The 106380-nt window shown below is 39.7% G+C and overlaps 5 protein-coding genes and 2 non-coding genes across 13 annotated transcripts; 5 read left to right on the top strand and 2 right to left on the bottom strand.

Moving 5' to 3' along the window:
• The first annotated feature begins 13880 nt into the window (after positions 1–13880).
• On the top strand, positions 13881–24899 carry snapc2 (small nuclear RNA activating complex, polypeptide 2). 2 transcript variants are annotated; one of them, XM_061066181.1, is made up of 6 exons: positions 13881–14426; positions 17791–17955; positions 18250–18388; positions 19193–19408; positions 21475–21563; positions 23843–24899. In XM_061066181.1, the coding sequence occupies exons 1-6, from the start codon at positions 14211–14213 to the stop codon at positions 24134–24136; spliced, it is 1119 nt and encodes a 372-aa protein (XP_060922164.1). In that variant the 5' UTR covers positions 13881–14210; the 3' UTR covers positions 24137–24899. The 2 variants fall into 2 exon arrangements, with proteins under 2 accessions (XP_060922164.1, XP_060922163.1); XM_061066180.1 differs by having other exon boundaries at positions 19193–19879.
• Positions 24900–30796: 5897 nt separating this feature from the next.
• Positions 30797–50662, bottom strand: ache (acetylcholinesterase (Yt blood group)). Its single transcript, XM_061066303.1, has 9 exons — positions 50524–50662; positions 39770–40295; positions 38719–38942; positions 38195–38455; positions 36903–37125; positions 36199–36444; positions 32658–32850; positions 31674–31852; positions 30797–31064 (listed from the first exon to the last, which is right to left on the bottom strand). Exons 2-9 carry the CDS (start codon positions 40200–40202, stop codon positions 30943–30945), a joined length of 1881 nt encoding a protein of 626 aa, XP_060922286.1. The 5' UTR covers positions 40203–40295; positions 50524–50662; the 3' UTR covers positions 30797–30942.
• A 16898-nt stretch (positions 50663–67560) lies between these two features.
• On the top strand, positions 67561–67642 carry trnas-uga (transfer RNA serine (anticodon UGA)). The gene has a single exon. It is a non-coding gene; the product is annotated as a tRNA-Ser (tRNA).
• A 1117-nt stretch (positions 67643–68759) lies between these two features.
• LOC133028863 (uncharacterized) lies at positions 68760–71368 on the top strand. The gene is made up of 5 exons (XM_061095891.1): positions 68760–68833; positions 69515–69738; positions 70742–70849; positions 70957–71170; positions 71271–71368. The coding sequence occupies exons 2-5, from the start codon at positions 69517–69519 to the stop codon at positions 71366–71368; spliced, it is 642 nt and encodes a 213-aa protein (XP_060951874.1). The 5' UTR covers positions 68760–68833; positions 69515–69516.
• On the top strand, positions 71298–92750 carry serpine1 (serpin peptidase inhibitor, clade E (nexin, plasminogen activator inhibitor type 1), member 1). Of its 6 annotated transcripts, XM_061066288.1 has the most exons (17): positions 71298–71431; positions 71532–72182; positions 72364–72465; positions 74677–74722; positions 76110–76135; positions 76418–76567; positions 79268–79427; positions 85684–85773; positions 87211–87335; positions 89187–89425; positions 89653–89877; positions 89993–90187; positions 90293–90491; positions 90800–90900; positions 91284–91370; positions 92038–92121; positions 92214–92750. In XM_061066288.1, exons 10-17 carry the CDS (start codon positions 89188–89190, stop codon positions 92252–92254), a joined length of 1170 nt encoding a protein of 389 aa, XP_060922271.1. In that variant the 5' UTR covers positions 71298–71431; positions 71532–72182; positions 72364–72465; positions 74677–74722; positions 76110–76135; positions 76418–76567; positions 79268–79427; positions 85684–85773; positions 87211–87335; position 89187; the 3' UTR covers positions 92255–92750. The 6 variants fall into 6 exon arrangements, with proteins under 6 accessions (XP_060922271.1, XP_060922273.1, XP_060922272.1 ...); XM_061066290.1 differs by lacking the exon at positions 85684–85773 and having other exon boundaries at positions 87222–87335; XM_061066289.1 differs by lacking the exon at positions 85684–85773 and having other exon boundaries at positions 87219–87335.
• On the bottom strand, positions 73706–73779 carry trnat-agu (transfer RNA threonine (anticodon AGU)). The gene has a single exon. It is a non-coding gene; the product is annotated as a tRNA-Thr (tRNA).
• A 2451-nt stretch (positions 92751–95201) lies between the features above and the next one.
• On the top strand, positions 95202–106130 carry ap1s1 (adaptor related protein complex 1 subunit sigma 1). Its single transcript, XM_061095808.1, has 5 exons — positions 95202–95372; positions 98912–99090; positions 103610–103718; positions 104160–104297; positions 105791–106130. Exons 1-5 carry the CDS (start codon positions 95370–95372, stop codon positions 105836–105838), a joined length of 477 nt encoding a protein of 158 aa, XP_060951791.1. The 5' UTR covers positions 95202–95369; the 3' UTR covers positions 105839–106130.
• The last annotated feature ends 250 nt before the right edge of the window (positions 106131–106380 follow it).

The raw sequence follows: 106380 nt of genomic DNA, 5'->3' as shown, positions 1-106380 counted from the left end.
GAGGTGACTTTGTTAGAATTTCTCAAGCCTGAAACCTGCTAATTGCTTCTTGCAGATTGAATTCATGCTGTTTGAGCTGCTTTCAAATTCCCAGTTGTTTCTATTGCTATTAACATCTACACCATAGACCCACAAAATATTAATATACTATGCCCATCACGTCTTTCAATCTAATTTTACAGTGGAATTATCATTTTTTTAGCATGTAGCACATATTGAATGTTTGAGACTGTATGCTGCACGGGTGTAGGGAGTGCTCCCAAAACCAAAGAGTTGTAGCCACAATCATGCACCTTGTTCATCCCCATTACTTTACAAGCTCCAAATCGTCTTCTTGCCCTTTATTTTAGCCCATGCATTTCATTCCATGATGAAATATTTTTCCAGAAGATTCCCCTAATCTTGGACTTAACAATGTGGAAATAGATCATCCCAAAAAAAATAACAAAGAGTTTGCATCTGAATCAACTTTGCTCTGCTAAATGCAAATGACTCTCAGACTGGGACATGGATGTAGGGAAAGCTGTTGAGGTTGCCAGTGTGGAGGAAGAGGGCCCCTGGGTTTGCTATAAAAACAAAGCCAGGCCGGTGAAATGGAGACCTGTGTTCCTACATGGAGTACGTAGAAGGGTTAGAGGGTCTGGATATGTGTGTCTGGGCTGAGGAATGGGGGATGTTGAATAAGCTGGGGCTGTGCAGGAGTCCTGTGAGTCTGCAATAAATCCAGCTGTCTGTGGAGAGAGCTCATAGTGTGCAATATGCACCTAACTGTGGAAGTTAAAGTGATGTAAAAAAAAAAGTGGAATAGCTTCAGCTTCAGCAATTGCCTGTAGGAAGAGGGTTAAGTGTGATGGTTACACGAATCTTCAAAGTGACATTTCACATTTGTCAAAAGTATTCAAGCAACATGTTTTTCTGTAAAATCTCACGGATGTACTGTTACAGGACATACAGGTGTAGATTGAAGCAGCAGAGGCTGAAATATTCTGGACCAAAACCATAAAGAATTTTATTTAAAAATGCACTACTATTTCCTTGAGAAAATAATAATTGTTATTTTTCAGTGAGCTATAATAATGGGTCACTTTTAGGAGCAACTCTCAAGTGATCCCGACTGTCCCTGTCAGGTCAGAGAATAAGGAATATTTAATCAGAGATATAAACCAAACCTAAACCTCTGCTGTATATATGTATATGCATCTGAAATCCTTAGTTTATCCAGTTGTTCTGCAAGCAAAAAACATATAGCAACTTTATAAAAGAAATGCAGCTCTTAGTTCTTTACATACAATATTGGTGAAAATAAAACATGGTTAAGTGTAATTCAAAATAAGTGTTAAATAATATCCTGGATGAATTAACATGGGAAACTAACAGAAATCTAATATAGGTGCAGATCTCCATCATGGCAGCAACATTCATAGAATCGCTACCTCTTTAGCAATGTAACTACTAAGTAAAAGCACAACATTCATGTTATTGCTATATCAAGTGGAATTGCAGTGCTTTCATTTTGAACCGTTTTGCACTTGGGTATGAAGACTGTGTTGATTGTGCAGACCTCTGAAAATTATCATGCAGTGTATGAAACACAACAATTTATTTTAAAAAGCCATATGTGTGAGGAGTAATAGAACCATTTCCATTTCATTTTATGAAAAATATTGACTATAGAATTGATGCAAATAAACTAGGTAGGATGAAAGTTTTTTAACTTCACTCTGCACCTACAAATCTATGCATACAATGTCTACAACGTAAACAATTAAAAAAAGTAACAGTGTATTGTAGAAGTGTCGATCAATGGATTAATCAAATTTTATTCTCATAGCACTTGTTCACAAATCACAATCAGCCTCTTTGCTGTGCTCTCAGCCCTTGACTAGAGTGCGGAAAAACAACCCAAAACCCCCAAGATACACTGCCCCGGCCGAGATCCTGGATCTGCAACAAAAAAGCACAAGAGCTCTGGTAAAGACGTTAGGTCAGTACTGTATTGATGCTTGATTGAAGCACCATGTGTAATGTGTCAGCCGAGAATCTAGGCCTGTAGCAGCTAAGAGATGGTCAAATGGGAGCCAGCCCTTACTACAAGTTTTAGCAAAAAAGATTTTAAGCCTACTCTTAAGAGACTGAAACACCCTCCATATTTCTTATATATATTATATATATATATATATATATATATATATATATATATATATATATACATTCTTAACTTTCTTATTTAAGGGATGGATACAAACAACCCAGATGAATTATCAGTCTAGACTTCTTGGACGCAAGTCAGACCTTTGTAACGTTAAAAAATATCTTCTTAGTCATTATTCGCACAGCTGGTGAAAAACTGGCGTCCCAAATCATTTTGTACATTAAGGGAAAGTATCAATACTGATCCTGATTTGAAAGTGTTAATGGAGTTAACATGTTAATGGAGCAATTATAAAGGTGAATTCATTCAACACTCAAATTCCCCACCTCTGAATATAGCAGCGTAAAGAGAATAAATCTGTCTCAGGCTCTATTATTATTATTATTATTGATGACATTGTATACCAGAATCAACTGCAGTGAATCGATAATACTTATTTAGTAGTGCAGTCTGTTGTGCTTTCTTCACTGCACATCCAAAGAGTTCTGCTGCTGAACGGGACACTACTTATTACTTTTTACCGAAGTGTCCTTGGGCAAGATGCTGAACCCCGAAAGGCCCCCCGTAGAATAACAAAGTGCTGCGAATAGATGCACTGTATGAATGTGTGTGAATGGGTGAATGTAAAACTGTACTGTAAAATGCTTTGAGTGGTCATCAAGACTAGAAAAGCGCTATATAAATACAAAACCATTTACCATTTACCATTTATCCAACCTAGTAAACCAAAGCTGGCCTTGTGTGCTAATATGTTTCCCATCCACCACTAGAGAGAGTTAAAGGGAATGAAGAAAGTTTTAGATTCCAATCAGACCCCTCTGGGATTTTTATAGATTTCTAGACAAAGTCTAGGACTCCTATATGTATTAAGCCTGGATGTCAGGAGCACATACCTTGAGGCAGATAGAGGAGTTTGGAAAGTGACTGTCCCAAAATGTATGTTCATGTGCAACTATTGCACAGAAAAAAAAATTTGGGAGATTTTTGTATTGTTTATTCTCTGCATAATACGTAGCGTATGAAGTGGATTTGGAGCGCTGCATTGGATTCAGGGGTCTGGTTGTTATTCTACTTGATTCCTCCCCCATCTTTCCAACTAGCCAGGAAATGGTATTTTTTTTCAAATTGGCCTCATAATACTGGAACTCCAGGGCATAATCATCGTTGTAGTTTTCCACCACAAAGCTGCTTGGTGACATGAACAAGAGCGCAGAAGACAATCTATCACCTGATAAGAAGTGTCAAGGGAGGGAGAAAGTGAAACATTATGCTCTTCTCAGGGGAAAGGACAGCACAGGAAAATAAGAAAGTGGTGTACTATGTTAAGGTGCAGCATTATGTCTGTTAATTGGGAATAATTTAAAAAAAGAAAATCAAAACACAATAAATGAAATGCAATTGTCTTAATCCAAAAGCTGATATCTAAAATAACATAACAGTTTTGGGCTTTTCAAAGATTAACTACAGTTCACAAATTTAATTGAGCATTAACATTTCAATCAGTTATATCCTAATATACATTGGAATTTAAAATGCGCTCTCATTTACAATAATAGTTGCTTTAATAAGCAAATATTTTGTCACAAAGACATGTTCTAAACCTTGACTTTTTGATAACAGCGTTAAGCTGTAAACATTTAAAGATTTAAACAATGTCTGAGTTAACATTTTGTAGTAACAACAACATTAAATCTCTATGTGACAGCATAACACTAGCTGCTGTCAGACATTCTTTGAACTCCAAAGACCTCCATACTTTCTGTGGAGGAGTTGTATGTGTTATCGAAATTAACAGTTTCTGCTGAATTTCTCCTTCGGCCCCATAAAATCTGTATAATGTCTGGAGAACCCGCAGCAAGATAACTCCGCTGGGTTCATCATTACACGTGGCATCTGTTGCACTGCCTGTCCTGGGAGAGGGATCCCTCACATGTGGCTCTCTCTCTGAGGTGTCTAGGTTTTTTTGACCCTGTTAAAAGGTGTTTTGAGGGTTAAGTGCTGGGATGTGACACCTTGTTAAAGCCCCATGAGACAAATTGTGATTTGGGAATATGGGCTATACAAATAAAATGTTGTTTCTATATGCTGTAAACTAGATCTCTCTGCCGTGGAATTAATATGTTCCATCCTGCCACTGCATGCTGTACCACACCTCACAGGAATCCTTTGTTGCTGCATCTGAGCAGAGAACCCCCCACTGCGTTGTACATGTGGTAAAGGCAAACTGCAGAGAATCTCTGGACCCAAGAGTACAGAGATCCGCCTCTAAAAACAGCTACTTTGCTACTTAGGTCTACAAAAATTTGTCAGCACATAAACTACAAAGAAATAAGCTAAGAATAGATCCTTTGAGAATTTGACATGTAATTATTATTAGCTACAAATTTATCAGAACAAACTATTTGAGTTTAACATCCTGAATTCAATGCTTATGATACTTACAAGATTATGATACAGTATATCCAAAGACTTTGAGAGGTCTAAAATGCACCAGATAAAAATTGCTTTGATTTTGCACACCAAGTGTACAGAGAGTATGGGATCTCTAAAGTTATATTTTGCTTTCCCTGCACTCCCTCCCCCAACTACAGCACGTCCTGTTCCCAAAGTAAGAGCAAAGTTTGATCTAGTGGTTGTCTGTGGAGTATAACAAAGACATTATAGCTGTGGACTGTCAAACAACACCTAGCCTTTATCACTGCTCGCCAAGCTGTTTCTGTTATGGTGGGACACAATAAGCCATGGCTGAAGCTCTTTTCAAGACTTTATCATGTTTCAGATATGGGATCACATGGGGGAAAAGACTGCTCTGTTACAATCCATTCAGTCCCAAAGAGCTGCAACATTTTCCTTTATATAATATATGTTACAATGCATGTACTATCCTGAATGTATTTCTTCAACATATCACAGTTTTACTTCTTCAACTTGTTAAAAGACGTTTTTGTTCTCGCTCAATTCGCTTCTCAGAAATTGACTTCTGTCCTGGACACATGTGATTCAAACAGCCATTTTATGTTTGCATTATGAATAGTTGCGTGGGAACCTAAAGACACAGATTACTAGGCTCTCCTGAAAAAAGCAAACCATGATAAGACTTCATGTGCGTGCACTAATCTGCTCTGGGAAGATAGGACTTTTGTAATATTTTCTTAGGTGATAGTACTGCTACTTGAGTAAATTATCTCAATACCTCACTGATTTCAAACTGTCTAAGCACATACATAACATAACAACAGATTTCAGTAAAATTTGTTAGACATGTGAGATAAACAGCCAATTGAAAAATATTGGGTATGCTAGAATACTGTGACAACCCAAGTGCTGAAGATTTCCCAATATTGTGGGCAGAGAATAAAGATTGTATCGGATTGTACTTTTACTAGTACAAGTGCAGTGCCCATTGTAAACATGCCTGTTTGAAATGGGAACATACTTGACCAGCCTCAGGGTTCTGTGGACTGAGTCCCTAAGTCCGTCTTTACTTGCCACGGCTCAATTACTGAGGATCGGTTTTACAGTTTCCGAAATAAATCTGCAATCAGCATTACTAAAGGCCAAGCAAACAGCCCATTCTGAAAAGGCACGTATAGACTATAAATTAATACATTTAGATCCTTAATGCTTCCAGCCTAACATGAGTGAAACGTAAACTAGGAAAGTAATACCTGCTCAGTTGCCCGTTTTAGGGGAACGAGAGTAACCTGATGAGAAGTGGGCTACTGTAACAAGACATTCATGGACTAGGGTAAGAAGCATGGAAGTGATGTAATTCTACTATACAAGCAACCCCAGTAGAGAGGTTATATGCAGGTGATGTGGGACATATGGATTATATAAGACCCAACATCTAAGCTAAGAAAGAAACAACTACTAGCTCACTGTTCCAATGTTGGCAAGCGCAAGCTACTATCACACATAGAGATTGAAGGTGTTCAACAAGATGCAAGGCGTAGCCAGGATGACAGGTCAGGTGGGAGATATCATCAACCCCACCCTCCAAGCCCCAATTACAAATATACCTAATACAAGGGCAACTGACCTGAGATCATTACTAAATTAGGATACTCTGAACTTTTGAAGCTGATTATGAAGGCCAAGAAAAGTACCCACTGAAAGCATGTTAGACCAAGTGTGCTACATCACTGTCCCACTCAAGTCCACATTTTCAAATTTTTGGGAAAAGACATTTAACTCTGATGGTAATGGAAAAATGGACTGTATTTATATAGCACTTTACTAGTTTTATTGACAACTTAATGCAAGTTGCATTCAACCGTTCATACAGTGCTTCTATAAGCAACGCATTTTCTATCACTCACCATTTTTGCCACGATGCACCTCCTTTGGACCATTCTGTACTTTTGTTAATGGACTTCCTGTTTTATTTCTTTTTGGATGCACCCTTGAGATATGACCTCCAATAGCCAAACTTGTCTATTTTTGTCAGGATGGAAATGTTGTGCCAAGCTGTTTCACACAAACTCTAAGAGAACTGAAACTGGCTATTCTCTGCATAATAATCAAACAAAACCAACGTGTTGTGAATGACATTGTTATGTGTTCCTTTTATTCTGAAACTCTTGTCATCCTCCATCTTTGGTACTACCTCAACTCCTGCATACATTTTTTCTAAACATTCCACTTCTATTGCCAGTTGTTCCATTAACTCCTCCAGGACATCTGGATCACAAAGTTTATCCTCAGTCTCACTTCCATATGGTCATTTTTAGGAACAGATTTTCATCGTCTCTTTTTTCCTTTCTTTTCGTTATTTTATTTGAAGGCATTTAGAAATAGGATTTCAACTTTGTGTTTGTTTATCCATTTAGCACTGACAGATCCCATCTTATATTAGGAAACTTCATTGTACAAATTCTAATAAGCAAACCACCAGATAATGAGTTCTCATGCACCTTAACAGTTGCAACAAATAGCACTATCAAATGTGAAGATTTCTTTGACCAAGGCGTTTTGGCTAAAAAAACGCTCACCATAGGGAAGCTATTGCTTACATCACTTTAGAGAAGTGAATATGTTATAAGTGTTTAGTAATTTAGTGTGGCCCTTGAATGATGTTATTAAAACTGTAATGGCCCTTGATAATAACAAAGATTACTCATCTCTGCCATTCAGTAAGCATAGATTTGAGTTGTACTATACACTGGTATGGTATAACTGGACTCAAAGATAACTGGTAACCTTTGTAAACCTTGGTGAAAAGAAAACTGGTCTCTGTTAAATATGACAAGATCTTCCAAAATCAAACAACCACAAGATGTTCAACTTTTCCTCAGTTTTCTCTGGCTATTGATGTACCAAAATACATGTACAAGTACTGCAAAGATGACAGAGAAAGTGCCCTTCTTGAACCAGTGAAATTCCATATTAGTTTCTACGATGTATGTCAATACCAATAGAAGCATTTTCCCCTACTCAACATGAAGGTACAAAAAAGACTAATAATCATAGTTGTAGGTGTATCACTGTGCAAATCACTTTAAGTTGATCTGAAGAAAGAAGCTGCAAGCTGCAGATGGGATCTCCTAAAAATGTCATGGTTTCCATTCTCCTCCCAGCCCCACAGGGTTACGGATACGAATTGTTCCCACTCAGCTGGAGCATAAGCAGTTGTTTACTGAGCCTTCAACAACCAAGGCATGGCCACTGGGCCGGCCAAGATGAGCTATTTTACCCAAAAGTGGCTTGGGGAGCAAGTGAGGTCCGCCCCTTGGGGGATGTAGAGGACCCTTTTCCCTCCCTCCCTTTGTCATCCTCTCCTCCCAGCCTCACAATCCCATAAACACATTTTTCCCCCTAGTCCTTGCCCCCCTCTGTTCCACTCCAGCAGGATGGGAAATACATCTGAGAAACTTTGGGAGCACAGCCAGTCAACCTCTCCTTTTTTGTTTGTACTCCCTCCCTCCCTCTGCATTTCATGAACATTAATTATCTGCACTGACTTTGACTTATGTGTCCCAGTCTCACAGTGTATCAGAGACACAGAGAAGGGGTGAATTACAGGGACTTAAATCAAATTATGTTTTTTTACCCATTTAAGGCTGTTGCGTGTTAAGAGACTCCAGCTCCACAGCACAGCTTTGCGTTTAATATTTGATCCCTTTGGCTGTCAGTTCTGACTATGTTGGGAAAGCCAAATGTATGAATGAGTTGTTATTTTCTTTATGTTTGAGTAAGCAATTCAGAGAGGATAAATAATATCCCTCTGATAGGTCTTAGAAGGTTGTTTTAGATAGTCTTGTAGGGATGTATGTAAATTAGAATCATTTATATGGTTATGGACAACTCTAATGGCAATTGACAGTTGTTTCTGTTCACAAAGTTGTCCTACCGTCCTGTGTGCCCCTTATCTGTTACTGTTGAAACACAGCTGGACAGTTTTTTTGGCAAATCATCTCCGCTACGCATAAAATGTATATATCTAATCCGATCTTGTCTCATAAATACCACACTTAGACTTTTATAGTTAGTAAATGTTTTAAGGCATCTGTAAATTTGTCATTTTACTTGTTTTGCAGTGCAGAATCCGATTTGACTGATGTTGCATTTAAGTTATCAAAACACATTTGTCCTTAAACCAATCAGTAAAAACATCCACACTTAATTTAATTTATCAATATTTTTTTCTCATTGTGTTTTCATCAACCCTACTGTTGACTGTAAACACTATACATACATACACAGCCACTAACCATGAATAATTAATAAACAAATTAGATACCTATAGCAAATGAAAAGAACAAAAGCACATAGAACACGAAGGGCACAAAAGTATAGTGAAGTATAAAAATACAGGCATATCAAGCAAAAACAAATTAGATGTAAGAATATATCTCCTCTTGTTCGAGCAGGGTTAAGCATTCAGTAGTAAAGACATATATGGTACTGAATGCTGTGTACTTCCAAATCAATCTTTTCCTGACTCACTCATTAACCCAGTACCACCGCCCCCCCCCCCCCCCCCCCCCACCACCCCAGACCCTGCTCTGCCTGACCCGACTCCTTGTGGTCTAACCCCCGACTTCCTGTTGTATTTTGGGGGAAAGCTCAGTCGGAGCGTGAGAATGTTTTCAGTGCAGGCTGTCGTGACCCAGTGGTATTTGAAGCAACATACACACATCAAGTATTTCAGTTTCAAAGCTCACCCTGAGGCAATGATACAAGGCCTGGGATTCATCAGGGATCATTAGGATTCTTTTCCTTTTATCACATCTGATAAATATCTGATTGAGTCTGTCTGTTCTGACGAAAGAGTTGATGCAAGACTGACTGATCCCCCCCCCCCCCCCCCCCCAGAAACAAAAAATCCAAAATCAAGTTGTTATGAGTTAAGGAGGTGGGGTGAAAAAACTGACCCCATTTTAAAGTGGGACTTAATAACTCAACCTCCATTGGGTTTTTGCATGATAAACATCTCCCAGAGTTCTCCCACGGTCAAGCTGGCTCATGTCCAGGACTCCCATTCTAGAGTACAGTCCCCACACTGCAACACGTAGTTGCTCCATCTACTTTCCAAATAACAAGACGAGTCTTAACATAGAGATTCTCTTTAGTGAATTCAAAATGGGTGGATACACATGTGATACCAGAGGCTTTATACTAACAGCAACAGCTAACTAAACTACTCACAACATTGCCTTTTCAGTCCCATGCATGCTCTGAGAGCATTATGAGTATTTTAGTGCTCTCAATAAAACTTAAGACATCTGGATTCTAAATTGTTTCCGGTACTTAGTTCACAGATCAAATATTCAACAACATTAGTTCTAGCTTATCTAGTCACGACAGGATTGGCCATTCTGCTGCTGTAGGAATGTGGCAGACAGCATGCATATGGGCAGTTTGCTGTGAAGATTGTAGATAGTCAAAAGACACTCATATTGAACCCAAAGTAATGAAGCAAATACAAGGGCAGGATCATCACAAAACTATCAGACAGGACCAACAACCGACAGATCTGTTCTGTTTCAGCTTATGTTCACTGTTCAGAGCAAGCAAAGACTAACACAGAAATAAATCTAAATTATCGTAAAGACAGGGGCAAAGTTCTCTAATGAATGTATCTTGGGAAGAACGTGCAGATCTGAGTTAAGGAGAGGGTACCTCAGAGGTCACCTCTCAAATTGCTATGCTTATTCTTTAGTGGAATGCAAGAACTCTGATTGAAAATGGACAAGAGTTTAAAGGCTATATCAACACTTTAAAAACTAAACCAGATTCCATATGTATACAGGAAACATGGCTTAAACCAGCTTTGGAGTTTATTATAAAGGGATATACCAGGACACACAAGGAGAGAACCAGTGGAAGTGGTAGAGGATGTGCAATATTTTTCAAACAAGGAGTAAAGTACAGACACTTAGCCACAGTGCTAGAATTAGAGGTAATAGCTACTGAATTAACGACCAAAGAAGGAAGTATGAAAATATAAAATTTCTATTACCCATGCAAACAATTAGAAGAAGACAAACTAAAGTCAATGGAGAGGGACACTAATCTGGTGTGAGGACTTTAATGCACACAGTTCAGTGTGACGGGATCAAGACTGGAGAACTTACGGAAGATATAATGAATGAAAGGGAATTGGTGTGTTTAAATGATGGTTCAGGCACAAGGGTGAATTTGTAGAAGGGCACAGAATCAGCAATTGATTTCCCTTTGGTATCACCATCTTTGGCTGGACTAAGTAGTTGGAGGGTATTGAAAAGAGGGACAGTTGGCATATATATATATATCTCAACTTCACGTTCCATTTTACCTTGTGTAAAAACTTGAAACGGTTTGAGGCGATGGGTTACATGTGATTGTCTTAAAAGTCTACTTGATTTGAGAGTGTGGGAAAGTGGGAAAGCTAAGGCAGAGTGTTATGCTTGGGCAAAAAGTAAAATGGCAGAGGAAATTGGAGTACCTAAGAAAAGATATAATGCCTCGTCCAGTAACTCCCACATGTCTATTTCACCCTGTGTCCATAGATTTTAATAATCAAGAAATAATACCAACATGAAGGAAGAGGAAATTAGCCAGGTTTGGTTAAAGAAAGACAAAGACCTACACATAAAAAGTTTATTCCAATTCATTAAAAAAACTGGACGATGGAAATGCCGGTTTTGTTTTGGTTATCCCAGATTTAAATATAACAGTAAAGGAAAAAATACACCAGACCACTCACGTATAGTTGAGATTTTAGCCAATTTCCTGGAATATGCACAGAACTATTATCAGCAATGGTTTTACTTGAATTCATGCCATCCTTAAAACACATGAGACATAGATATCTGAGATAAATGAAACACTATTGAAACTATATCGTACGAAAACAGAGCTCAAGTTTATGGGGATCCCAGCTCCCAGGGGCATTGAGGGGAATGAGAGCAGATTTGCTGGCTAAACAGGCTTCATAACAAAACATAACTATAGATGGAGCATTTGGTGGAGCTGAAGATGAAGCACTAATAAAATGTCACACCACAAAAGGCTTGGCAAAAGCATTGGAATGAGGGAAACAAAGGCTGTCATCCATATAAAATGAAAACCAAAGGGGGAGGAATGAAAGCAATAGGAAAGAAAACACCCAAACACTCAAATTACGATTGAGGTTAGGACACACAGGCTTAAACAAAACAATGCACTTAATAGGAAAACAAACAACAGGGCTGTGTGAATGTGGGGAAGAAGAATCTGTCAACTAAGAGAGAAAATAAGAAACTATAGACAATGCAGGGTGGGATTTCGGAATCCTGGGAAATTGTTCATGATTGGGGATGTAAGATATTTGTTTGGTTTTCCTTTTTACTTCTCTAACCCACACTTAGCTCAGATAACATATTATGTAGACAGTTAAGGATATATCTAACTACCAGAGTGGCTTCAGAAAAGGTCGAAATACAATTGATCCAACTGTATGTTTGGAACATGAAACTATAGGAAGACTCAAATAATCAAAGCAAGTGTAGTGGCCGCCTTCTTTGATTATTAATAAGACTAAGCAAGATAGGTATGAAGGGTCAAATGTATAATGAATTAATAATTTTAGCAAAAGGAAATAGCTATTCAGGAAAGTTTATGACTGAAAATGGCACACCTCAATGCAGTATAATAAGTCCTTTATTATTCTCCATGACGACAAAACAATGTGTTTATTGAAATAAAAATGGGATGGGATTCTCATTGTTTGCAGATGATGCAGCGATTTGGAAGAGGGGAAGGAATTTGGAATTCATAAAAGTCTGCCTATTATGAAGGTAGAGGGGTTTAAAATAATCAGTGGATAAGACAAGGAAACAAATTGTTAAGGAAGTCCAACTAAAAGTATACAATCAAGAACTGGAGAGAGTAAATTGTGAGGAGAAATACCACAAGCTTTGAATGGACAGTAGCACAAAGAGCAACACAACTAAACATAGTAGAATCAAACTTCGGATGAACAGTACCATTACCAGCAATTGCACCGTGGATACTACCTGATGTTAATTTAAATGTCACACTAAAAAAACAAGGATAGAGGAGCTATTTTCAATTTGCGTACAATACAGGCAAATATTGACTGTTACTACAGTTATATCCAGGTTCATACAGATGCATGGGATGGAAATTCATCTTCAGATTTGAAATAATTAAATTCTTAGACTGGAGTTGCTTTTGAGTCTTTATAATAATAAGCTCTGCAGAGTTTATACAACAAGCACGGGTTTCCCAAGACAATATGAAAAAAAGACATGAAATCATCAACTGTGTCTATCTGTTGTGTACGTCCGCTGTAGCAAACTCACTGTTTGCCAAGGTCACAGCAGTGAGACACCTGGTCAGTTGAATATTTGAATGCATCTAAGACTTTATTCAATAAGGTGGGAGTAGCAATTATAATTCCAATGTCATATTTAAATAGAGAAAAAGATCAACGAGTGCTATACAGGAGAAATTATGCAATAATGTTAGCACTATAGTAGATGAAGGACACACGGCCATTAAGATCAATTATTTGTTCAGATTCAATTGAATCATTAGCCGTCATACAGAGCAGTCTTTCAGACAGCAGTCCGAACACTTGGATGAAACGGAGGAAGACAGGAGAGGACACTGGTTTTACAAAATTCAAAGGAAAGTGGGAGAAATGAGATGGGCAAGAAGAAACATGAAAGAAGAAACAGTAAAATCAAGACTCAGATTTGGACACACAAAGTACTTTGACTAAACAGTAGCTACTTTGCAAAAAAAAAAGGAAAATGTGATTATTGTCGGCAAGAGGAAACAGTTCATCGTGTCATAGTAAACTGTCCAAAATATGAGCAATAATGAATGCAGCTAATTGTAAACCTTGGCAAGATTGAAGTAAATTTTGATTTAAGAGATATCCTACAAACAACTCAAAAACAAGTGGAATCGAATACTTTTTGATTGACTTAAAAAAAACTAATGTAATTGAAAGAGTTAAGTTTGTTTTCGTTTTTTTACTCAATAGAATAGATAATATAATTATAAAACGTCCTAATCCACGCTCCATACCAGCAGGTGGCGTTAATGCGCTAAATCATTGTTTGCCAACCGCCAATAAAACCCAAAAGAAGAAGAAGTAGTAGAAGAAGTAGAAGAAGAAGAAGAAGAAGAAGAAGAAGAAGAAGAAGAAGAAGAAGAAGAAGAAGAAGAAGAAGAAGAAGAAGAAGAAGAAGAAGAAGAAGAAGAAGAATTAGTCATAGATATTGTCATAGCCATAGATATAGTCATAGCCATAGATATAGTCATAGCTATGGATATGGTAGTAGTAGTAACCCGCCCTCCACTGCGGTAGGTGGCGGTACGTCGCATTACGGCTAGATGCCACCCGGCATCAAACAAAATCAAGAAGATCGCACCAGAAGTAGTATTGTTTATCCGGAAAACATGTGTTCTAACGTCAGATATACGGTTTAAATGTCTGCACAAAAATCAACGACTAAGAGACTTGAGAGGCACAGCGATCAAACCAACCGGAGCTTGGTGATCATCTTTCTATTCGGCTGTTGTCGACTCAGCTTCGTTTGAATCGGCGACGTGAGCCGAGATGAAGCCGCCTCCTCGTACTCGAATGAAACCAGGTCGCATCCGGACACCTGACGGGTCACCGCTGGAGTCAGGTAAAGTGTCCCAAAACTGGAAGCGATTTGAGCGGAGCAATCTTCTGAAGGCCCTGGAAACGCTTAGCAAGACGACTGGAGGCCAAGGGGACATCGATTATGCCGCCCTGAGGAAACAGGTGCCCACTCGGTCCGTCGCAGAGGTGCGTGCGACATTCATCTCTTTCGACCAATATTACTGTCAAAGTGCCACTTCCCTCTCTTGATGTTCAATATTTATTGACTGTGTTATTATATATATATATATTTTGCCAAACAAACCAGGAATTCGTCCAAGTGTTTTGCTCTGTCAAACCAACCATGGTTGAAGTGCACAACTAGTGTGTACTGTTATTGCCTAGAGGGTGAAAGTGGCTGGCACTGCAACACTGTACACTGATTCTTCAGGTTAGAAAGTACACACTTGATATAGGCTACTTGTCCTCAGATTTGTGTCTTTTCTCTATCTTGATGTTGCATTTTAAACAAAACAGAAAGATGTCTAGGGGGCTAACGCATCAGTTTACTGTCCATAAATGCACTTTCAATAAATCATAGAGCAAAATGAGAGACATGGAAAAATCGTAAGGCAACACTGTTTTTCAACTGTCCTACACCATGGATGTGTGACAACACTTCAGTTTTTTGTGAAATGTTCACCCTCCGCATGGGTCAAAACATTTTTTTGTTACTTCGGGATATGTGCAGCTCATTGAATATGTGCAGTAGAGTTACTGCCATCATGCCTCTGGGCTAGGAGATCGAGCGTTCTGCCTTCCTGGTATTAATATTACTATTGATACTAATACTGATAATACATTTCAGGATAATCTATCTACCAATTTCATTGTCTGTCTGTCTGTCTGTCTGTCTGTCTGTCTGTCTGTCTGTCTGTCTGTCTGTCTGTCTGTCTGTCTGTCTGTCTGTCTGTCTGTCTGTCTGTCTGTCTGTCTGTCTGTCTGTCTGTCTGTCTGTCTGTCTGTCTGTCTGTCTGTCTGTCTGTCTGTCTGTCTGTCTGTCTGTCTGTCTGTCTGTCTGTCTGTCTGTCTGTCTGTCTGTCTGTCTGTCTGTCTGTCTGTCTGTCTGTCTGTCTGTCTGTCTGTCTGTCTGTCTGTCTGTCTGTCTGTCTGTCTGTCTGTCTGTCTGTCTGTCTGTCTGTCTGTCTGTCTGTCTGTCTGTCTGTCTGTCTGTCTGTCTGTCTGTCTGTCTGTCTGTCTGTCTGTCTGTCTGTCTGTCTGTCTGTCTGTCTGTCTGTCTGTCTGTCTGTCTGTCTGTCTGTCTGTCTGTCTGTCTGTCTGTCTGTCTGTCTGTCTGTCTGTCTGTCTGTCTGTCTGTCTGTCTGTCTGTCTGTCTGTCTGTCTGTCTGTCTGTCTGTCTGTCTGTCTGTCTGTCTGTCTGTCTGTCTGTCTGTCTGTCTGTCTGTCTGTCTGTCTGTCTGTCTGTCTGTCTGTCTGTCTGTCTGTCTGTCTGTCTGTCTGTCTGTCTGTCTGTCTGTCTGTCTGTCTGTCTGTCTGTCTGTCTGTCTGTCTGTCTGTCTGTCTGTCTGTCTGTCTGTCTGTCTGTCTGTCTGTCTGTCTGTCTGTCTGTCTGTCTGTCTGTCTGTCTGTCTGTGTCTCTCTCTCTCTCTCTCTCTCTCTCTCTCTCTCTCTCTCTCTCTCACACACACACACACACACATACACATTACCACAGGAAATAAGAATGAATGTATGTATGTTGATATGCAAATTCAGAGTAAGTTCATTGCGATGGCCATCCAGATGGGTGTTATCAAACCACTGAGGATGATGTAATTACAGGAGCATTAGTCAACAACGGGGAACAACAAGATGGACAAATACAATTTGTGTGTGCTGCATTTATTAAACAATTGACATGTATGTAATAAGTGAAGTGTATTCCAGGAGTTTGAATGACAGTTCACAATGTTAAAAGGCAGTGGCGTACAATAAAACTGCTATTTTACTTTGTCTGTCTTTGGAACTCGAACCAATCATCTTATCAGCTTCATGCTCTGTTCACCCTCTGTACTCACCTGTGTATTCTTACTAGCCCTGGGAAGTGCAGTGTCGAATTTGGTGTGATTAAGATACAGGAAGCATTTTTAATGGCGACACACAATTACTTGAACTAAATGAAGTCATGACAAATATTAAATAAAATGTATGCTAAAAAGATACCACTGCCCATGAAACTATTTCAGAGAAAATATGAGATTTACTAAATGAATGACTTCTCATTACCACTGTGTGGATAATAAGTCACACTTATAATGAATGTGAATAAATGACACAAACACATTCACTTTAAACATACTTAAAAGGTAATTTAAAAGAAAAAGTAGTACTAAGCAATAGTAAGTAAATAATAACTACTGCAGCCCAAATACTTTCAATAAAAAATATTTAAAACAACACGTAGCTAACCAAATGCGTCCATGTTTCTGCACTATTCATGGTACCACCTTTCACATTTGCCCCACTCTAGCTACGAAATATCAACGTGGTTATTTCAAGCAGTATACTTATAATACTCTGACAAATAAAGACCACAAATTTATTTTTTATAAAATTTATCAGATTATTAATAATTAACCCTAACCCTAATTTATTTATCGTCAATATTTTTTGAGTCTTTATACTCATCTCAGTTTTTCTCGTTGACATCAGAACGTTGATATGTTACCCACTTGTAAATTGAGCCGCAACTCCAAATTGTTTATCGCTTCTGCAATCTGTCTTGTAAATGGCGCATAAATTCTTAAAGGCTTGTCTCATTTGTAGCAGATTTTTTTATTCTCCTTTTCAAGTTTTTTAGTGTCATTAACTTAGTTATTTACTCAATATTTATTATTGTATATTCCTATACCTCACGTAGTCTCCTTGTATCTTGTACCTGTCTGTAAGAGCTGTTCCAAATGAATTGCCCAGAGGGATTAATGAAATTGTTTGAATTGAATTACCTTAGTCTGTGTATCTGGCACTCACAGAATCTGTTGCATATGGGAGCAAACTTTGTGCGCATGCATGTGCTATCCATCGCCATTGATTGAATAAATTCTGTGGGAAATGCTGCTGAGAAAAGGACACACAGTTCTTGGATCTGCCTCTTGATCCAGATTCACACCGAGATTGAATGGAAAATATTAGAAGATAGATGATGTCCTGAGTGCGCTTCTCTTTCAGCAATAGTTATAACGCTGCAACTTATTGATATTTATCAATATATTTATATGTACAGAGGTTTTTACAAAATGTAATGATTCATAACTGTAATTGTGAATTTTAGTTATTGTTTCCTTGTCAGTACATAAATCTTCATGACTTTTTGTTTACATGAGCCTCGGTCAAAATTCCAGGGGTATCTAGTTTACAACTATGTAAATAAAGGTATTTAATCCTAAAATATAACATTGTAGAGACAGTGAATGTCCTTTTACAGTAAATAACTGCTTTGTAAGGAGCTTTGTAAACAAAGCTATGTAAAGTACAGTATATAGAGGTGTTGACGGATCCTTTTCTTCTTCAGATCCACGCTGTTGTAGAGGGTCTTAAGGACAAAGCAATCTGCTCTGCGAGCTTCTATCTGAAAAACAAAGATAAGATGGTCAGAAAGCCCATCGAGATGTGGACACATATGGCTTTGGCTGTGACTGGAACCCTCAACGATCCCATTTGTAGTGCTTTCGCTCAGGTATGGCAAGATATATACATATGACAGGTTAGATTATTACTGTTTTAGTTTCTGATCAACAGTGATTCAATTTGGATTGCTTAAGTTAAAATCTTAACAATGCATATTTGCCTTAATGCTGTTGTGTCAAGAATGGCAGCTGTTTGTAAATTATATTTAACTTAGTTTTTGACAATTTTCCATGCTTTGAGAAATGAGCTACAGTTGGATAAGAGAAGGTGATGAGAAACAATTTTGTAGACTCGCTGGCCCCCATTTCATTCTACCACTTTCTTGCTCTCTGTGTGGTTTTAGATGCTGATAGTGTCATCCACTGAACCACGTACTCTCAGGAACTGTGACCCTCCTCAGGACATCAGACTTTCCACAGCCGCAGGCAGGCGTCTGGGTTGCAGCATCCCTCAGAGACGAATGCTTCGTTTGTCAGGCAAAGGTATTACCCCTCTGTCATTTCCAACTGATTTAATAGAGACTCCAGCCTGATCACGGGCACGCATAAATTGTCCATGAAATGAGTTTGTCTTTTTGGTTGTTTTACATATTCTATCCCCTGTTTCAGTAAATCTTAAAAATGTAATCGACCCTAAATCTAAAATTGACAGTTTGACTGATTAAACTGAAATGGCTGAAGTCTCATAATATTAAAAAGAAATTCTGGAATTGCACTCAAGTGTGGATTTTGCCCTCATTGATTGGAATGGAAGCATTTCCTATAAATGCGATGTAAAAGCTTGGTCTTGCATTTTTTTGTTGGACGCTGTTCAGGCACACGATTACATATGATCTGACCACTGGCCCCACCGTCTTTTCAATTTTTTATGAACAAATATTTTGGTCAGTGGTGTTTTTGGAAGACCTTTCACCTATTATCCAAGAGGCTTCCTCAATTAGAACTGAGGAGGTGTAACCTCATCGAGAAACAAAGGCTAGTCCAGTTTTCTATGTCCACATGTACAACTTCTGTAGATACCATGACCTGGATGACTGAGAATCTTCACACACATAAATGCATCACAGATATGCAGTGACCATACACATATATAGTGATTCGTAACAGATCATGTGCAGCAGCCGATCTTGAGATGACATGATTACATATAGAAATATTGACAGTATATTATTTTTCTCCATTGTTAAAAGTCGGAGGCCTGTCCAAGAATTTTGTCTGGCTGAGGCTTTACCTTCCTCCATGTTACTGTGATATAATTACATCCTGTGTAAAACTGTGCCCCCTTAGGTAAGCGCGATGGCACCAATACACCCCATCCTTTTGTGGTATTCAAGACGCCAGCACCAACCATAGGTCGGGCCAGGAGACTCCCATTATCATCCAATGTGGTTAGATTGCCAAATAACAGAATCCCTCCACCCCAGCAACAGCCTTCAAACCCAGCTGGAACCCGACCTGCTGACACCTGCTCCTCTCCGACTGCTGTCACCTTCCACGCCGCAGGTAGAGCAGAGGTACTCTTGCCTCCTATAACTCCACAGCTTGTGTCACAGATTGTGATCCCAGCCACAACGTGTTCCAATACTACTTCAGAGGTGAAGACTGTGAATGTTGAAAGCATTGTAAAGCAGCCTACACAGCAGCTATCAAAGCTGAAACCCTCCACCATCTCTACTTTAAAGTCCACTTCTTCCCGTCCCGACATGCCCCTCGCTTCATCTGCCACCCGTCTAACCCCATTCCCTAGTACTGCTCCATCCTCTGTGAAGTCTTCCATTTCAGCCACCTCCAACCACCCAGTGGCCCCACTCTCCACACCCGCTGCTGCGTTGCCTTCCAGCGTTGGTTGCGTCAGCAAATCTGCCACTAAAAAAACTATCTTCGATGTCAACTGTAATGTGGACTTTGAGAGGATCTATCACTACATGAGCGCCATGCACGAGGCGGACGACATGCGCCCTCTCACCCCCATGGGTGAGTTTGAGATTCATTGTTTATTTCAATGTTCACAGCATGGCACAGGTTTAAACAATGGCCACATTAAACAAGCAACATCCAATCTGTGAGTTCACCACATAGACTGTAAATAAAGATGGAAAACGTGCCTTCACTTCCTCCCACTTCTTTTGAAATTAATGCAAAGTATCCCGGACACAAATGCAGTCATCTTGCGGCGATGAAGTTTTTTGGAGCCAGAGTAAAATCGATCCCCGTTATCGAGGTCCCGCCGATACACACACTCGACCAATAGAGAGTCAGTCTCAGCTGTCAATCATGATGTTCCATCTAGTTTTCATGCCTCCACGCTGGCGATAACCAGTGGCTTGAGGCATTATGTTTTTGGATTTTCTGTGTGTATGCATATATGTTCATCTGTCCCATTCTTGTGAATGTAACATCTCTGGAACACCTTGTGGGAATTTCTTTAAACTTGGTAGAAACTAGAATTATCGTACTGTGGTTGTATGCCTCCGTTAACCAATGCAGATTCTATTTACACACATTTTCTTTCCAGATTCATATAAGGTCACTGTGACCTTTTACTTTTTACCACTGATCAGTTTATCTTTGAATATAGAAATTTAAAAAGGATTTTCTTGAGGTGTTCTTGACATTCACCAGGCAAAACGTGTGTTTTGGTAAGGTCACAGTGACCACGGCCATTGATTTTTAATCAGGTCATTCATGATCGCGCAGACACCCACAGACTGACTCCGCTTTCAATTTCTCGCTCACTCTCTCCCACAATATCAACACTGACCATCATAAAGTGATCTTTACTTTTCTTAAATGAGGCAAGTCTGTCTTCAGAGCTTTGTGGGCATTCATCAGCCCGTCCAGCTCACTCTCTTCCTCCCTCTCTCGTTTGCTGACACACGCACAAACAGTGTGATCAGACCCTTGTGTAAAGTCAGATTGGTTAAAAACAACCGAATTTGTAACCCATGTATTCACTTCTTCCTTCTAAGTGAATGGTTTTACCAAATTTGAAGACTAACAAATTAGATTTCATTGGTCAATGGTAAAAGTCACAGTAACCTCATCTTATTGTGAATGCAATATGTCACAACACCTGAAGGGAGGGAAACTGCACTGATTTGTGGAGGCATACAACCACAGGGTGGTAATATAAGTTATATAAAAATAAGCAGTTAAACTGAAATTACTGGAAAACTGAGCACTTGGACATACATACAAAAAACGACCTAAATTTGTATATACCATCCTTGAGAAAAAATGTATTATGATGTTTATTTTGGTGGAAATGGAGCTGTCATTTTGTTTGTTCATTTATTTTCATTTTTGTATTTATATTAATAGATTGTTAGAATGAAAATATGACAAGCACAAGGCTAAATTATCACACTGGCAAATGGATCTTAAGAAAGCCTATACCATCCCAAGACATCACATGAATGTATTCTAAACTTGTAGTTTATTTTTTTTAAATATGTAAACTAATAAACATCAGATTTCCTTATTGGTAAGAATGTATAGACAATTTTTTTCCCCGTATTCAACTATTTAATAGTTTCTAATCAATTTATAACCTTGTCCTTCTCCTCCAGAGAGTGCTATCGTGTTGGACCTGTTGATGTCTCTTCCAGAGGAACTTTCCCTGCTGCCCTGCACCAAACTGCACAAACATCTGATCCAGGTACAACTTGTTACACAATAGTCAGTTGGATGCTGACTTCCGTAAGAGTGAACAGATTTAGTTTAGTCTGCGTTTTGTCTTTGCAACAAGGTTTGGCCATTAGCTCTGCTGCATCTGTGAGGAAAGAACTACTGACCTCTGGTTAGCCAATTTATGTTAAGACTAGTTAAGTTGCTCAGTAAATTTGTTTTCACATCACCTGGTTTAAGTCAGAAGTTGTTTACCAAAAATAATTTGAAAGGCAAATGGAAACCAAAATAAACTCTGTTCGGATTGGATTGATCATATGATTAGTTTCATTGGCCCTTATTCGCTAAATATGCGCAGAAATGTTCTTACTCGCCGCAGAAACTAAGTGCGTACCAAAATTGTCACCGGATTCATGACACGTGCGCACAAGCCAATTTTATTCTTACCACCATGCGTATGTTTGTGAATCAGAATTATTCTTAGTCAACAGGCACCTGGCCGCTCTCTGTAACAAGCATACTGCCACGTCTTTATTTCTCCATATAAGGACATCTGTTTGTCATGAAGCCAACAGTGTGCTTGACAGAGAAGTTGAAGTGAGAAGAGAAAAAAAGAATTTCTCAGCAGAAATATTGAAACGGTTGTTTCAGAGGTGGAAGCCACAAAAGTGACACTTCTCTGTAGCGTGTCCTCCAGAGTAAAATAATTAAACCTGGGCTGCAATAACTGAAGCACTGAATGTTGTGTCCTGCAAAGTGCTGAGCACAAGAGCTGTGGACATTTCTCTTAGATGCATCGCAACTCGGACTGGAACGCCGCTGAATAATTTTAACACCGCTGATTCAGGATCAGGACAGCTGAACATTAAAGGTCCAGTCGTCCTGTGTCTCTGTTTCCTCCTCACTCCCCCTCTGGCCTGCTCTCACTTTACACTTAAACAATAAACACCATCACTGATCGCACGTTATTAGGACACGTACAGAGATGAGCAGACACACACACTCCTGCACCTCCCACCTTCTCTCCCAGTTGTGCTGCTTTTTCTTGTGTGGAGCTGAGTGGTGATGAACAAAGGACTAAGCTACCAGTGCCTCGAGTTTATATTATCTAGGACAGCTGGGCCTTCATTTGTGCGTACGCATGGTCTATCTATTGATGAATCCCAGATTTATGTGTCAAACGTTTGTACTCTCAGTTTAAGCACAGATCTGTGCGCACACACTGTTTGTGATTGAGGCCCATAGGGAGTAGTTTTTTTACATTTCACATTCATACTGACTGGCCTCTAGAGGTCAGGGCACCCCAACAGACTGTATTGTTACTGAGTGAAAATACAGCATATCATGTTATGATACCATTATAATTCCATAATACAAATTTAGCTGAAAACCTAGGAACTTAAAGATTGTTTTACTTTTTACTTTTTGTTTAACTTTTATCAACATGCAAAACCTATAAAGTAACTGCTCGTGTGGTGTCATCCAAGTGCTAGCAAGCCCCAACATTGATATTCAACTTGAAACTGCGTCATTTACAGTTTAAAAGTTAAAAAAAATGTTATTTTTCATTATAGAACTGTGGTGGGCAAAATTTTAACATGGCGAGCTACAACACAAGATAATAATTGCTAAACACTGGGTCTAAAATATGTCCTTAATTTGTCTGGGGTGTATTCACACTTGTCCAGTTGTTAATGAATCACCTGAGACAGATTGTAATGCCAGGTGTGAACAGGTAAATGAAGCTTAATCATCTTTAAATCACACATAACCAAAATGTTAAGGTTTGTAAAAAAGCAGTGGAAGCAGAACCAAGACCTCACAGATTCTTACAAATTGAGTTAAAGAACACTAACCAGAACCCTGTGACAATACAAAAGGACCCAGAACCAGACATGATTAGATTGAATATAATTTGAACTAAGCCTGGGGGAACCTTTGAAGACATGTAAATTAATTGATTAGCACAACGCCCACCTAAATTATCAACTCAACTACAGTCTGTTTTAACACCACATGCCGATTACCACCCAAACGTGAACAAGTAGTGAGTAATATGACAAACCATTAAGTCCAGGTTACAGTATAGTATAGTTATTCCTGAGATCAGTGTACAATTCTGTGCTAGTATCACTAGCAGGCAAGTTTCAGTATAGTCAAGCATTCCCAGAAGCAGTACCAGTCCAAACCTAGTTTGTACCGAGCATGCAAAGATATTCCTACAAACAATTTGCTTATTTACTTATATATATATATATATATATTTTTTTTTTTTTTGCATTAACCTTGAACGTCATCCTCCTGTTTCAGATGTACCAACGTCTATCATCCCCTGCTAACTCCATGGAAGGCCGAGAACTGTTTAAAGACCTACAGGATGGACTCTCTGCTCAGACAGGTGGTCAAGACATGCCAGCCTGTCAGCAGAACACTGCTCAGACGTTTGACAGCAGTGGCGTCCAGGACAGTGAAGAGCCAAAGGTAGCTGAGAGCCAATCATCAGGAACCAATAACTCCTCTATCCAACCAGGGAAGGACAATGAGATGGGATTCACCCCCCTCAATCCTTTTTCGGTGCCACTGCAACTTTTGATGCGTAGATAGGTTGCATTCAAAATGTATGAAACGGATGTGCAGTGTTAATGGGAGGCATTAGACATGTTCTCATCTCACACAGTCTTGACCCACAAATGTATAGGTTGTCAAATGCTGAAGGGCTGGGTTTTCAGCTTGTGTATTTTCTGAATACACAAAAATAGAATTTGTGAAATGTGAAGGTTTGCTTTGAATTTCTGTTCAGATTCATCACCTTTTTTACTTATTCTTAAAACAGCCTGTTGCTTCTTTAATTTAGATTTTTGGCTATTCAGACAGTTTTATTTAGGTTCTGTTCCATGGCTAATAATAAGCACAGACTGTCATTGAATTTCATATGTACTGATGCCAAAACCACAGCGTGTTGCTACCCCCATGAGTCCGTCTCATCATAACATGATTTTCTCGTTTTGATCAATATTTTTCTATTTTACCATGATTGTGTAATACTAACATATTTTCTTAGAATGTGTTTTTCATGGTATTATTAGATATTTATGTTTCAACAACAAATAAATGAAATTAAGTATTTAATGTGAATAACAAAGAATGAAACGTTTAGAATTTATTTTTTATCAAATATTTTTAAACAGCTATCTTAAAGGACTTATGAAGAGTACTGAAATTGACTTAACATGTGAGAAAATAATATTGTCTCTGGTTGTGCACTCTCTAAATCTCAAAGGCCACAATATCGTTGTGAACATTTGAGGTATAGGATAATTGCCATGACACCCAGTTTGTGTCAACAATAAAGATCAATCAAATTGTATTTGTATAGCCCATTTTTACAAATCACAATTTGTCTCATAGGGCTTTGATGAAGAGATGACGATGTCAGCTTCAGAGAATTATCAAGTATCAAATCAAAACTTGTTGTATAAAATATAAGCTAAACACCAGTTAACCCCAAAGGTGTTGGGTGGGGTTGAGGGAAGGGCTATGAAAGACATACATTTCCACAGAACTGAGAAAAACTTCTTGACTTAGCTGACTTGGGGCCCAGAGGCGTTGTTATATTTAAGCAAGAACTTGGGTAGCAATTTATTTTATGAGTCCCTCAATTTCTTATATTTACCAGGAAGTTTTCAAGAAATGCAAATATTTTAATTGGTTATTGGAAACAGGTCAGTTTAAACCAATATTCACAACATTCCTGAGAAAAGAGCACGCAGGCAGGCATATTGTTAAGGGATAGTTGTAATCATAATCCATGATCAGTTTCTACCACGTTCCACGGTGGACGGTGGAAGAAGTTAGGTCAGTCACATGTAAGGATGAGATGTTAATCTGATTAAGAGGAGGAAAGAGAAGTTCCGTGTATAATATATCCCCTGATAATCTAGGCCTATCGCAGTAGACCTGAGCCAGCCCTAACCACACACTTTATCTAAAAGGAAGGTGTTAAGCCGACTACAGAGGGTGTCTGCTTCCAAACTGAAACTTGGAGATGAGTCCACAGAGGAGGTTGATAGCTGAAGGCTCTGACTCCCACTCTACTATGGAGATGACAAGTTATCCCTATAACATTTGACATTGACTCCCAACTGAAGCGGCTGGCTAATGCTAAATGTAAATATCAAGTAGCAGCAACAACTCACGGCTTCTTCATTAATGTGGAGTCAACGTGGGAATTTGTCAAACCTTATTTGACCAGTGATGACATGTTTATTCATCTGCATGCTGTCGAGGTGGCTTTGATGACAATTAGAAAACTTTCTTGAGGACACCTGGTTTTATGCGGTAAAACGACATTCATACCACTTTGAATGGAGCGACTCTCTGATCTAAGAATATAACTGAGTTCATTGAGTAGACACCACCGCATGAAAAATTAATTTAATCATAAATAAGTAGAGAAGGTATTTCACATAAAACCTGAGAAGAATTAACACAACCTCTGCTAAAAATATCTCTAATAATCTTTTAAACATAAGATCACTACCATCCAAGGCTGTCTGGAGTTGCAGCTATTTTTAACTTCAGTTTATCGATAAATACCAAACCAAAACTAACTAATATTTATTGAAAGATGTGTTCTGTGTTTATCACAGAATCCTGGAAAACCCTGCAGCCGATACCAGTTGTTGAAGTCTACAATGCTCCTTGGGCTTACTCAGAATATTTAACCAAATTCTCTGGGTTTTTATCAAGCCTAGTCCTTAAAACAGACAGTAATTATTGTTGGTGATTATAATATTCACGTGGACATTGATAATTAGAGCCTGATGTGTTTATTTCAACATTAGACTCAGTTGGTCTCAATCAATGTGGACATCATCCAACTCATTGTTTTAACCACACCTTTGATAAATAATTAATCTTCCTTCCACACAATCCTAAACTATCTGACCATCATTTAATAACCTTCGATATCCTATAACCTACTACATGCCATCAATTCAAATCTCCTTTTCTAGATCTGTAGCTTCTGTAGCTTCTAAAGAAATAATTCCATGCCTCAATATAACAGATCAGTCCTTTGAAAACTTGTCTTACTCTATGAAGTCGTTATTCTTTCTTCTATATAACGATATAATGTCTGACTCAACACATCATAAAAAAATATCCAAAGACAAATGTCAGAAATTCAAATTCACATCATGAACCTGTTTTGAGTGTTTGTATTTTGTTCAAGATAAACAAGTTGACAGTGTGTGTTCATCAATAACAGCTCAAGGCGGACAGAAGCAGCATGTTGTCTTTATTTCTGTTGCTTTAGCTTAACCAAGTCAGCATTCATGATACAGAGACATACTGGGAAGCTTCAACACTTAGTACTGGAACAAACAACAATGAGGCAGAGGACTGAAACAAAGTCAGATAAACTGAAAAATATCAGAAAACAATAGTTTATGGCACTCATTTTGAATTTACACTCTTAATAATATTGCTTTTAAAACAGTTTAAAACTCCATCTGTCATTGTTGTTATAACATATTCTATGTTCACTGCATTTAAATATCAAATATATTCCTTTACTGATGTATTTACGTTATTGCTAACATTGCACATACCTAACATTAAAGATATATTACTTTGATAATAGCTTTGTTCAAAAGTACAAATTTCACAGAAAATAACAGTCCACGTTTGGCAGGATATACTAGGGACAGAGTCAGCTTCAGGACATGCACAAGGATTCCATAAGAGGGTCGGGAAGGTAGGTGGGGCCTAAGCAGGGTCTTCCAAAAGATGAGAGATGCAGGAGGAGCTGTCACTCACGCCTCATACGGCCTGTCACACATGCATTCTTCACGGATATTTTAGACATCAGGTGCAATCCATTACTCATATTTAGTTCTTATTAAAGCTAGACTACAATACTCCAATCCATAAATAGGAGCTTTACATGCCAACAGGTACAATTTGCTGAGCCGCCACCAGCCAATCGGCACTGATTCAGTACCCTCCAGTGTTCAAACAAAAATAGCTTGACAGACAGGTACAGTAGTCATATTACACACACGCGCACACATACACACACAGAGTTATATTAAGAGTGGTAGACATAGATTAGGTGAATTAAACACGACTACATATGTATATGTATTTCACATTCAGCAAATGATAATGCTAATTTGCTTACGCAGTCCTCCGAGATGCTATTTTCATTCATCTCAGAAGGTAGAGCTGATCCTATAACCAGAATGTTGGCGATTCGTTCCTAGTCTTCCCAACTCTGCACGTCGAAGTCTCCTTGGGCAAGATACTGATCCCTCAGTGCGCGAGAGATGTGTGATAGAGATAGAGCTGCACATTGATGCCCTGTATGAATGCATGTGTGATTGGCAAAAAACAATGTACCGTAAAGCACTTGGAGTGGTCACCAAGACTAGAAAAGCACTATATAAACATTAGACCATTTAACATTTACCACCACAGAAATGTATGAAGTGGATTATTGTGTTCTTACAAGGCTATAACTTATGTGAACAACATATGGATTTAATGTGAACAATTAAAGTAAATTTGATTATATATAAATTATATAACCGTACATGGATCAATTGCACTGTTATTATCTTGTGCAAAATATCTTTTTGGAACCAGTTTCAGGACTTTAATGCTCTTTAATAATCAAGAAGTAAAGTAAAAAACATTTAGACCATTCTGTGAGATAAAACATATTAAACCTCCAATAAAACCCAACATGAAGTAGGGTATAGTCAAATTACATTTTTGTTCAGGTATAATTCTTTCTACATATACCGGTGCCATAGTGTAAGCTGCGACTTACATACAGTTTTGTATGGAAAAGTTATGCAATGTATTTCTCTGACTGTCCCTTCATCTTTCAATCCCATCATAACCCCTCCCTCTGCCCCATCCATCTTCCCTCTCTCCCATCCTTTTCTGTTTCTTTCTCCTTGCTTTGTCTCTATACCCTTTCCCTTCTATTTTCCATCCATCCATTGTGTCCTGTTAGCTGGCAGGCCAGAGGCTGAGCCAGCACTCTGTCACATTATCGTGCTGCTGAGTGAATTACTGCGTCTCCATTAGATGAACGAGAAAGCAGGAGTATGGAGTGAGATGGGAGAAGGGACAGGGACATTGCATAGGGGGGAGGGGGGAGTGATGCAACTGAGAGATAGAGGCGTAAAGAAATGAGAGGGATGAAGAACAGTTTGATACTGGAATAACAAATATATGGGAGGGGGGTTTAAAGAAGGGAAGGACATGTGACACAAGAGTGGGAGATGGGATGAAAGAATGGAAAGCCAGGAGGAGGGTGGGTGGAGGTTTATTAGTGATGAAGATGAAAAGGACAGCCAAAGTGAAGAGGGACATTAAAGAGGTGGAGGAAGGAGAGGCAGAAACCAGGGCAAGGGGCCTAACAACAGGGTGGTGATAGAGCGAGAGCAACTGCAGGAAGAGAAGAGGAGTGTGGTGGTAGTGGGTGGAAAAATAAAAGAGAAGAGAGGAAAGTAATAGAAAGGTTAATTCCCCTTTGTGAGATTTAAGGGGGAATTAACAGAATATGGAAGGTGACATTTCTAAAACTGAGGTCATGCAATTAGATTTGAAAACCCCCAAAGTTTTGATTGTTCATAGATCATTTTTTCAGCTCTGATTTTATTTGTATTGCCAAACAAATATGTCTAAATGCTGTCTGCTATTTACTCCAAACTAAAAACTAATACAGTTTGGGTGGGGAAATAATGAATTCATTACTATATTGAGGCTAAAACGGTTGATTTGTTAAAATATCACAAATATAACACTAATATAAAGTAAACCTGGAATAGTTTACATTTTTGATATTGTAATACAAGGAAATATTATCACAGATGGACATACAGTATATAAGTATATTGGAATTATTTGAGCGATGCAATTTATTCTTTTGACAGGACATTCTTAATGTTAACAACAAATGGCACGGAAGGAAAAGTTTGTTTAAATCCTCCATATAATAGCTTTAAAGCAAAACCATGTGACTCACATATGATGGAAATGTTCCAATGTTTTCTGATGCTGTAGACAAAATGATGACCTGATTAATTGGTAATCATTATTTAAAAATATCTAGCCCTGTATAAGAAGCTTTGTTTTTGTATAAATTACATAAGTGGGTGAGTTTACTGCCTTACTTTTGAGCAATGCGAATTTAGAGAAAAAACAGATTTTACTTGACTCTCAGCTCTTAATGCATTCTCCAAATTTTAAAACCTTTTGAACTCATGCACTCACTCCCCCCTTTGGACTGGTGTAGCATATAGATATATTTAGATTTATATTAGACATTTTCAATTCCTCTGCTTACCCCCTTTTGTCCTATTTCTGTCAATCTTTGCTGATATGCTGATAAGACAGTGACTTAGGCGGTAGATATGGCACTACTGATAGAAACAAGGCGAAGGAGTGCAATACACTTTCTATTCAATTTACAGTTCATTTTTCTAATGTAATGTGGATTAGGTAGCTATCATTTGGACTGAATCTACATCAGAAGTGGACAGATCTAAGTTATAAACTTACATGTCACATCACAGTATTTGGTGAGTGGTTTTCCAATACTATGCAGAGTTTAGTGAGTTTGAGGTTCTCACTGTAGTTGCCATGCTGTTTTTACTTGCACTTTTAATTTTAATTGTTTTGTTATTTGTTTGCTTCTGTTTTAAATTGTAAAGCGTCCTTGAGTGACATGAAAGGCGCTGTGAAATAAAATGTATTATTATTATTATTAGAGTTTAGTGAGGTTGAGGTTACTATAAAGGATATTCTTACTACCTCAAAAGACCCAGATGCCACCCAGGTCTAGATTGCCATACAAGAACAAGAACAGGACTAAATTAAACAGGTCATGAGATTAACATGAAGATGAGTGAAATTTAACCAGGAGTTAGATAATGTCATGGGCCTTTTGAGATGTTGATAACTGAATAGAAACTGGGAGGCTTCCAAGCAGCACACATACACACAGCTATTTGCAGCTATTTGCAAAGCTACCATTGTTAGGACAGTGCATTGACTTTCATTCATTGTGGACAGCCTCAACAACCACACATACACACACACACACAAGGTAATGACATATCTTTGACATTTACATTTGTACCTCCATGCAGATGACAAGTGCCCTCATAATCATAATTTCCATTAAAACACACAAAATCAGAAAAAAACACATATATAAATAGTATAAATAATATATAAGGTCTTCAACAGAATACAATTAAATAAAAAATTAAAATGAATGAAATTAGATTTCACTGAGGGGCTATTGGAGAAATTGGCCATGACCTGGTTTACAGCTTCCCCCCTCCCTGTCATTCTCTCCTCTCTCTCTCTCTCTCTCTCTGCTGAAGCTCTCAGAGGTCAGTGCAGCGCTCCTGCTTGCTGTAGTGGTCAAACTGGCTCTTCCAGTGCATCATATAGGAGGACCAGCGGTGAAATTCCACTTTCCACTGACGCTCTGCCTCATCGATGTTGTCTAGAAAAAGAAACACAGAGTCACCAAAGGGGGGTTATTAGTTGAGCTTATACTGACCTAATACAATTTTATGATTAGCTTCCTAAGGCACAGGTTATTTTTGTTTGGATCGGCTCCAACCTCAACATGGTGGGTTTCACTTAGATGTTCTGAAGGGAGATGCCAGTGAGGAGAGTAGTGTAAGGGTATGTTTGCATGAGAACGGGAAATGGCAACTTTTGATCCAGACCGTGATGGACTCAAGCTTCCTCCCACAGTCCAAAGACCTAAAGGTTGGGGTTAGCTTAATTGGATACTCTGAATCTACCCTGATGCGACAGAGTGACGTGTTGTTTTGTAAGATATGCTGGCAACCAGAACATGGTGTACCCCGCTTCTTTCCCAATGTCAGCTGGGATTGGCTCCAGCCCCCCGCAACCCTTAAAGGACAAGCGGTGTAGATTATATGGACTGATAGATGTTTGTGTCAACCATTTATTTATGATTTAGCCCTTATCATTAAAATAAGAACCTTTCAGCGACACCAAACAGGATGTGTGACTGTGGAGCCTTATATTCAGTGCAAATTTCCCATGTTGAGTGCTAACAGTGTTTTGAAGTAGTTCTTACCAGTGATGTTCAGGAGGCGGGGCAGAAAGCGGTTCCAGAAAGCACACATCTGGTTCCTCATACCTTTGTGGATCTTCAATGGCTCAGTGTTGAGTCCCACATGTTTCTGCTCGCTGACAGTGAACAGAGGCCAGCGCTTCCTGGTGTCTAACAGCCCATCGTGGTTCACATTTGGATTTCTGACACAGAGGAGAACGAAGGGGGAGATAGAAGAGATGCAGTTACAACAAGGAGAAATATTCTATATACCTTTCAAATTTAATAATAAAATATTTTAAATATATCATTGGCAAGCTTTTTCAACAGCCCTACAACCATATCAATGCAAGTAAATTCTTGGTTCATGGTTCAGTGTTCCCCCCCCCACTTTTTCCCCGTTTGAGAGCAGGCAATTGTATTCATCATCTCTCCTTCTGACATTATATTGGTAGGGGAATTTTGGCAGACTTGTTGCACCCAAAAAAACAGAAAGCAGAGGAGTAATCCCCAAGCAGACTTTCACACGCACACAGAGGTGGCGTAAGCGTGAGGAGAATAACTAAAGCTGGAGCACAGGGAATCTAAGCACACAAGGTGTAGTTGAGTGCGAGCACAGGGTTTTGAGTGAGAACATTACAAAATCTGAACATGAAATCAATAAGTCCTGCTCTTAAACTAAAAGACCACACTCTTAGATAAAGACAGGGAAAACCCCACCCAAAGAGACACGACTATTGACCAGACATGATAAGATTAAAAGCATAAATTATTCTCTCACTCTCTAAATATGAAGAAGCAAACATATTGATATCATTTTTTTTAAGCATGATTGGCATTCAACTGCCCACACTGCCTCAACAATTGCTTCCGTGAACCCAATTGTTAATTTTGTATGTATGGTGTAATAGAAAATGTTTGGCCCAGATTTAACTCTATGTGTTTTTGTGTATCTCATGTGGGCAGCATAATAGTATTCTCTGAGATTAGTAAACAATTCGGTCTCACCCAGTTCGTGCAAAGTTGGCCCAGTATCTCATCATGCGTCGGCTCAGTTTCTCCTCATCTAGAGTATAGTTGAGCCTCTTCTCTAGTGGTAGGCCAAAGACAAATTCAATCTCATAGCCATGGATTACACCCATCCACTCGGGCCAGGCAAGATTGGATGCTCTGTGGTCGAAAAGATAGAGGTACACCCCTCCTTGAGGAGCAGGTAGAGAAAAAGATTAGTGTTTAAGTTTACAGTGATGTGAAATCGCTGTAGATATTAGTAAAATTGCCTCCCCTCAGTAAATCACATATATGTTAATGCCATACATGTATAAATAAGAAAATACAATTATTAAAATGCATATTCAAAATGGTAATGTGCTTTTATTTAATGACCCCTAAAAACAGAAAAATTGTAATTGTGGCAAATATGTTCCCAGTGGGAGTTGGACTTCGCCAGCGTTGCCTTTTGTCAAGACGTGGCTTTGGTGAGGAGAGTGTCCAGCTTGGAAACCTTAGAATTGCCTCCCTGCTTTTTGTGGACGACGTGGTTTTGTTGGCTTTATCAGACCATGAACTCCGGTGCACACTGAGGTGCTTTGCAGCCTAGTGTGAAGCAGTTTGGATGGGAATCACCACCTTCAAGTCCGAGGCCATGGTTCTCTGTCGAAAAAACCCGTAGATTGTTCTACCTGGGCTGGGCATGATTTGGTGCAGCAAGGGTAAGAGCTGAGTATCTCTGGTTCTTGTTCAGAAGTGAGGGGAAGATGGGGCACAATATGGACAGGTGGGACAATGCGATGTCAGCAGTAACGTGCTGAAGAGGGAGCTGAGCCGCAAGGCAAAGCTTTTGATACACCAGTCAATCTTTTCTCTGTCTAGTGGCTGGGCTCACACCACCTCCACAGGCAGCAATCATGGTGTGATCATAATTTTTTTATCTAGTGTCGCCTGTTTTGTGCATTTCCTGTGAGCTGAAAAACGTCCATGTTTGCACATTGTCTGATGGTTGAAAACCCAGGGCCCCGTCTGCCCCCTTTTACTTTGGATTGATATCATGACTCTCTCTCACAAAGTTTATTTTTGAATAAATGTTTATTGCACTTAGTGACCTGAAACAAAAAATATAATGTCTGTGTTTTCAGGCAGCAAGAATTTCCCATGACGTTTTCTCTGCCTTGACAACTTGGCTTTCACAGTCTACATGTTATAATTATAACAGCAACCGGGATGCGAGAGCCTCGCTTGCAGCTTTCCTTCTTATTTTATTTTATATTATTCCCCTTGATGTCAGATTACTGACATAGTAGGAAATAGATGACAATAACAGGTCTGCGGAACCCGTTTTAAATGTTTTCTACAGGAAAGCTATGCAGCAATAATTTTTTCAATCTCCAACTCAGTGGCCTTGCCTTATTTTGTGTGGAGAACCCCAACAAACACACACATATAAAAATGGTCCTCATGATCTTTGCTGCCTCTGGCCCTATCCACTGTGCGGATGCTGGCAATGGGGCCCTCATTGTTGTGCTGTGGTGCCCCCAACACCTGGCTCTCTCTCTGGAAGTGACCCTTCCACCACTCTCAAGGACCCTGGACAGTCTGTCTCCTGGAATAGAAATAACGTGTCACAACACTTAGTCTTGTTGTTCAACACAACAAGACTTGTGTCTAAATGTGAGAAGGCTTTTACAACGTAACTCCTCTCTCTGAGCTGTTTTTGCCTGATGACACATTTCCATAAGCACTTCATTACTTTCTTGTATAAACTTGCATTTGATATCACTGGGGTCCATATACTTACTTACTTACTTACTTATACTTGTCGTTTTAGTGCAGTGAAAAAAAGATTGGTTATCTTTTCTTCACTGGTTATTTACAGTAGCAGTAGAGAAGCAACACCCATTAACCGAGCTAAAGCCAACAATATGCCAAGTTAGATTTTATTTTCCTGAATAAAAGATACAAAAGATCACGTATTTTGGTATGAAAACCTTGATTTTTTTTAATGTAACCAAGCATTCTGTATCATAAATAAACTTCTGACATTTATATATATATATATCATCAGGGGTGACTCTCTGGATAGGGGCTACGGACTCTTCTGTCCCCCCAAAGGAAACCTGCCCCTGATTCCAAATATGTTGTTTTGGTCCACTGGACCAAACGGTAACTACAGTTTGGAAATTGTAGCTGCTGTGTACCTAGCAGGTTTGTCCATGTTTTTGAGACACCAGTTAGGTGGTGTGAGTCAAAATTAGGTAAATAGGAGAAAAGCGAAACAAATAACTCCTGGATTACTAGAATCAGGGGAGTTGTTGTACTACGCCCCTGTCACGATTTAGCATCTGTTGCGTTCTGCTGTAACAGTAGAGGAAACAAACGGAATGTAAAGAGGGATTAAAATAGCAACACATGGTGCTTTGCAGTTCCATAGTGAGTGGTAGGATTGAGAGACCCAGTGTCTACGGATTCTAGTATAGCCGAAAACATTCAGATCGCTGTAGGAACATGAATCTGTGCACCCATACTATTCAGATGGTATCGTGCTGTTGAGCTTTGTGGGCTTTCCTACACTCCTGACATTCAAGCTAAAAAATGTCACACATGTGCCTGCTATTTCAGAAGTTAGACCACTATTAGCCAAAGGCATATATATGTTTATGAGTGAAATTGACCATGACAACATCAGCGCAAGATACAGTAGTACTGCAAAGAAAGCCAACAAGCTATAACCAAAATAAACTCACAGAAAACAGAAACAACAAACAGCTCCTTCCCTTCCATACACTCCCCTGACCATGGTGTAACCATGTCCCCCATTCGACAGGTCTCTGGACTATCTATATGCCAGCTGTGGATTGGAGGGTAATGCGGGGCAATGGAAATGAAAGCTGACTCCTCAGATGTCACAAAGCTGCATCCTCATGACTCCAAAAGCTCTTCCTTCCCACACCAACATTGAAGTCGGTCAAGATATGGTAAGACCATCCATTGTAAGACAAAGTCCCAATCTGACAAGTCTGGTGAAGGATGTGTTCACGTTTGTGGAAGTAATAATTCCTGATGACAAAAGACTGTGATGGTTCTTCAAGTTTGGGCTTAGCTTGTGAGGTCCAGATTGCTCTGTCAAGAAGGAGCTTCTCCTCTAAGTTGAGTACCTTCTGGAGGAGAGTTGATGCAAATTCAGTAGGTGAGGTACATTTCTGGTCCCCCAGTAAGCCCACCAGCAGTATAGTTTTCCTCACATTTGGCTTGGAGATTGCGACATCTGTTTGATGGGACTTACATAAGTGTAAGCAAATAAATGAATGGATGAACGGACATAACCAATGCATGTTTATTGTTGATAAATATGGTAATACCCTTTAAATAAATGTTTAATAAAATATAATACTGGCCGATTAGCTGTTTGAGAGCAGAGCGCCAATTGAACTATACTAGAAGTCACTTGCAGGATTCACCATTTCTCTACTCATAAAGCTGCAGAGTGAAACCACATGTCTCTACTGGTGACAGCTGTGGTACATGGAACACACAATCATATACTCTATCTTACCTTGTAGGTTTGCTCCACTGTTCACCACCCCGGATCCAACTGCTCCAATGTTAGCCTTAAGGGCAGTGTGCTGGGCATAGGAGCGAGCAAAGTGGGCCAGTGGGCAGATCACGTTGTGGTCGCCCACGATGTCGTCCATGGCATCGCGATTCTTGAACCCATTATTCTCATCCATCCAGTCAGTATATTGTAGCACTACTGCCTCCAGGCCAATATCATTAGCATGTGGTACGCTGAGCTTGACACCTGGCAGAAAGAAGTTTAAAGGTGATATGTAAATTGTTATAGTTTTATTTTATTACACATATCCGTGGTTTTGATTTAGTTGATTATCTCTCACATCAGCAGAAAAATCACCAACTGTTTAAGCAATCATATGAACAATTAAAACATTTTGTGACTGTTTTGGGGTAATTTTATGTAAGGATAGCTTATTATTATTATTTATTATTATTATTTTTCATATTTGTAATTTTGCTAAAGAAATGAAAGGTCTTCGCTGCACCCAATACTATCATATGGATCATTGACGCGAAACTATGTCTCACATGTAAACAATGTGACAAAGATTTCAGAAGCTACTGTGCTCTATGTTGTGACAGAAGGGCCACATCTCAACACCTTTTTAAAAGAGTTACTTACATAAGAATTACTTAATTTATTGATTCATATCAATTATATCTAGCTGATTGACTTAGCTTCACCTTCCATGAAGTCCTCTCTGGAGATGAGGCTCTCATTGTCCTTGCTGAAGCCCGGGGCTCCGTACAGCAGGAAGTAGGATCCCTCATCCTGGTTGACCCCAAGGAGGATTTGAGTGTCTTTAAAGTTGCCTGAGCTGAGCATGGCCTCAGGAGTGTCAGGCAGAACCTCACCATCCACAACAGGCACAAATGGAAACCGGAAGAGGGCTGACCATGGCAGAACCTGTTAAGAAGAGGATGACAAACCCAAATGTACCACTGAGTTGATCTGGGTGACTGTGACATGATGTGCAAACACACCAAAGGAATGGTAAGACTGAAAATGGGTAGTTTCTAGGGGCTTCACAGACTACTTGATTAGTCAACTAGTTGACTATCAAAACTCTGCATTCTGAATCTGCTCAGGGTTTATGAGGATTCGGGCCTCACTATGCCAGTAGAGTACCGAATGTTGACACCTGCCCAGAGAGGTCAGGAATCACCCAATCCTGCATGATGAGCAACCTGCTGGTGTGGTGGGCATGCAACTAGATGCAATTCTCCTGTTTGGTGAAGCTAGCCAAAAGCTCTCTGGCTATCCCGGCCAGTGGCACATCAAGAAGGAGAATGGATTTCTCCCTGGTCAGGAACATGATTACCTGGCCAATAAGCTTACATCTAGCTCACGAAGATGCTCTTATGCCAAACTGGAAAGCGGCACATTGGTTAATGTTGTACTTTCTATTCCCCTCTGTCTACTGTGTTTGCAGTGGACTAGTGGCAGAAACTTGGACTATGGGCAGAAAAGGTCTCTGGTTCGACTCCACGGAGAAACAACAAAAAGACGAACCTGGATTGATCTGTCCAAAAATCCAAGAGGATTCTCCCTACCCTGTCTAGTGCCCCTGAGCAAGGCACCTTACTCCCCCAACATCTGCTCCCCGGGGCGCTGTACATGGCTGCTCACTGCTCTGTGTGTCCTGCACCAGATGGGTTAAAAGCAGAGGTTAAATTTCCCTACAATTGCACGAGTTTGCTTGTGCATGTCTGTGAATGTGTTTGGGACAAATAAATGTATTTTAATCTTAATGTCAGTCTTGACTTGCACTACCACTCCGCATAGTTCTGGACAGATATCCCTGCTGTTACTGTGTTCGAGGAAAAAGATATTTGCTAACCGCCAAAAAACATGAAGATGAGAAGAAGAAGATGCTCTGAGTCAGAGCCAAAAGTTTGAGGATGAACATGTCGGTGGAGGTAGGTGTTTGTAGAGCTGCATATGTAGCTGACTGGCTACTGTAAATCAGCATTACCTGCCACTCCTGGTCGATGAGGTCCTGTGCAGTTTTACCCCGAAGGCAGTCCACCAGCTCAGTGTCATTGCCTCCATTACAGCCAACTAATTTTGCCAGCAGAGTGGCCCGTCTGCGGGCCTCAGCAGGGGTGACTGAGGCCCAGGGGGCGTTGGGGACCCCGCTCTGAAGGATGGCGCGAGTAAAGGTAGACCGGCTGTCTGGAGACAGGAGGTGGAATCCTACTGACGCACCACCAGCACTTTCTCCAAATATAGTAACCTGTTCAACAAGAAAAAAAGAGTGCAACAGGATCGTTTACTTTCTTGATTAGAAACAGAAAAGGCTAGGATAGATACAGTTGACAGACGTGAAGGAAAAACTAGAATTACTGCCTTCCATTTGTACAAATCTGACAAGATAGCTATCACATCTAAAAGAATGGGAAAGACAGATGGCCACATGTACGCACAACTCAAAAACATAAAGCCTCAGGCTACAGCTGTCGCTGGCTCCAAGGCATAATATTAGAGTGAGAAATTCACCTGTTTCGGATTTCCACCAAAGGAATGGATGTTGTCTTGTACCCACTGCAGTGCCAGTCTTTGGTCCAGCAGACCCACATTGCCGGGAGCCTCAGATGAACCATGCAGGGCTAGGAAGCCAAAGGCTCCAATTCGGTAGTTCATGGACACCACAATGACTGTCTCACTGTGAGCTAGATAACGACCATCATACACGTCCAGTGAAGAAGACCCACTGTAGAACCCTGGGAATGTAAAATATCAGAGTAAAGTGATTTTATCATATGCTCAACAACGCACAGAACCTAAAAAAAATTTTCCCAGGGTTTAAATGTTCCAATGAAACTGCTTTCAGGAGCTTCAGAGTATCAGGAAAAAGGTATAAGATTAACTCTGCTATTGTGATCAGTCAAATTTGACCTGCTTTTGAAATCTAGATGTGCGAAACATACCATTGATTTGTATCTGATGAAATTACATACTCATCAAGGGCAAACTGAATATAATATAGCAAATATTTAGAAAGTGACTACTGTGGTGCTATCGGTTAAATTTGACCCAGAAGTAATTGTTGGTTGTCAGAAATACACTTGGGAAATACATAGTAAATGTTGCCCAGCCATCAAAGAAGACCAAATTACTTTCCTGTTCTGTTCATCATCAATACACTGTATCCATTGGGACTATTTTAAAATAAAAAGGATTTCTACATTGTAGATTAAATGTTGTTTTAGGAATATAAAGGATATTATAGAATAGTATAAATAATGAGTAGTAAAAACTTTTTTAGTGTTTCTTGATGACCCGCAAACTTCAACTTATTGTCACAGGTGCTCAGTATTTTTGTACAAATAATACCTTCGTATGACCACTGCAGTGGTGGTACAGTTGTGAGAGACGACTGCAGTGTTCTTCATTGTAGATAATACAAACTCTCTGATTCAGGAAATGATACTGAATCAAAGAGTTTGAACAATTTAAACAGGGAATGGGAAACTTGAATTATGAATAGCCACACTGGAAGAATGAGTTGAGTAGAAAGACCCTGCAACTGAAAGTTGTGATCACATACCCCCTCCGTAGATCCACACCATTACAGTAAGATTGTGTGGTCTGGGTGAGGTAGGCACCCAGACATTGAGATACAGACAGTCCTCATTCATCTCCCTGTTGGGGTTCCACATTTCAGTGCCCTGGAAGCCAGGGAATGATGTATCCACCATCTGGTAGCACGCATTGGGGTAAGCATTGGCTTCGTGTATCCCTTGCCATGAACGTTTTGGTTCAGCACGACGGAAACGGCGCTTTCCTATTGGTGGCTCTGCAAAGGGGATGCCCAGGAAAGCAGTCACAAAGCTTCGGTCCGGCACTTGCATGCGGGTTCCACGGACTAGACCGCTACGTGTCTGGACGATGAAATCTGCCTCGCTTTGGGCGGAGCAGGCAGGGATGACGAGAGAAAGGAGGAAGATTGGGGCTATGGGGAGAAGAGCGAAGGCCTGCATGATGGAGGAAAACACAGTTTCTGTGGCTGGAGCAGCAGTAATGTTTCCCTCTCCAGTCAAGGAGGGTAGGGTCTGCTCTGCTTCCCCTTAGATCTACATACAGAAAGATAGTAGGGGGTGGGGGGGAGAGAGGGATAATTTCATTATAGATAGGAGAGTGATGGAGAACAGACTGAAAGAGGTAGGGATAAATCAGATGAGTAACGGTATGAGGGCACAGAGGAAGTCTGGATGTGTCATCACTGTAGATTCAAAAATGTGTTCAGACAGACCAATCCAACCAAAATGATTAATTTTGTATGTGTAATATTTGTTACATATCCTTAAACCCACATTGAAAGAAAAAACATTCATATTCCAAAGCAAATCTTTAAACTCTGCTTATTCAAAAAAGGTTCCATCCAAGATATGTGAATCAATCTTAAAATGTTCAAAATAAGCATCCTCTGGAGTATATAAAAATCTGCAACAAAGGATGGGAGTGGCCAATGCTAAGGCCAGGGAACCTATAAAACACTGAAGGACACCCTGGGAGGGGTTCACATGTCCCAAAACAAAGTGTCCTCGCAGTGCCGAGGCCTGTGATGTAAATTGTTCTAACTACATTTGCTGATGAAGACCATGAAGTATGGTTGGAAAAATTTCAAAAAAAAAGCTAGCAAGTAGTACTTAAGATTTTGTGACAAAGCTAATTATTTTATAATTCTATTTAATTTTTGAATACAAGAGTTCAAGTAAGAACTCAAAATTAGAATCTTAATGTAAAATAAATCTTTTTTTGTGACCTATAATGCCTAGATTGTCTAAAAGACTAATAGTCAAACTAATATAATACGAAAAATGTTTTTCAGATGAGGTTGAATGTCACTTGAAAAGAACAAATCCATGATAAATAATAAATGGATGCAACTGAAGCCAGTATCAAATTCATCAAGATGTATCAGATGTTAAAAATTGAAAAAAGTTCATCAAGACAGAATAATCAGTCATATGCAGTGAAAAAAGTATGCCAACTAATTTTAGAAATAATCAATACATTTGATTTACATATTACATCATGCAATTCTCAAAACATGGAAAATGTGTTTTTAACTATAATTTGCCTGTATGATTTGTTTGAACAAAATAATTAATTATTCTGAAATATGATATGGTAATATTTGTCAAGATATCTACATAGCTGATCAGTTGAAAGAATACAGAAAATGAAGACGTAAAGAGTGTAGGCGAGCTGTGAGATCCTATGATAAACGTATTAAATATTCAACATTACACAAAGACAAAAGCAGTCTGACATAATCATTTGTTGAACAGTTCTTGACAAAAAAAAGTATACAAACACGTACATTTTACTGCTCCTGCTTATGGTAAAAGGTCTGTATGCATACAGAACTTTCGAATGTTGAATGAAAGCACTTATAGTCCACTTGCTATACACACACTCATTCATACATCGCATCCATGTGCAGCCCTTTCACTTTCCCACATCACTCACACGCTGTCAGGGGCAAATTGGGGTTCAGTGTCTTGCCAAAGGACACTTCGGCAAAAGGAATGAAGGAGCCAGAGATGAGACCACAGATTTCTTTGGTTAGCGAACAACAAATATCACTGGGATATGCACGCATTTGGACGATTCCACATTCCCCCCTTTAGAGTGGTATGTCACGTTTCGGCTCGTCCACCCGACCCTACTAATCGGCTCTAATCATCCACACCGGATCACGCCAGTTAAGCCAGTATGCCTTGATATAGAATGTCAGATAGTGGAAAATATCCGGACGTTGGTTATAGCAAACGCATTTACCCTAGCTTAAGCCATGGCTTGAGCTCGTGGATGTAATATAAGGTCATATTTCATGGTTGAGCTCTGAGAGCATTCAACTAATACAAACATAGCCTTTAATGCAACATAGTCTTCTCCTGCTATGCTAGGCCATGCCATGCCACTCAAATTGTTGCCTGTCAGGACTTATTTCATTTGCTATGTTCATGTGAATCATGTGTTGATTTTGGCTGTTTTCACACTGTGATATGTTGTATTTGCTCAATTTTACTCATGATTACAAATAGTTATTTTTTAAACCAGGGAACCAGAGTTTTAAACCAGAGAAAAGCAGCCGCTCTCACATTGGAGAAGCTGTAATCATCTCCATTGACATTGGTATGGTATGGTATGGTATTTCGACACAGTGGGACTCCTTGCACAAAAATAAGCAGAGGTGGGGATAATAGTGTTTAAAAAACAAAATTCCTGGATACACATTCTTATAATGCAACTGAATTTTCATCAGACATCCACCAGTCAGGCAACTAGTCCTATTTTAGTCAATGTCACTATTTTAAGTATGTTGCCTATTAAAAAAGGCAGGAAATGGCTGTGGATATGTGGAAATGCTAATAATGTGAGACATTTAAATAGAGAAGGCTGTATAATGAACTGGCCAACATTGTAATAGTAAGTCATTGTTCGCCTGAGTGAAGGAACTCTGTATGTGAGGGAGAGAAAGGGTGACATAATAAAAATAGATCTTCTACGTACAACTGAGCTCTTCAGAAATAGCACACACACACACACACACACACACACACACACACACACACACACACACACACACACACACACACACACACACACACACACACACACACACACACACACACACACACACACACACACACACACACACACACACACACACACACACACACACACACACACAGCTGCACCCTATCCCTTACAGTACCTCAAAGCTAATTATGTCACTATGACAACAATATATTGCAAAACATAAACACTAACCTTTAACCTGACAGGTGGGAGAGATCTGAACATGTGCAGTTAGTTTTAATTTGGTTTCACACGAGCATCTGAGTTTTAAGGCAGGAATCAGTGCTACCTTGGCACCACTATAGCTACTGAACATCATAAACAATAAGTGTTTATCTAACCACCGCATGGGTAATCCATTTTGTTAATCTTTTCATGCCCAAGGTCATGAATAGTTGACCTTGGAAATGTATAGTTGTTGTTGAGCAAACCTAGTTTATCTGGGCATGTTTGTCTCTGCACCACCCCACAACTTTCAGGTGTAGAAAAATGTAGAATGTAGATCGGTCATGAAGCAATTATTTTTATACTTTTACAGCTATGAGAATCAATTCCATTGATAGCAATACCTTTTTCAAATCCAGCTTTATCGAGCAGTGGAATTTCCAGTGGAAGAGACCAGCAAGTCATTGTGTTGAAACATTTTTAATATGTTTTCTTATTCTTACCAGCAAAAAGTTTGTTTATTTATTTTAATTTTTTTACAAGTATTGTGATTTATAAAACAGTCTCTGGTTATACTTTTCAAAGATGAAGAGTCTTCCCCCAAGTATATATGATCTTTTTGTTTATAAAAGTTTGCAATTTCATATGAAATTAACCATTGTATAACCATATCTGTGTAACACAAGGTTGGAAAAAGCTATAGTATTGAAATATTATGTTTGTTTCCGCAGCTTACACTCCATGAGAATTGTAGAGGAGGACAGGGAGGCGCTTGTTTTTAATGACCTTGAACAGCCTGTAATTAGTATTTCCTAATGTACCATTTTAATATTTAGCATTCTCTCCATTATTTAAAAGGTAGGAGTATTTGTTACCACAAATGTCCGAATGAGAGCCTAAGCAGTTTCTACAGACTTTCTCTACTTTGCCCACCTAGTCTGGAAGGAAAAGAAAGTCCAGAAGACTCAATGTGAGAACAGAGCAGGTGATCCTCTGGAGGAATGCCACAAAGCATTCCACAATCATATTCTGGTGTACACATGCAAGCACCACACTTTCAGTCCCCTGTTTTATGAAGCAGGAGTGCTGTCTTGATAACAACTTCCACCAAAACAGACCATCAATAAAAACTGCGGAAGCAAATAAATCTTTGGTTTACATTTGAAATACTCCCACATTTTTATTAAATCTTTTGTATGCAAATAATATTGTACATGCACAAACACTGTTTAAAGGATATTGAATGGTTAAAATGTGATTTCAGCTTCAGAGGGCTAAACAAGAAGAATACCAGAAGATTCAGCCTGCATGTTCTGAAAACTGAAATAAAAACTAATCCGAGAACATCTAAGAGCTGCGAGCAAGATTTCTGAATCGCAGGATCACAAGTTGGGATGCCTCAAAGGAGAGACCTTCATCCAGGTGACCCCAGAAGGCTAACAAGTTAGGAGACGTCTATGTAAATGTGTTTTTAACCTTACTTGTTACAAATAAACCCTGTCATTCAAATTCATAATAGGATTGTGTTTACAAACTAATTTAAAGTATTAGTAATATTAGTAATCCAACTGTTTTCAACAGGAATACTATTCCATGCAGTTGTTTATGTGGAACGATCCAGATGGGATGTGCCTCTCAGGCACACTAACTGGTGTAATTTAATGTGTATTTGTATAAAATGAATACAGTAAATCTGTTGAATTTCTTTTTATTGTTGCATTTCATTCCAGCGTCAACTCAGCTGAACAATTCGTTCTAATGAACAATATGAATATATTTATAAAGAACAGTAGTAGTAATAGTAAAACAATTACATTAAAGGAATACACATGCATCATAAATGCCTTCATTTTATCCACAAATGTTTGATGCCTTGATGATGTATATGAAGGTGGCTACTTTATGACCAGGTATGAAACCTGTGCACTGTCCTTTTGGATCCTCCAAACACAGCAGCTGGGGATGACAAGATGGTTGCTTTCGCCTAAATGCCATGTTGCATATAACAAATAGTATAATATATAATAATATATATATAATAGTATATATAAATAATAGTCTGCATAATAGTAGTTATAACCCTGTAGTCATCCCCTAGCTCTCCAAAATGGTCTGATATAGTGACGTCCTCTAAATACTACCTGCGAATACATAAAAAAAACCTTCCTCAAGGTAATACTTGGAGAAGTGTGGTAGTCAACTCACACCCTTTCAGATCCTGGCCACAGCGTTTATTTTCCTGGTCTGTAAGTATGTCCCTACAGTTGCCATGGTACATCATGGTCCCCCTGGCACTCCAGCAAAAGGTGGGTCACCATGACTGCACTGATGCATCATCAAAGCATCTAAAGTAACCCTGGCTGCTTAGTTGGGCAGTCCCTGTGCTCTTCCAGACTCATCTCTTGACTAAGTCTCTGAAGACATAAAACAAAGGAAAAACACAGATAAGGCTGTAATGTTTTTTACTCAGCATATCAAAAACTATAATCTAATCCCTATAGAGTATTCATATAATTATTCAGTGGTGTCACTGATGTTTTTATGCAATGACTCACGTGCACCACACACCTACATTACACATTACTCAGTAAGCTGCAAACACTAAGCTGCGGTATAAACACAACTTTGTGTCAAATCGGTCTTGTTGATATCATGCACACCACATAGGATTATAATAAATATTTGTTATATAAATACAAACCTGTGTTGCTTCAGTTCAATTTGCAGTGCTTCAATCTCTCCTCTTCCTCCCTGCAGCTGCTGCTTCAGGAGCTCTCCCTCACCTCACCCTCTGTCCCTGCCCGCCTCTCTGTCCTCCTCCTCTCCCTCATCCTCTTCCTCTACACTCTTTGCAGCTCAGTCTGTAAATGCAGAGAACATATGTATCCTGCTGGCACAGTCTCACTGTTGTCTGAATAAACAAGTCCAATTAAATATCTTGTTACTTTAGCTTGCAAAATGTGAGAGAAGACTGCTTGATCCTGACAGAGGAAGGCCACCGTGGTTCAGGGGCTGGGAGTTCAGTTAGTTACAATATAAACTTCATCACTAGATGCCACTTAATCCTACACCTTTAACCACTGCAAGAGTGCAAATTAGCTTATTTCCCTACTCTTTTTTCTTCAAATGTATCAGTACTTGCCCTGCATGTAATAACTTCTGAAGCTGTGGCCCAAAAAAGGAGGATCAGGTAAATACAAAACAGACGGGGAGAAGGTGGGAAGAGGATGAGAGCAGAGTAGGACACTGACTAGAGGGGATGTGACGGGGAGGGGAAAAGTGTGTCACTTCTTAAATTAGACTGAGGAATTTGTGTATGAAGTTCACAGGAGGATTGGTTTCACTGGGGGTGGGAGCAAGTTGTGTTTCTCAGGATAAATCAATCTACAGAAAATAGATAAATAAGTAATTTTCTGGGAAATTTGTCTCCAGTGCTGAAGACATTTAAATTCAAAATCAATCTTTAATCAGCCAGGGATAGGGATCCATTGAACGTAAGAGACAGTGCTAGGTTGCTTTTTTGTTTTAAGCCCCTTCTATTTGTTCAGATTCGGTCTCCTGGGGCAAGTCTTTATATGCATGCCCAAAAATGCATATATACTTACACACACATGGTGCGATCAGAGCAATGTGGTATGATTGACACAGTGAACCAGGTGAAATGAAGTTAAATCGAGTTGATAACAAGTATGCTCATGTTTTTTTCAACAATAGTGCAGTGGTTAGGCTAGTAGTTAATAGTTAAGAAGCAACGAAAGCTGTCTCTATGTAGTCTGTGATTATCTTATATGCCATGAATATGATAAACTCTTAAAATCGTATCTATTGTCAGAGACAAACCAGCCTCTCTCGTCTCTCTGGAAAGTGATACCTGCAGACAGTATAACAGCAGCACTCCAAGTGGCACTCCAACAATTTTGATGAAAACAGGAGGGATATTGGTCAGCTGTGGCATTAGTTGCAAGCACTAGTTAGCACAAGTACTAAATAAGTTGTAACTAAGTGTAATAGCTGTAGGTGCTGCCACTTGTTGTGGTCTATCTAATTTAGTTACTCTACCTAATACCTCAGCGTTCATATGCTGCTGTTAATGAAGTTTAACCTAAATTTGAGCTTCCTCCTGACAAAGATCCCACTCTGGATCAAAACATTGTTTAATTTAACTCTCTCTGGCGCGGAGTGGTATAAGTATGCAGGCTTTATTTTGTCTCTGCAAACACCCCGCCATCTTCCTGTGCTTTGGTCTGTGCCAACGTGCGACTGAATGTTGTGGTGCTAGCTGACATGCTAGTCCTTCTGTCACCTTGTCAGGCTTCAAAGAGTCCTCACCAACGCCATAATTTTCCAGTTCATCCCCTAGAAGGTTCCCACATATTGTCTCCAGTCCTGCCTCCTGAGTTAATGTGCCAGTGCCATCACCCTCTGGCTGAGACACCTTGTCTTCATCTTGACTGGTCTCCTGGCTACCTCCAGATGGGCTCTGTCTTTGCTTTCAGCCTCTTGCTCAGTCTGCACCACCAGACTCCAATCCTGCTTCAGGGGAGATGGAGCATTTGTCATCAGCCTCCTATTTTACCCACAGGGTGATCCAGCTTTCCTGTAAGCCTCCGGCTTGCCTTCAGAGAAGTTGAATATTTGCCTTCACCAACGCTGTCAACAGCAGTCCTGTCTTCGACAACACCCTCCGGACCATTGGACTATTGTAGATGGTGGAGAAGAAGCTCTTTTGAACTAATTTCTATCCAAATCCGAGGATTTTCTTTTCATTACTACTGCAGTGCCGTACACAGAACCCCAAAAAGGAGGATAAGTTAGCATTGTCGGGAATGTGCTGCTGACGTGTTCAAAGTCACTTACATTAATGAGTCCGGGCCACCACTGTGAAAGAGCACTGGTCGGGTGTTTATTCAAAGTCTATTAATATCGAACGTATCACATGTCCACATGCACCAAATTTGACACTACACTTCCTTGTGCCCTTAAGGGACTCTTACCTTTGTTGCATTTGAGAATTACAGCACATTCAAATCATCCCGCCTTCCTCCAATGCCCCACCCCCTCGTTCCCATCCGCGGTGTTTTTTTGAAGAAACTTTATTTACAAGCGTACTTACTACCTACTGCCTCTGCGCACGCACGTCAGTTTTTGTTTACCAAAGCAATCGATTCGGATTCAGAAGCACCGGTAAGTTATATACATTTACATTCACATATGATGACGGGCCCGAATGCGCCACAAGAAGCAGACGGAAAACCTGCATGTCCATGCAGCAAACAGACAGGTCTGTCGGCCAATAAGGTCCTTCGGTCCGAAGAATTTTATTGGTTGAAGTTTTCACTAAATATTATGAGAGTGAAATAATTGTTTGTTTTTACTCCTGGTGGGTCTGTCTTGCATTTTAGAGTGTCATTACCTTATTAATACCAATTTAACCTTATCCAAAAAAAGTGTAAAAATGCAACAAAGGTAAGAGTCCCTTTAATACACATGCCAAACTACAAATATACAAACTGACATAGATTTCTGAGAGATAATGCACAGCCCCCACGTTGCAAGGATCTGGACACAATTCTTGGAGGCTGAAAACATCCCAGTTCCTGCACTGCCTGCATACTCACCACACATGTCATCTATTGAGCACGTTCGGGAGCTTTGGATCGACGTGTAAGAAAGGGGGCTCCAATTCCTGCCAATATCTAGCAACTTCGCACAGCCATTGAAGAGGAGTGAACCAGTATTCCACAGGCCACAATCAATAAACCGATCAAGTCTACACGAAGGAGATGTGTCTCACTGCATGTAGAAAAATGGTGGTCAGTCCAGATGCTGACTGGTTTTCTGCCACCGCTGCCCTCCGACAAAATACGCTATGTGAAACTTTAGTTTGTTGCGTAATAAAAGGTCTTTCTTCAAGATAAAGTGTATATTTTAGAGTGGCCTTTTATTACAACCAGTCAAAGGCACGTCTGTGCAATAATAATGCCTAATAATCAGCATCTTTTCATCAGCATCGGATTTGAACAAATTTGAGAACAAGATTTGAGAGAAATTCATTTTTTACTTTTACATCTTTTTCTTCAATTTATGAAAAATGAGAAAGAAAACAAAAGGGTAGCATCTCCATTTGCGTTGAGGGCAGTGACCACAATTTACTGAAGGTGTAAATTTGAGTGCAGCCAGACTGATCCTCTGTGCCTTCTAACCCACACACACTAAGCACCCAAGCCAGGACAGTTTATATACATGTATCTTCAGTCCCACATTGGTGCCTGAAATACTCACTAATCAAATTGGATGAACCCACAACTGAAAAAAGCCCTTAACAGATTTGTGCCATTTGATTTATATTCACTAAAATGCTGAAACCTTCTTTAAATTAAAGTATACATTCATGAACCATTCTTAAACATGTACATCCTCAGCAAACCTGCAACACTGCTAATACTTTGGCAGTCTTTCCACTGAGAATGCAGATAAGGAATTTACACTGCCAACTGCCCAAATGCATTTTCTTGTAACTTACGGAAGTATCCAATACTTGCTCCGAAGGCGTGAAATGGCAAAAATGACTTTGTTTTAAATCATAAAAGACACAAATACATAAATCACTAGCTGCGCTTAAGCTTTTCTATCCTTTGACTTCAACCAACATGCAGCCTCCTTGAAAGCGTGACTGTTATGCAATATTTGAACTCATTCAAATATTTGTGCATTTAATAATGCTGAGTCAGTCAGTGCAATTAACCATTTAGCTCATGATGCAAAACACACAATATTCCTAGACATGGATTATGACGGAGTATTTCCAACATCTGTGATTTCAGTATTTAACCATCAACAACTTCACAGGGTTTTCACAGGGTTATGGATATCGGATGCTGCGTGTGTATGTTTGTGTGAAAGAGACGTAGAGACAGAGAAAGCACCTCTTACCACTTCACTCCGTTTACACGTTTATTTGCAGCATGTTTATTGCCTCGAGAGACCAGAGTCAATTAAATCAATACAATTTCAATAAAACCAAATGTTACGCGGTTATATTCGTGCCGATAATACAAACTGCTTGTGTCAAATCGAAAAATTAAATCCAATCGTATCCATGAGCAGGGGAAATTTGCTAACAAGCAGGGGAACCTGGAATTGCCGAATGTAAAAGGGAGTTTGGCCTGACGCTCTGCCATGTTGGAGAAAAGCACGCAGCCCACGATAAGCTGACCGGAGAAACAGCTTGTAACCATGGCTATTGGTTTGCTACCATGCAGAAAAGATCCATGGGCATCACACCATCACCCTCACTGAAATCTGTGGTGTTGTATTACTGTGCGATACATAGATTTGATGCGATGTGGATGGTGGCAAATGCAGACCGGCTATTGAGATTCATGCTTTTATTCCGCAATGACAAATTAATTCCACAGCAGCTATGAAACGCGTTTGCGAATGACACTGGCTGCCAATACAAGATCGGCACCAGTATGTCTTACCTGACTGCCCCCTGCAAAGCAAAGCTAAATCGACGAGGTGCAGACTTCACGTCTTCCTTACCTCGCTCTGTTGGGTCCGCAGACAACGACACGGGACCGGAGTCCGGGGCTGAGCTGAACTGTTTCCCGAAGGAGAGGTGTCCGGCCGGCTGTCAAAGACGAAACGTCGGTAATGCCTCCTCCGAACAGCGGCAGCTTTCTTCAACATTCATTCAGCCAGACCGTAAGGCAGTGACGGTAGGGGGAGACTGCCGCTAATAAGTACTGCATGTAAACATAGTACAGACAGGACTCTCGCGAGAACACACCCCTGTTCGAGTCTCTTGTCAAACGGAGTAGGTCTGTTCCAGTTGGACCGGTCTGACTGCGGCTGCAGGGGCGGAGGAGAAAAAAAGGCAGCTGTCAAATCACTATTTACCTCAACAACGACCGATTCTCAAGTCTTTTGACTTCTCAGTTAAATCCAAGCACTTTTCTTTATTTGATGAAAACATACACGATAATTTGTTGAGGTGCATAGGGGTTGAATACACACATGTAAGGTCAGAGACCTTACAGAGACAAGAGAGCTTGTTTATTTATGTTTCTCTGACCTGAAAATACTGTAACCCAATAAACATGTGTAAAATTTATATTTTTGTTTCTTGCTGTTTTTATTAATATTATTATTATTATTATTAATTATTTTTATTATTTTATTGCTAGTTTTAAAAGACTGTCTCTAACCTATGCCAAATGATTCAGGCATATATGTGTATATACATGTTCCTCCATAAAGAAAATACAACCCTGTTACGTATGTATTTATGTGAACTTCACTGTTTTTACTGTTTTTAAAGCTGAAAACTGAAAACTGTAACGTTAAGTAGCCATCTGCAATAAATAGCTAACAGAAGGAGACCAATTAGGCTGTGTTTCATTCTCTTAGGCACAAAATAAACAGCACAAAATGGATTCGGAACTTCTCAGAATGAAAACAGAAGACAGGTCATGCATGTCAGTGAAAAATCAATTGTAGCGTTGTTTCGTCACAGAGGTAGTTCCCAGGTGCTGCAGCTGGAGGAGAACAGGTGCGTTGGACTTAATGCAGCGCTGATTTAACGGGATGCATGCTGGTCCTAACACAATGCATGCTAGTAGAAATTCTGTCAGACTTCACCCAGCACTGCAAAACATCACCAGGTCACTTGACCTTAAAACATCGCAGGGGCAAAGCCAGCTGTAGTCAGACCGTGCAGTTGCTCTCCTGCAGCTCCATCCATCCATCCATCCATCTAATAATCATCTTATATTTTGAGGGTGTCACGGGGGCTTAAAATAAATGATTTTAATAGTAAAGAAAAATCTACCCATTGACTTCTCAGAGGCCTGGGAGGAGGTAACCAAAGGTGGGAGAGTGATTGATTTAAGTGCACCTTGAGGACAATTATATATTACCAAAGGTCCTTGTGATGGTTCATTTTCTTTCAATAAATGTTTGATTGGAAGTATCACGCTATATATTTTAGCTTGCATTAGTCAACATTTTATACAAATAAATACAATTGAAATGACTCAATCTGGATGTGTGGGTCAGATGTGGCTGACTTTGTGTACACACCTAAGTCACCCAATTTAGCTCCTCTGTGATCCTCCCAAGGATCACGGGACACACCCTGGACAGGTCGCCAGCAGATCACAGGACAGACATACAGACTTACATTCACACTCACATCTATGGTCGATAGTCTCCTATTTTCCTAACCTCAATCTGCATGTCTTTGGACTTTGCGAGGAAGCCATAGTACCAAGAGAAACCAATGCAGAAACACACCAGCCGAACTAGGACTCAAACAGGGAACCTTCTTGCTGTGAGACAACAGTCCTACCACCATGCTGCTGCCCTTAGCTCAGTCCTCCTGAAAAACACTTAAAGTAAGAATTATATGCACTGAATTTCATGAAAATGTGTCCACCAGGATTTGAGGTACACATATTTGGTATTTTGGGCAACCCTTTTGGGTAAAAAATGAAGATGAGGCCTACCCCAACTACAACCTGAAGTCATGTTTTATGATTTCTGATGACCGGAAGAATGCTCAAGGAGTAAGTACTCGCAAAGCCCCTCTCTTTGTGAATTGTTTGGGTGATGGTAGCCAATTTTTTTAACTGATTTCACTAATTGTTGATCTGTGGCTGTGGCTCAGGACTAAGAGCAGGTCTTCCACTAATCAGAAGGTCTCTGTCCCGCATTTCAAAGTGTCCTTGAGCAAGAAATTGAACCCCAAATTGAGTGATTCATGATAGAGGCCATTGCCCTCTAACCAGAAGGTCGGCGGTTCGATCCCAATCTTCCCCGATTCTGAAGGCCGAAGACATGGTTATTGATTTTAGAAGGTATCCATACCACCCACCGTTGCAGACCTTCATCAATGGCATTGGCATTACATTTGTGGAACAGTATAAGTATCTTGAAAGGTAATTGACAACAAACTGAAATGTGATGTTAATGCTGGGGCCGTTTGTAAGAAGGGACAGCAATGTGTGTACTTCCTGAGGTAGTTACGGTAGGGGGAGACTGTATGTTTTAATGTAGACAACATCTGTTATCATTTTCTCTATTATTTCCTTGTATGGGAATTTGAATACCAGGGGAAATAATGCTTTAAATTGTATTGTGAAGGTGGCTGGTTAGGTGAGAGGTATGTCTCAGACCCCCCTGGTGGCACTCTGTGACCAGCAGGTCATCTATACGGCCAGGTCTGTAGTTGAGAACCACCCCCTACACTGTGAATTATAAATTTTACCCTCAGGTTTGACATTACCCCAGTTCAGGTGCAATAGGAGTCAAAACTGCAAATCCTCCAACCTGAAGGTCGGCGGTTCGATCCCCAGTCTGAACCATCTGCATGCCGAAGTGTCCTTGGGCAAGATGTTGAACCCTGAATGGCCCCCCATAGAATAACAAAGTGCTGAAAGTAGATGTACTGTATGAATGTGTGTGTGAATGGGTGAATGTGAAACTGTACTGTAAAGCGCTTTGAGTGGTCATCATCAGACTAGAAAAGCGCTATATAAATACAAATCCATTTACCAAAACTCCTTTGTTCCCTAAATGCAATACATTTGCTTAACTTGCACATGACATTTTAACTTTTAGTATTTGTAAATATTTGTATTTACATTTTTCTTTTAGACGTATCACATGACATTTCAGCGATCATTTATTTACTCCTTCTATGTATCTATGATGTTCTTTTCACTTTGTGTTGTGTATCTTGTACCCCTGACTGTAAGACAAGTTTCTCATCTGGGATAGTAAAGGCGAACTTGAACTTGAAATTGAACCCAAGACTGCGCTACAACAAGGTAAAGGAAGTTGCCAGGTGGTCCAAGAGGAGGCAGCAGAGCAGGAAATAAGCCTCAGTAGGATAGTAGGGATGTGGCAGCAGGGCTCTTGAACCCAATGGCAGCAGACAGTGGACCGGAACATCTCGGAGTCAGAGTTCTGGAAGGCTGGGCCACAGTGGATGAGGTTCCTGATCCAGTCGGTCTATGATGTCCCCCCCAGCTCATCCAACCTCTTCTGCTTGCAGATACTCCAGCATGCCTGCTGTGCCAGGGCAGAAGCTCATTAGAACACATCCTAGGCTGTAGCCCAAAAGCAAGATGGTGAGAGGGGCGCTACTGCTGGCGCCATGATCAGTTGCTGAAAGCCATTGCAGGGGTCATGGGTACAGGCATCTCCACCAGTAAGCATCCAAAACCAGCAATGCGCTCCATCACTATGTTAAAGTTGGGGAGAAGCCATTACAGTGCCCATGAAAAACCAAAGCAGATGGTCCTGCTGGGGGATTTGCAGGCCAGTCACCCTACAGGGAACTCAAGACCTTCGGAATCAGGGGGCTGCACAAATGGAGAGCTATCAGAAAAATCAGGGGCCACAAAGGAGGCATTAAGATGGCTGTGGATCCAACGGACCCATCCGTGGACCCAACATGCTACTTGGACACAAGATGGGGGCTGATCACCCCAGCTTGGCTTGCCTGGGCGAGGGTGTCTAATGTTGAAAGACCCGAAACAACCTATGACCCCAGGTTACATCACTGATGATGTATCGAAGTTGCATCAAGAGATGTGTGTTAAAACCAAATATATCATATACTGAGGCTTGGAAGACATGTATTTTAGTCACAACTAAGCAATAAAAGGCATCATAATTACAAACAAAAAACATATATTTATTTTATTACATACCATTAACATAAGGTTAGACACTTGTTTATTTTTGTATTTAATATATTGATTTGAACAGCCATCATTCATCCCCTCGCTCCTTTTCTACAGCTGAAAATACTGAATTTGGCTGGATTTATTTTCTTTAAAACCTTTTTTTTTGGTCATGGTTGTCCAACAGCCCTGTCTATCGTTTACCTTTATTTGTTTGCTTTTGTTATTCTGTTGTTACTTTATTATCAATATTGTGCAACATCCTTGTACTTTCAAGATCAACATCTGACAGTCCCAAAGTCCTGAAGTTCCTGCGCAAAGCCAATCTAATAACAATAGCAAATCTCTCTTGCTCCAAATCACTTGCTAAAGTGGTTAAAGACATTGTATGCTCTACAAAGCAAATATGCAGATATATACACCAGCACACACAAGGATTACTTTTAAATGAGGCTTAACATAATATGTGGTAAAGGGAAGCTTTACTATGGTTCAAAGTAATCTGTGAACTTAAATTAACGACAAAAGCTATATATTTCAAGAGGCAAGAGCTAATTAGACGAGTTGACTGGAATCAGATTGACTACAATCTTATTAACTTTTAAGTTTATGTCATCCTTGAGTCTAAGTGTAATGGTATTCCCTTTGGGCATTCCTGATACATGCAAAGTAATGTGACCTTGACCTTTTGACCTTCCACCCACAAAATGTAATCAGTTCATCTTTGAGTCTAAGTGAACAATTTTAGCCAATTTGAAGACGTTCCCCCATGCTGATCTTTAGATATCATGTTCAAAAAAGACATAAACCCATTTTGTGAAGCTGTGTGACCTTGACCTTTGGCTACCAAAATCAAGTGATTTAATCCGTGAGTCCTAGAAAATGTTTGTGCCAAATGTGAAAGGATTCCTAGACGGCTTTCCAGAGATATCACCGTCACAAGGCAAATGTGCTTTGTGAGGTCACGGTGATCCTCGATCTTATCAGTTCATTCTTATGTCCAAGTGAATATGTGTACCAAATTTGAAGAAATTCCCATAAGGCATTCTCAAGATTTTGCATTCACAAGAATGGGATGGACGGATGAACAATAGATCTGTGTGGGAGGAGATAGGGACTCAACCAAGGTAACTTGTCTAATACAATGCTAAAAGACAAGGAAGCAAAAACTTGAATCTGCATTTGAACAATTATGAAAAACCAATGAAAACAAACTGACCTAACTTGCAGAAATTCAGTGCTTATTATTCTCCAGTAGATATTTCTGGTGTCAAACTCCCAGAGACCCAGTGTGGTGGGCTGTGTGATGTCACTTGATTCAGCCATACTGCATCATTGCCATGGCATATTTTACCACACCAAGCCTAAAATCTGCTCTAAAATATTCCAGTCTAATAACAATTACCCAGAATGCAATAAAATCTAAGGTATTTTACTGTAAAGTGGTATTATACAGTGGGTTTTTACAGTACTGTACTGCTAAATCGACAGAATTGACAAAGGAAAGAAGATTTTTTTTTTAATCTACATGAAGGAAACTATATTGCAGGACTGTAGTGGAATGCATTTATTTCAGGTGGGTGTATCTAATAACCTGACAACTAATTGTATTCTTCAGGTAGATTTTTGACAAAAAAGCGAGATGGAGATCTACAGATGGAGATCCACAGTGAGGAAATAAGAATTCGTATTGTCTTAAGCATTCAATTACGAGACAAGAAAGCTTTATATGTTTCTGTGAGCACTACAGGAGAATTCTTATTCTCCTCGTGCCTTTGGTTAACAAGGTTGGTGTACTGCAGCAGTCTTTGAAAGTAGAGGGGGAGGGGAGAGTAGAGGGAATGTAAAGAGGAAAGTAAAAGGGACGTAAGGAGAAGGAGGAGGTATTGCAGTAGAGAGAGATTTTAATCATCCTAAGTGCCTTTACTCTGACCTGTCCCACCTCCCTCCTCTCCTCAGGGTACATTAAAACACACACACACACACACACACACACACACACACACACACACACACACACACACACACACACACACACACACACACACACACACACACACACACACACACACACAGCTGTCAGGCATTTGTAGGGGATCTGTTACAAGAGTAGGGAAGGACAAATATTTTGTCTCCCCTTCATGAGGCATAAAATCAGACAGCACCTGTCATTTGTGTCGCCGCCAATAAAGTCTCTCCAAATTAGAGTCAGTCACTGGTACTCTCAGTGGTCTCCAACAGATGACAATGTGCAGGCACTTCTTTTTCACTCATTTATTTGACACAACACACAACATTGTGACAATTCTGTTATTATAACCACACGGTCACTAAATACAAAATGGTTGATCCCACCGGAAGTAAATTCCATGTCAGCGTGCCTGTAAGGTTCTCAACAAGCTATTCTGTTAAATAGAACAAAAATGTATTGAAGCTTCTTGATGATTGAGATGAAAGAGATTCTACCTCAGTAGAATCTCTTTTAACTTGTCATGGTGGTAGATCGCTCTAAAAAGTATACAAAATGTAATATTTACAATAATGGTTTGAGAAATTGTTTACCAGAATGCCTTGAAGCTACTCTTCCCCTAAATATTACTCTGCATATTAATAATTTGTTGATCTTTCTTTGTGCACTCACATACGGTGGTTGACCCTTGAGACCCCCTGAAAGCTTCCACATTTACAAAAAAAAAAAATTCTGTAAAAAATATTTGAAAAATGATTGGGCTCTTATAAATGTCTTTTTAAAGCGTATATGTCCAGTATTAGGTAGGCGGGGTTTCCACTATGTTTATTTTGACCCCCGATTGCCACTGGGTATTTTCCACACTGTTTACACACCATTGTGGGTGTGGCTGTGGCTGAGGGGCAGAGTGGTCGTCCTCCAACCTGAAGAATAGATGCACTGTATGAATGTTTGTGTGAATGGGTGAATCTAAAACTGTACTGTAAAGCGCTTTGAGTGGTCATCAAGACTAGAAAAGCGCTATATAAATACAAAACCATTTACCATTGCTCAATGTTAGACCCTCACACACTAACTACCTTCAGACATATGATATACATTTTATCGGTTTCAATATATTTTCAAATTTAGTTTAACTTTCACTACTTTTTAAAACAATGTCTTTGTTCCTTGTGCACAAAATTACACACCGAGAAACCCTGATCAAACACTTTTTATTGTCCCTTTTGTATCTAAGAAAGTTGTTTTTTGTATTTCGCTCTCCGTCTGGTTGGAATAAGTTACCTATAATTATAATATAAATAATCTGTAAAAATTTGGCTTATTCAAAACATTTTGTTTTTTTCTCATTTTAAATCAAATTGCTTATGTTTTCAGTAATGATGTCACTATTCTATAATTATTGTATTTTATTCATTCATTATTCATTTATAGATTTATAATATTTTGTGTCTTTAATTGTGTCTTTTCCGTTTGGCCTTGTTTTTTCTGTCCTTAATTTGTTCTCTTGTTCATTTATTGTTTGTTTTAGAACTGCTTAGTACAACTCGACAAAAGTACCCAGCAATTTCAGTATTTTCTGATTAACAAGCTGTTCTTGTGCCTCCATGACTTAAAAACACACCTTACCCTAACCTTAGAAAATGTCTTCTTCCTAAAATCGAATTTATATGTTATGGGTATGTGCTTTTTGTCCCCATAAGGAAGAGTAATATGGATGTAATGTGAATGCATCAACAAATTTAGGTCCCCACAACACAAGTAATATCTTGACCACACAAACACACGCACACAGCCAGTTGCTCCTCCCCTGTTGAATTAATCTTATTCTGTCCATCTCCCCCTTTCTCCCCCACCCTTTCTCTCTCTCCATTACAGTGTCTGTCTCAGCATAATGGCAAACAGCTTTAAGAGAATTAAGGACTCACTGCAGCAGCACTGGTTGTACATTACATAATCAATACAGTCTATCCTAAAAGTGCAGACACTGTTCACCGTCATCCACACTGCTGTACACAACCCCATCTCTTAATGGTCTATCTATAGTCATTTTTCAACATATTTCCTCAACTGTTGTGACGTTAGCTAAGTACGAACTAGAAGGGTGACATCTGCAACTGAGAGGAGTTTGTGCTTTCGGCAAAAAGGCAACCTAACCAAGTGGGTAGTTCCGAATGGAATGGCAGAATAGCCTACTGCTTACAACAAGGGAGAGCCCTTCAATCTTAATTTCAAGACTAATCTCAAACAATGATCACTTTTAACTTGGTTTGGGTATAATGTGATTTGTCCCTTTGAATTTTTGTGTATTTGTATACTGCTGTCTTTTATTTATTTATTGTTTACCTGCATAGAGACAATGGTCCTCATTCACCATTGTCTTCTTAAGAATTTTCTTAAATTTATTCTTCAGAAGTTTTCTAAAAAACTTCAAAATTGTTTGCAGCTGTGTTTTCATATTGATGAATGCCTTGTGTTTGTAAGTTGAAAGCGCCGAATAGTTTTTCCTAATTAGCATTGGTTAACGCCCCGCTGATTACCATAAAAGGCTGTGAGACTGCAGTGTCGTGTACAGAAATCACAGAAACTGAAAAGAATTTTTAAGAAGCCTTTATTGAAGCAAAAATGGCTTGATCTCAGTATTGAAGTCAAAAGAAATATTGTCAAACCCAGAAGAAATAGGGGGAAAGGAAAAAGAAAAGGAAGGTGCACAGAGTTATCTGAGCTGGAGCTGCGCAAGTGAACCTTCAACCGAGAATCTGTGGACACTCGTTTTGAGTCTGATCGGACTTGCCGGCCGGGTGCTTACAAAATGTTTTAAAAAATATCTCAGGTCTTAGCACTGGCCTACAGTAAGCAATAGGATTGATATCAAATCCGTCCTTATTGTTTACAAGACACTAAATGATCAGGAACCCAACTATATTTTGAAATTTCCGATGTCTATAGGCACTGACAGGTCTTTTGAGCCTTTTACAGAAATTCCCCTCAGAGGACCTTCAGAGAGGTCCTGAGTTTTGCGTTCACACAAGCACAACGCAATGAGAGATTTTCCTCCCGTTCAACACTTTCACAACAGCAAGAAATCCTCTGTAGGATTCAGGGTGTGCAGCAGGTGGAAGCAGGACGTAACATATAAATGTTTGTTTCGCTTTTTCATTCTGAGATTTTTCTTTTCATTTTAGCATCTGCTGAATGCTAGAAGCGCATCAAACCACCCAGTTGCTCGCAGTGAATCGATCCCCCTGCTGTGTTCACACGTTGACTGCTCCTTGGTTTCTACGGACTTCATACTAGGGGGCCAGGTGGATAGAGTGTGTAGAAACTGCAGAGCGTAGTCACCTGGGTAACAGGGATTAGGGGTATCTCAGAACTAGCAGTTAATTTCGATTTTCCTATGTAAATGAAAAATAGAGATGGATCAATGCACCACTGGTAATTGTTTTGCATTCATATAGTGCTTATTTAGTCTTAGCAACCAGACTGCACCTCACATTCACCCTTTCACACTGCACAAATACGTAATATATAAATGTGTCTGCCTACTTTAAGAGGTATATCTTTAGGTTCTATAGGGGCAGACTGGTGTATAGATGAAATACATACACAAGTCATCCAGCAGGCAGTAAAACAGCTTTCTCAAGCTAATCTCTAATGGTGCAGAGCTGGCTGTACACTGCTGATCCAGACCTATTATCTAATTGCTTTAGCAGCCAGGAATGCCCCCCCTCCATCCCAATTTCTGTTGCGTAATTACTTTTTCCCCTTTCCATCACTCCATGGTTGATAAGGTAATGTTTCTATGTGTATACTCATTGCACATTTTTCTATGATAAAGATCACTATAATAATAATAATATTTATTATTATTTGCATATCTGTTTTGTCATAGAGAAAGTGCATGGATGCAATATATAAGAACCTGTTTGAGGGTGAATTAAAGTTGGAATTGGACTAGGGACCTTTAAAATTTATGTGAGGCTGCATTAGCAATGAAAAAATGAATTGCCTTCATTATGCGCCATTGTTATACAATGTGGTGTGTTGAGATTCATCTATGGTGCATACAGTAGAACTGTGCCAAAAGTTTGAATTAGCTTGAACTTTTGGCTGAAGGCTACTGCTTGAAAAATGACTACAACAAATCATCACCCTATTGAAATAAATGTTTACTCTGTAAAATGACCTGTGCAATAGAATTATGAAGAATGAGACTCGATCAGCAGTTCTGGAGCATTATCTGGCATAGATTTCTCCAGCTGATCAAAAAAACACAACTTGACCTGATCTTACCACACACACACGTCATACATAGTGAAGTGTCACTTTCTATCGCTGGCAGAAGCTAGACTGCACTTGTATATTTCCTTCTGTATCAGGAGTGTTCTTTCTTTGCATTCGTTTCAATGTCTCACGATCGCATATTCACAGAAGAACTTTTAACCAATACGCAAGCAAAGACACACAACAGGTCTGCTCCGCATTATCTCGGGCTAGCCCGCATTGTAGGGAACTGCTCCTTTCCATTGCCATCCCCGAGGAACACAAACCCAGCGTGGACGAGGAGGAAACTACCATACCAGAGATTTGTGGATATACACGACATGTGTGGGCGCTCTGCGGAGAGACTCAATGGCCTGCGGCTGTTGCAGATCTCCCCAAAGGCAAATTTGGCTCCGCTCATGAAAGGAAGGAAAAGGAGAATAACGCCCTACAGCTCTTTCTCCAATGGAAAGAACCTGCAATGGTACAGACGCCCTGCATATGAATAGTGCAACAGAAGCAGAGGCTGGAGGGTTTCTATTCGATGTATACAGCGATTTTCGAGTCCACTCAAAGCACTTTACAGTACCATACAGTGAACCTATGTACAGCAATTTTTCTATGAGAAATGTCGAAGACTGGGATCGAACCGCCGACATTCTGGTTAGAGGATGAACTTGAGGGCACTCAATAGCTGGACGTGGCATCTGCAACTACTACAATTAGCCACAATATCTTTATTGAGAGCAGGATTTTCCCCAGGGTGGTTGCTAGGCCCAGTGGCATGTGACCTTTAAAATAGGTATAACACAGATATATAGCCTTACATGAAAGTTTATGCTCACGTGTCACTACCTCATCATTTGCCTCCTCTTTCAACTAGGCTCTTGCTCTCCCTCCTTGTATGTGTGTTGTGTGTGTGTGTGTGTGTGTGTCTGATTGCATAGAGACAGGTGTGCAAGAGTCAGGTTACCAGCTGCCACTGACTCTGGCCTCTGTCTCTTGCTTTTTTTTTTTACAGTATCAGAGGTACTGAACAATACCGACCCGCTGTTGCAAGATTGTTGCTGCTGCTGCTTTGGGATTGGGGCAGACGTACATTGCATGTCCGGTGTCCTTGTATTATGCCGTATTACCCTGCCGCACGTCCTCCCTCCTACTCCCCCACTGACCTGCACTCACTTTTCACGTTGACAGTTGACACCGTCACTGGTCAGAGGTTCTTAGCACCCATGAAGTGCCCTAGTCTGCTGTGAGTTAAAACAATCCACGAATCACAGGCTGTGTTAATAAAAAGATGTGCAGCTGTTCTGCTTCCAGGGAGCTTGGCTGTTGTTGAGTCACTGTCACCTCCAGCAGTTTGCTGCCTGAAAAAAACATCAGACCTTTTTTTATTTTAGCGGTGAATTCCTCCTTTAACATTGTCCCAACATTTGGCCAGCTAGCATATATTGTTTGGTATAGCTTATGATATATAGAAACGTCATTGTTGAACATCACTCACATGCACAGCCATCCATTGAACACGCACAACGGATGTAGAGCACACTGATCTCAGATCTGATTTTATGTTTAACCAACGGAGGTCATTGATTAATTGAACTATTCCAATTACTATGTCTATGCTTCCAACTGAGCTGCCCTACTTTAACTGTAGTTTAAAAAATATGAAAAAATTGCAAATACTTTGGCCTGGCGAAGGGGCAACTTATCCCTAACAGGCCGCCGAAAAAAAAAGGAAAAGCTTCAACTCGATTCACTTCTGGTGAGAGCTACGCCTTACCTACTTCGAAGAACTAATGGAAACATGACACGTTACTACTCAAACAGTAGCTCAAAGATTGTAGGGGAGTTAGAACTGTTCCCACCGAGGTTAGTCTCTTCTTTAACTATAGCCAATCTGTTATCTGTCGGCCATCTGTAGAGTTACTACCTTTGCTAGAGTATTAATAAGCCAGTGATCTCCTTAAATCTCTGCTTGAGTCTTCGTGATTTGATAGCTTGGTCTGATTGATGTCCTGCATTGGGAGAGAAAATGGATGTCTCTCTAAAGAGTACACATAAGTGTAAGTTACGGGCCAGGTTTAGTTTTGGGCTGCTGTCATTGTAGGCTACTACGGTCGAGGTGTGTACTTTGAAATGTTTTTCCCATATGCCAAGTCCCTACATTCACCACATCTTTAATTTGGTCAATATTGTCAGGGGGCGGCTGTGGCTGAAGTGTAGAGCGTTAGTCCTCCAACCTGAAGGTCGGCAGTTCGATGCCCAGTCTTCCCCGTCTGAATGCCGAAGTGTCCTTGGGCATGATACTGAACTCCGAGTTGCCCCTCATAGAACAAGAAATTGCTGCTAATAAATGCACTGTATGAATATGTGTGTGTGAATGGGTGAATGTAAAACTGTACTATAAAGAGCTTTGAGTGGTCATCAAGACTAGAAAAGCGCTATATAAAGACAAAACCATTTACCATTACTGGTAGGCGAGTTGCACAGATTGTCCAACTCCTCCAGGATGCCACATCCATGCGTGCCGTTGCAAGGAGATTTGATGTGTCTCCCAGCATTATCTCCAGAACATGGAGGAGATACCAGGATATCTGCTGCTTTGTGCAAGGAGGAACAGGTTGAGCACTGCCCGAGCCCTACAGAATGACCTCCAGCAGGCCACTGATGTGAATGTCTCTGCCCAAACAGTCAGAAACAGACTTCATGAGGGTGGCTCAGGGCGCGACGTCCTGTAGTGTGCCCTGTGCTCACTGCCCAGCACCGTGGAGCTCGATTGGCATTTGCTATATAACACCAGAATTGGTATGTCCGCCACTGGCGCACTGTGCTTTTCACAGATGAGAGCAGGTTCACCCTGAGCACCTGTGATAGACGTGAAAGGGTCTGGAGAAGGCAAGGAGAACGCTATGCTGCCTGCAACATCGTTCAGCATGACCAGTTTGATGTCCTGGCTCACAAACAGTGTTAATTTTGGCAGCTATTTTTGATTTAGTCTTAGTCTTAGTCTCTTGACGAAAATGCATATTAGTTTTAGTCTAGTTTTAGTCATTTTTATCCTTCTTAGTTTTAGTCTAGTTTTAGTCGACGAAAACAAATTACATTTTAGTCTAGTTTTAGTCGACGAAAACGAATTTCATTTTAGTATAGTTTTAGTCACATTTAATAACCACATTAAACTCCTTATCTTCCCTTCTCAGGTCCAGGTCCCCCTGTGTTGTGTCTACAATTGCATACTAGTCTAGCTTTCAGTACTTAGGTTGTCCATTAGATGTCCCTCCTAAAGGTCTATAGCAGGGGTCGGCAACCTTTACTATCAAAAGAGCCATTTTGCCCCCTCTTCCCCCAAATAAAATTTGTCTGGAGCCGCAAAACATATTTGATAACAAAGCTGATAAAATTGTATATAAAGTTATACTATACTAATCTGTAGATTATTGCATTTATGAAATTATAGAACAACAATAAAGAAAACTGTTGACATTTTATTTATTTTTACCTGTTAAAACAAAGGGAAACACCAAATGCTTATGAAGAGGAGAAGAAAATACACAGGCAAGTGTAGGCCTACTTTGAAATAAATTAAACGCAGAACTATGTAGGGTTATTTGAGTCATTCCCATATTTGTGGGAAATGTATAAAATAAGAAGTACCCTATTTTGAAATAAATAAAAACATATAGCTGCAGCCTATATATTTTAGTTGGCGAAATGTGAAAACAAAAAGTGAAAGCAGATCAGACTGGAGGAGGAGCCTCTGCTCTGATCCAGAAGCTGCGGGCTGATCTCAGAGCAGATGAGACCAGAGAAACTCTGTGTTTTCACTGTTTCCATAGTTAAGAAGCAGCCGGTGAGTCAGTGAGCGGCGGCCTGCTTCACATGAACGAGCTCTGATCTCACTGTGTCTCTCTGAGCGAGTGCGCGGGGGCGGAGCATCGGGACCGGTGCGCCGTCTGGGAGCACACGCACACACGCACACAGACACACACACTCGCCGCTCCGGGTACTTCATGACGGCCTGATACGATTATGTTTTTAAAAATTGTTGTGACTTAGTCAACCGCCAACATTTTCGTTTTTCGTCTCGTCTCGTTAACGAAAATTAAAATAGATTTCGTCATAGTTTTTATTTTCAAAGATCCATTTCGTTACGTCGTCGTCTCGTCTTAGTCATGGGAAAAGGGGCGTTAACGAATATTTTTCGTTATCGTTATCGTCAACGAAATTAACACTGCTCACAAATGGTGGAATGAGCTCCCCATTGACATCAGTTCAGCAGAAAGTCTAAACATCTTCTGTCTCAGACTAAAGACTACACCTTGGCTAATAATCAAAAAGTAAAAGTTGCACTTATATGTAGCACCTACATCTAGCACTTCGTTGTTTGGCCTTTTTAAAGCTAATGTTTTTACATGATATTTGCTGTTCCGGGTTTGTGCCCTCATGATTGAATGCCCTTAATGGAAGTTGGAAGTATAAGAGCGTCAGCTAAATGTTATGTAATGTAATGAAAAGCCCAGGAAGTTATTATTTATCTGTTTGCGCATGTCCCCCCCCCGCCCCATTTTTTGTTTAAAACGAAAAAACATTAGTTTCTTGTTTCAGTTGAGTTTAAAGGTTCAGTGTGTAGAATTTAGTGACATCTAGTGGTAAAGTTGCATCTTACAGCTGAATACCACTCACTTTACCATCCCCTTACAAAGATTAAAGAGAACCTGTGGTAGCTTTCAGTTGTCATAAAAACTTAAAAGGAGTTCGTCCAGTTTGGACTACCTTAAAAAACATAAGAGCCTCCATAGAGAGGACCTGCTCTTGATATGAATATAACGTATTTAAATATAAAGGGCTCATTCTAGGGTAAAGAAAACAACAGTTCTTACAATTTAGAATAACTAAACTAGTGGAGACATCACTAGGATTATTTTATATCCAATTTCTGCCAATAGATCCCTTTCATATTAATCGTACACACTGGTCGTTTAAAGCAACATGACGGCTTAAGATAAAATAAAATAATCCTTCATCGTTCCCACAATGGGGAAATGTGAAACTTTACAGCAGCAACGGCAGTAAAACATTTACATTAGTAAAGTGATAAGTAACATGCAATACCAATAAAAGTAAGGAAATATTTTTTTAAATATAGACACATTTAAGTGGAATAAAACACTAATATATACAGTGAACGAATATTGTACAGTGAAATGGAGTTAAGAGAGAAAGAGTTTTTCAGGAGTTTTTCCTTACTCTTGTGGAGGGTTTAGGGCAGAGGATGTCACACCTTGTTAAGAAAAATTGTTATTTGTGAATATGGGCTATACGAATACATTTTCATTGATTGATTGATTGATTAAGAGGGGCAGGCGCAGCACCTCAGCTGACACAGTGTGAAAACACACACCTACTAACTGAGAGGTGCACAGCTGAGGTAAGAGTCACAAATCTATCATCACCTCAATCAGAACAATAAAAATAATCCTAATAATGATAATAATTAACTTTATTTTCTTATAAAACGCGTAACTGATTCTGCAAATATATCTCTGATAAAATGCAAGAGATATTTTTCAACATTTTTGTGTTGTCTTTCTAGAAAACTTTCTGGAAGTGCAGGCTGAAGGATATACTGCAGCTGAGGGGCATCACACTACCTGTCCAACCATCCACAGTTTGTGAGGACCCGGGACTGTGTGCAAGACAAAGCTCTCTGCTGCAGGGGGCCCTGCAGCGAACGGCTGTGGCAGACTTCTGTCACAACACACCCTTCTACCTCTGATGACTGTGCAATCGTCAGCCTCATCATAGATGTGGACGACAGGGAGCACAGAGAACCTGTACTTTGTGGACTCCTGCCAGCGGCCTCCAGATGCTAAGTGTATTAAAGCTGCCTGAGTTATCACTTTGACAGACAGATTTCACAACACTGCTCGACCCAAATCTCAGGCTGGACCTTTAATCAGGACAAAAGCAATATGGTTCTAGCAGCTTGTGTAGCGAAGAAAACCGTTCCAACCATAAAGAAAAAATAATGCTGTGCTGATCGTGTTGATCAGCCCTTTGGCAAAATACAAAATTCCAAACCATTTTAAGTTGCCACATAGTTCTAAGATACAACTGACCAAGCTTTTAGGAGGCCTATTTAAAATTAAAAAAAAATCTGTATTATTACATTTCATTTCATTTAGCTGACGCTTTTATCCAAAGCGACTTACAATAAGTGCATTCAACCATGAGGGTACAAACCCAGAACAACAAGACTTTTTTTTATTTCCCTATTTCTCATTGTATTTCCATGCGTTATTACCCCGGGCGTTTGATCTCTCCACACATTGTTGGCACAAGTGAAGATGTGCATTAAAGAAAGGGTATCGGGAACGTGCCCGTGGCTGTAATTCATGTACATCCACCACTGGTCTAGTAGGGGACTGCTGCTCTCTTGTGGACTTTAGGGGTTATTACCGTTTGTTTAGCTAAACGTTGACCTGCATCTCCAAGCAGTCGAAGGGAGGCAACGTGCACCATTCGTGCTGCTTCGGAACAGAAAACTAATGATGTAAATGAATGGCGATGATCTACAAAACATTTATAAACCCCCAACATTAAAGTCTTAATATGCATTGTTATAGTGCCCAATATATCGGTACTAGGCACCGGGCTGCGATGGCCGAGTGGTTAAGGCGTTGGACTTGAAATCCAATGGGATCTTCCCGCGCAGGTTCGAACCCTGCTCGCAGCGATTTTATTTTTTTTCAAAAATGATCTGGACGTATTTATGTATTCATGACGTTATATCTGGTATATTATTGAGCAAGTTACAAATGGCGATCAATGTCACATTTATGCTTTGTACTTGTCAATAACGGTGGTTGCTGAGTGAAGAAGAAGGAAATGGAGGACGGCACTTGACTTAAGTTTAAATAAATACAAAAATAAATAAATAAGGAAATAAATTAAACAAACACAGAAATAAATGCCCGTAAGCTAATGAGAAAGGCGGTTCTAACCTCAGTCTCATGCAGGGTTGGTCAGAGGAGTGCGTTGATCCAGTTCTACTACTTCTGCCTTTCAATGCTGACTGTTGTGCCCTATGGTTGTGCCAGTTCAAACTTAAAAGGAACTAGTTCAAAGTTCTGTTCATGCAGATGAATATGAACTAGTTCACGTTCATGAAAAGATGGTGCAGTTTGAACCTGAGATATTACAGAATATCACAGTATGCCAACACAAAAAAACAAGTTTAATGATAAACCAAAACGACCAGCAGGTGGCGAAGCTAGAGAGGGAAATATTCCTTATTCCGTTGAATTTTAATTAAAAACCAAAAAGTGCATCTTAAGGACACAAGGTTAAACAATATACATACCAATTCAGTTACTTCAGCCTTTTTTAACAGATTCAATGGTGCTTTCATTCTCAAACATGAAATAAAAAAGTCCAACTACTAAGTTTCAAAAAGACTCAAATGATGAGGCTTTAGCTGAGAATACTCACACACTGCACTATTAAGGAGTGTGAATGCACTCCGATGCATAAAAAACTGAGCATAAAATGTTGACGAGTCATTTTTCAGGATGGTTATATTCAGTCTCATAAACTGTAGAGCGCATCAAACAAGCACTAAGTTGGTTCATGTGCTGACCAGGTCTCCTCCTTCAGCTCCTAACGATTCCTAACAAGTCCTAACAGGTCCTAACAAGTCCTAACAAGTCCTAACAATTTATCGACCAGGTCCGAACTGAAGTCCTAACACATCCCTCAAGTCCTACCCGCAGTCCTACTTGAGGATTGGGTGGCGGGTGTCACGTTACAGTCATGTGACCAGCGCGTCAACAATAGTCCCGCCCCGCCCCTTCTCTACCTGTCTTCGCAGAGAATCAATGGCAGTGACTTTTTGGGCGAAAAAGTAAAAAGAGAGAAAAAAAAAACAGTAAGTAAAATTATACTATGGGCGGCCATTACACAACTTTATCTCGCTGTTGCTGTCGTGTAATAATTGTGTCAGACGCTGAACTTTTTCCACCGTGAATATCAGCGCCGTGTAATCAGTTTACTAACGGCTCGATAAGATGTACGGCACTTTATTAGTCCGTCAATGGGGAGATTTACTGTATTACCGCGGCAACAGTAAAAAAATACATCAGCAAGTAATAAGTAACGTGCAATTCTTAAGTGTAAGGATACAGTATGAATGTATTAAACTAGACGTACACGTGTAAAGACAGGATAAACGTACAGTGTGAATGTATTAAACTAGACGTACACGTGTAAAGACAGGAGAAACGTAAAGTGTGAAAGTAATTAAACTAGACTTAAACGTGTAAAGACAGGACAAACGTACTGTATGAATGTATTAAACTAGACGTACACGTGTAAAGACAGGAGAAATGTACAGTGTGAAAGTAATTAAACTAGACTAGACGTGTAAAGACAGGACAAACGTACAGTGTGAAAGTAATTAAAGTAGACGTAAACGTGTAAAGAAGAACATATATGCAGTATGAGGATATTTAGAGTAAATGCCATTAGCCAAACAAATCTAAGTTACCCTTATGCATTTACTCAACCTGCTGTTTCATCTGATATTAATGCAGATGTTTCATATTTGCAGATATGACTAAGACGGGTAAACCAGACTCATACTGGGAAGCTATCATGTACCAGTATGCCCAGGGAAAGTTCCGGTTTTCCACAGGTAAGAAGCCGGGGGGTAAGAAATGGAAGGCTGTCATGCAGCTCATCAAGTCCTGTCCATTGATTCCTATCTTCAACCTACCAATCCGAGAGATAGACATCTTTGGGGGCCAAATTGCCTGCAAATGTGGATATCATAAGGTAAGCATTAATTATATATTCTCTTAAGATGTATTCACCATAAACCAATGTGTAGCTATATTTATAGCATGTAAACTGGATACTGTATTATCATCATAGCTCTGCTTGTATTGATTCACAATTGTGATTAATGAAATAAACTTATCTTCAGACAAAGGGAAAAACTAAACTCTTTCTTCACAGTCAGGTGCATCAGGGAGTCAGCAAAGAGAGACAGGGAGTGGCTCAAGGTCAGGAAGGCTGCCGATGGAGTCAGCTCACAGCATCCCAAGTGCAGCTGGTCAGCTGACAGACCTCACTACTCAAAGCATCCCAAGTGCAGGGAGTCAGCTAGCTCAGAGCACCTCAAGCTGTCAGATCCAAGAGCCGATACACTGCGCTCTTTGTAGCAAGGACATAATTGCTGAGTTTTTTTCTGAACATTTATCTGACTTTCACGCAGCGCAAACTTCACAATCGCTGGCAATGAAACACTTGGGTCACAGGCTCTCTTTAAGCAATGCTCAGTAATTTCAACCAAAAAAATAAAATAAAAATAGAAATAGTATAAAATAGAATAAAATTGAATATCAATAAAATAGAATATCAAAAATTTAAAATAGAAAATAAAATATATATATCTAAATATATATCTTTACAGATGAAGAGAAAATAAAACAACAATAGTTCAATTTGTGCAGCAGTGCAAATATTCAAATATGCTTATTACGGTGATGTGTTAGATCAGTTGGATCCTGCCCACAGGAGCAAGTTCTCTGCTGTTCTCACCATACAGCTTGCCCTGGACAGGAAGTTTGTTACCTTCCTCAAACCAAGAACTGTAGGGAACAGCTCCAGTTACCTGCAGCAAGCCCTGGAGGAAGTTCACAGTGAGGAGTGGGGAAGGCGCACATTTGAGTACCTGTCAGACTGTGAGCTTCACAAAAGGAGGAGTGTAATAATCAAACATGAGGCAGCAGTCTATGCGAAGCCACCAACCTATCGCTCCCTACCCTTTCCACAGTGGTTTGAGAGGGTCCATGCTAATGAAATCCTGGGTCATCTGGATGAGATGAAGGGTGTCATAACATCGATATACGGCAGGATCCTAAAGCTAAACTCCACAAAAAAGGTGCAGGCAAACCTCTGACAAATGATGGTCATGATTACACTTGATTATGTTGTCATGCAATTTAGTTTTTTTTCTCTTAATCCTAATTTTATTTCTGTATTTAATAGATCACAAAGAAGCTTGCTGGTGACATTGTGGACTCAGCTACGTGGATGACAAATGTCACCAACGAATGTGGGCAGGTGCTCAACTGTGTGCTCACCACTGGTGAGGGAGCTGGACTGGATGAGTTGTGCCAGGGTATCGTGAAGCGCGTAAAGGATGCTGGAGAGCCAGAGCCAGAGGTCATTTATGTTGACAGAGATTGCTGCAGTGGGACAGGTGTGTATTGTTCAAGTGTGAACAATGTGAACAAGAGGAGATTTACTCAGGCTGATCGATGGTCTTCTTAAGTCCATGTGGGAACTGACCGACACCACAGGCTTACGACTTATCAACCCTGAGAGCCTCCTGGAGTGGAACTCTACACCAAAGTCCGCTCTGGGTCACAAAAGGGAGACAAGGTCCTGGATGTCTTAAGATGTGGCAGGGGGTCCTCTTCTGTGGAAAGTTTTCATCGCCACCAGTGCACGTTTATCCCGGGTAAATAGAAGTTGTATATCTTTGGCATGACTCATACTCCTTACATGTCTTATATTATAATTTTGTTTTCTATAATCTCAAACATTTTGTATCTTTTAAGGCTGGAGGTCTAACGCAATGCACACTCAAATGCACATGCTTGAGGGTAGTTCCAGATGGAACATGAACCGAGCCCATGAAGCTGTGGGTATGAGTGGTGCATCACAAACAAGACTTTATAATATCCGCCTGATGTCCAACATAAATGACCTCAGCAACAAAGTCCTCTGCAATCCACTCTTGCCAGAATTCATTCCCCCTGGGAGACCCACTGGTAAGATACTCCAAGAGACCTCATTCTCCTTGCAATCACAACTTCACTACTACACATTCAACAAATTATCCTTTTGCTTTTTCCCCCATTCTAATGGAAATATGTCTAGTACTCTGAACTCAAAATGCTTATTTTTCTTTTTATGATGAATCTTTACGTGAGCGCATTGCTGTGGAATACTTGCTGGAGCAGTCTGACAGAGGAGACTTGCTGGATTCAGAACAGCATTGTGAACTTGGTAACATTCTACCTGACATTTTGGACGAAGTTCAGGAGGATGAGTACCTGGATGTCACAGTGAGTGACGCAGCGGACATCCTAACTCAGACCCCACCTGAAGCCCCCCAGTTTGCAGCAGAGCTGGACATTTCACCACCTCACAGTCCACCATTTCTCCACAGTGACCTTTCAAACACATCATCCTACACATCCCCTCAGGTAATTTGACAATGACATGATCATTTTAAATTCTGCAGGAAAAGTTATTGATTTACATATGCTATGAATTTGGTATTTTATTTATTGTCGCTATTTGTCTTTCTGTTGCATGCTTGTACACCAAGGAATTGTGTAAGCAGGCAATTTTCAAATGCAATTTTTCCCCATTACACATTTCTAGGAAATAAGTTCTGTTCGCATTGTCTCTCAAAGTCCTGACAGTCCAGCCAGAAGTGTACATAGTGAGGACAACTCCTCGAGTGGACCGAGCACTTCATCTCAAGTAATTTGACTAAACGCTTAGTGTGTCCAACACAATAAGATTTTATATGTATATAACCCTGACCCCTAGTGTTAGCTATACTGTATAACAGGTGCTCCAGTGCAAATATTTTCCATTAACTTTGACAAATAAATAGCTGAAATTTTTTTACAGTTGCCTTTTGTCAATTTGTGTGAAATATATAGATATAATTACTTGTCAGAGTGAGAGATTGAAGTCTGAATAGATTCTGTTCAGGAATTCAACCAGACGTCTTTACCTGGAAATGGCTAAACAATCCTACTTCTTGTGCTCAAGCATCTTCTGATTAAAACAACTTATACAGAGAGGGAGGGGTGTATCCAAAACCTGGTCCTATAAGTCAATGTAGGGGACACATATGCCCTCCGACGCATAAAAAAATCCCCTTCAAAATAAAAGCACAGGATTTTTTGTCTTTGTCATTTTTTTTTGCCGAGGCAAAGGCCTGTGTCTGACTGTGAGCGTGACGTCTCGTACTGTACTGAGCATAAAAGGTTGACGAGTCATTTTTCAGGATGGTTATATTCAGTCTCATAAACTCTGGAGCGCATCAAACAAGCACTAAGTTGGTTCATGTGCTGAGGTCCTGATAACTAGTGATGGGTGTTTATGAGATTTGGTAAGAGCAGTTCAGAGTGGAGGAGGAATAACGAAATGAATGATCTCACTGCGTGTGCCTCTGTGAGCGAATGACACACACACACACACACACACACACACACACACACACACACACACACACACACACACACACACACACACACACACACACACACACACACACACACACACACACACACACACACACAAGCACACACGCACCCGCACACACACACACACACACACACACACACACACACACGCACACACACACACACACACACACACACACACACACACAGGCCCCGGGGTGTCTGGGAGCACACTCACACATTTTGAAGATTCGCTAGGTATAGATTGCATCTGTCTGGGTTGTTCAGTTGACCAATCCTGCTCGAGGATGAGGTTGGGACCTCCTACCTCATTTACATACGGACACAGAAATACAGAAATAAATAAATGTGGAAATAAACAAGGAAGTAAATAAATAAATATGGCAATATATTTAAGACATTTCTGAGGAAGAATAAGAAAAGAAGAACTGTGAAGTGTCAGTGTAGAAACGTAAAAAGCTACATCGTGTGATAAAGTCAGAGAAAGTACATGTTGACATTTCAAAAGGCACCGCTGGGATTTGAACCCAGGATCTCCTGTTTACTAGACAGGCGCTTTAACCAACTAAGCCACGGCACCGTGTGGCTCACCACAGAAAATTTTGGGATTATATTTATTTGTAGATATGCTTCTATATACTGGTGATTATGGTAATAATTGTGAATTTCTGAACAGGTAGTGAGTTGACGAGCCCAATCTCGTCAGGCAGGGAGTCCCGGAGCCTTGGGTCTCTGTCTGGAACTGTTCCAATGTTACATAACTGAACCGGAAGTACATTGAAGAACAAAGAAGTATATTGAAGAACATAGAAGTACATTGAAGTATTAAAAGAATGAAACGTTTTTGGTAACAGGAACAGTCAACAGAAACAAATTACGATATGATACAGTCATCTTCAGTATGGCCAAAGAACGAATTGGCACAGAGGAGAGGAAAGACCCCAGTTGGCCATGTGGAAAACAGCCAAACAGGAGGAAGAGAGAGATCTTTCAGCTGAGAGGGAAATCAAGACTCTCAAAAAACAGTGATGATGACAAGAAAGATCATTGAATGGTATTTGCCGATACTACTAGCGATTGGCCCCAATTCATCCTGGGCAGTCGCACATGCAGTCTGCTTTGTCTGCAACATAACACTCTTTAACTATTGTCAAATATCAAAACAGTTAATGCAAAGACTCTTACATCGTAGAGAAATGCTTCATACTCTCTGTCTGTGGTTTTTCTCTAAGTGAAACAACTAAATAAAGCATTATTATATGATGTCGGTAAGCTTTGAAAACAGTAAAAAAAAAAAAGTACAAAGCAACATGTGGAATCAACTGCTGTACTTGCATACTCTGTGTGAAATTATTTAAAACCACATTCAAATACACAGTTGAATTCCTTCAGACCTTGAACACATACATTTATGAATTATAAGCCGGTTACTCTGCAAAAATGTCATGTTTTTATGTTTCTTGTGATTTATATGCAGAAAAGACATCACTGAAGGACACGTGGGGATTTGCAGAATGCAAATAGTGAGTCCATCTCTCACATCGAAACCAGTTCAGTCTGTAGATGAGGAGCTCATTTGGTCACACATGATGCCTTGTGTCACAGAGGCGTTGATTTCTGTGTTCAAAGTATTCGTGGTATTTTAACGCATAGGCCCCATCCTATCAAGAAGACTATTAATACAGTAGGAAGTTTCAGATACCAATGCCATTTCATGAAATGTATTATACCTTGAGTTCCATAATCGCGACACGCCCATTCTTACACAATCCAAACTAATGCCTGCAAGAACAAATAAATATTGTAAGAATTAAAAGATTTTCTCTGTTCTGTAAAACAAATGCACAGATGTGTCTGAGAGTGGCTGTCTGTACATCACACATGCAGACTGAAGTTATTGTTTTTACGAGGACCTTTAGTGACTACGATAGAAGTTGTTAAAATATAATAATTTTAGAACACGTGTCACAATAGAACACACACACACACATATACACCATGACCTGTTTTCTCCAGTGTGTAACTTTCAATCTCAATGAGTTACTTCCTGTTACGAATCATCCTAAACACCAGGCCACAGCTTCCTGCATTCCAACCACATACGGTCTCTATTAATGGAACACTCTCTGTTTGGAATGAACACTACGTGACCAGAGTCATGACCAGTACCATACATATGTAGCGGAAATATTTTGATCAAGGCTACTGAATCCTGGGCATTCCGAACATAGCGCTGTCATATAAGCATAATTCGACAGAATTGGTCCAAATCCTGTCCACGGCCTCTCACCAAAGCAGATTGACGCCAATGCTCCTCTTTACATGTGATGAAAAAAAAGGACAACCTTACGTAAAAACAATGTGACTCAGATTCACACCAAGCTATAAACTTTAAACATACATTAAAATCGCTTCACTACTTTCAGTCCAGTCTTGTTGTGACTTAATTGTGCAATGTACAGCCGCATAACATGTAATTATAAAGAAAGTAAAGTATAAACACAGATATAGAGCACTTTAATGTGCTTCTATACATAGCATCATCTACTTTATATGCGCAGTTACAATGTAGCCTAAGTTATCTGTGTAAAGAAAACTTTCTCCCCACATATTTACATACATACATACATATTACATATGTGCAGGGATTGATCCCCCTGCTGTAAAGGTGTGTGGATGAATCAGTTGATAGTTTGATCAACACCAGTCCAAGTAGCCCTAAGAGTTTGAGAGTCTCTTCACTCAGAGAATCAAGGTTACGGTATTCTCTAGCATTCCCTATCTTAGCTAGACTATCTCTTATATATTGCATATGTACGGGGTAATTTTTTGCAAATGCAGGATGATAGCAGGGACAGATTTCTGCTTCTTAACATACTTTTTCTTACATGTTTTCCATCTTCTTTTTAGTGTGCTGCTCATAGGAGGAGGGAATGGTAAGAAAGTCTGAAGCATGTGTGTCACGGAGGGGTGCTCCTCAACAAAAATGCTGCATGGGGAAAATGACTAATACTTTTAAAATAAAAGGACCTTTCTAACATTCAGTACACTCACTTTTTCCACAACACCCCGTGCAGTTGAATAAGGGTGGTATGGGCTGGGCTGTGTTAACATATACTCTATAACCAGAAGGATAATTAAACAGGAACTCTGCACCATTTATTACAAATAATCCCCTGTTTCACTTTCTGTTAATGTTGTAACTCTCACTTTACAAGAATTGGCAGTTTTCTTGAAGTCCAACTGTGAAGTGCATGGAAGAATGTGCTCAGGGTCAAGCCTTGACTTGTACTGAGAGCCCTGGAGAACAGAAGCTCCTCCAGTTCACAGGGGATGATGGGAAATGCAGCAGTGGAAACCTTATTGAGGTAGAAGGGGCATGTTTGTCATAATACTGTGAGTCATTAATCATTGTGTGTTGTGGCCTCACATATAAAGACAGAAACTGTGAGGAACTTGACTCAATTTTTAGTTCAGGTTCAATTGTAGCATAACCTGGATCCTGTTAGAACTTAAAATTATGGTGTATTATACAGCTCTCTTCTTCTTTCAGCCTATGGCTCTTCTTGTATGCTGATACCTCATGACAGAGCCAGAGAAATGCTCAACGAAAGCTTGACTTTTTACTTTAATACATCTCAAATAATTCCACGTTATTTTATTTTTTAATCCGCTCATAAATTTAAAACCAACACAATCAAATGAGCAAGCTCCAACTCCGCTATCCTAAATGACTGTATGTTACAATGACCCATACATAAAACAATCAATCTCGTGAAAAATAGACCCGTAGTGTTAGTTTTACAATTTGACTAAGTGAAAGGAGACAAATGTGGTCCCTGAGCGGCTAATCTGTAAATGCAAAGCCTTGTACTTCTATCTTTGTGAGTACCAGTTTTACTATTGGACCTTACAGAGTTAGGACATTTTAGGGAACTGAGGCCCTCACTTTCTGATACACCTTCAAAGGTCAGTTTAAGGGTTAAGACTTTGTTGTAGGATTCCGATTAGAGGTAGGTAGGTTAAGGTTGGGATAAGGCATTTAGTTTAGATGGTCGAGGTTAGGTGGTTAGGGTATGCATAATATCAATGAATGTTAAAGTTCAGGCCTATTCTGTGAGTATAATCAAGTAAGTTAAATTTAGTGTGGGTTATTTGGTTTCAGAAAAACGGACACCGGTGATCCGTTTGAATAGGTGCTATCACCATCTGGCTCTATTAAATCAAGTTTTCCATAGTTTGTGATTACAAGTTGACTGCATGCAGCACAGGACTGGCAGAAAGTAGCATTCAACAAATAACAAGCGTGTAGTGCCTGTTCCAATCTTGCTTGTTTGTCTGACCTGTGGTAATGCTGGTGAGCCTTTACAATTATTCCTTCTCATTAGTGAGTCGGATGTTATTCACAAAATGAACAGAATTTGCTTTATTAATGTACTGTACTACTGTGTGACTTTTATATAAGTTTTAATGATTTACTGAACTGATGAATTTTTTTCAGCTCTGTAAAGTCTGTAAAGCAACCAGCACAATCTTCAGACCGAAGTTCGCAACTTAGTTTTTAAATTTTATTATTATAAGCCTTGAGCATTACAGCTACTTTGATGAGAATTTGCTAAAGGGGAAGTGATTCTATATTGTTGTTGACTCAGTGTCTAAATCACACCAAAAGAGGTAGATATGATAACATTACACAATAGGAGAATTTCATATTATTATGTTGCTGTTATTTTTCGAGTAAAGCTGCACAGACCTGACTGGAAGAGTCTTACTTTCTCTAAACATGTTTATTTCATATACTACTCTCTGGTTACCATAGTGACACACTCTGGTTAAAACTGTCTTTTAAAGCCCAAAATGATCTGGCTAACCATTAAATCTCCCTATGTGATCTAGGCCTCAAGATGTTGTTATTAAGTGTGTAGGGTTGGTATGGTTTCAACCCACTGGGTCAAAGGGCACCAGACTCCACTCTGCCATCTTGAATCTATTTGTTTTGTCGTGTTATAAACGCAGATTTGTGTCTCTAACAAGAAACAGATGGACATCAGCTGATTGTTATCAAGGTTCGTAGAGATGAGGGTTGAAGACTATACACACTTACAAACACTGACTCAGGCCCTCATGGGTGGTGCTGAAGTGGTCAAAAGAGACAGTGAGTCACTCTCAGCTGCAGGTACAGGAAGAAAGGGTGGCGTAAGGATAAGAGGGAAGAAAGGCGAAGTGCAAATTATGTGAAAATACATTACTAAGCATTAATGTAGGGAAAAAGCAGTTGCATTAAGTACATTTCTTTGTAATTTGTTACAAAGAAATTTACACACACACACTGATGATTCCACTGACATACACACTTTGACTTGTTTCATGACTAGTGAGTTAGTGCAGATCTCATAACAAATATGAACTATATTACTAGTACTTCATACTAGCCCCATTGTGTTTTCTGATGCACATGGGTGAACTGTATCTGATAAATGCAGACCCCAATTGGGATATATCTATATAAATAAACTTGTCTGCTGCAGCTGTCGATGTCAGCACTGAAGTATGATGAAAGATCAAAGAGTCTACAGCAATGCTACTGGACACATTTTGAGATATGTGCAAAAACGAAAAATGCTTACTTGCTAACAATATATCATGCTTGATAGTCGTAATATGTTATGTTAGTTTTTTTTTACAAATGATCAGCTTACAACAGTACAGCTCAGGCTGAGAGGAATGTTGTGGGCTCTGCAGGTTGAGCTTCAGGGTTGGTTCTTAACCTTGAAAACTGCTGTTTGAAAAGAAAATTCTCAGCTTAATTTCAATTTAAATGACAAACAATGAGGTGTGACCTGGACCTTGATATTGTTATGTTCCTTGAATACTTGATAGAATTTAACTTACAAGCTCAGAAATAAAACTTTCTTCAACGTGGCTGTATTGCAGATCATCTAAAGAATATCAGAACAGAGCAGCTGAAATACTCCCAGGAAATCATTGTGCTTTTTCAAAGATAGAGAGAAAAGGAACAATAATATCAATCAATATGCAACTTATTTTAAGGTCATTCCATTTCTCAGGACCTTCACACTTCACAACATGTGTTGCTGTTTGATGAACACACCAGGACTACCAAGGAAACACTGGGTGGATCCAGGCTAGAGTTTGGCAAAGTCCAGACTGGTGCCCTGATGCTATCACTGCAGGGCTTATCTGGATTTTCATTTGTTAGAAGAGCAGGTATGTATTTACTGCACTCCAGACTCTATGTTTGTGTATTTTGATTTATTGTGGCTCAGCCGAACTGGTCAGGTTATGTAACCATGTAAGTCAATGCGTTTGATTAATTCAAGTGTATTCATGAATGCTGTCTGTATATTCAGTCTGGCTCACCAGGCCTCACCTGCTTACTCACTCTAACCACATACAGGTCACTACAGGCCATCCGCTTTAACTCCTACTTCAAAAACACTGAACTTTTCCAGCAAGGATTTGCCCAATGGCATGAAAAGATTATGTAACAGTTAATTTAGAGTTTTCTATTGTATGCTTTAAATGTGGCTCTTTCATTATTAGGTATAGCTATGTAATCTAAAGCAGTGGCTCCAAAACTGTGTGGCAGCTCAACTTCACAGTTGGTCTGACCACAAGAATATATACATTTAATAATGATACAAACAAATATATTAATAATTATTAGTTTCTCTATCCTTCTTGTAATAATGTTTTTATTACAGTTTGGGCAGAACTTCTTGAGCTATTATGGGATAAGAAAACACTAATATGGGTATTTTATAAACATAGGCAGACAGGCAGAGGGAGGGTGGAGATTCCTGGAAGCTGACTGTAGTGGGGATAGGCAGGCGGTGGTAATGCAAGCAACACCATCAAAGAAGTCCTCGGCACAGCAGAAACCACTCACTAATCACTGTATATTGTATTATATAGTGTGATCACCATTTTGTAGTTGTGTCTGAATGTTTAGTGAAGTTTTGTATACCCTTTAAAGTGCACTCATTGCTTTCCATAATACATAATGAAAATAAATGTAACTATGGGTAGATCAGCCCATCAACACGTTTATTTCTACATTTAAAGATTATCATTCAACATGTTTTTTTATATTAAAGTATTAAAACAAAGTAAAAAATAATAGCATATAATTAACTGTGGAATTTTCCCACAGGCCGATGTTGTTGTTGTTGTATGCTATAATCCGTCGACAATATAGTTCTCAATATAGAAGTCACTATATAGTGACTAGACGTTTGCATGAAACAATAATCTCTAGAGAAACTTGCAGTTTCCACAAAGCAGCTGAGAGAGTTTATTCCAACTTAACTGGTGAAAAAATCTGGCATAGAATGGCAGGAGGGTTTTTGTATGGCTGGGTTAATGTTCGCACACACAGACACACACATACACACTCATACACACACACACACACACACACACACACACACACACACACACACACACACACACACACACACACACACACACACACACACACACATATACAGTTTAACACACTGGGGAGGAGGGAATACAGGGAGAACACAGGAAAACACAGGAGGTACATCTTACTATGACACGTTACATTTCTTATAAATGAAAACTGCAAACATGGACATGCAATGTCATGTCCTATCAGTAAAACAGCACATGCCTTTTAGGATCGAAAACAGGAAGTGAATCAAGGGCCAAAAACAGTCACACTTTCCGACTCCCCAGCAGAGACGCGGAACGGTTATCTTATTTATCTGAACAGTGTTGGAAAAATTTGTCAGATTCAATGGAATTCACCAGTGGCCATTTCCCTCTGATGTCTTGATAAGGGTGGGTATCACATTATCCAGTTTTATATAATCCTTCTCTAATTTAGTATCCAGTACAAAAAGTGATCTGCAGTCTGTCATTAGAGGAGATAAGGATTAAAATACATCCCTTCTACTGAGAAACAGTTCAGGATCAAGTTTGTGTTGAGGCATTTTTTACCATCCTCACACATTACTGTATATGCCACTATATATTATGTACAGTTTATATTATCTCTATAGAAATGGTGCCTGTCTGAATTCCATGGATACTCCCTTCTCTCTCTAAGCAGTACCCATGGTCAGTTTATAGATAAAGGGCCAACCAACAGTGCAGTGTAGTGTCTGAGGGACTTTCATATCTAAATCAGATGCTTCAGACAGAGAGACACCAACTTCAACTCTCACCGACTTGAACTCTTTTGTTTATTTCACCAAAGGCAAGACGTAAGGACACAATGTGATTTAGGAATGCATGTTTAAGGCTCAACTATCCAATATGATGCGAAAACCTACATGTAACATAGAGAGTGACAGCAATTCTAGCCATTCATGGATGTGCTTTTAGAATAGGTGACACAAATAGAGGGAGATATATGGGGATGCTGTGGGAGACATCTTCAGAATTGGGGGTGACAATTGCTCATGTTACTCTGTCGAAGTTTGTATATTGTTTCACCTTCTTGTCTCCTTGATGCATTAAGTCTACATTTAAACATTCTGCATAAGACATCAGCTGCTGCCTGACTTATCCTTTCACCAGCTTCCAGAAAACGTCCATAACAGTTAGCAGCCAAGTGAGCTAGACTATCATACTCACCATGAAGAATGTTGCTCTATAAAGAAAAAAAGGAAGTGGGGGGTCTGATGGTGGTCATCTGACTGGTTAATGTATTATCTCACACGATAAGAATTTGACAAAGGAACACACCGTTTCTTGATAAGCAACTGAATAATTTCATGATCCAGACAGACCTGCGAAGCATTATTCATTCTTTTGTGTAAATTTCCACAACCCGGTGTGTGGAAAGATTTTCCCAACAGTTTTATTCATTACAATTTCGAAATATAATTTACGTTATTCGTTTCGTTCATAATGAACATGCAAGATACAGAAAGCAAATCTATAAAGTGTTTTCTGCAAAAAAATGCTATTATTAATTCACAACATACAACATATTATCACAAGGCCCCTTATATAGGAAGGTGGAGATATTACAATATACTAGAAGGAAACCGGAAGAATCAATGATTAAATACAAAGTGAAGAGATACTTTTAAATAAGAAGAAACCTCCAATAATACTTTTGTTAGATGATGGGGGAAACACTTCACATGATTAGGTAACTATTTACAAGTCAAATATACATTTTTTTACAATATCACAAAATATGTTTGAAAGTGAACTGAGTAAACGCCAAAGTAAGAAAGTTACAACCTACTTTAGAATATGATGAAGACAAAAAATGCAACAGACCAAGACAGAACCAAAGTAGGCCGAGGCCAGTGAATAGAGCAGCAGCCGAACATGCTGCGTCACTGCAACAAACCAAAAAGGGAAGTCCTACAAAGTCACAGTATAGAATTAGAACCATCTTAAGAATAATCCTACTTACCACTGTTTTAGTGCTCCGTACCACACATGCACACCTCTTCTATAGACCTTAATGTCAAACACTGATGTCTGAAGGACTGAAGCAGTGAGGCTCCTTGCTGGTTTCCCCACCTGAACTATTGTGGACAGTGAGCAAACACTTGCAGAGAATATGGTGTATAGTTTGGCATTGGGACTGTGGTGAGTGTCTGTTAGTCACATTCATAAGGACCTGGCCAAGATGCAAGGTGAGCCAGAGAAATGTTTCACAACCTGGGAAACCAACAATTCTCGGTAATGGTTTATAACTAATTAATAAAATAATAAATTGTATCTAGTTGCACATTTACATGTAGAAAGCCTATATTTAAATGTAGGCTTTCTACATGTAAATGTACAAAATGCTTATTTTACAAAGCTTTATTTGAATGTGGTATTGAGGTTAACTGGAGCAATTTAAAACATGGGGTTTACATGACAAATTATTTATCAATATATTAAGATGACGTTAAAACCTAGTGTATTGCAAGCCTGGACTGTTTATTGACATGTAAAATTGAATAGTTTGTTCCTTTATTCGAGCAGACATGAGGTTTGCATTTTGGTCATTATAAATGATCTCTCATCTGTCTCACCATCACATGTTAACTCGCCATAACACCAGCAGTTTCTGTTCACTGTCTTTTCCATGCAGTTCTCATCAGGACGGAAGAACTAGCCAAACAGCTGACACCAGAGTTCAGAGTATCAAAGTGGCCACCAAAGACCATACGTATTCTATGATTATAACGTTTTTGATAAAGCATGCAGCCAAAACTAGGAAAGCTTCTGTGTGTGATGTTGTGTGCGGTGTCTTGGCAACAGATGAGTCCCCTGTTTCTGTAACCCCTCAAAGAAATCAGTGGGTGGTACAACCGAATTTCCATTCACAGCTGGATATGGAATGTACCAAATCCTCACGGAGGGTAAGATACATGTGTATATTTTGGAAAGTTTAACAACAAACACTTGTTGTCAGTCATAACACACAGTTACGTAATGCCCAGGAAAAACATGTTGGCGAAACAAAAAGTTGCTTTACTATGTTAGTTCATGCTCTCACATCTCTGAGTAAGTTTTGACATCTGAAGGTTCTTAAGCGTGACAGTAACTGTATGTATAATTTAACAAGGTAATTTCAGTGCAACAACACTTAAACATAGCTAGTAAAACAGAACTAAAGCATTGGAGTTGCAGAAAGTACAAAGTATATGACAGTGTAAATGGGCCAATAAATGTTTCTCAGAGACACAATTGGCATAAAGAACATTGAAACACTGAAGACAATGACATGGTAAATGGTCTGTATTTATAAAGCACTTTTTTAGTCTTGATGACCACTCAAAGTGCTTTACAGTACTGTTACAGACATCAGAGCAGACCAATCCTAAGACTTGTCATCTCAATGTTAACCTGGGTTGTAGTAAACACAGCATAAAGCAATAAAGCAATGTTTCATGTAAATTTTCATATTATATACAAGCAAATCTATTCACATGAGATGAGCTCCCCTTATTCGGAATTAAATATCTGGAGTGAAAGTAATAAACACTGTATAAATAACAACACATTATTTTGCCTGTGTGAAAATAAATATGTCCTGGGCGACATTGAAGGACCATGTACTCAGCTAGTGTCCTCTGAGCTGCAGTAGTTACATAATGAACCAAAGTATTTCACATGCATTGATTTTTTTTGTGGTCACTGCAACAGTATTAACACTGAACACCACATAATGATTTTCAATATTTGTATTATTATAAATAGTATTATCACTATTATTTAGTAAATTCTTACTATAAAGTTGAATTGATGAGGGTTTGGAATTATTTACACCACCGTTCAAAGGTTTGGGGTCACCCAGACAATTTCGTGTTTTCCATGAAAACTCACACTTTTATTTATAAAAACGAATAGAAATATAGTCAAGACATTGACAAGGTTAGAAATAATGATTTTTATTTATAGTATTAATTTTGTTCTTCAAACCTTGCTTTCGTCAAAGAATGCTCCATTTGCAGCAATTACAGCATTGCAGAGCTTTGGCATTCTAGCTGTTCATTTGTTGAGGTAATCTGTAGAAATTTCCCACCCACGCTTCCTGAAGCACCTCCCAGAAGTTGGATTGGCTTGATGGGCACTTCTTGCGTACAATACGGTCAAGCTGCTCCCAGAACAGCTCAATGGGGTTGAGATCTGGTGACTGCGCTGGCCACTCCATTGCAGACAGCATACCAGCTGCCTGCTTCTTCCCTACATTATTCTTGTATAATCTGGAAGTGTGCTTTGGGTCCATTGTCCTGTTGGAGGAGGAAATTGGCTCCAATCAAGCGCTGTCGACAGGGTATGGCATGGCGTTGCAAAATGGAGTGATAGCCTTCCTTATTTAAAATCCCTTTTACCTTGTACAAATCTCCCACTTCACCAGCACCAAAGCAGCCCCAGACCATCACGTTACCTCCACCATGCTTGACAGATGGCGTCAGGCACTCTTCCAGAATCTTTTCACCTGTTCTGCGTCTCACAAATGTTCTTCTGTGTGATCCAAACACCTCAAACTTGGATTTGTCTGTCCATAACACTTTTTTCCAATCTTCCTCTGTCCAATGTCTGTGTTCTTTTGCCCATATCAATCTTTTCTTTTTATTGGCCAGTCTCATATATGGCTTTTTCTTTGCCACTCTGCCTAGAAGGCCAGCATCCCGGAGTCGCCTCTTCACTGTAGACGTTGACACTGGCGTTTTGCGGTTACCATTTAAAGAAGCTGCCAGTTGAGGACCTGTGAGGCGTCTATTTCTCAAACTAGAGACTCTAATGCAAACACAATGTACCATTAGAACACTGAAGTGATAGTTGCTGGAAATAGGCCTCTATACACCTATGTAGATATTTCATTAAAAACCAGATGTTTCCACCTAGAATAGTCATTTACCACATTAACAATGTATAGAGTGTGTTTCTGATTAATTTAATGTAATCTTTTTTTGAAAAAGAAGAAAATTTCTAATACTTATTTCTTAACTTCTAACGAAATGGTTCTCATTAGGACTCCTGAGGGACTGTCAGAAGCCTCAATCCAGATAGACTTGGAAAAAGTGGGTTGATACCCATTCTCTAACAGTCTAACAGATGCTTGGTGAGTAGTGAGATAAGGAATGTTGGAAGCTACAACCATATTTGGTGTTTCAATGTGTCAATGCCCAAAGTGAGAGTATGAAAAATTCTGAGCCAATAATAAAGTAAGCGAGTGTAAACTTGCAATTAGCTCCAGGAATGACCACATGTAGTGCACAGTAAATTCAAACATTGCATTGAAAATGTATGTTAACTGAAAGAGTCGCATTTTATCCACTTGTTGCTGTAAATATTGTTTATTTTAACATAGGCCCAAGTGAAGTTCAAATTTGATTTTGGCCTTGTTTGGAGATTGAAAGGAAAGTCAAAGAGATCATCCCAGTCACAAATACTCATCATCTGGAAATTCCCATGGAAAATGTAATGACTCAAAATCATATTCCCTATAGATGAAATTAAAACAGCTAAAATACAACAACATCACATTACGCTGGGTCTCCTGGTCTCTTTTAACAACTGGATTACTATCAATCAGCCGTGATGGCTGACCTGATGCCTGAATGTTGTGGTTGAGCCCAGGATGTCTTGATACAGTTCTACACTAGATAATATCCACTGGGTCCATGGCACAGCAACCACGCCTAAACAGGCTGAGAGGAGAAGCTACAAGTAGCCTTTGCCCTAAAGCATAATTTTGTTGATGGTCTTCATAAGCAGATGGAGTTTGCTTAGTTGGCTTACAATGGAGGGATTTTATTTGACATTTTTTGAGCTGTGTAAGTACTTTTCCTCTGTGTTGATTTAATAGACAGCTTTTTTGTCCTGCCCAACAGCACAAATTAGTGCCGGGAACTTGCCATATTTTCACTATCAATATTAAATGCTTTGGTTTCACAGTACCTCTTCACATGTTGGCTACTAGTTAAAAATTTTAGGCAAACCCCATAAGGTCATGCGCTGTTAAACCCAGAGTCTGTGGTTATACCAAGGGTCACAGTTCATGTTGGAGTTTATTTTAAGATCACAAAACACTTTCATTCGTGACTAAATGACACACCGTAAAAATATTAGACCCGTTTAGCCCAAAGCCCTGTGGATCTTTACTCGGGGGGAAACACACAGGATGACGGTGCAGGACCGGAATGACAGCCAGCCGATGACAACGTGCTACATTTATCACAGTCCCAAACCCTGAGGGATCAATGAAAAACAAAAAAAAACAAAAAAACATGCCAGAGTGATGTGTGTGTCGGAATGAGACAGGAAAACAGTTAAATGACTTTCCATATGCTTTGTCATGCGTTGGATAAAAGAGACAGACTGACTGGGAGGAGAGTGAGAGGGAGTGTTTTGTGTGTGAATGTGTGTGTGTGTGAAAAAGGAAGTTTGTCCAGACAGTGTCAGATGACATCACTGTCTGTAATACTGTGTGCGTAGGTGGGGGTGGGGTTTCCAGCCCTGCAGCTCTACATTATATAAAGACATTAACTTCATTCAGTCTTTCAGCAGCAGCAGCAGCAGCAGCAGCAGCAGCAGCAGCAGCAGCAACAGCAGCACAGACGGAGACTAAAGCTGAAACAACAGAGACGTGCCGCAGTACCTCTGACACAGTCCAACCACAAGGTAAGAATGATCACTAGACTAAACATCTAGAGACATTAACATTAAATGCTGGCAGAGTGTTTTAATTATTTGGTGTATTAACAGAATCATGCAAAACCACAGGAAATAATCACGTCAGTCTTCCATTTGGAGCAATAAGGTCAAAACTGTTACTCTCTGTTACAGCAATATGTCTAATGACAGTTGTAAACCTTAAGCGGCATAAGCAGTAGATTTTTGATTTGTAAATAACAGTATTAAAACAGTGTGCCAAATATAAACTGGTAACAAATATGATTACTTTGGTCAGGTGGGAACCAGGTCTCCCTGTTTTATGAAAATGTTCCCCAGATTCCCCAAAAGTGGATAGGACCTCAGTTTCCTCAGTGATTATTGTAAATCTGTTATTTCTACCAGCGGGGCATACTGTTTATTATACAGCTTTTTATTTATTTCATTTTACACTAGATTTAATGCCAACAGTGGTCGACAGTATATTATAGTACATTAAGTCAGTTTTTAAATATTATAGTTTATAGTTACTTAAACCATTTAGATTGTATATAAAAACATGTGATCTTATCTGATTTACAACAGAAGACAAATATGTGTTCAAAATGAAACATAAAGTTTAGGAAGTGTGGCACCACAGGGGAAATAACTGATGGAGTGAACACATATTTGAATTTGTTAATCCTGCCAAGAGTGTTTTTATAGTTCCAGTGTGTGTAATGTGAGGTTGCGTGACCAAAACACACTGTTTAAATGTTTGAGTGGTGCATTAACTCGTATGCCTCTTATTAACTTAAAGACTGGACACATGTAATGTCAAAATACTTCTGCTGTAAAAATCAAGCGGGGGGAAAGTTTCAGGAATTAGGGGTGCTACCAAATCTGACCCCTCATTTCATGCAAAAGTACAAGGTGACTTATCTTAGACTGATGCACCCGTGGGAAATCCAACTAGCTGACTGTGAATCTATGTTTGTTCAAAGGTCAGAGCATGTACTTATGCAAATAGAGGCTGGGTCAGGATGTTCCTCCGGTTCCATGATGCTAGTGCTCTCCGTCTCGTTTACTGGATGCTATTGATGTTAGCAGTGGAAAACCAATGTAACTCTTGTTATTGATGTTATTTTTCCGCTCCGGTCCCACAAACTACACACACTGCAATACAATATAACTTCACTGAATATTTACATGCCTTAAATTTGTTCAAAGGAGCAGATCTTGTAGTTCAAGCTTAACAATGAAAACATATCTTAGACAATGGAGTGAAGGGTTTGAATATGACGACCATAACACAAAAAAGTTTATGACATACAGTCACTGATGTGTAATCATTTCCTGTGTTACTACATCCGTGACCACTAAATCCCGAAACTGTGCAGTTTTCTGGAAGCTAAAAACATTCACACACTTCTGACGTTTTATTGAAAACATCTGAGAGCTGGTTCAAACTTCTTTGCAGTGTTGCACAACCCCATACACTCACTCCCTCTCCCTAATAAGAAACAGGAACAATGACAGAATTGTGGGATCCAGTGTTTGCACACAGACTCTCTTTTGTTTGAGATGGGGAGTTTGTTTATCTCCTATGAATACAAAGGGCAACATTTTGTCCTGAGTGTCTGCTATACCTCTAGGGTAAAGGCCACTATTTACACTCACATGATTGATGCATTTTGCAAATATGTGTGGAGAGGAGTCAGAGCGAGTCTTACCGGCCCAGTGACGTGTGCAATTTGTTTGAGATACAGATGTTTACTTTCACTTTTAGGTGATAAAATCAAGTGTGCCTGCTGTAAACGGAAGGTGAATTCAAACCAACCCCACTTAAACACTTACCCTTTCTCTTTCTTTCTTTCCCAGGATGTTTTGTGCCTACATTTTCCTGTTGCTGACCCTGAGCAGAGTAGGGCTGGGCTCTCTGCAGGATAAGCAGACTGACTTTGGCCTGAAGGTCTTCTTCCAGCTGAGCCAGGGCTTTGTGGACAAGAATGTGGCCTTCTCCCCATATGGAGCAGCCTCCGTCCTGTCCATTGCTCAGCTCGGTGCTGCCGGCAGCACCCGCAAGGCCCTGACGACTGCTATGGGTTATTCTTTGCAAGGTTAGAGAATGAAGCTGAAATAAATTGATTTACTCATATACTATGCTAAAGAAAAGTCAGAAGGTTTATGAATACTTAAGAATTCCAGCCTCCAACGCATGCTACACATGTTTACAGATGTGTGAGGGATTACTTAACAAATGGACAACTATCTGTGATTTGGGCAGTTACACTGGTGTATTATTGGTGTCAGCATAAAACAAACACTTATCTCCCCTGTCTTGCAGAGCGAGGGACGTCCCGGCAGCAGCGTCTCTTGCAGCGGGATCTTTCTAGTGAGGAAGGGGTGGAGATAGCCAGCGGTGTGATGGTGGAGAGGAAGATGAGTTTGGAGAAGGGATTCAGACGGGCCCTGGCCAAGGCCTTCCAGACCCACCCTCACCAGGTGGACTTTACTAAGCCAGACCAGGCAGTCACCATCATCAACTCATGGGTGTCAGACCACACAGCAGGTACCCACGCCACCCAGCCAACAGCTAACTTCTGCATCCACTTTGTCCCAAGGGGGTTACTGTCTTTTCTTCCATCTCCTGTGACTTATATTGTATCTGTGCCTTCACTCTCTAGGGTCCATCCCTGAGTTCTTGGCATCTGGATCTCTAAGTGACGAGACCCGCCTGGTCCTCCTTAATGCTCTCCACTTCCAGGGCCTCTGGAAAGTTCCCTTTGACCCCACACTGACACAGGAGAGGATGTTCCACTGCGCAAATGGCAGTAGTGTGCCAGTGCACATGATGAGACTCACAAACTATTACAATTATGGTAGCCTGTCACTTTGCACGCATTCCTCTCAGTTGGACACATTGTTCCAAATTTGACAGATCTGTGTGCTAATTAGAGAATACTCCTTCTCCCTTTAACCAACAGGCGAATTCGTAACTCCTGATGGGGTGGACTATGATGTCATTGAAGTGCCATATGAGGGTGACTCTCTGAGCATGCTGCTAGTGTCACCCTTTGAGCCTGAAGTTCAACTGAACATGCTCAGTGCAGATCTGAGCAGCAAGAGGATTCAGCAGTGGAGGGCAGAACTGAGGAAAGTCAAGAGGCAGCTGGCCATGCCCAGGTGAGTTTATCTCACCACGTAGTAGTTTTACACAGAATGAAAACACAATTGTATTTACACTTGTTTTAAATCACAATCATAATGTCTCCCTGACCACCTCTGGAAGGGGTTTTGCCGACCAGACCACAATCTGTCCTCAAATATGTAGGGTGCATTGAGGACACCTTTACTATCATGTGGTCATGCTCTGTTATAATTGAATCACCCAAAACACATTTAATTTTAGCTGTATAAGGGTTTATAATTCTTATGCAGTTTAAAGGCTTTAGCAACAAAGACAAACGCTGATGACATATGTGTTTTTGCAGGTTCACACTGAACACAGAGGTGAACTTGAGGACTACTCTGCTTAACATGGGTCTGGGAGACATGTTCAACCTGGCTAGTGCTGACTTCACACGCATCACCAGTAAGTTCATTAAGTTTGGCAGTTCATTTTGTGACACTTCATGCTAAGGTACTCTTATTCCCCATGAACTAGTTTGTAATCACAACCAGTGAATTCGTGCAAGCAAGACCTCACTTTACAATGAAGACCATATTCTGAGGTGGAAAGATTTAATTATGCCTAATTTGGATGTTTTCAACACTTTGTTGTGTTATTCACACATAATGACTATTCTTGTGGTTTTACTACCTTATTTTTTAAATTAAATTTTGTATCAGTTGTATCTGGGGTTTCCTGTTCTAATCTCTGTAGTTCTGCTTTTTTATACCTTCTAGTTCCCTTACTGCATGACCATGTTAGAAATTAGTAGAAAACTAAGTTGTGCTTGCGTGTCTGTCCTGCAGCAGATGAAAGGCTGTGTGTGTCGAAGGTCCTCCAGAGAGTAAAGATCGAGGTGAATGAGCGAGGAACCAAGGGAGCAGCAGCAACAGGTAGGTTGCACACACTCACACATGCATACACGCACATGGATTGGATATTTTCTCTTATTTATTAGAACTAATAGTCTTACTTCTGAAACATGTTGTTATGTATCTGATTGTAGAATTTTTTTTAATCATGTAAACGAAAGTTGAAAAGTAACAATATCAAAAACGCTTTAACACTGATGAACACTGTCAAGCTTGTCTGCCTCCATAATGTAAGTCAGTAGGGGATTTAATTTATCTTGGTGGAAGAATGAATGATGACTAACTGGCACAAATGTCAATTACAATTATTTTATTTATTTATTTATTTTTTATATATATATTGTTATATTATTCACTATATACTTGAAACAAAAATTGTCTTGACGCAGTAAAGATATCTAATCTGGTGGTATTATTGATTTCTCATAGAGAAAGTACTGCACATAAATGCACTGTAAATGAAAAACTGTACTGTAAAGTGTTTTAAGTGGAACCCAGTATTTTTCAGGACTAGAAAAACGATATATATAAAAACAGACCATTTACCATTTCCTATATATATCCTATACCTTAACTTTTAATGAGAAAACAACCAACAGATATGAGGCATGCAAGGCAAACATGAGGACAGGCAACAATGACGGGAGCCCAAAGCTAATGTTGTCTTCTCGCTTCCTCCCTCTCTTAGCGGCTATCATGTTTTCTCGTATGGCAGTGGAGGAGATAACTTTGGACCGACCCTTCCTCTTCCTCATCCAGCACAAACCCACAGGTAACACTCCCTGTCATAATTAAACTTTAAATCTCATTGAACTGTACAAGTCAGCTGAGTGGTGTCCAACTGTCACTGTTTCCTGTGTTCAGGTACGGTTCTGTTCATGGGTCAGTTCAACGAGCCTCAGTAGCAATAACACTCCGAAGACCTGCCTATATGTCTGCCTACCCGCTAGATGTTGACCACACAGAACCACCAGGATTCATGTGACCGCTCATGACTGTAGACTAATTCATGAAAGGTTTGATTTTGAAGTGCTAAATTCAAGAACACTGGGACAAAGAGATTTGACATGAAAGATGTTGGAAACAGGACTGACTGAGATATTCTTTGAAAAGACTTGATATGGTTGCTGTTTATTTATTTCTCTGAATGTTTGTGGTTCACAGATGAAGGAAAGTAAACTAATGAGGTAGCTTACTGTTGTTTAACACAACACACACTGATGCACTTCACATAGGGCTATGTTGCTGCAGACAGACTGATGGCTGTATTATTAATAAAACAGATGTATTTTTTATCTATTTTTGCAATGTTGATTTTATTGTGTTGTTTGCCTCGTATTGTTACGTTTCATTTATATTTTTGCAGTACTCGTATTTATTAAAATTCTATGTTTTTACAAAGTTGCCGCGTCTGTGGTCCTTGTGGCGTTCAGGAGATCTGTGGATGGTCAACACTGACCTCTTGTGTCTACTCTAAATACAAAAAAGTTCCCCAATTTCAAACTGTGACGTAGTCTCAATGTGGCCACGATACATTATCACAATTACAAAAAAAAAATTTTCCAAACAGACCATCACGGTGCCATGAAAAAACATCAGAAAAATGAATTGACACTCGCAGTCAATTTGAATGTCTTATTGGGTCCATACTATAGAAAGATTATAAATGGTGTCCTGTGTTGGTTTTGTGACAATATAATTCAGTGTAATGAGTGAACTCCTTAAAATATATTCAAAGTTAACAAATTCAAATTATATATTTGTATTAAGGTATAATTGTATGGTATGATTTATATAAAAACATTTAAATGAAGAATTGATCACTCAGTTTAGAAATGCAACTTCAGCCAGTGTCATCTTTAAGTACGTTATGTGAATAAAGTCTACATGAGGCAATGCCACTATGTATTGTTTGTCACAAGAATGTATTTACCATCTTGAGGTTTGTACTACGAAGCAGGATCTGTGGTTAAGTAGTTTCTGGTTGAACTCTAGGTTTTGTCAGGGTTATTAAAGTGGCACACTTCTTTATCATGGTTACTCTAACCTGTTTTAAAGTGGATTAAGTTTGAGCTGAGCCATCAAAAACTATCATCAGCCCAACTATTGACCGATCAGATCCCAGGAAAGGTTTACAGTGCAGTGAGGATTAATATAAAACAGCAGATGTTGTATAGATGAATGGAATAGTTTTACAGTTCAGACTATCCATGTATGTACCTTTTTTAAAACTTCTGAAGAACAGAGTTAGAGTTTATCCCACAGAATGAATACATCACAAAATAAAATAAAACAGCAGACATATCTTTTATTTTAAAAATGATCCACACATTGGGCCCACACAGTGAATATTGTCCTTGATTAACATTCAGTCAGAGCCTTTCTGACTTTCAAAAAATTTGCATCACATGTTTATAATAATTTATCATCAGACAAAAGAGCAAAATACTCACGCAGTAATGAGCTGTGTTTACATTTGGATGTCACTTTTTTTTGTCACTATAACTGAATTTACATGCAGTTATCAGCATTCTTCTCCCATCAATGTCTTGCCAGATACCTTGTTTTTGAGTGGACCTTCCCTAATGACAGGGAGGATTAAAGACTCACATGGACAGAGGAGCACAATTTTTCTTCTGTTACATTTAACAGAAGACTCAATAGGTCCTTAGTCTGTCTATATCTAGATCATAAAAAGAGGATTATTAAGTATTTAGGAACCAACCTTAAATATGGGTGTTAAATCACTAAGTCATGTGCTGGTATCCAATGAAGTTCGGTACCATAGTGAGAGGCAGGACTAACCAGTGGTGTTTATAGAGAATCATCATCAAACTGATATAGAAAACAACTCCTCTGTTGCATTTGAGTTAATATGAGTTTATTCTAATCAATGTTACATGATCTTTATTTGGACTTATTTATTGCGATTTGTGAAGTTCTTATTCATAACAGATATATCACACGAATAATGATAGATCCTTGGGTTACGAGATTATTTACAGTAACAAATGTGTGAATTAAGTATTATTATCTCCATTTAATGAACACATACAGTATACATATTTTTCCAATTAGATTTAATATAGAAAAGTGTTGAATTTAGAGGTGAAATTGGACATGGCTTATTTTAATCTTACTGTTAAAACATCTCGTTCAAGTTGTAGTTTGAGAATTCCATGGGTGAAAATAAAATATGTAATTTGGATTATTTTTATTTAATCGTTTATAATCACAAAACATAACTGACATGATATAACTGAGGACATATTTACTAAAAACACTTTCAAAGTATCTGAAAATATATGATTATATGAAAAAAACATAGGACAGTAAATATATATATTGACATTAATTTGTTAATCATTTTGCACAGATGAAAAAAGCAATATATCCAAATAGCAAGAAATACAAGAAATGTAGCCACAAATCTTTCTTATGCAAGAGAGAGTGCATTTCTTAGGGAAGGGAAACATTGATAAAACATTTAAAGAAGAGCTTATTATTTCAAAATTTCCAGAAAAGAATGTATTCATCCATGATGAAAATAATTATATTAATTTCCAGATAAAAAATTTAAGTCACCCATGTAAAAAACATCAGCGAAATGTTAAAGGATGGAATGTCACTCATTTGAAGTGCTATCCAATCTTTTATATTTGACCAAAATCTTGTGGACTCCTCTTATGTTGTTATGTTTCATCTGACGTGCTACAGATGGTGCAAGGGGGGCATTCAAGACCGGACTCGAACTCGTAAGACCGGGGACTTGGTTGAGGTGTCACCTGAGAGGCGAAGCTGGGGGAGAGACATGTGGCGCACTCTGCGCATGATCGTCAGAGGCGGAACTGCTGAGTGCAGCAGGCAGCGAGTCCTGCTCGGTTCATCTGACAGACATGGAGCGTCGTTGTTAGCTGCTGTGTGTGTGTGTGTGTGTGCGTGTGTTTCCCCGTCGGACCGGTCAGTACACGGGAAGAGTTCGCCCGTAACGTCGCAGGAGCTCCGCGGGAATCGGATAACATGGTAAGTTGGCGCGACCTCATCGGTTCAGGAAGGCAGGGGCGAGCTGCTAAGCTAATGCTAGCAAGGTGTTTGGTTTCAGGAAGTCTCCGCCTGTGCTACCTTCACCTGGCTCCTGTCAGCGGAGCCTGCGAGCTAACAGGCCGTTTAACAGCAGGCGTTGAGACACAGTCCCGTCTCTGTGCCTGCATCCCCGCCAGGTAGCACATACAATCACCTAAAGGCACCCGGTACTGTTTAAATGGACGAAGAGACATCATTATTATGTCAGTTCTGAATAACTGTCGAGCTTCCTCGAGTTCAGCTTCAGACTTTAGTTTGTGTCAACAATGAAGGGGGCTGCCATTAGCTTCCTGCCAACAACTACAGTTTGTTCATTTTAATATCACTATATCAGATTAGAGTACACTTCAACTGTTAAATTGTTGAATATTAATAATCGGCCAAATTTTCTCTTGAATGACATTTTTCAAATGTATCATCACAGTACACGGTTAGAGGCATGTGACCATATGTTCAGTGTACATTGTGTTCAGAAGTTATTCAGATCTGCTTTCTATTTATCTGCTGCTGTCAACCTTTCCTGCTAATTGGTTATTGATGAGGATGGATGCTGGAATGCCTACGGTTACTTCAGGTTTCCTGATAATGAGATGAAGGTTGCTACGCTTATACTGGGTGAAGTGTTGTGAGCAGACTGGTTATCTCTGAAAAGTGTAGTGTCCTCAGATTATTTGAATGGGTTAACAGGATTTAAGTTCTGTTTGTGGATTTTGTATTTGTGAATGTATGATTATTTTTATTATAAACTATGAAATATACACATACGACCATAAGGAACCTTATACTTTGCTCCTAGCATTTGCAGTTTACTGTTTCTGTTATGCCTGAGGGCAGAGGGACACTACTGCAAACATGTTACATGTTGAAATGCATTTAGAAACAATTAGATTTGGTTTTCTTGTCATCTAACATGAAAGATATCAGTAAGTGCTCCACAGATACTTATGCATTACACTTCTTTTAAAATGTCTGGTGTAACCTGTAAGACTGCATGTGTTATAAGCCTGTAGGAAATGTTCCTTACAGTAGCATCCCTAGCTTATACCCCAAGACATTCCAATGGCAGATCATAATAATAATAATCATTATCGTTATTATTGATGTCATCATTATAATAATCTTTATAAGTATTTGGGAAGCAAAACTGAAAACTGTAATCCACTTGATGCCTTTGGTCAGCGTGAGAAAAGCTTTTGTTTCAGGAATTGCATGAGTTGGCTCTGTGCAGTGATGCTGAGGCAGATGGAGCAGGGCTCCAGCAGAGTGCTGTTTGGAGGAGGCGGAGCTCAGCTCCCGTGGGCTCAGTTTAACCCTCGACTGAACAGTCTCAGCAGTGACAGCACCCAGCTACACCAAGCCCAGAGGGACTAACATGATTCAGCCACCACCCACACAGCCTAAACAGGCAAAACTTTTTCCCACTGCACTCAATTCACTTGTGATACCAGTTTGTAATGTTGGCAGTTAGTCTGATAGCATATAAAAGCCAAGAGTCTGAGCAATGCTGCAGAGTTTTCATAAGTCAGCTATGAAAAAATTAAACTTAGCATCAGCTTGTTACTACTGAACATAAGTGGTCAATAGTGGAGTTGCTGTAAAGAACTAATATACATTAGTTGAACAAAGGTCATTGATATCTCTGGTTGAGCCCCCGACCTCCTGTGTGGAGAAACTTCTTTCTCAAAACATGACACTCACACCAGGGGCGCACTAGATTTGTGTCCTGAGCTTGTGTCAGTGAACGTCTTGCGTTTTATAGTTTTGGCGCACATGTTATCAGGTTAGAGCAGCCACACTGCCTGTGTGGCCTGCTGCTCTTCAGATAGTTTGCTCCACAAACTGTATGTGGTTCATAGCAAAATAGAAAACGACCTTTCACCACAGTTTCATTGCCTTTTTATCAAATATGTACCGTACATCATTACTTTCAACACTTCTCGTACTGTTTCAAAGTAAAATCACTCTAGTGTTTCTGTTGAACAAGACTTTTGTTGTAATGCACACATTTGTACCGTAGAACCCTGGCTTTTAGTTGAGCACATAGGCCTGCTTTTATTCAAAGAAATATAGTCCTCATACCAGGAACCTCATGTAGGAGTTTCACAACAGGCACCCATCTGTTCGAGCAACAGACGTACGCAAGATGCAGCAGTTCAGTGATGCAGCCACCATGCTCTGAACACACACCTAGTGTGGCCCAAGCATCAGAATTTGTTTTCCTTCCAGTCCCGGTTGTTCCACATGTCTTCAATTTAGAAAATATGGGCACTTTGGCTCTTTGGAACTTTCAGTGCAGCAGAATGTTTTGTAGCCTCACCAAGAATGACACATTACGTGTCTGAGCTCTTCAACCTAATGAAATGTGCTATTTTAGTTTTTTTCTTTTACAGTAGATTTGTGTCATGGTTGCTTTTATTAGATTTGCTTTTATTAGAGCTGTCATAATCAAAGTCACTGCAGTATGTGACCCAGTTTGAGTTCACAGCAGCCTGCTCCTGCAAAATTATTACAGCTACAGTTTCAGGATTAGAGCAGAAAAGTCGAGCCACCATGCATTTATCTTGTCAGAGTATCCTGTCGGAGTGTCCTCCCTCCACATTCCCCAACTGACCTGCGCTCACTTTACTCTTAAACAATAAACACCAACACTAATCAGAAGTTATTAGGACTCGTTCATTACTTGAAGTTTACTTTGTGTAAGTTTGATTAGCTCTAGAATTTATGAGGCACGCATTTAATTCCTCGCAAAAACGCCAACAGTCTGTGCAAACGCAGTTCACCTGCCAATTCCAGATGGTATACAGTACTGTCACGAGAACTATTAAAAAGTAAAGACCTTTACCATCATTTGTAGTCGATAATAGGGCTGGGCGATTCTAAATCAAATATTGCAATATTTTTCTGATCATTGAGCAGTTGTGGATCATAGAGGGAACACACAAGCGTCCACTCTCGCTGGAGTGAACGCTGTTCACTTTCATCATTTGTAAACTGATTAGTTCAGTTCAGCGTTCACAAAGAATATGAAACTCTCAATAACCATCTCTCAACTCACGTCAACTCGCTGGGACTCTTCACTTACTTTCTCTCCATGCTCTCTGAGTCTCCTCCCTCCTAAGACAAACAGTTCACTCCCCTGCCCATCCAGAGTTTTCTGCATGGGCCCCCATGCCTCCTGTGAGATTGGCCTGAGAAGAGAGAGCGAGAGAAGCGAAAATCAAAGCGAATTTCATGCTTAAAACCTTCATGTGACAATTTATACTCGATGAACGCTAAATAGTAATTTTATACATCGCACGTGGTAAAAGCCATGATACATCAAATATATTCAATATATCGTCCACCCCTAGTCGTTAATATTGATTACATATCCTTATTTATTTGTACATAAGTCGATATGGAATGTGTATAAATCCTCTTCTCATTCTTCTCCTTGTTTTAAACTGTATCCTGTATACTGTGTCCCTTTCTGTGCCTAGATGAGGTTCATGCTGCTTTTCAGCCGGCAGGGGAAGCTGCGTCTACAGAAGTGGTACACAGCCACTTCTGAGCGTGACAAGAAGAAGATGGTCAGGGATCTGATGCAGATCGTGCTGGCCCGCAAACCAAAGATGTGTAGCTTCCTAGAATGGAGGGACCTCAAGATTGTCTATAAAAGGTAAAAACACTCAATAATAAACTGCCACTCATTTCTTCTCAGTCATGCTGGGTAGCTGGAAGTGTCAGAAGTGTCCATGTCGGGGATTCTTTAATGAGGTACTTTACTTAAAATAATTTGTCACCTCATTGGCTGAATGTTATTAGACACAGGCTTAAAGAGAGCACAACCACACAACAGCCAAGAGTTTCATTTGATATTTGGCCCAAACTTCCATTGGAACAGCAACTGCTCAGTATTTTGATAATGTTTATCAAAATACATGCACAAACGCACGCACACATTTTGATAATGTTTATCAAAATACATGCACACATGCACACACATAGAAGTGACAATGTTGTCGAATTAGGTTGAACACTGACATTTTTCTGTTCGTTCATTGTGCCTTATCGTAGCTTACTTAACTAATAGATCAAGAAGGCAAGGTAGTAATCACCACCCTCTGCTAGATCACACAACAAACTACGTACGAATTTTTAATAAAAGTGATGGCACCACTGTTCTGCTTTGGCAACAGGAAGAGAGGAGGATGTTAGATACTGTTCATTTCTGGGATTATATCTTGAATATACATGACTAGGGCTGCAAATACAGTGGAAACCGCTTATAGTAATCACATTTGTCCAGCACCGAAATTATCATTATAAGCGGTTGATTAAAGTAACCAAATTGCATAGCTTCATTATGACGCAGAGAGGAGCAGTAGATTACTGACATAGCCAGTGAAAACTGTCACATATAACTTTTATGGTCCAAACATGTATGTCGAGACCCAAAATGAACACTGTAAGGAGACTGCTTGATCACTATAACCAAAATATTTACAAAGCATTTGTATAGGAACAATTCTGTCCCAAGCTTACAAGAAAAACATTAAATAATTTCAAGCCTACGGTGACATAGTTAAAAGGTCTTCTTTGCAAAATACCTGCTGATAAATCATTTTAGCTCTGTAGACAGATCTGATGTGTGTGTGTTGGGGTATAGACCAACCTAAAGGCCAAACACAACCTGACAAGGCAGTGCTGTTAATCTAGGTAAAGGATGAAAACTTTCCGAGCAGATGTTATCACAATTAAGGCAACGGCCTGAAATAAGTGTCTTATTATTTATTTAATGGTAATATTCATTGGGAACTGTCACACAATTAATTGTATCGGTTATTTTTCCTTAACCAAGTTAATTGCCCTTAGACTTGTCCTGACGCACAAAATAGAGGCAAGTGCTTTTTTTTATATTATGCTTACTTGTTTAGCTACTTAAAACACTAAACTGTACTTAAGTTCATCTCACAGAGATCAACAAAAGTTGAGTAGCTGAGTAACGTTGGATTTTTGGTGGGTGGACAAGGTTAGACCCTGCATTCTGTTTTCATCGATCGAAGCGCACACACGCACACACGCACACACAAATAAGTGAGTCAAGGCTCAGCACTGTGAGCAGAATGCAGAGGTGGACAAACAAAACAAAGAACCTATCGGTCTGTGTGCGCATGTGTGCGTGTATGTGTGGGTTGCTAGGTAGGTGATGTGTTAAGGGAATTCCTGCAGTAGAGATGGACTGAGGGAACAATGCACTTGTAGTAGATGATCTGCTGTTCAGCAGAACTCTCCTGTTTGCCTTTTCTCACAAGCCTTGGATATCTTTTAAATTAAATTCCACAGTTTACAACCAGGTTATAGCACAGGTTTAGAGTTAAACTTAAACGATTAGTCCATTATTCAATCTCTTTCAAATTTATTTATATATCTATTACATATTCATATGATGCACTTGGTCTTTGAGTCTTATTTGTATAAATATATAATATATGAAATGTGTATTATCATAAATTAAAGTAATTTTGTGCTTTTGGATATTGTGATAGGCATTTTGTTGTTTTCTAATGTTTTGCGGAAAAATTTGTTATTTGGCCAGCTGCAGCCTTAAGTTAGAATTTGATATTTTATCTAAACAGCTTATTTTAATAAGTTAACACTGTATACAGGGGTCTCAGATCATACTGCCCTGATTTTCAGTTGCCATTCTGCCACTCTGGTTTGCCAGTTCGTTTGTCTAGGCTAGTGTGAAAGCTGTCAATCAAACTTTGGATGCACAAATCAAATACCAACATTCAGACCGTGATAGCTGTGAATCCCTTATAATCTGAGAGAAAACCTCCTGGACTTAGAACAACAATTAGCCTAAATGTTAATTTGTCGATGCTCTGTGATGCTGCGAGGGCTCAGGCTAATATGGCTTCAGATTGATCAACATCTAGACACTTATATTGTAAACAATCTGTCTGCGTATTTGAACAAATCTAATCAAATTCAATATCTTCTTATTTTTTCAATGATCTTTTCAATTTGTGTATTTTGTAATCGTTAAGTGTTGCTGCTGATTGTACACTTGGGAGTTGAGGGTTTCCATATCCGACTTAAGACAGGATCTTGTCCAACATGTTTAGTTTGTATAAAGATGACACAGGCGGACAGGATGTCCACTCATAGTTTAAAGAATCAGGGTTGAAGTAGTTGGAGTAGTTTTTATGTAAACATCAAAATGGGAAGTTGAGAACGGCACACTGCTTTGTGTGTCAACAAAGACAAGCTCTGACTTAGAGTGATGTAGTCTGTGTAAAGCAGTCATTGTCAGTTGGAGGTAAAAGTAGTAGCAGAAGTAACCATTATACCTATTATCACTTAATTACTATATTAAATGTTGCTGCTATCATTAATAATCAATAGCATCTTTACACTGTTAATTTTTTTCATTACAATGAATCAGAGCTGATACCTGATGCTGCACAAGTGTTCCTGGTCTCTCTCTACTCTCTCCCCCTCCCCCCTTTCTTTCTCTCCACAACCAGTCGAGGCAGATGGAGATGGTCCCATTGAGTCTTGTTCTAGAGGTTTCTTCCAGTTAATGAGGGAGTTTTTTTATTCTCCACAGTCGCCAAAATGCAGCTCTGTCAATCCGTTACTTTTATTCATTCTATTTAATTTACCTTTTATTTATTGTTTAAAAGTAGCCTAAGTGGCATACATTACTTAATCTATCAGTTTGTGTGCAGTTGACAGGGGCTTTACAATTATAGGGCACATTTTTATTTATTTTCTCTATTGGCTTTAGAGTGTAACTTAGTTTTTCGTCTGTAGCCATGGTTCTATTGCCCTGTTTGGCTATTTCTTGCAAGATGTTTTCAAACACTAATTGGTTACGATATGAGCCCTCAAGTTTTGCTTCAACATAACTCTCACCCCTAGCTTGTGTAAACCATCACCTTGGGATGCACCTGGACACGTCATCAGTGTTGTTACCTGGGGTCATCGGGTGTTTCGGGTCTTTCAACAATCAGACACCCTCCCCCAGGTTAATCAGGCTTGTGTCCAGGTAGCGCTACCCCACCCACGGCTCTCCTCTCCTAATCCACCTTGATGCAACCTCTTCTGTCTTGGTGGCCACCTTGATGGCCGTTCGCCTACTGGCTCCTGTGATGCCCAGTATGTTGTAGACACTGCAGAGGGACTGGCCTGCGACCCCTACATCCCCTACATCCCACCTCACCCGCCACCTGTTGCCTCTGCATTCTTTGACTAGCTTAGCATACTTTGCCCTCCTCCTCTTGTTGGCCTCCTCAATGCGGTCCTCCCAGGGAACGGTGAGTTCTAAGAGAATGTCCTGCTTGGAGGCCTCGGAGATCAGCACCATGTCTAGCCTTATCGCTGTTGTGGCAACAGCTTCTGAGAACTTCAGTTGCTTCCCCAGTTCAACTTTCAGCTCCCAGTCTTGTGCCGTTGCTTGAAGGCCAGAGGAGGTGGTCCTGGCAGCTAATGTTGGCTTCTCCCCAGCTCTGATTAAAGCGATGGTCTTCTTAACTTGGCGGAGGCTCTTGAAGTGGCTAATCCCACTGCAAATGGTGTCTACTATGGCCTTCAGGACTTGGTCAGGCCACCAGCGATAGTGCCCCTCACTCAGGGCTTTCGAGCAGCAGCTGAGGATGTGTGCCTCCATACTGCTTCTATGGTGTCATGCAGGTGTAAGCCCCAACATTCAAATTCGACTTGAAACGGCGTCATTTACACCATGTCTTTAGCCTAAATATTTGCTGTAGTCCTCCTAGTTACTGCTTTAGCAACTTCAGCTAACGAGAGTTCTTGCGAGAATCATGCAAGATCAGCGAGTTACTGCTGTGTGAATTTTCATTTTTGGGGGAACTATCCAATTAAGATAACTGTGAAATACTGTGTCACTGGCTTAAGAAAAGGTTTATATGAAATGGTTTTCTGTTGCCTCAAGATGGAAATGCGCCTGAGCACACCTTATTTTAAGATCATGGGCGTTCCAATGGTTGCAAGTGCAACAAGGATACTGGATGTGAAATGAAACCTGTCTCAGTCTGAAACAAACAAAGATGCTTTGTTCAGGTTGTAACGTTGGGCCCTGTATGTTTACATTTGTGTTTTTGTGAGTTCACCATGTGTTCTGTTATTGTATTGATATACTGTTTTTGTGTGTGTGTTTCTTCATGCAGGTATGCCAGCTTATATTTCTGTTGTGCAATTGAAGAGCAGGACAATGAGCTGATCACACTGGAGGTTATTCACCGCTTCGTAGAGCTGCTTGATAAATACTTTGGCAGTGTAAGTGATTAATCTCTAAATATCTCTGTGTTGTTCCTGGTCTGTTTGCAAGCTCTCTGTAGTTGATTTCACAGTTGAGGACTTCACTGCTCCTTCTAATACAGACAAACATGTCTAATTCAGGTCCTAGGTTTGATTAACATGATGTATAATGCCGGAGTGGATCTAAGAGGACCAAGCCGTGATCAGACAGCACTTATCATGATGGAGCTGTTGCCTTGACCTCACAATGTAAACTGATAATCTATGTAATGATTTGGCGCTATACAAATATTGAATTTAATTTAATTATGCTGGATTTAATAAAGCTGATTCTAAATTAGTTCCACTGATACCTTTTTCAATCTGCAGGAAGTAAGAACAGAAAAACCTGGATGCATTTTATTTGAAGGCTTTTCCTGCAGCAGGAAGCATGAATGAACTGTGTTTTACTTTGTACAGGTGTGTGAGCTGGACATCATCTTTAACTTTGAGAAGGCTTACTTCATTCTAGATGAGTTCCTAATGGGAGGAGAGATCCAGGACACGTCTAAGAAGAGCGTCCTCAAAGCCATCGAACAAGCAGACATACTTCAGGAGGTAAGCTTGGCTTAAGGTTTTTATCCAACACCTCCATCAAGAAAGGTTTGATTTCCTTTCCTGATCCTGTCAATTATCAATCAATCAGATTTATTAGCATAGCCCATATTCGCAAATTCTCGGTTGTCTCATACGGCTTATCGAGGTGCGACATTATGTGTTATCTGTTAAAAAACTATTCCATGGTAATCTGAAGGAGTGCACCCAGCTACAGCAAGGTGTCATGAAGCTTTGTTTTTCTCTCTCTCTTCGGGTTTCTCGAGATGTCTCAGGAACGCCTTCAGGGAATTTCTTTACATTTAATACCAGTGTTCTCTTGAAAGCAGGGTTCCTTCAGTCATGAAACACCTGGAAAAGTCATGGAATTGTTAAATGTTTATTTCCAGGCCTGGAAAAGTGCTTAAACATTTTTTAATCACAAACGTTTTGGAGAAGTCATGGATAACAATTCATATTGTTTTAAAAGAAATATGCTCAAAATATAAGCAGGCAAATGCTCTCATACTAATTGAAAAGTTTGGCGGAGAAGCAGGTGGGATAATGCACTATGCCAGGGAAGTGTAGATTTAACCATGCTTGGCTACAAATGGAAAAGTACATGCCATGTGTTACAACAGACAAAGACCTCAATCAAACTATTGTCTCATTCATTTGTGTAATTGAAGGTATACTGTATGCTTTGAAATTCGCACTGTTAGCTTAAATACAATTTTTTTTAATGTATACACCGAGATCTCACAAAATGTTTGGTCATGGAAATTTGGCTTAAAGTTACTGAAAAGTCATGGAAATCAATTGGTCAAAATGTGTATGAACCCTGTGAAAGGATAAATTCATTCGATTTTGGTGCTAAAAGTTCAAAAATGCAAGGTTACTAACAAACAAACACGTTTTTACTCAATAGTTAATTTGATAACATGACACATTTTCAGATAAATATCTCACTGGATAAAATTGGGATTTTACATCCAAAAAGTCAAAGGTCAATGTCAATGCGACATAATATTCTACGAAACCATTTCTCTGTCAATAATTCCATGCCGGAGGGAACATTCTGTCCATATTTACTGCAGTAAACTGAGTGGTTGCTGGAGGCAAATAACTGTGAGGCCTGAATTCTAAAACCCATGACTGATCTAATTTGCCTTTTTAGATCATCTTTCATCAGATGCAGTGGGCACACAATCATTCAAATTCTCTTTCACAATTTAGTTCCAGACACAGTGTACTCGGTATGTAAGTACAGAGGTGTGAAACCCAGCCTTAGGTTATCATTTAGTGAAGATGTGGGAGGAACGTGAGAGCAGCCCGGCCTCTGGCCTGACTGATGTAGTGATTCGTGTCTGTTCCTCTGAGAGCTAGCACACTAAATATAATGTTCCCTTAATGACTAAATATAATGATGTTAAATGTAAAAAGTGTATACCTTGTTTTTTCATTTAAATATTATAACTGAGTAATTCATTCTGATGTCCCTGTGTTTCCCTCTGCAGGAGGACGAGTCTCCTAGGAGTGTGTTGGAGGAAATGGGCTTGGCATAATACACAGCACTGTTGTGAGAGATTATAGATACTAAGGTAGAGAGCTGGATGTGAGGGGATGGGACAGCATCTGGGATTGCACTGTCTTGGACTGACTGACTGGCTCTGTGTATCTGTGGCTCTGGGGACTGATGTTGAACCAGGGAAGAGACTCAGAGGAAGAACCTTACATTGCATTGACAGGCCCTAAGCTCTCTGTGTGTGTGTGTGTGTGTGTGTGCGCGTCAGGGTGTATCTGTGTGTGATGTAAGCATAGGGTGGAGGTAATGAGTTACACTTAAACTAATATGTGTGTGTGTGGGGGGGGGGGGGTGGTGGTATTTAAAAGGAGGGAAATGGAGTTTGTCTTTGCTGTAAGTAAGTAAAGATGAGAAGCCACAGAGGAAACTGATGTTTGAGTCAGGCAGGTTTGCAGTTTGACGGAAGAGAATCAGCTTGAACTGTCACATCTTGTCGAGAATAATCATAAGTTTCTCTGATTGTGGACTGGTCATTAGAGTTGTGAGACAGAAAAAAGGAGGACATCACTAAAGTGGTCAGTT

This window comes from Limanda limanda, chromosome 22 (genome assembly GCF_963576545.1).
Source record: "Limanda limanda chromosome 22, fLimLim1.1, whole genome shotgun sequence".
Taxonomy (NCBI): Eukaryota; Metazoa; Chordata; class Actinopteri; order Pleuronectiformes; family Pleuronectidae; genus Limanda; species Limanda limanda.
Note: the sequence above shows the minus strand (reverse complement) of the source record. Positions and strands in the feature narration are given on the sequence as shown.

Bases quoted from the DNA above. Each gene is read 5' to 3' on its own strand.
- snapc2 (XM_061066180.1), top strand. From the start codon at position 14,211: ATGAAGCCGCCTCCTCGTACTCGAATGAAACCAGGTCGCATCCGGACA. The intron at 18,389-19,192 runs GTATTACCCCTC...GTGCCCCCTTAG, and splicing joins GCTTCGTTTGTCAGGCAAAG to GTAAGCGCGATGGCACCAAT. The intron at 21,564-23,842 runs GTACAACTTGTT...CTCCTGTTTCAG, and splicing joins TGCACAAACATCTGATCCAG to ATGTACCAACGTCTATCATC.
- ache (XM_061066303.1), bottom strand. From the start codon at position 40,202: ATGCAGGCCTTCGCTCTTCTCCCCATAGCCCCAATCTTCCTCCTTTCT. The intron at 38,943-39,769 runs GTATGTGATCAC...TTACATTCCCAG, and splicing joins GGTGTGGATCTACGGAGGGG to GGTTCTACAGTGGGTCTTCT. The intron at 31,065-31,673 runs GTAAGAACTACT...TTCTTTTTCTAG, and splicing joins CCGCCTCCTGAACATCACTG to ACAACATCGATGAGGCAGAG.
- LOC133028863 (XM_061095891.1), top strand. From the start codon at position 69,517: ATGACTAAGACGGGTAAACCAGACTCATACTGGGAAGCTATCATGTAC. The intron at 70,850-70,956 runs GTGCAGGCAAAC...TGTATTTAATAG, and splicing joins AGCTAAACTCCACAAAAAAG to ATCACAAAGAAGCTTGCTGG. The intron at 71,171-71,270 runs GTGTGTATTGTT...CCGACACCACAG, and splicing joins AGATTGCTGCAGTGGGACAG to GCTTACGACTTATCAACCCT.
- serpine1 (XM_061066291.1), top strand. From the start codon at position 89,188: ATGTTTTGTGCCTACATTTTCCTGTTGCTGACCCTGAGCAGAGTAGGG. The intron at 89,426-89,652 runs GTTAGAGAATGA...CCTGTCTTGCAG, and splicing joins TATGGGTTATTCTTTGCAAG to AGCGAGGGACGTCCCGGCAG. The intron at 90,901-91,283 runs GTAAGTTCATTA...TCTGTCCTGCAG, and splicing joins TGACTTCACACGCATCACCA to CAGATGAAAGGCTGTGTGTG.
- ap1s1 (XM_061095808.1), top strand. The intron at 99,091-103,609 runs GTAAAAACACTC...TTCTTCATGCAG, and splicing joins CTCAAGATTGTCTATAAAAG to GTATGCCAGCTTATATTTCT. The intron at 104,298-105,790 runs GTAAGCTTGGCT...TTCCCTCTGCAG, and splicing joins AAGCAGACATACTTCAGGAG to GAGGACGAGTCTCCTAGGAG.